The 138,423-nt window shown below is 37.6% G+C and overlaps 2 protein-coding genes across 2 annotated transcripts; one reads left to right on the top strand and one right to left on the bottom strand.

The window, feature by feature from the left end:
- Positions 1-38,434: 38,434 nt before the first annotated feature.
- LOC149788606 (uncharacterized) lies at positions 38,435-96,222 on the bottom strand. Its single transcript, XM_089974670.1, has 5 exons — positions 95,640-96,222; positions 79,299-81,102; positions 61,751-61,918; positions 52,329-52,437; positions 38,435-49,511 (listed from the first exon to the last, which is right to left on the bottom strand). The coding sequence occupies exons 1-5, from the start codon at positions 96,220-96,222 to the stop codon at positions 47,532-47,534; spliced, it is 4,644 nt and encodes a 1,547-aa protein (XP_089830796.1). The 3' UTR covers positions 38,435-47,531.
- A 148-nt stretch (positions 96,223-96,370) lies between these two features.
- Positions 96,371-124,237, top strand: LOC149788605 (uncharacterized). Its single transcript, XM_089974669.1, has 8 exons — positions 96,371-96,740; positions 98,850-98,921; positions 101,032-101,149; positions 105,094-105,260; positions 109,484-109,563; positions 113,474-113,550; positions 116,213-116,317; positions 121,756-124,237. Exons 1-8 carry the CDS (start codon positions 96,474-96,476, stop codon positions 122,193-122,195), a joined length of 1,326 nt encoding a protein of 441 aa, XP_089830795.1. The 5' UTR covers positions 96,371-96,473; the 3' UTR covers positions 122,196-124,237.
- The last annotated feature ends 14,186 nt before the right edge of the window (positions 124,238-138,423 follow it).

The raw sequence follows: 138,423 nt of genomic DNA, 5'->3' as shown, positions 1-138,423 counted from the left end.
GGATTATTGTTAAAAATGTTAGAGTTGTTGTTGGGTTGTGTTAAGTGATTTTTGAATAAAAATGTTGTATTTTGAAAAAAATGCCTTTGTCTTTTGTTTAGCTATAAGAATGTTGTATTGATGCTCTTTGACTTCTTACTATCCCTCTCATGACACTCACTGTACATTGCGACTCGAAAACCGTGTGGGGGATGTTTTCCTTCACGTCCGCGCTTTGACTTTAAGAACCGGTTTGTTTACAGTCTAACCATCCATTGTCGACTCATCCTCCTAAGAAGATGTGTTCCAAACTAGCTAAGCTCAACGAAGCCTACGTGAATTTGCATAGGGTCAGACACAGTCTGATACCGAAGCCAGAAGAAATAGAGAATGTGAGAATGTTAAAAATCACTGAAGACCTGATAGAAGAGCTTTTCAGAGAAGAAATGAACAGGGAAAAAGAAGAATGGACAGAGAAGTACAGACTTCAGAGACAGCAACAACAACAGCAACAACAACAACAGCAGCAACCTGAAGCTGACAGAGGCTTTGTCGATTGTCGTATCGACACCAAAGAGTTCTTCTTCTCTTTCCGAAGAAGCAGACCTATCGCCAGAAAGTCTATCCTCAGAGGACATCGCATTCTTAGAAACTAAAAGATTGCCATAGCAAACAAAAAAAACAGCCCTTTTCAGGGCTACCCAATACTCTAGAAAAGAAATAACTATCCATTTGCCAATGTGTTTAGGTAGAGTAGTGTGAAAATAAACACTAACTCTTTTTAAAAAAATGTGAGGGTATGTGTTTGTGAGTTTGTGTGTTTGTAAGTGATCAAGTACGTTGGTGTGGATAGTAGATTAAAATGATGTCTTTATTTGGTGTTTGAGGTGTAGATTTCGGGGTTAGATTGGATTGCTTTGAGTATGTGGATAGTCAATTGAAGTGATTTATAAAAAATTTTAAAATAGTGATGGGTAGAATAAAAAAGTGAGTGAGTGTTTCTTTAGGTCCGCGCGTTGTTGTTTTTTATTTTGGTCATGATCTAGGTAAGATCAATTTTATGTTTTTAGGGGGATGTTTTCCTTCACGTACGCGCTTTCACTATAAATTGAAACTCGTTCGGCAGTCTAGCTACCCTTGTTGATTGATCAACACAAGAATGAATAGTAGCAGAATAAGCAAACTTCTTGAACTCCAGATACATCTGGAATATGTCAGGCGCCTGGTAAATGAACTGGCTGCGGAGGCTATAATAGAAGAAGAAAGAATAAAGAAGGAAGAGGAGGAGAGAAGACAGAGGGAAGAGGAGGAAAAGAAAAGAGAAGAGAGGATGTCGTTCAATATTCCCGAGACAGAGGATTGGGGTGCTGAAGCGAATCATCCTCCCTCTTCGCTCCCCAGAAGAAAGGTGAAAGGAGACTGGGGAAGAAGATGCGTGTGTGGCGCCAGGCCAGGAAGGTGCAATCATTAGATAGTTGCATCTGGAGTTTAAAAAAAACAGCCCTTTTCAGGGCTACCCAATACTCTAGAAAAGAAATAACTATCGATTTGCCAATGTGTGTGTGTGTGTGTGTGTGTGTGTGTGTGTGTGTGTAGGTAGAGTAATGTGATTATAAACACTAACTCTTTTTTCATAGTGCGAGGGTATGTGTTTGTGTGTTTGTGTTTGTAACTGCTCACGTAAGTTTGTGTGAATGGTAGATTATGGGTTTCTTTATTGTTTCTTAGCGTATGTGAAGAGTATAGTTTGGGTTTTGTAACCGCTCACGTACGATTGTGTGGATAGTAGATTATGGATTTTGTTTATTGTTTCTTAGCGTATGTGGAGAGTATAGTTTGGATTTTGTAACCGCTCACGTACGATTGTGTGGATAGTAGATTATGGATTTTGTTCATTGTTTCTTAGCGTATGTGGAGAGTATAGTTTGGGTTTTGTAACCGCTCACGTACGATTGTGTGGATAGTAGATTATGGATTTTGTTTTAATGATTTGCGTGTGTAAATAGTAGATTTGGGGTTTGTTTATTGTTGCTTCACTTATGTGGATAGTATATTATATGAAATGAGAAAAGTAGGGGATGTTTTCTTTCACGTCCGCACGATGTTAGGTCATGATCTAGGTAATATCAATTTTATGTTTTAGGGGGATGTTTTCCATCACGTCCGCGCTTTCACTATAAGAATCCACAGTATTCGTCGTTCAAACCATTCTACAAAGAAGATGGTTTCTAACCAAATTGACAAAATGCAAACATTGCAAGACGTTTTGGACAATTTAGGAATGATGGAGCAGATGTTAATAAGACTCGTTGAAGACCACTATTCCTATAGTCCCCATCGTGTAAAGATGGAAATTAATAACTTAAGAAAGGTAAAGGATAAGATAAGTGGTGTAATGAAAGAGATAAAGGAGGAGAAGGAGGATGAAGAGGAAAGGATAAGAATACGCAAATGGAACGAAAAAATTGAAAAAGAAGAAGAAAATGAGAAGAGGAAGAAAGAAGAGGAGGAAGAGAAGAAGAAAGAAGAGGAGGAGAAAAAAAAGAAAGAAAAGAAGAGAAAGAGTGTAGGAGAGAAAATAAGAAGTTTGTTGAGAAAAAGAAGAAATTAGAAGCAGAAGAAAAACCAAAAGCCCTTTTCAGGGCCAGCCATATTTCTCGAAAAGAGAATGACTTTATTCAATTGCCTACCCCTTTTTTAAATTTAAATTTAAATTTAAATTTAAAAAAAATTTAAAAAAAAAATCCCATGTTCAATTCCCCTTGAGGCTAGAGTGGCCCAGGTTTTTTTTATCCATGTTCAATTCCCCTTGAGGCTAGAGTAGCCCAAGACTATTTCCCATGTTAAATTCCCCTTGAGGCTAGAGTGGCCCACGATTTTTCTCCATGTTAATTTTCCATTGAGGCTAGAGTGGCCCAGGGGTCTCTGTAATGATAATTCCCATTGAGGCTAGGGTGGCCCCATTCACTACTCATGGGAATAGGGACTGTATAGCGTCAAAGGAATTTAAACAGGGTGGGACTGTATAGCGTCAAGGGAAATTGAACATGGGATTTTTTTTTTTAAATTTTAAAAAAAAGGGGGGGGTAGGCAATGGAAAGTCATTCTCTTTTCGATAAATGTGGGTGGCCCTGAAAAGGGCCTTTGGGTTTATGTTAATATTAATATTAACATAGATGGCATCTGTCACATCTTCTTCTTCTTCTTAAACTCCTTCTAACTGCAGGTCCATACACAAGTACCCTCTTGAGACATCCTTGTCTTTCTATGTAAACTCTTCTCATCCATAGACTAGTATCTGTCCTATCAACAATAGTCCGCTTGGACCGGACATACATGAGCATGTCCGTCCTAAACATCATTGAAGACACAAGGGTGGATGATTCAACTGTAGTCCACATCGTGAGGCGACGAGAACAGGTGAATCAATGCAGTGAACTGCGCTTATTTATAGGTAGAGGAAGGATTGAAACGGATTGAGTTCATTCACCAATCCGAACACGCGTTACAAAATTCAGTCAGCCCGCATCCAATCCGAAGAGAGCAGTCTGTGACGTCAGTTGGTCTATATAGATTCGCTAGCGCCTGTGTGCAGTCAATCTATGCGACAGTGATTCAACATGATGGAAACTCAGAAAACGATCCATTGGGGTGCACCAGCAGTGGAGACCGCCCAAGGGAACCCGGACTTACTTTCAGAAGAGGTGAATTGGAATTTTGTGGATTTTCTTACCTCGCAAGAATTTGTTCCGGAACCTTCGTTACCCTCTTCATTACCGCCAGTGGAGAATTTTAGACAGAGACAGAAAGAAGAATTGGAGAAATTTATACAACGACAAAAGGAAGCGGAACAAGCTTTTCTCCTACAGCAACAGCAGCAAGAAAAAGAGGTAAGAAAAAAAACAACAGCAGCAACAGCAAGAAGAAGTAGCAGCAAAGAAACAAGAGGGTGAAAATCAAACGGTCACGGTACTCTTGGACATTTTAGCGGAGTTAAGGAGTCTGAAACAAATGTATCAGACTTCTTTATTACGACCGAAGAGAATACGACCTTCCCGAGCTAAATACGTCAACCCTGTGACTAAGCCTGTCGTACCACCCTTAGTGATTTCAACCCAATCATCATCATCATCAACAGTACGCAGTCCAGAAGTAGGCCTTGGCCGTGGCAAAGGCTTAAGGCAGTTAAAGTTGATTGCTTAAACTCACCCCTACACCAAAAAAAAGGCCCTTTTCAGGGCCACCCACATTTCTCGAAAAGAAATACAATTTCAATTGCCAATAACTAAAAAAAAAAAAACATAACAACCCATTTTACCCCTATAGCACGTGTCTTTGTATGAGTGCGTGAGTGTACGTTCTTATTTTAAAATCAAAACACAAAGACACTTACCTTATATACTTAATTTATTCTTTTATCCATAGTTACAATCCAATTCACAATTCACAATAGATCACATTAAAAAGTTTATACACTTCTTCTATCTCCTTGTTTAGTCTCTGTTTTTAAAATTTCTTCACCGTCACACTCTTTTCCTCTTATTCTTCCTCCTCGCTTTCTTCCCTTCTTCTTTTCTTCTCCTGTTTCTTTTTCTTCACCTGTCTGCTTTCTTCCTCTGAAAAATCCCTCTCTTCTTCCGAAGAATCCCTCTCTTCTTCTGAAGAATCCCTCTTTTCTTCTGACTCCTTCTTCTTGTTTCTTTTTTTGGGCAATCTGGAGACCAATGCCCTTTTTCTTGACAATAATAACAGGTATCTTGACTTATGTCTTTTCTAGCCCCTTTTTTTCTTTTTTGACGGTCTGGACACTCTGAAGACCAATGCCCTTTCTTCTGACAGATATAGCAAGTATCTTGACTTTTATCTCGAAAGGAAGGAGAGTAGTCCGTGGGCTGGTCTGAAGAGAATTTTCTAATGACCCCTCGCAAAGCTCTGATGAAACGTTCGATTTGGCTTGTTTCTTCCATCGTTGTGCTCGGCTTGAGAGTGAAATGAATAGTGAAAGGACAAGACACACACCCTTTTATATACGCTGGTCTGCCATGACTATAAATTAGTCCATGGTGTTTAAACTTGAGTCATTTGACGTTTTGCACTCAAGATGAAACGATCCTATTCATTCGAGAAGAAAGAAGAAGAAGAAGAAAGTAAGAGGCAGAAACGTGATCTATCGCCTCGTACCAGAGCTGAAGTCTTGGCACAAATTCATGCCAGTGATTTTGAAGAGGACATGAGTGAACCAGAATTTGAACCCTCTAAACAAAGTTCGCCACCCTTAGTCAACCCTGAAAAATACTATTCCATTCGAGAGACGGAAAAGCGCTCCTCTAGAAAATTTAGAACCACGGCTTACAAATACACGGTCAAGTTTAAAGATTTCAAGGCTGAAGTACCGTTAGAGAAAGCAGAAGTGTTCATCACTGGGGTGTGGGATTCTTTGCTCACCGCACTCAAGCGACAATGTCAACCCAAAGAAGAGACTTTCCGTACAACAGGACGGTTTGAAATCACCTATTTGGATCGAGTTTAGCACCCCTGCAGAATTGACCGCTTCCAAAGTCATGGACAAGATTCAGCACGTGCAACAATCTAATGATCAGTTTGACATCACCGATGGAAAAGCCACACTGGACATGACTCACGTCTCTCCTCCTCAAGGGACTGCACGCAGAAAGATGTTATTGGTGAACGAGCTTCGCAGCATTAAGCGTAGCCTCGTCCAAATTCACAACCCTCAAGACCAGATGTGTTTAGCCCGAGCCATCGTGGTGGGACGAACCTATGCCAACAAGAACGACACGACAGAATGGAAAAGAGCCTGGAAAACTATTCAACAATCGGACCGAGCCAAACAACGAAACGAAGCAGAACTCCTGTTGCAACAAGCTGGTCTGTCCAAAGACACACCCTGTGGCATTCCTGAGATGCAGAAATTGCAAGATGTCCTAGCTCCACTCTACACCTTGAAAGTGCACCCTCAAGAAATGCGCGGACCTCTGTTGTTTCGAGGCCAAGACTTTAAGGACGGAAAATACATTCACGTCTATTATCACGATGACCATTTCGATACCATTGCCAGTATCACTGGATTCCTGGGATACGGTTATTACTGTGAGAAACGTGACCATGGTTATAATAATCGAGAGCAACACAAACATTGCGGATTGAAATGCTCAGGATGTTTGGCCTCTCCACCCTGTCTGAGCGAAGGACCAGTGCCTTGTTCGACTTGTCTGCGCACGTTTGTCAGCCCTACCTGTTACCAACAACATCTGAAGACGCAAGGTTCACAGCAGAAGTGTGCTTGTCAACTCCTGAGATTGTGCCCTACGTGTGGACAAGGCATATGTACCAATACTGCCAAGGCACACGTATGTCGAGGAAAGAAAAAATGTCACATTTGTCACCACATCGTGGACTTAGAACACCAATGCTACGTGCAAAAATACCAACCCCCACCAGAGAAAGAGGACGGTCACAAGAAGAAAGGCAATTTCATCTTTTTCGATTTCGAATGCATGCAAGAGACCGGTATTCACATTCCTAATTTCTGCGTGGCTCATCGAGCGTGCGAGAAGTGCATTCAAGAACCTATCTTCAGTCATTGCCCTCACTGCAGCAAGATTCCTGGAGGACGTGAAAAAATCTTTCGAGGACCGAACACGTTAGCCGATTTCGCTCGATGGGTCTTAGACCCCATCGACAAGACGTGGAGCCAAGAGGACATCGAACGTTACGGAGATTGTCATCGTCATGCCACGGTGATGGCTCACAGTTTCTCCGGATACGATGGACAGTTTCTTCTCAGATACTATACGGAACATGGCACCGAACGTCCTAAAGTCACTTTGAACGGAGCCAAAATCATTTTCATGCAAGTGGGACAAGTACAGTTTAAAGATTCGATGAGCTATTTGGCCATGCCTTTGAGTCGAATGCCTAAAACGTTTGGAATGACAGAAATGGCTAAAGGGTACTTTCCTCACTTTTTCAATACGGAAGCCAATCAACACGCCGTTCTACCCCATTTACCTGAGGCTCACTATTACGACCCCGACAACATGCGTACCGAACAACGAGAAGCTTTCTACGCTTGGTACCAGGCTCACGCCTCGGACCCTTTCGACTTTCAGGAAGAAATGTTAAAGTATTGTCGTTCCGACGTGGACATTTTACGACGTTGCTGTGGAAAATTTCGAGAACTGTTCATGGAACACGGAGGGGTCGATCCTTTGAAAGAAGCTTGCACCATTGCCAAAGCGTGTTCCTTAGTGTATTGACAACGATTCATGCCTGAAAACACCGTGGCTGTCATCAGTCCTCAAACGACCAACTATGTCAAACGTCAATACTCGGTCAAAGCCCTACGCTGGTTACATTACTTGTGCGACAAGGAAGACAAGTGGATTCAGCATGCCCGCAACGGAGGGGGTGAAAAGACCATCGGAACGTATTCGGTCGATGGCTGGGACTTAGAAAACCCCAAGATCGTGTACGAGTTTAACGGTTGCTTATTTCACGGATGTCCCGTCTGTTACCCTGATCGTAGCACTAAAAATCAGTTTTTACAACGAACCATGGAAGACTTGTACCAGGACACTTGTCAGCGGCGCCTAAAGTTGGAACTGGAGGGATACCAAGTGGTGGAAATGTGGGAACACGAGTACGATCACCGTATGAAAACCGATCCCGAGTTTAAACGCCTCGTGGAAAGTTACCAGTTCATGGACCCGCTGAACCCGAGGGATAGTTTGTACGGAGGAATGACCAATGCTACCTGTTTGCTGTACCAAGCCGACGAAGAGAAAGGAGAAGAAATCAAATACTTGGACGTGTGTTCGCTGTATCCCTACGTGTGCAAATATTGTCGCTTTCCTGTAGTGCACCCGCAATTGTTCACGGAACACATCGACCTGAAAAACATTCGACAATACGAAGGCTTGATCAAGTGTAAAGTTTTGCCTCCCACGAACCTATACCATCCCGTCTTACCTCACCATTGTCAAGGCAAACTGATGTTTCCATTGTGCCGTACTTGTGCCGAAACGTGCAACCAAGACCAACCTTGTCAGCACACCCAAGAAGATCGGGCCTTGACGGGAACCTGGGTCAGCATAGAATTGTTCAAAGCTCTGGACATGGGATACCAACTGTTAGAAGTGTACGAAATTTGCCACTTTCCCAAGACACAACAGTACCACAAGGGTGACCCCACTCACAGAGGCATTTTCGCCGACTACGTGGATGCCTTTTTGAAACTGAAACAAGAAGCCAGCGGCTATCCTTCCTGGTGTCGCACTCCCGAAGACGAAAAGACATTCAAAGAGAAATACTATGAACAAGAAGGCATCACTTTAGATCACATCGAGAAAAACGAAGGCAGGCGATCGTTTGCCAAAGTGATGTTAAATTGCTTGTGGGGAAAAATGGCACAACGACCGTGTTTACCCAAGACGGAATATTTGACAGAACCTTCCCGCTACTTCCAGATGATTCACGACAAAACCAAATACATGAAACACGTGGACGTCGTTCGAGAGAATTTGATCTTGGTCAATTACGAAGAAGATCTGGACTTTGTACAAGACGATCCTTTTGGAAATGTCATCATTGCGGCTTACGTGACAGCTCATGCTCACTTAAAATTGTACGAAGTTTTAGAACGGTTAGGGGAACGCGTCCTGTACTTTGACACGGACAGTTGCATTTACATCCATCACCCGAGTCAACAGCACCCTGACATCGAAGGAGACCGTTTAGGAGCCTGGACAGACGAGCATCCCGACGACAAGATTCTAAGTTTCGTCAGTGGCGGTCCCAAAAATTACGGCTACGAATACCGGGACAAACAAGGAGAAGTGCACACGACGTGCAAAGTGAAAGGACTGACTCTGAATTATCGTACCAGTCGTGTGGTCAACTTTGGGGTATTGAAAGAAGCCTTGCAATCGGGAGAGGATGGAAACTTTAAAGTGACCACCTATCAACCGAACAAGATTGTACGTTTACCCACTCACCACATCGTCAGTGGGCCCTTGGAAAAAGTCTATCAAATCGTGTACCAGAAGCGAGTGCGACTTCCCAATCATTTCACCTTATCGTATGGACACGTCGGTATTGGTCTGTATATAAAAAGGAACCCTAGGCAAGATCGATAGTTCATTGTGACTACCAAGACCGAGCTAACAAGATGAATACTTTCAGAGAAACACAAAACAAGTTGTTTAGAAAGGCACAATTCAAGTGTGAGGCTTCTGAATTGGAATGCGATTGTGAGCCTTGCGATGGGTACGATGCAGTACGTTGTGACCTTAGCGATGCCGTTTACATCATGGGAACTTTAGTGTCACTACCCCTATTATGGAAAGTGATGCTGTGCGTGTCAAACCTCAGGGATGCGAAAGTGATGCCGCTCGTCCTCTTGGACATTTTACTGGGTTTCGTTTTAAAGCGGAATGTTCACCTTCACGTCTACCCCCCTACGGATGTCATCCAGCCCTGAGCAAACTCCTGTTCATGTCACCCAACCCTCATCAAAACGAACCTGTGAAAGACGAATATTCGTTTCCTGTGCGTTTGTCGGAATACTGCGACTTTGAAAATCGTCTTCAATCGTTCAAAGGAAAATGGCCTAAGTATCTGGGAGGACCGACCCCCGAAGAATTAGCCAGAGCCGGATTTTTCTACTTGGGCGAAGGTGATAAAGTCAAGTGGTTCAGTTGCGGTGTGACACTTCACCACTGGGAACCGCAAGATTCGGCCTACGTAGAACATGCTGGATGGTTACCGAATTGTCATTACTTACCCTTAGTGGGACCGAGACATTGAAGTAACTTACCATAATCTGTTCATGGATACTTTACACGAGAACATTCGTGCTTTGCCTGTGGAGTTGAGAGAACGCATTTACCGAGAGCTGGTCAAAATACAAGTGAAACGTAAAGAACAATTGCATCCGTTACGTCACCTGTGTTTGAACCACTGGTACTTGAATGCTATACAAGGACTGATTCAGTTGAAAGTGTTCCATTGGACAGACATTGATCAACGATCCCCTAGTTTTATAAAGGATTGGTTTGCTCTCGATGATTCTATCTACTACATTGTAAACTTACTGCATCGAATTCCAGAGGAAGAGTTAACGAATTATCAACATCTTGTTCAGAATGTCAACTTAGTGAAAGAGGAAACTTCTGAACGAATTGTAATGTGTAAATTAGTAACTAAACGATTTAAATTCGACACTGAAGTTAAACCATGTCTGTGCAAACGGTACATTTCTTGTGTCAGACAAAAGAGGATTTAGTATGACCTATTCATGGATACTTTGCTAGAGAACATTCGTGCTTTGCCTGTGGAGTTGAGAGAACGCATTTACCGAGAACTGATCAAAATACAAGTGAAACGCAAACTCAAAGTTATTGAACCGTTTTCTGTTCCAAAGTATAAGAAGACTGATTATGAGTGGATATTACATCAGGCACAAAGGTAAACGAGGCTATTGGCCACCACCCAAGGATTCCAAAAACAGTGTATATACTTATGGATACTTTACAAGAGAACATTTTGGGCTTGCCTGAGGAGTTGAGAGAAAGGATTTACCGAGAGCTGGTCAAAATACAAGTCAAACGTAAAGAACAATTGCATCCGTTACGTCACCAGATCTTTAACCACTGGTACCTGAATGGTATAAGAGGACTGATTCGTCAGAAATTCTTTCAGTGGTCAGACCTTGTTGAACACTTTCAGTTTGTGAATGATGAACTAGACGTTCGTAATTTTGGTTACTTCGAGATTCACCTACTGCAACGTATTGAGGAAGACGAGTTAAAGGATTACCAACATTTGTTACGTGGAATCTGCTTAGAGGAAGACGAAACATCTAGACAAACTCTGACGTTTCGGTTACAGTATGTAACATTTAAATTCCCTACTGGAGAACGAACATGTTTAGTTAGAAATTACCTTTATTGCTTCCGAAACAAAGAGACTGTAAAATCAGGCTGCCATGCCACGGATTATGACACATATTATTGAACAGATTCCGTGGAAGGAACTCAATGACCATATTCAAACCGTGGATCATTACCATCGATTATTACAAGAACTGTATCCATTCAATTTGGGTCGACAAGTGGTGTGTGTCTTAGTGACTTGTTTTCTGGGATTTCGTTTACCAGCCGATTCTTTGTGGACTCTTCACGATCAGTACTTACCACACCCCCATGGCCTTAAATGGTCACGAAAAACTCCTTTTGCTCAAAGCCTTGCGGTTTCATCTGGATACTTCTCGACCTCTACGGGAAAAAAAGATTCGTCAACTTTTAGCTACCCAAGACGTGTATGACGATGTGTGTGTAGCTTGTGACTTACATCCCCATTGGACAGATGTCCGTGCCTGGAAAGAATGGGATTTTGAGGCTTTGACCCAAGAAGTGGCCCAGTATGCACGAGAGTTGTTCAAGGAAAAAAGTTACTTTTCAACCCGTGTTAGTGACGGTGCCAGAAGAACCCGCCACCCAGGACAGGACTGTCGTGGACAGACCTGAAAGACCCTTTCGTCTTGTTTGTTTTCGTGTCACAAGTGACATTCCTCACACTATGGCTACCTCTGCTGTCTCTACTCCCTCTTCCTCTACTGTCAAAGTCATCGACGAACACTTAGATCGTGCCAGTTGGGAGGCTTTGTATCTTCGCCATCCCTTTAACATGCTCATTGCTGGACCTAGCGGTTCAGGCAAAACCGAATTCGTCAAACGTTTGATCGAACATAAACATCATTTGATCGATCTGCCACCTCAACGGATCGTGTGGTGTTACAAAGAGTGGCAATCGGCGTACAGCCTCTTGCGAGAAAGTCAAGGCGATTCCATCGTGTTTGTGGAAGGCATTCCTAAAAAAGACGACGGCATCGTCTCTGACTCCCGTCAAACCCATTTGGTCATTTTTGACGACATGTTAGGAGAAGACGAAGAAGAAATTAAACTGTGGTTCACGCGCAAAGGGCATCACCGTAATGCCAGTGTCGTTTACATCACCCAAAACTTGTTTCAACAAAGTAAAGCCCATCGCACCATCAGTCTCAATGCGCATTACGTGGTCTTGTTTAAAAGCCCTCGAGATAAATCGCAAGTGCAAGTCTTAGCCAAACAGTTAGGAACGCCTTGGCTGACTCAGGCGTACGACGATGCCACTCAAACGCCACACGCCTATTTACTCGTCGATTTGAAACCTACGACTCCCGAGGATTTGCGATTTCGTACCCACTTGTTTCACCACTGGTGCCAAGACGGAGGGCCTGTCCTGTACACGTCTCCGTCCTCGACTTAATTTCACTCCACAAAAAAATCTATAAAAACACCAGACCCTTTTCGTCTGTCTCACACAGTGTGAACATGACCTCCCTTCAGTCGCATCTTCCCGTCAAATTGATTCGTGCCTTGTATGGCATCAGTCGAGAAAAAAATCCACAAATACGAGCTCGTGTCTTAGAAGCTAGTCTCAAAGAAGTCTTACGATGGTTCACGGCGACGGCACGTCAAATACTCCAAGGAATCATTCAGATTCCTCATCAAACCAAACGCTTTTTCGATCGAAACAAAGTCGCTTTGACCCAACTGGCCGATCCCCGCATCGACACTCAAACCAAAAAACAAATCATTTTGAAGCCTGGAGGGAGCGGTACTCTAGGAGGGGTCATCATTCGCTCTCTCTTAAGATGGGATCCTAATGCCCCCAAACTTCTCCCCAAGAAAAAAGTCAAACGAAGCTCCAAGAAGAAAAAGAAAAAGACCAGGTCCCCAAGGAGAACTTCTCCAGTGGCGGGACCCTCATCTGACCAGACACCACCCCGGAAAAAGAAAAGAAGCCCCCAGAAAAAGAAACAGAGAAAAAGTCCCCAGAAAAAGAAAAGTCCACAGAAGAAAACTAGTCGCAAGAGAGGCACTTCTTCTTCGGCCAGGACGCAACCTTACACTCGCAAACCACGACCGGCGGTGACCGCGTCTCCGGCAGCCTCACGTTCATCCACTTCTCCGTTGATGACACCAAGAACTGAAGAGTACTTGGAGACGTTGATCACACCAAGAACTTCTCCGTTGATGACCCCAAAAAGAACTTCCCCAGTGGCAGGACCCTCCAATTCAGTGGCAGTGGCTGCTGCTCACAAAGTACCTTCTCCCAAAATCAAAGTCCAAGAAAGATCGGGCATGTTACAAAGTTTACTGGATTTGTCCAAGCAAGAACTGGCTCGATTTAGTCCGTTGCGTACCCCTGCACGACGTGTCATGCCTGTCCTCAAACTGATACGACGTAAAGACAATCAGTGGCGACGCGTTCCAGTATAAAAAAGGCCTGTGACCAAGTCGGGGGTATCAGTGTTTTGTTTGGTGCTCCTGAAGACTCAAAGATGTCACCCTCCAGAAAACCCCAAGGAAAGAAAAGGAAAGGACTACCACCACGTTTAGTCAAACATGGGGACATGTTATCTGTCCTGTCCAAAGCTTCTCCACCTCTACGAAAAAAACTCATTCAATCGGCCTCCAAAGAGGTCATCAATACCGTGTGCGAATGTTGTTTGAACGTTTTGAAAGGCACAATCCCTTTGTCCAAACACCAAAAACAATGCTTAAGCAAACATCGTCACGTTCTTCGCCAAATGGTTCAAAAGAAAATTCCCATTCGTCAAAAGAAGATGATGTTGGTCCAACGTGGAGGCATTTTGCCTCTCTTGTTAGGCCCCATACTGAAAGGAGTCTTGGGAACCATGTTGGGAGGACTGGTGGGAGCAAGATAAAAAGGCCTTCGGAAGTCCCAAGATCTCAGAATCGACCCCTGACAACCCCATGGAAGGACGAAAACTAGCTTTAGTGCCTTACAAACGATGGATGGAATACCATCGTTGGCAAGAACAACGCACCCCGCATTTACCTCCCAATCCCCATTTGAGCGAAATGTCCCAGTTACAACACAAATTGCAGTCCTTGATGGATCGCCAAGATTTGTCCGAAACAGAAAAATCACAAAAGTACGGTCAACTCTTGCAACGACTGCAACTTTTTCACCAGAAAGCTTTAGACGAAACAGCTCTACCCACTCTGAAAGATTTTAAGACCTTGATGAAAAGTCCAGCACCATCATCACTACCACCACCACCACCACCACTACTACCATCCCCAGGGGTCACCAGAGATGCTATCCCAAGAAGACCTGAGGAAGAAGAGATGCGAGAAGTGTTTCAAACACCGTCAGAAGCTTCCATTTCGAGTAAGATTGCAGCATCCTTGTTGACCCCGTCCCCCACACCCCAACGAGAAGAAATGAAAGCTTGGGTTAAAAAGATGATGTCCACTCCTCCTTCGACAGAAGTGAAAAAGAAAGAAGGGAAACCAGAAGTGAAAAAAGAAAAGAAGACCAAAGCCATTCCATTGCCACCTCCACCACCACTACCTTCGACTTCTACTCCCGTAGCCCATCGGACACGTAAATCCGTTTCCAAACCACCCTTTCGACCCACCCAAAGTAGCATCACCGAAGAGTGGGTGACCTCTTAACACACCAACAAACGCAAAAAAATGGAAAAAGTCTTAGCAAGCATTTACTATGACCCCTCGCATCCTGCAGGTTACGCAGGAGTTCAAAAATTGTAACGTGCTGCCAAAACTCGACTGAAAAGTCTCCGTTTACCTCAAGTGCAACGATGGTTACAAGAACAAGCTACCTACACTTTTACACAAACCCATTCGACGCAAGTTTGCCAGAAGTCGCACCCGAGTGGAAGGCATCGATCATCAATGGCAAGCCGATTTAGCCGATGTCTCTCATTTGGCCAGCTACAATCGTGGCTACAAATATTTGTTTTGTGTCATCGACGTCTTTTCCAAATTTGCCTGGGTCGTGCCCTTGACTTCCAAATCGAGCAGCGAGTTAGTGCGAGCCCTGCAACGGGTGTTGAAACAAAGCGGTCGTCACCCTCTTCGATGGCAAACGGACAAAGGTACCGAATTTCTGAACCAAGCTTTCCAAAAAGAATTAAAGAAACGTGACATTCATTTTTTTACCACCGAGAATCCCGAAACCAAAGCCAGCATCGTGGAACGTTTTCAACGCACTTTGAAAGAACGCATGTGGAAATATTTTACGCATCACCACACTCTGAAGTACATCGACATCTTACCGCACCTGGTGCAAGCGTACGACCAATCTTACCATCGAAGCATCGGACGTGCCCCGCAAGACGTGACTCCCGACAACGAAGTGTTGGTGTTTGAGCGCCTGTTTGGTACGTCCCCGACGAGGGCTGTCCCCAAGAAAAGTGGAGAGTTGACCGTAGGAGATTGGGTGCGCATTGGCAAAACCAAACGCACTTTCGACAAAGGTTACTTACCTAACTGGACGACCGAATTGTTTCGTGTCACTGGACGAGTGCATGGCCGTCATCCTGCCGTCTATAAATTGGAAGACATGAACGGATTAGTGCTCAAAGGAACGTTTTATTTACCCGAGTTACAACGTGTCACCAAAAAAGAAGACGACGTGTACGACATCGAAAGCATTCTCGAACGCAGAACCCGTAAAGTGGGCAAACGACGTGTCAAAGAAGTCAAAGTACGTTGGAAAGGATATCCACCCAGTTTTGATTCTTGGATCGACGCTTTGGAAGTCATCGACTATAAAAAGAAGTGACCATCATGCCCTTTCACACAGACGCAGCTACGTCGACCACTCCTTCACCTAGTTCTTCTCTGCAAGATTTACAAAACAACCCTTGTGGGTGTGGTGTGGAGAACGTGTGCCTAAAACGCAAATCGTCTTTTTCTGCCAAATCTTCGTGGTGTATTGTGTCATCGGGGCAGCCATTGCCAATTTGAGTTTGCAACAAGTTTGCAATCCCTCCCTGAAATTCTCCTCGAACGGTAACCTTGTGTCCAGTGCCAGTGCCAGTCACCACTCCAACAACAACCACAACCAGAACCCCATTTTGGGCGGAGACACGCCTCTGACGTCCAGTAACCCCTCGGACAGCCACAGAACTCTGGAATTATGAGTCACCAAAACCAATTTTACTTAACTTTACCCAGTGACAGTTCCATGGAGGTGTTTCCCAAGAACACGTTGTGCTGTTACACGGCCAAATTACCTCAAGCCATCCCCTTAGATCACGAAGCCCATTGGGAAGTGGCTTTAGTGGAAATCATTCACCCGACCCAAGTCCACAATGTCCTTGACAATCAAAATAAATTTGATGTGGAAGTTTATGACGAACAAGTGCAACAGTACTTGGATAAGAATGTCAAATATGATCACAGAACCTACGATGACAGAACTAAAACGTCGACCTACCAATTGTTCATTCCCTCAGGCTATTATTTTAGTGGTCAACATTTGGTCAGCACCATAGCCTCCAGGTTTAATGTCGTGTTTCTGAAAGCTTTGGAGCATGCCAGAAGAAGTGTCACCCTGGAATACCACAAAACAGCTCGTCGCTTCCTGATGAAATTTCCTGAGGAGGGTAAAATCCTGTCTTTCTTATTTTGTCCTGAATTGTTTGACATGTTGGGTGGGAACATGAAGCTGAGGAAGAAAGTAGAAAAAGAAAAAAACGAATTACCAGTCATTTACGACAACGAGTCTTTTGCCAGGTTTTTTTGTGCCCCGGTAGAACTGAACCAAGGACTGAATTTGATGTTTGTGTACTCTGATGTGGTGGAGTACAACGTGGTGGGAGCAGCAGAGGGGGCGAATCCGACATTTTGTCCAATCGTTATTTTGCTTAATTATTACTTTCTGCACTCAACGGATCCGGTGTAGTCAGCGCTGGTAAAAAAAAAAAACGACGACGTCGTTGGGGGATCGTCCAATCGTCATTTGGTTTAATTAACACCTTCTGCGCGTCGATCCCCAGCGTCGTCAGCGTCCGGTAAGCACATCGACGACCGCGTCGATGTCATCGCCCCCTCTGCTGCTATGATCTTACAATGAAAATTATTTACAACTAACCGAATATTTGGTCAAGTCCGATACGATATCGTGTCCGAGGGTCATGTAAATTTATCGTTACAAATCCATGTGGGGTCGACTGAGCATGACTAAAAAAGTTTCGAAAAACATTAAAGTCCATGTCACCGCCGCACCATGTCTGCCAAATATTTCGTAGCGTGTATGTATCAACGCCGTTGAATACGGCAAGAATATTACAGTTGTCTCTGATTACTTTTGGAATCTGAGTGTATCGTTGAGTGACATATATCACGTCAGTGTTTTTATGCCTGCCTCTGGAAAATATCCTAGCTGGGTTTTTTTTATTGTCTAACATAACATCATCGTACACGACTAGATTGTTGACGTCGCCATCAATATCATCGATACCTGGTGCATCATTGATATCTGTAATAAACTCAATAACATTTTTTTTAGCGATCGCTGATGCATTCTCGTTAAAATCTTTCAACACCTCGTAGCATCGTTGATCATCTACGCTAGGAGCAACCAAATACAACTTATCCCACTTCATCCATCTCATTATTAAATTAAGTAACAATTGCGTCTTGCCGGATCCAGATGGTCCGATGATAATCATCCGGATCGAGTTTGGTAACGCTGCAACATGCTTAACTGGTTCTCTTGTTTTAGTCGCTGAAAAGTCAATTATATTCATGTCTCTATACATAAATTATGGATTTATATTGTGTGAAGTGTAGAGTGCGTACTGGCACAAATGATATGACAACCGTTACAACAAGAAATAACAGATCGGCGCTTACTGGTAAGTGTGTACAATGCGGTACAAAGAAATTTAGATTTATTTCTGCTAGACCCGGAGATGTTTTAAAAAAAAGCGAGGAGGTGATATTGCAGCCAAGTTATCAAAACTCCCCGGAACCCCGTGGGCAAAGTATCCAGGAGAAAAGCACCTTCCAGGATATAACTACTGTGGCCCCGGAACGCGATTAGATATCAGACTCGATGATCAAAATCAACCCAAACCCGGTGAGTATCCAATAAACGCTATCGATAAGGCGTGTCATGCTCATGATGTTGCCTACTACAAAAGTAGCGATCTGCAACAGCGTCATATCGCGGACGTAAAATTAATTCACGCGTTAAATGCTATTCCTGATAAATCCGTCAAAGAAAAATTGGCCTCATGGTTGGTAAAATCGGCTATGAAAGGTAAATTAATGATTGGAAGCGGAGCTTCTCGCTCTGGTAATTGAAAACGCTAGCGTTTATAATAACAACATGGAATCCATCTATTATTCTCCGAGAGGATACTGGAAGGGGAAGGCCGCAATTGGTAAGCTTGCAAGCGCTGCAAAAGTAACGAGGGCCACTGCGGCTAATTGGTTATCCAAACAGGCTATATGGCAAATCTATCTACCACCGCCTAAACAAATCAACTTCTCGCGCTTTGATGTCAGCGTACCCAATGAAGTTCATCAAGCTGACATATTATTTCTGCCGCATGACAACGGTTACAAATACGCGCTAACCGTAGTTGATGTTGCGAGTCGATACAAACAAGCGGAGCCGTTAAAAACAAAGTCAGCAACTGAAGTAGCCGCTGCGTTTGAAGGAATTTATCGAAGGGGTCCTCTGCGCTGGCCAAATCTACTACAAGTTGATCCCGGTAGTGAATTTCGCGGCGCTGTTTTATCAACGCTGAAACATCATAGCGTCGCGGTACGACGAGGTCATACTGCGCTACATCGTGATCAGGCAATTGTTGAACGATTCAATCGGACTCTCGCTGAACGGTTATTTGGATATCAATACGCGAAGGAATTCATCCAAGAAAAACGATCTCGTGAATGGGTCAAAAGGTTATCAGGCGTAATTGCAGCGTTAAATAACGAGATTACCCGAGCAATCAACATGAAGCCCAGCGACGCGATTAAATACGAGTATATACCCGGAAGATCAAAAATAGATAGCGTTTCCAAGCCGATTCTCGGCGATGTCACTGTTAGATATCTATATGAACCAGGAGAGCTTGAAGGCGGTAAAAAAAGGGCTACTGATCCTATTTGGAGTGTTACCACACATAACATATCAACGATAACACGATCAACTGGTAGACCACCTATCTATAGACTGGATTCAACTGCTCCTCAGCGGGGGTTTACACGCGAGCAACTACAAGTGATACCTGACGATACTCAATTACCCCCGCGTGGTCTTGACTAGCGCCGTTGCGTCTATTACACTCAAGACATGTCAACCTCACATTGTTTTTGACATGACCGAGACTGTTATCGATCCTGTCCACGGTAAATTGGCGAGCGTCTTTATCCGAATAGCGCCAACTCATTACACAATTACAACTCGCGCAGTGATTATTCTGTTGTTGTCGTAACGCAATTATTAATTCGGCATCAATATCAAAACGCCGCTGTTTTTTTTTATCCTGTTGGCGGTAACCCGAGAGTTTTCTATCAATGACGCTTGCATCGATGATATCGTTGTCGTTGGTGACTCCGTCACTGACTCCGTCAATAACAATTCTTCGAAGCTGATTTATCCTCCGTACTCGGGACACTGCAAGATAGACTAGATTCGACCATTCGATGCGATTATCAACCATCCAAACAATTGTGTCCGTGATGGTTAGTCCCTGCGAGGAATGTATTGTTGTTGCGTATCCTAGCGTCCACGGGGATTTATCAGCACGTAGCGCGTCCTCGACGACGCTGATATCAACGAGCACAATATCATTCAGCACGAGAATTTGTTTTTCTGTCGGGGCCGGGATTTCAACTTCAATGTTCTGCCGCCGTGTATCCGCGGGTCTATAACATAACGGCACTGGACGCGTTGGAAACTTTTCCTTATGCAACGTAAACAACTTCCGCTGAAGTGTGTCCCTGACTATCTTTCTACTCGCTACAATCAAATCGTTTGGTCTCCATGTTTCCCAGAATTCATTTAACGGCGTTTCCGGAATCACCTCGCGGATTATTTCACATTGAACTCTATCCGGCTGTAATCTGATTAATTTTTTAACCCCGCGCAGTTGTTCATCAAGTGCTCGGTAATCAGTATCGGTTTCTTCATAATAGTCCACAAAACCCTTTAACCAATCATGTGGGCCCTCGCCGACAAATGGTGGTGGTTGACCATGGTCGCCACACATGATCACCGCTGTATTCGCGAGCAGCAACCAATCAAGAAACATTTGTAAAACATCTAACGAAACAGTACATATCTCATCCCAAATGATAACCCCAGGAATAAATTTTTCACCCATTCGATCAGGAGTCCACTCACCGCCGCTGTATCGAAAAAAGCTGTGATAAGTAACGGCGTCAACATTTCGTTGTTTTATCTCTCGCGCTAGTCTATGGGTCGGTGTAAGCACGATTATACTTGCCCGCGTTCGAAATAATTCAATTGCCCGAGTCGTCTTTCCTGACCCGCCACAGCCGCTTAAATAAACTGTTTTGTATCTACAAATTGGATCAGAACACGGTGGTGCATCAGACCATTCTGATAATTTATCACCGCGTAAGTAGTCGTTTTCAACGGTGACATCTGCTGACGGGGAATAATCGCGTCGTATTTCATTTTTAATTCTCCATGTACCCCAACTCTCGTCCGGACTAGTAAACTCGGCTACGTTTTCCTTATACGCTACGTCAACATAAAACGAATCAACGGCTACTCTAACCGCGGTGTCGGGAAATCGATTTATCATCGAGAATAAATTGATAGCGGCATAACCCAGCATAGACGCCCTCAAATGTGGATACGCCGGGCTGTCTCCATCGCTGTAGGTAACAACTGTACCCAACCTCGTTCCATTGGACAAGAAAGCTGTTTTGCAGTTCACGTATCTATTTTTTGCCACTGCGTCCTTGATTACGAAATCATATTCTGCGTCATCTATAATCAGCCGTGAGCAATATCGTTTGTAGTCGTGGTTTTTTCCACCTTGTGTGAATTTACCAATTATTCTTCTACCGAGATCTTTTGCCTCGCGGTTTCGTTGGTTAAATATCCTCCTGGACCATTCGATGATATATTCCTCGTCGGCATCAATGTTTTTTCTGGATTCGTCAATTATGCTATCTAGACGCTCTGGTTCTGGTAACCAGACTTCAGTCTGTGCCCGGTATGATATAATCGCGTCACTAACAATCAACGAAACTAGCATGCTACAATCAATCATATACCGTAGCAGCGCTATTGGCAGCCACTTCTTTTCAGCCATGTGTCTACCGATTCAAATATAGCAACAGCGATGAAGTCCTGCCGCGAACTCAAATGATACTATGCGAGCGAATCCGGTTAAATCAAAATCAGGCAGTGGTCCATTAATAGCAACACGAGTCATTTCATGTCTGGGGTGTCCAAATCGTTTGAAATACTCAGCGGCGGATCCATACCCGAGAAAACTCGCTGGATAACAGGCAACCATATCAACGGAAATCATAGCGTCGCGGTTGTATTCAGTGTTCCATAGTCCACCGTGATAGTATTCCAAACAACTGGATTGTACATCCGGTAGAAATTCCTTGCGCGTTGGTCTCCACGCATTTTTCCTCGCTGCAACATGAGCCGCAACCGATGGAATCGTAAAACAATTTGTTAGCAGTTGTTCATCATGCTCTTCAAATTCCATGGCGGTTTTTTTCATCCTGTTGTGAAATGCTTCAGTGCGATATAATTCACCGTTTGGTCTTACAAACTGATCAAAGGTATCAGCGCTGCGAAGTAACCACACTGATACAGGGTCGTTTTTACACAAGTAGGCAATAGCATCAAATAGTTTCCTCTCCGCGAGAAAACCATCCCGGGAGAATTCTTCGGGTATATACTTTACTGTTCTATCCCGTGGAAATATTGTGATCGCGGGCGTCCATGCGTGTTCGTTATGATCAATAATTTTGATTGGGGCCCCATTTGATTTGTACTTTGATTCGTATAATACTTCACCGGTTATCGTTGTAACGGTTATTGGAAATCTCAACGACGTTTCTAATCTCGCTATGTCGCTGATGGTTGCTCCACGCTCGCGCACTGTCTCCTCTCACTGGTTGATTTTGCTACGTCGTAAATCAGTCAACTTGTTTCCTCGACATGCATTTGTAAAATGCTCTATTATTCGTTCTGCTACACAATTTATCCCCGTTGACTGTTTCATCGGTTTCAGTTTTCCGATATCAGGTTTCTTATTTAACGGGTATATTCCATAAACAACTGCTGTTTCAGGATACGCTCGTTCATAGTATGGTCTGTCAATTCCGGTTAACAGCCCCGGCTTGGAGTCGCGGCTGACAGTGACTGTTTTCATGTCGCTGAGAACTGGTTCAAATTTATCACGTATGATCCAATTACCTGATTCCACCCGGACAATGAATTTTACTCTGAAGAAATATCTTTTACCGTCAAGTTGTGATATTATCGTTGCTGCGCGGTTGTCGTTCATGGTAGCATCAACAACGCCATCAATTCGAAATGTTGACCAACTATGAGATGCACCATCACGCTTGAATTCATTGATAGAGTCGCGTATTTTATTCAACAGGGTTCTATCGTTTATTAACGCTTTTGGTGCGTCCTTGAGGACTCTATCGAGATTGAACTTAATATTTTTCCAGGGCTTAATTGCTGCCAATCTCTCGAACTCATCCATATAATTAAAACAAGTATTTAAATGAAAGAATATAGTATAATGAATAAATGCAAATGGTTGATGATTGGGTCGACAACCCCGTGTAATAAATCATGTAGAGGTGAATTCTGCGGGTATCATTTACAAAGCGTTCGTAATGGTTCTCTTGGCCCCCTCCCGTGCTTGGTTTGCCACGTCGGTGTAAGAGGAAAATCGCAGTTGTGTATTAATTGTGGCGGAAAGCGATACAGGGAACTAAAACGCTATTATGACAAGCGAATTAAAAACGCCGTCATTGACCCCACCGCCGACTTCGTCATCAAAACCCCCCAAGACTACGTTGAAAGATTTATAATTAAACCAAATAATAAATTAGACAAATAGTATTATTATACAAATGGACCAAGAATTTCAGCCGCATCCTGTGCTCGTCAATTACGAGGCATCTCGCGACGGCATTGTTAGAAACCGCAAACTGAAGAAGCCGGTTGGTACCGTAAGTAATCAGGGGTATCTGGTGTTTGGTGCCGGAAAGAAGAAGTACCATGTTCATAGGACGGTATTTGAGGTATTCAACGGATTAATCGAAAATGGACTTGTGATTGATCATATTAATAATAATAAGACTGATAATTCTCTTATAAACTTGCAAGCTGTCTCGCAGAGTCAAAATACCAAAAAGGGCCAAACCGGTAAATACCCAAAGAAAGCAAAACCCGTAAAGTCATTTGATACAACAACTCACGAGGAAAAAATATTTCAGTCGATGAATGAAGCCAGTAGATACTTTGACATTTGTATCGCCTCAATACGAAAAGTAGCAGAACGAGTATATCAAACAGCAATCTCAAAAAAGACCGGGCATAGAATTCGATTTTCATATGTAGATACGAAGTCACCGGCGCCTATGGCGCTGACGAAGTCGCCATGACAATAAATTGTCCATTCCGGAAGAAAACGAATTATTAAACACCTTCGGAATTGATACGCGGGGTTTTCATTTTTTTTTATTTAAAAACAAGATGTTTTATAGGAATAATGAATATCGAAGACATCAATAATATATTAGCCGAGATTTCAAAATTAAAAAATCAAGGAATTGAATTATCTGATGGTCTCGACAGTGAAAAAATATTATCCGATTATGAAATTATTAACGAGCAATCAAAACGGGGGCGTTTTACCCTGGCCCGCGAGTACTTTTTTGTAAAACGATTACAACATACGATTAATGAAAACTTGTACCACAATGACGCAAATGCATTCATTGGACTATTTACTGCCGTTGAAATAATACGAAAAAAACTCGGACGTGTTTATGAACGACGCCGGGAGATTTCTAGCAAGATCAAAAACATTAGAAGGATTATAGACGAAAACTCCGGCGAGAAATTAGAAATTGCTTCGCAATTGCAATAATGGTAGGCGAATCACTTACTACTCGGCTAGCCAGAGAGCGGCTAGCGGCGCTTAAAAAGTTCATACCGTTACGAGACAGGGTCCGAGAGCAACTTCAAACGCGGCAGCAACTACAAACCGATTTTACTGTTGGAAGCGAACAACTCTTTGCCCCGGTAACTAAAGCGACCAAAGATGTTACCGCGGCAACTGTACCCGTCCTCGATGCGCTTGAAAAGATAGCGGCTCAGACCGAACAAACAAAAAGGTCTTTAGAAACACTAGCGGCTGCTACAACACGGAGGCCACCGCCACTCGCTATAACCGAACCACAAGAACCTTATGTTACAATGGCCGACGAAGAAGAACTAGGTGCTACCGCAAGAGAACCAGAAGAAGAAATACCGGAAGAAACACCGGAAGAAGAAATACCAGAAGAAGAAAAAGAGAGGAATATACCACGTAATGTACTTAAGAAGAGCACAATAGATCAAATTAGAGACCTCAGGGATAGGAGGGAAGAATTAATTGATTTTACTGCCTCCAATTTTGCTAAGAGCATACGAGATAAGGAGCATATCAATAGCGGTTACAAGAAAAGTATAAAGTCGTTAAAGGATTGGACAAGAATAGTGTATTTAGCGAGTAAACACGAGAATGCATTACTACGTGGTGATGGCCCCGATTACGACGCATTCCACAATAAAGTAAAAAGTAGAATACCAAAAAAAGGAAAAGGATACTCTGTTGGTAAAGAATCCTACGGCGTTACCTGTCCTAACAGTGTTCTCAGTGATATATCACGGCTAGAGGTACTAATCGGAGGAAAACGAGCCGGAAATAACTCTCCGGAAATAATCAATGAGGCCGCTGATATTTGCAAGCGGTTATTTACGGGTGGTATCATGGACGTTAGTGCGTATCGAACGCTCATAGACGAACTCGTGGATGATTAAAAAAATTATAAAATTATAAAATTATAAAATTATTATCGTTTTTGACTATTTTTTGCCATTTTTTGCCATTTTTTGACTGTTTTTAACCGTTTTTTGGCCATTTTTGGCCATTTTTCGAGGGCAAAAACCCCAGGAAATCATTTAGAGAAAATCGATGTTTTTGCTGAAAAATCGAAAAAAAACGACTATAGGCAACAAAAAACGACCAAAAATGACTAGAAATCAGGAAAAAACCGGATTTTTATCGAGGGCAAAAACCCCAGGAAATTTTGATAAAATTTATTCCGGTTTTCCACACGGCGGTGGGAAAGGGGAAAGGGGTGATCACAATCACTGGTGATCACAATCACTAATTGAAAAACCGGTGTTTTTATAATAAAGATGATCATACACTACAACCACGATAAACCAGTACTCGTCTACGTGGTAAACTCGCGATTGCCTGTTTACCGCGCGTACTATGGAGATGGTCTCGGTAGCACCATTGCGGGGTTATTTACAAGAATGGCTCCAAAAGTAGCGCCGTTAGCCAAACAATTAGGAATGAAGGCTATTGATGTTATTCGTGATAAGGGTATTAGTGCTATTGGAGATGTTGCCGGAAAGGCGCTTTCTGCAGCAAAGGACAAACTAATGTCGTTGGTGAAATCCAAGAGATTTTCAAGAAAAAAACAGAAACCACCGGTGATGCCATCAACGACGGTGATGCCTGCAAATGTCAGTAAAGTAATAAATAACGCCGTGGAAGAAAAACTAGAGTCGTTGGCGGCTCAGTCATCCACCAACGCGCCCATGAACACAATAGCGGGGGAGTGGTCTTAAACAGAATTCAAAGAAAATCGCAATTGAAAACATCAACATGATAAATAATAAAATGTTTGCGCGAACCGCTGATCCCGCGTTTGATATGGATGCCCCAGTGCGCAGGGATGATTCTGTCCGTGATTATCAATATTATTCTTATTATGCAGCGCAACCCGACCTACGATCGCGAATTGAACTTCAAGTCCAAGATACCAGTAGATACTTTCTGCCATGTGAAGCGTTTATCGAAATTGAGGGAGAACTCGTGACAAATGCCGCCGATAATGCACCATACGCAGATAACGATCGTGTTCGAGTTGTCTTCGTTAACAACGGTATCATGGCGTTATTTGAGAGCGCCAGATATCTTATTGACGGGCGAGAAATTGAATCAATAGAACGCGAGGTTGATGTTGCAACGACGATAATTGGGTTAGCGAGATACTCGGACGATTATACGAGATCGACGGGCCCATCTATGATGTTTGCGAAGGACACCACCGATAACGCTGATCATCTTCAATACGTTAACGTGCTGGTGGAAAGAGATAGCGCAGTTGACCCACAGGCTGAAGCAAATAACCCAGACCGCAGAGCAAGACCAGACGCTAATTTCACTGTTATAAAAAGTCTTAACGATAATTACAATATGGGATTCGCAGCACGAGTAACAATGTTGCAAAGACCACGCCGACAGTTTTCATGCGCGATTCCACTCCATCACATATTTGGATTCTGCAGAAATGTCAGGAGGGTTATCTATGGGGCTAAGCATACAATCGCGCTGACGCGAAGGGGCGATGATAACAATGCAATATGGCATGCTGCTGGCGTCGCTGCCGGTAAAGTCATTTTAACTAAAATGGCATTGTGGATGCCGGTGCTGACTCCATCAGTTACCACGGAAGCACGATTGTTAGCATTTATGGAACAGGGAGGAAAATCGTTGTTGAGTTGGCTAGCGGTAACAACTGATGCTAAAGAGGATAACGTCGCCGATACGTTTACATGGCACCTGGCATCAAAACAGGGTGTTTCAGCCCCGCGTCATATTTTTATAGCGCTACAGAATAGGAAACGATTGGACAGTCAAGAACGCAGCCATATGATATTTGATAAATTAGGAGTCAGGGATGTTTCGCTGAGAATAAACGGACAACAGGAACCATCTGAGGATATACAGCTTAATTACGGCGACAACCATGTCGCACGTGTGTATCATCGATTGCTGTCATACATGGGTCGTGATCAAAACGTCGACACCGGTTTGCAAATATCACAACTTGATTTTAAAAAGCTGTATCCGATTTATTATTTTTCGTTGGAACATCTTGATTTAACGAGACAATCCGTCGTTGATATACACTTCCGAGCTCGTATAGACCCGGCTGGTGTTAATTATAGAGCGGTTGCTGTCATTCTCAGCGATAAATCAATGCTGCTAGAAGGCGTTGGTGGACGAATGAGAATCGTTGATGCACCAGTGGAAAACATGTAATTGAAAGCACAAACACGTTTACAATAAAATGTCGTATAGTGTCGTCAGTGTAGAGTTGACTGATGGTCAAGTCAAGAAATTACGATCAAAGTCGGCTAAACAGTGCGGGACCACAATAACACTGAAGCCGTCACAGATGGCGGGTGGTAATCATAAGATATCGTTGACGGCGCGTCAAATAAAACATTTCAATGATGCGATGAAGAATAAAAAGGGTGTTCAGGTAGATTTCTCGGCCGCAGCGATTAAAAACATGGAAAAGACCGGCGGGATATTTCCGTTGTTAGCTGCGATTCCAGCGTTGATTGCCGCGGCCGCACCAGCAGTGGCGAAGGCGGCGGCGTTAGGAGCCGTTGGTACCGCGGCGGGGATGGCATTGAAGAAGGCAACCGGGAAAGGCTATAAAAAAAAACGATCCGTGGCCGGAAAGGGTCTAAGACTACCGGGAACCCCGTATTCATGGTACTCGGGAAAGGGTCTAAGACTACCGGGAACCGTTTATTGACTCGGGAGTCAATGACTCCTGAGTCAATGACTCCCATGTCTAATTTTGATTTAATAGACGCCGCAAACGCGCTAGCGATAAAAAACTTCAGAGGTGTTTTTATGAGAGATCAATTACCGGCGGCACCAAGGAATATTGAAACCGGCATAATTAACCTCGATGGGTCCTCCGGAGCGGGAACTCATTGGGTTGCGTACGCGATTGATCCGCGTGCGATCGTCTATTTTGATTCATACGGGTTAGCCCCGCCAAACGAGTTCATGCGGTATATCCGGGCGTGTTCAGCCCGGGCGTTTTATTCCACGTTGCCAACACAGCGATTAAGTGACCCACCGATATGTGGCCGTGAGGCATTGAACGTACTCGCGGCGATTTCATCATCGCGAAAACCACCTCATGTAGTTGTAAACGAATACACTAGTGGGGTCGTAGAGGCCCGGCGGGTTAATTAGAAACGCCGTTTTTTTTTACAATAACGATGATTGATATTTGGGGACGACCGGTTTCGGCGCTGAAGGAATCCACGGAAACGCTCGCCACCGATGACATAAAAAAACTAATCGAGGATGAAATCGCCGATACGTTGAATTTAACCAGTGTTGACCCAGGTGAAATAGTCGTATTTCAAGACCGCCAGGGTAAATTGAAATCCAGTAATGTGTCCCTGGATGATGTTTTAACACGACAGCGTGATGCCGCCGAGGACACTATCGCGTTGTATACCGGCGACGGACGACTCAAACCGGGTGAACATATATCGGCGGTAACATTAGTCAAAGACGGTTTTATAAGGTTGGATAGATCGGTGACCGAACTCGACGCGCAGGTGAAAAAATCTGCCACCGAGGTGAAAAAATCTATCACCGATATACAGCTCACTACCGCTAGTTTTTTCGGGACCCCGACGGTAACCGAACCGAATATTACAACAATAAGGAATACTATTTTGGATTTTGCAACGCTGTCGGGCCAATTTTACACGTTGCGAAAAAATGTTAACAGGATCGATGACAACTTTGATAAATTCTTTGGTAAAAAAATACCAAGCTGGATGAGATTACAACAACTATAAATGATATCACTGCGTATGGACAGGAAATAAAAACAATCAAAACTGATGTTGCAACAAACAAAAGGAGTGTAGACGCGCATGAACGGGAAATAGAAATAATCGGCGCTAATGTTGCAACGATCATAAATAATGTAGACTCGCATGGACGGAAAATAGAAACAATCAAAACTGATATTGTAGCGAACAAAAGGAATATAGACGCGCATACACAGGACATAATGACAATCAGAGCTGATATTGAAGCGAACAAAAAGGGTGTAGACGTGTATAGAGGGGAAATAGGAACGATCAAAACTGATGTTGCAACGAGCAAAAGAAATATAGACGTGTATGGACAGGAAATAAAAACAATCAAAACTGATGTTGCATCGAACAAAAGGAATATAGACGCGCATACAGGGAAAATAGAAACAATCGAACTTGATGTTGCAGCGAACAAAAGAAATATAGACGCGCATACAGGGGAAATAGAAACGATCAAAACTGATATTGTAGCGAATAAAAAAGGTATAGACGTGCATGAACAGAGAATAGGAACGATCAAAACTGATATTGTGGCGAACAAGAATAATATAGACGCGCATGAATGGAGAATAGAAACAGTCAAAACTGATGTTGCAGCGAACAAAAAAGATGTGGACGCGCATACACGGGAAATAGATACACTCATTACTAAGGTTGCAGCGAACAAAAAAGATGTGGACGCGCATACACGGGAAATAGATACACTCATTACTAAGGTTGCAGCGAACAAAAAAGATGTGGACGCGCATACACGGGAAATAGATACACTCATTACTAAGGTTGCAGCGAACAAAAAAAATGTGGACGCGCATATACAGGAAATAGATATACTCATTACTAGGGTTGCAGCGAACAAGAATAATATAGACGCGAATTTGCGGAGAATAGAAATAATCGGAACTGATGTTGAAGCGATTAAAGACGGACTACCGAGAGTAGCAGAGCAATTCGAAAAAATAAAAATTCCTCATGAGAACATCATCAACACAGTATACACAATTCGGCATGGATCATTCGATTGGACTCCTACACAGAATACAGTAAATACTACCGCAACTGTTAAGGGCATTTATCGATTGACACTGGTTTCAATGATGCAGTTTAATATATTATCGTCGAGTTCATCCGGGTTTAACAATACAATATCAACAATTATAGACAAGAACGCAACTGAACAGTTTACAATTTATGCCGTTGATGGAAATTTAGCCCGGGCAAACATCACATGGTATGTGGAATTTGTAGCGAATCTAAGTAATTAAAAACACTAGCTCTTTTAGAATAAAATGACCACCAGGGTAATTGAATCAGAGGTATCACCGACGTCACATCAATATCGATTCGATACCGCAAAAGAATTCTCCGCGAACTTAAAAACACTTTCCGAACAATACCGTGCAAAAATAAAAAAATACCGTCGTAAAATAACCGCCATCGACGCGGTCGTGTACTCGGTGTCGGGTATAGTAGCTGGCACCGGTGTTATTTTATCCACGGTGACCACGATAGCCCCGATCGCTGTTCCAATCGCTGTCTCCGCGATGACAACAGTTGCTGGAGTCGCCAACGCAATCACTAGAAAGATATCATCGTGTTTTCAGAAAAAACTCAACGAGTATACAGTAAAACATCAAATAGTATCCGACGCATACTCGAAATTATCCGGGTTGATCTCATTATCGATTGATAATTTGTTCGTATCCGATGTTGAATTCTCCACGATGGTCCAGTTGTATAGCTACGCGATGTCAAAAATCGAGGATTTTTAACTGGAAGCCGGAACCACCTGGTTGCTGAAATTAGACACTAAAGACAACGAATAATAATAATGTCGCTGAACCCCGAAGGGTTTCAGTTGCTTCAACGGATCGCGGAGAACACCACTCCGGTACAAACAAATATGATATCAATAACGTCAACGAAACCCGAATTCAGTGTGAACTTCCCATCGCCGGTTCCAGTGAAGGAAATAGCGCTGGCAAAATTGCGAGTATATCACAGTTGGCCTAATATCCGAGCGGACGCATTTAACGGACAACAACCTAATAACTCGCTGGTTTTTGCACGGACAAATAAATCCGATGGGACCCCAGACTGGGAGGAGGTTACAATACCAACTGGGTCATACCAAATAGAACAAATCAATAAAGAATTTCAACGCAGGATAAAATCGATCACAGGAAAGGAATCAAAAATCGCTATTACGGTTCATGAACCGACGTTATCGTCGACGATTGAAATAAGCACACCGGGGTATATGGTTGATATTTATAACAGTTCAATAAGAACCATACTAGGATGGCCTGAGAATCCACCTCATAAAACCCCCGCGGACAAGCAATCGTATCATGATATTAATCCCAATTATCAAAATAAATTGTATAATATGAAAAACGCGTTATTACCCAGTATATTTGCATTTCAAGACAGGAATAACATGCAATGGTATTTTCAGTATGGGGAAACTCCTAAATTGCACACCACATTCGTAATTAGTTTAAAGAATATCACTGATATGTTTGCCGAAATTAATCATTATTACCAATTACAACTAGAACAGCTACGAGAGACAAAAGCACAAAAACACGTTGAGGTGTTAAATCAACTTATATCAGACATGGAATATATCAATGAACGAATCGTTAAAGTAATATCCGATAGCAGCGATGATAATAAACAAAAATTCCTAACCGAGTATAATATCACAGAAGCCGATTTACCTGATTTCAAGTTTCCAGGATACAACGCGCCAGAACTAAGAAAGTCTCTTAATGATTTTATCAGTTCATCAACTCATATCCTCAGACACGATAACGGAGATGATGGTAGGCATATTGCTCCATACAACGTAAATATCGCATCGGTGATAGCAATTAATCTAGTGTGTGATGCTATCGAAGGGAGTTACCAGGTGGATACCAATCAATCAAATCAAGCTCAACAGGGATATATCCTTTATTCATTTTCACCAACAACCCCTCCGCGATATTTAATCGTTGAGAATCCGATTAATCCGGTCTATATGCGATGCCATGATCGGTTTTTAACGAGAATTAATTTTAAACTCACCGATCAGTCAAATAACCTAATTGATCTACAGGAGGAGGAGTTAGTGATCACTCTGTTTGTAAGATCATAGCAGCAGAGGGGGCGATGACATCGACGCGGTCGTCGATGTGCTTACCGGACGCTGACGACGCTGGGGATCGACGCGCAGAAGGTGTTAATTAAACCAAATGACGATTGGACGATCCCCCAACGACGTCGTCGTTTTTTTTTTTTTACCAGCGCTGACTACACCGGATCCGTTGAGTGCAGAAAGTAATAATTAAGCAAAATAACGATTGGACAAAATGTCGGATTCGCCCCCTCTGCTGCTGTGGGACACACCTCCGTACCGTTACTGCGTGTCATTCCTTTCAAAGTGGATTCTGCCACGGTCACTGACGAGGAAGGTGGAAACACTTACCACGTTCACCGCGAATTTGTACATCCTCACTATTTGCCGGTCAGCAAGTCTTATTTGGACACGGTCAACATTGCTATAAAAGGAGATTTGGGACAAAATATTCCATTCACCAAAGGAAAAGTCACGGTGAAACTCCATTTTCGAAAACGGTTCTCTCACAACTCGTAAGTCATGTATCCAGTGTACCGAGGGGTTGCTCGACAGCGAGGACACGGTTTAGGAGATATGTTAAAATCGGCCTTTCGTTCGTTGGCTCCGGTGTTGAAACCGATGGTGACACGCGGATTGCACGCCTTGAAAGATACGGCACTGACACAAGGCAAAAAATTTCTCCAAAATGTCATCATCGACAAACAAAACCCTAAAGAAGCCTTCATGAGGGCAGGCAAAAATGTCTTGCTGCAAACGGGCAAAGACATTTTAGGCCGACGAGACACACCTATAAATGCCCTGCACGCTACCGAGTCAGGCATTCAGCAAGGACAAGGCAGAAAGAGACGACGAAGAAAACACCCTTTCACCAGACTTCACACGTCTAAAGCGAGAAAGGCAAAGAAAAGAAGAACCATTCGAGACTTAGACGTTTTCGATTATTGAGACACAGCAACAAAAAAAAATGATGCACCGAGAGTCTTGCGCCTGTTCCAAGTCGGAACTGGATCTGTTTGCCATGCCCCCCACCATGATGACCATGCAAGAATCCCAATGGGTGGAATTTCACCCCGTCTCCTCTTTGACAGACTCCGCTCCCATAGAGTTTGACATCAAAGGACAACCCGAAGATTACATCGATCTGAATAGCAGTTACCTGTATTTGAAAGTGAAAGTGATTGAACCACCCAACGCTAACATAGACAATGATGATGTAGAGGCTCCCGTCAATAATTTCATGAATTCCTTGTTTAGCGAAGTGGACTTGTGCTTGAATAACAAACTGGTCAGCAGCAGCATGGATACTTACCCTTACCGAGCGTACCTGGAAAATCTCTTGACGTACGGAAAAGAAGCCAAAAACACTCATCTGGATGCTTGCGTGGTATGGAAACCTGACAAAGCGACTAAGTTCAACAGCATTACAGTTGCTGGGGATGCTCAAAATACAACGGGATTTGTAGAACGACGAGCGAAAACTCATCTAAGTCGTAGTTTAGAACTGATGGATCGTTTACATTTGGATATGTGGTTGCAAGAGAAGTATTTGCTGAACGGGGTGGATATCCGCTTGAGACTGAATCGCAGCAGTGCCGCTTTCCATTTGATGGCTGCAGAAAATTCCACTTACAAAACCGTCATCCAAGAAGCCAGACTCTAAGTGCGTCGTGTGGAAGTGTTACCTAAAGTGGGAAACGACGTCAGTCAGACGTTGAGCAGAACGACCGCCAAGTATCCGATACGACGCGTGGAAGTGAAAACCTTCACCATTCCTGCTGGACAGCGATCCATGATCGAAGATCATCTGTTCCAAGGACAGTTACCCAAGCGTTTGATTGTTGGTATCGTCAAGAATTCAGCCTTCAACGGAGCCTACCATGAAAATCCTTTTGAGTTTCGACACTTTGGCGTGTCCATGATCGAAGTCAGTCGCGATGGAAAGACCTTGTGTACCCGACCTTTCGAACCTGACTTTAGTGATGCAAAGAAGAATTACTTGAGATCGTACTTGTCCCTGTACGAAGCCACCGGACAGTTAGGAACCAACACCAGTCACGGCATTACGTACGACGATTACGCAGGAGGCTATGCTTTGTGGGCTTTCGATTTCACTCCAGACCAAGGCAGCGACGAGGGACATTTCCACCCTATTAAATCCGGCCAGATTCGTGTGGAAATTCAGTTTGCAAACCCACCCCCTGATGTTACGATGAACGTCATCCTGTATGCAGAATTTGATAATACCATAGAAATCAACAGGTTGAGAGAAGTCATTTTAGATTATTAGAAGCCATGGAAGACTGTTATCCCTCTTTACCTAGTGGAGAAACTTTGGAGATGGAATGTAAGGAGACCGTTGAAGGAGAATCCCAAGACAAAGACGAAGAAGTTGTCATGATGAAGACGAGATGGCCAGAACAAGAAGCCCATTTAGTCTCCTGTTTTGCCAAACACTTGGTCGAAAAAATGACGGAATTGATCAAGAAAAATTGCTATGGATGTCAAAACGATCATCCCAGTCAAATTCAACACGATAAATGGCTGATGTTGAGTCAAGAAGAAAAATTGGACGAGTATCTGGACGAAGTGTTGCATCAGTGGTATAAAGACTTGCGTGAACATTCTTGTCCACCATTAACCACTCAAGAGATCGATCGTATCGAAGCTCTCCTGAATCAAAGTGAGGAGACGAAACGAAGAAACGGTTACTTGTCAGACATTTTCAAGCAAAAAGTCAGGATCGAATTGACGACTTATTATTATCTGTGAAGAAGAAGAAAAAAAAACACACAAAACAATGGATACCGGGGAACTTTATTACCTTTTGAACCACAGTTCGTACACGGCTTCTTGGAATCCTGTCGTCTGTGCTAAAGATGAACTCCCTCATCGCAAACCTCAAGACCATCTAGCTTATGTCATCAACACGGACGACAGTCATCTCCCAGGAACCCACTGGGTAGCCGTTTACTTTTCTCAAGAAGGATGTGTGGAATATTTCGATTCGTACGGATTGCCCCATTTGGAAGACGATATCATCGACTTTATGAGAAGAAATGCTCAGACCACCCGATTCAATAATGTGAAATTACAAGGCACAGATTCCTTGGTATGTGGACAATATTGTGTGTATTTTCTGCCTCATCGCAGCCTGGGCTATTCCTTAGAACATTTAGTGACTCATTTTGATCCTCGTTCTTCTTCTAGAAATGATGTGAAAGTAGATCGATGGTTTTGTGACCATTATGCTTATCTTTTGTCTCAAGCTAGGAAACGTAGTGTCCATCAATGGCCTAATGACTTCCAACAGTGGAAATCACAATTTCATTCACAACGTTGTCAGCCCTGTTTAAAGTAGACTGTAAATTGAAAAAATGTTTGTCATTTGAAGAAAAAATGTTGGATTATTGTTAAAATATGTTAGAGTTGTTGGTTAGTGTTAAGTGATTTTTGAATAAAAAATGTTGTATTTTGAAAAAAAATGCCTTTGTCTTTTGTTTGGCTATAAGTATGTTTGATTCATGCTCTTTGACTTCTTACTATCCCTCTCATGACACTCATTGAACGTTGCGACTCGAAAACCGTGGAGGGATGTTTTCCTTCACGTCCGCGCTTTGACTTTAAGAACCGGGGCAGTTTTCCAGTCTAACCATCCATTGTCGACTCATCCTCCTACGAAGATGTGCTCCAAACTAGCTAAGCTAAACGAAGCCTACGTGAATTTGCATAGGGTCAGACACAGTCTGATACCGAAGCCAGAAGAGATAGAGAATGTGAGAATGCTAAAAGTCACTGAAGACCTGATAGAAGAGCTCTTCAGAGAAGAAGTGAACAGGGAGAAAGAAGAATGGACAGAGAAGTACAGACTTCAGAGACAGCAGCAACAGCAACAACAACAACAACAACAGCGGCAGCAGCAGCAATCTGAACCTGACAGAGGCTTTGTCGATTGTCGTATCGACACCAAAGACTTCTTCTTCTCTTTCCGAAGAAGCAGACCTATCGCCAGAAAGTCTATCCTCAGAGGACATCGCAATCTTAGAAACTAAAAGATTGCCATAGGAAAAAAAAAAAACAGCCCTTTTCAGGGCTACCCCAATACTCTAGAAAAGAAATAACAATCAATTTGCCAATGTGTGTAGGTAGAGTAGTGTGAATATAAACACTGACTCTTTTTTAATAGTGCGAGGGTATGTGTTTGTGTGTTTGTAACCGCTCACGTACGTTGGTGTGGATAGTAGATTAAAATGATGTTTGTTTGTTTTTTTGGTGTTTGAGGTGTGGGGAGAGTAGATTTGGGGGTTTGATTGGATTGCTTTGCGTATGTGAATAGTATATTGAAGTGATTAATGAAAAAAAATTTAGAATAGGAATGGGAAGTATAAAAAAGTGAGTGAGTGTTTCTTTTAGGTCCGCGCGTTGTTTTTGGTCATGATCTAGGTAAGATCAATTTTATGTTTTTAGGGGGATGTTTTCCTTCACGTCCGCACTTTTAGTATAAATTGAAACTCGTTCGGCAGTCCAGCTACCCTTGTTGATTGATCAACACCAGAATGAACACCAGACTAGCGAAACTGTTGGAACTTCATGTGCATCTGAAATATGCCAGGTGCCTGTTGAACGAACTGGCCGCGGAGGCCATTGTCGAAGAGGGAAGGATGCGAGAGGAGGAGGAAAGAAGAAACAAAGAAGAGGAGGAGAGAAGATACAAAGAAGAGGCGGAGAGAAGATACAAGGAAGAGGAGGAGGAGAGAAGAAACAAAGAAGAGGAGGAAAAGGAGAGAAGAAGAAGAAATTTCAGAATCCCAGAGACAGAAAATTGGGATTCTGAAGCTATTTATCCTGCCTCTGCTCTCTCCCCCAAAAAAGTATAAAGCAACTGGGGAACAAGATGTGTATGTGGCGCCAGGCCTGGAAGGTGCCACCATTAACCAGGTGTCCATGAAGTTCCAAAAAAACAGCCCTTTTCAGGGCTACCCAATACTCTAGAAAAGAAATAACCATCAATTTGCCAATGTGTGTAGGTAGAGTGGTGTGAATATAGACACTGACTCTTTTTTCATAGTGCGAGTGTATGTGTTTGTGTGTTTGTGTTTGTGTTTGTAACTGATCACGTAAGTTTGTGTGAATAGTAGATTATGGGTTTCTTTATTGTTTCTTAGCGTATGTGGAGAGTATAGTTTGGGTTTTATTATATGAAATGAGAAAGTAGGGGGATGTTTTCCTTCACGTCCGCGCGTTGTTTTTGGTCATGATCTAGGTAAGATCAATTTCATGTTTTTAGGGGGATGTTTTCCATCACGTCCGCGCTTTCACTATAAGAACCCACAAGGTTTGATGTTCGAACCATTCTACGGAATAATAAAAACGAAGATGGTGGTTGCAAGTGATTTGTTCAACAACTTGGTAGATATATACAATTGGATAATGGATGGTATCTATGTAGTGGAGAGACTAGAAAAAGAATGGAAGATAGCAGAGTATCTGGACTACGCTAAATGCCTAAAAGTAGCAAAAGAAGTGATAGCAGAAATGATAGAAGAGGAGGAAAAGAGATTGAGAGGTATGATAAATCCCACCTATGTCAGAGTGGGAAGCCTAAAGGAAGCACTTGACAATGCAAGCAAAGTCAGGTGCTTTCTTGAAAATATGTCACATGGGACAGAGTGCTCTTTTGTGGAGAGAGGTCAGGACAGACTGAGGAAAGGAGAGGAGTTGATGAGAAAAGTGATGGAGGTAGAGGTAAAGAAGATTAAAGAGAGATGGACTAAGGAAAGAAAAGAAGAAGAAAATAGAAAGAGAAAAGAAAGCTTTGAGAAACTGAACAATAACTGGATACGAATACAGGAGATATTCCGAGCCATGGGTCACCCGGACTGGATGCCTGAATCAGAAATAAAGAAGAAGAAGACAGGAATAATGACAAAAGTTAGAAGATGGCTACAGAAGTGGAGGAAATAAAAGAAGATAATGATGAAACCAAAGGCCCTTTTCAGGGCCACCCACATTTCTCGAAAAGAGAATGACTTTCCATTGCCTACCCTTTTTTTTTATAAATTTTTTTTTAAAAAAAAAATCCCATGTTCAATTTCCCTTGACGCTATACAGTCCCACCCTGTTTAAATTCCTTTGACGCTATACAGTCCCTATTCCCATGTTCAATTCCCCTTGACGCTCAACAGTCCCACGATTTTTCTCCATGTTAATTTCCCTTGACGCTATATGTTCCCACGATTTTTCTCCATGTTAAATTTCCCTTGACGCTATATGTTCCCAGGGGGGTGTTTTTAATGCTAAGTCCCATTGACGCTATAGTATCCCTATTCACTACAAACAGTGAAGAATCACGTAAATAAGCGATCATATAAACACGAAGGCTAGAAACAGGATATATCGTGATTCAACCGAACTAAAACCAGATTGGAGGAGGAGGGAGGATGGGGAGAGGAACAATGAACTCTTCAGTGTAACTGATAAACTTTATTCATATCCGACACAATGTAAAGTTGGCAGAGTACAGTGTTCATGGTGTTGAATGCATGGGGCAAAATTAAATACAAACTATTATAAGCTGACAAATCTGTATCTGTTTTTACACAGAAATATAAGTCTATCCAACCGTAGTTCTAACACAAGACCACGTGCATTTCATTATCTGCAGATGCAATGCAATCAACACTTTACAATAAGTGAACAACACGTCATTAAATTAAATATAACATATAACAGCAAGTTTTACATGGCAACTAATTTATTAAATAGCCAAACATGTAATTTTGTTCTTGAATAGTGAAAAGTTTTTATGCACATATATTTAAAAAGCATCAACAGTTAATGCGATTATAACATTTTAAATGATTCATGAATAAATGGTAGAGACATCTACCCTATTTTGTCTTTACTTATAACATGAAAATTATTTATAATGGATTAAAATTCGAACGAAAAATCCTTTTCTGGTTATGCTGAGAAGAAATTCACCATCAACCATTCAAAATCATAAAAGTACTGCAGCATCTTCTGGTCAAATGTTGACCAATAATGCAACACTTCATGACATGTTAAGGTTTGTGTCCCTTTTTGGTTACTACACGATGTTTTTTGGCCATATGACTTCAAATGAGAACAACATAAACTTGTTAACGTTTATGTCCCTTTTTGTTTCTTACACCATCTTGGCCATATGACCTCAAATGAGAATAACAAACTTACCATGGCTTTTGTCTCTTCTTGAATGTTACAGCATGTATTTTGGCCACAAGAATTCAAATAAGAACATCATGCAAAAACTTCAAAATGATCGAGTATCTTAAATTGCAAACAGGTAAAAATATTTAACTGACTGCCACTAGAACAATCAACTTCACCAAAAATTAACTACAATATAATTATAGATAAACTGCTAATTATTTGAATTCATAAGACGAAAATACATAGTGTAATGATGAAAATGCAAATAAACCTTAATAGGCCTTTAGATGTTTTCATCAAATATCTCCTTTTACAGTCAACTACTTCTGCAGTTTACCTTATGATACCTGTCTAAAAAAATAAATTGAAATGTTTTTGTTTATCAAAATATGAATTTTCTTGCTGGATGAAATTCAGTGCAAGTTCTACAGGATACCACTGTGAATAAGTTATATTTCCAAAGATATGTTAGATCAGATAAATCAAACTTTAAATGAGCCTGCTATCATTACAAACGTGTATTTACACTTACCTGTGACATGTTATGCATAAATGTATACAAAGGTCACATAATGGTGGCAGCAAAGCTTGCTTGAATAATTTACATCAATATGAGGTGCATAAAATCCAGATATCAACATAGTTTAGTACCAAAACAATCCTGTATTTAACAACGTGTGATATTACAAATTGAACATCTGAAGAAAAGATAAAAAAACAAAAGACAAAATGCAAGTTAAGTACAAAGCTAAAAAGAATGAGTATCGTACTTCTCAAACACACACCGAGGGTAGTATGTGTCTGAGTTGCTGCTATTTGTATGGATCATCAGAATATGTTAGATTCATGACATATGGTGACCTGCTGATATGAAGGCAAACCAATAGTTTATCCAATAATGTCCCACATCTATGACTAATATTTAACGATGCATTTTTAAACTGTCTGAAACATTGCTATAGATTTTCTCATTTGACCCCTAATGTGCTCTCTTTCTGACTGACCTCGATTTAATAAATTAAAAAAACCAAGAACTTAAACTCCTTTGTCGTCAGTTTGAGGCATGACAAGCATATTTTTTCCGCCACCCACCTTGGAGAGGTCACAAAACTTTACAAGAATGAAATCTATCATCATCAAGATGAAGCTTCAAAGTAACTTGGTAGGCATATAAAGCAGTTTCACTTTCCTATGACAATGGGCAGAGAAAGTGCAAGAAAGGGTAAAATTACTGATCAGAAATCTTGGCATTGAAAATGAAACCATACTGGTAATACATGAGATGCCTTTAAATGGTGAAGCATTATGTGCATCATGGTTACTCCTGTACTTCAAAAATCTGTCATGAGAGAAAGGAGAAAGAAAACAAACCTTAAGATACTGACCTGTGAGTTCAGTTTTAAGGATAAGACCACTGATGTGCACATCGTCCAGTTAAAAAAGTATACCATACATCATCCATTAATATTAAAATAGCTCCCGAGTTAAAAAGCAGAATGAAAAAAATTGGACTGAAATCAAAAATACTAACCTATGACCTTAAAGAAAGGACACACAAATGTGGGCATGTCACACGTTTTAGTGATGATAGAAAGCCATACCAAGTCTCATCCCTTCATCTCATATGGCTCTGAAATTAATGAGTGGGAGGACAGTTTGATGGAAAACATAAAATACTGAACCATGCACTGACCTTGAAGACTGAATGATGGTTCAGCATACAAGACAACATTGACCTTGATGATAACGCCCCTAATGAAGTACATGATGAGCTGGTTAATGATGACATATATGTAATACCATACCTAGTTGCATCTTAATCTCAGACAGTTCTAATGTTATAGTGTGGAGAAAAAAAAAAAGTAATGGAAAACTGAAAATATTGACCTGTGAGATCAGGATGGTGGTTCACAACACATCTTCATATATATATATATATATATATATATATATATATATATATATATATATATATATATATATATATATATATATATATATAAAATCAAATTTTATCCCTAAATCACAATAAGTTCTAAGATTATGGAGTGAAAGAAGAAGTAAAATGGAAAATTTAAAATATTCAGCTTTAATCTTGACACTTTACATTCAAGACATATCCACAATGTGGTACTTGACATACCATCAAATGCTGATGTACACATATACAAAGTTACATACCTTGTACAGATATTGATTTAATTAGCCCCTTTTTCTACTAAGTTCCCAAAAACCTGTTTGTGTTTGCATTTGACAAAGTTTCTGAAATAAATATACTATAAAGTTAAATTCTGAAATAAATATACTATAAAGTTTAATTACCTTAATCTCTAACAGCACTAAACGTCACTAAGCTGAAAGGAAAGCATGAAGGAAAATTAAAAATGCCTAGTTGTGACCTTGGTGATGAAGATCGGAACCCTAGTGTGGCATATTACATACCTTCTGTGGCACTGAATGAGTATGTAAATTACAAGCCTTAATCTTAAGTGGCTTCATGAGTTACACAGCAGAAGGAAAAGTAAAATGGAAAATTTAAAATAATGACCCACATGGAAGTGATGATGTACAGGCAAACAATGTAAAATAATGACCCACGTTCTAGTGATGATATACAATCATACAATATACCAACCCTTAATCTCAAATGGTTTTAAAGTGGAAGGGAAATTTTGATGAAATGTACAATATTCTTGCCTCTGAAGATAAGGACCCCTATGTTATGTATTACACAGATTCTACTGATGTATAAATATTACAAAGTTTTATTCCCTAATCCTAAATAGCTTTCAAGTTCTAGCGAGAAAAAAAAAAATGTGATAGCTGGCCAGATATGTAGATACAATGTTCCCTGCTTTTCTTCTAAAAGGCAGGGGGACAATAAGTGTCTGCCCCAACAGCTGCAAAACTGTCAGTAAGCTACTTTAAGAGAGATTCAGGACATGTCTTGTTCAGCTCATAACTGTTTGAACACTGGCAGTACAAATGTGAATATTTAATCAGGTTCTGTGACCATCAAGCATATGCAATTAAACCAGAAGATGGAGAGCAGTTTACTAACAAATTTAAAACCAACATGCTAGATTATAGCTGGAAAATAGGCCATAACTGTATTGAAATTATCAGTACAAATCTATTTGAACACTAGTGTGTACAATTTTACTAAATAAAGGTATGCAAAAAATTTCTTTTGTTTCAGAATTTTCACATGCAAGTCTGAGATGGTGGATGTACATTCATATCTTCAGATTTACTGACAGGAGTAAATCAAGGATGCCCAACTGCACAAGTAAAATGGATAATAAAGACTTTCTTTGAATCAACCAATATTAGTATGACTACAAATGCTCATGATAATGAAAAACTATAGATGATATCATGCCTATTTAATATTCACCAGTTCTCTTTAACTGGAAAAAAATTTCTAACATCTATGTCCTCTCTACAATAACAAGAGAACCACTGGGCCTGACATCACTCATCTGGTTGACACAGACCTACTGGACAAATGCTAGAGCAGTTGGTAAAAAAAATATGTTACGAGTACGATTTCTGACATTTAAAGGTTTTTCTAGTTTTAGTAATGGCAGCCATATTGAATGGTGGACTAGCATCATTTAAGCAAATTAAAAAGATGTATGCCATGACTTTTTCAGTATCCCATGACACTTTCTGTACAAATTTGACAAACTTCTCTTTACCAGTCTCTGGGATGAAGAAGTTTAGAGATTTTTCTATTTTTAGAAACAACAGCCATATTGGATAGTAGATTAGCATCATATATGTAAAATTAAAGACTTTTTTGTTAAAAAGTTTTCTGTCAAATATAGTCAAATTATTATGAGCATCAGTCATTTACCGGCAGCAACCATATCTGACAGCTAATACCCATACTTTCGTCAGTTTAAAAGACATTCATACAAGAACATTTTTTGTCCAAATCTGGTCAAATTCTGTTTAGCAGGTTTTTTTTTTTAAGATTTCATTTTACAGTTTTTAATCTTTTAGATTTCTCTGCTCTGCCAAATCTGGTGGAAATTGGTCCTGTGGCTTCTGAGAATCGCCAATGTTTACAAACATTTGGCTGACAATTCATATCAAATACAGGACCACACTATATGTACTGTTGGACCTGAGCACAGGTGAGCCCACAAACCCTGAAATTTTGTAACATATAGACATTACAGGATTTTAATACCAGTAATTGTCCAAAAGAAAAACAAAAACAAAGAGATCATTTTTAAGAACATTTTCATAGCTGAAATGTACAATTCATTTTCTAATGTTAATTTAGTTGATAATACATCTTGAATTTAATGGACAAAAAAATAGTTGTTTAAACATGTTGAAAGGATCAAAACAATCTGGGTTTTGTGTACATAAGAATGGAAACAGATAGAAAAAGACAAGTAACAACTGCGAGATAAAGACAAATATCACATGAATTTAAGTCTTCAAAATGACAACTGCCCTACTAACAGTTTAGACTTTAAATTTTATTCTAGGTGTATATACTACTACTACATTGGAGGTTCTTACCAAATACCATATAAACTGCTTTATCACAAAAAATCATAGAATGCAATTTAATTCTACCAAGCATCAAGAAAATATGTCAAGAGATTCAGGAAATATAAACAAACAAAAAAACGAAAACCAAAACCTTGATTAAATTTTCTATCATTGTAAGGGGCAAGCCATTATGTCACAGAATGTGGTCCTAGTTCAATAATAACAATTCATCACAAGGATGAAGAGAACCTATCATGGAGTTTATGAAATATATGCTAATGCAAACTTTAACCAAATCCTTAGTAAGCTGGTGATGCCACCATTGGAAAAGTGACTGCTAAATCATGTTCAACAAAAGGTAGTTGTCTATAAGTTACAGTGAAACGTATCTATCCGCTTTTAACCCCAAGATCAACAGGTCTCATCCTTATGTTAAGAGCAAGCCCTCAAAAGACATTGGTAAAGCACATAGTCTAGAGCTCTAGCTATTATTTTTCTTCCTTCAGTCAGTGACCTGAGCACTGGAGTTTTAACCCCAAAATCAATCATCTTCTTTCTTACCAAAAGTTTAACAATCCACAAACTTTGGTGAAGGTACTTAGTCAAGATATTAGTTTTTGTGCCAAAATCATTTTTCATTTTTCAGTCGTAGTAACTGTGACCACTGATCCCAACATGAATACATTTCTTTCCTATCCCAAGTGCTTGCCATCCACAAAGTTTAGACCATGTCTGTTGTTGTTGTTCTAGGGTTTAATGCCATTTTTCAGCACAAGATAGGCTATACAAGACCATGTCTGTGATGTAGAATTACAGTTTATGCATATAAACCATTTTTATTCTTTCATAGACATTGATCTTTGATATTTTCACCTTAAAATCGATAGACTTTTTTCTTGCCCAAAGAGCAAGGCATCCACAAAATTTGGTCTAGGTCTGTGATGCTGTACAAAAGGTATGAGCCAGAAATTATTTCATTCTTTTAGTCATGTGACCTTGGCTCTGGACTGTTTGACCTAAAAATCATTAGACTTCTCCTTACACCAGGTGCATGCCCTCAGCAAAGTCTGATAAAGGCAGATGGAGTAACACTATAGTAATTGTGTGTAACAGTCTTTTGATGACTGTGTGCATACAATTTTTATGGCCTTCCTCCATCTGGTTAGGAGGTAGCAATAACAACCTTGTGCTAAAAGATTGACAGATGTCAGGCAACATGCCATTCCACAAGCTCTTCTGGTTGATGCTGACAACCCCATACTGACCTGACTTTCTGGTCAGTAGCAGTGGCAAGGAAAAGTTAATGGCTGCCATAGGAGCAATATTCTATGTCAAATCAGAGCCCTTTTCATTTAGAACAAACTAGATATTATTTGCGTGAAAATCCCATGTTGATATGGCCGTCCATTCAGGAGTGGTGATTGCAAGATTTTCAAGCTATACCTCTGACTGAAAATAGTTCATAAAAAAAATACAATACACTACTGATATGTCATGAAAAATGTTCAAAATAACAAAATATGACAAAATAAAAAATAAAAATATATGTATATATGTACAGAACTTACATTGTTGAACTGAGATTGTTTAAAGCAGTAAGGGGAGGCAACCAGAATGATTAAGCTTACGAACCTTTATTTGCCTATACAAATATTAAAACAACTGGTGGGCCTGTCAGTAACTCTAAGATTGGGTTTCTAATCTCAAAAAAGTTATGTATTCTGTTAGATGTATCCAACATTGCACTTCACCTGGTATACTTTGTCTAAATACTCTTTCTTTTAACCTTCAGTTTATTTAAATAGAAACACAAAGAAAACATTCAGGAAGGAAAGAAGAAACAAAACCTTTTAACAACTCAAAAAAATGAAGATCTGTCTAATGCCTTCTTTTATTTAAAAATGATCCTAACAACTTATCTAAGGTACTGAAATCTTATTCTGTAACTGTTTCCAGGGACCAAGAAGATGTTTAAAAATAATTATTTTACTTTTCTATTTGTCCTCAAATTAAAAACCAGAATAGTGCAGATGTTATCAGAATAGAGCCAAAAAAATATTTTAAAAATTTTGATATCTGGAATAAATAAAAGTTGAAGTATTAGAGTCAATGGACAATTTTATTTATACACCCACCAGCTGGAGTGGGTGCATATAGTGTTACCACTGTTCATGACACTTTGGAGTTCTAAGATATGTTTCCATGTACGGTTGTGCAGTATCTGTTTCATGACCAGATTTTCTAGTTGTCTTAAAGTAAACCTTTACATAGTTGAGAGAATTTCCTATGTTTACCTGTCAATTTAAATATTACTTACCATGCATAGGTACTGTATATCACTGAAATTACCTGATCTTATCTTTCCTAATGGTTTACCTACATCTGAATACTTCCTTAATCTTCTGAAAATTAACTTGTCTTGAAGAATAGGACATGGGACTTATAAAGGCCATCTAAAACCAATAAAATTACAACTCAACCTTCAGTAATGGTCACTTCTCATTAGCCATTTCTAAAACACCAGGAGTTTTACCTTCTCATCCTGCACCCACATCCCTTTCTCAAACTTGCCAAAATGTATTCATCCCTCATACGCCTGGCTAAAAGTGGTTACACTGTACAACCACATTATAATTATGACCAGAAAAGGGTGGAGACAACTCTGGATGATCTCACCGAGTCAGCAATATACAAGTAAATGTACATGTACATACAAAAGACTGGTTGCAAAGAGTAGCTGCCATATTTATATTTCTTTCTAAATGGCAAACCAACAGTGGTAAAAGGGACCGCTTACTAATAAATTCAACAAGCAGCCTTCCCCTGAATATACTCTGACTTTATATCATGTAATGATACCAACAAACAAAATTATACAAAGATCAAAAACAGTATCACAAACAATTGTGACTATCCTATTAACTGTAACCATCCTACTAATTTATAACTGCACTGAAACCGTTTTTAGATGCTAAAAATAAAGATGCTCGACTGAAAGTTTCATAAATGAATGACCAAAATAGGGCATTTAAATTTAACAGCTGAAGAAAACAAAAGAACAAAAACAAGTGCAATACCAGATAAAATCATGCATACCTCCACAAAAGTAAAAGTACTTTCCATTTCTGGCTTAAAACCCAACAATTATCTGTCAGCTCTTTCCAACCTTAGGTGAAAGTTTCATAAATGATTTATCAAAATACAGTCTTCAAATTTAACATCTGAAAAAAAGTAAATTAACAAAAACAATTGTTTAACTAATTAAAATTATATTTCCATGTCAAAGTAAAAGTACTTTCCGTTTTTGGCCTAAAAATTGCATTAGCTCTTTCTGATCTTTGCCAGAACTTGTAATGCTCAAGTTTAAGAAAAAGCCATTTAAAATACTAGGAACTCATAAATAAATCAACATTTGTAACTATGGTTGTTTATTTTCCTGATATAAGAAGTTCTGAACAGTCAGGTAGCACACTAAGTTTCGGGCACTTCATCATTGTGGAAAAATTCATCCCAATACTCAGACTGTTGTTTAATAAATTAGAAAGTTAGGTTGAAAACTGTTCATCGGACTTTATTTGTTTAAAATCACACCTGATACAAAATAAATTCTTATGAAAATGATAGCGGACGTATTTTCATCCAGATAAAATATTAGTTTTCTACAATGAATAAAATATTTAACATGGATTTCTAGCACTGTGGCACTATGCTAAATATGTCGGCAGCAATGGGTCCATTGAATATAGCACTTGCACTCTTTCTTGTGCCGAGTAAAAAATGCCCAATTTTGATGTAACAGAACAGTGGAAGTTTTCTCTCCTTGTCTTTGTTAGGAATTGTCTGTGGCGCATGTATTGTGCTAACATGATGACGGTGAACCAGGCAGACCGCTCCTGCTGCTGCCATGTTCATCTCCTTGAAAGGAGCACAATGGGTTGTCTGTAATAGAATCTCCCATCATACCACATCCAGGTACCCTAGCAGTGTCATTTGTTGTATCTTTATCTTGATGCAAAACATCTACTTCAGAACACGGGCTGCTCATGTCAGAAAAACTCTGCTGGTAGTCACTGTTCATGCTGACTTTCGGCTGCAATGAATCAGCATTTTCATAAACATTGTTTGTTGGTCCTTCAATTAAGTCCTTAGAATATCCAACATCTTCTCTTGCAGGAAATGTGTTTTGTGCCATGCACAACTCATTAATTTGTTGCACACCTGTTTCACTGCTTACATCAATCAGCAAAGTGGTACTACCATAGCTTTCATGGGATCCCATCTCAGACGTTTGCTCTGAGGACCATACTGTATTACACTGAACTTGTTTTGTGGTAACTACTTCACTTCCTGCAGACATCAGCTCTGAAGACTCTAACTCAGTAATGTCCCTTTGCTGCAAGGATAAATGATCACTACCTTCAGTCTCCTGAGTTGCAAAATGTGAAATCAATCTGCCTTCTTCCTTTGTCTTCTCAGCACTAATATCAGCTATGGCTCTCTTCTCTTTGAATGTATCTGTTGCCAACCCTTGTGTTTGTAAAAAATCTTTCACTTGTCTGTGATCTATGTCATTTTCAACAGAAGATCTATGTACCTGCCGTAAGTCTTCTTCACACTGAAGATGCATTTGCTTTAATGAAACATCATCACTCGGGATTGATTCTCTGTCAGTCACAGAGTTCTGTGCCTGCCACAAGACGTCTTGATCTTGAGAATGTGTTTGCCTTAACAGAACACTATCACCCTGGACAGATTGCATGAAAGTCACTTTGTCTGTCTCTGTATCATTTTCACATATTCCTGCATCATTAAATATACTTGGGTCAAGTTCTTTTTGGTAGTGCTGTCTCTGAGATGCATTTTCTTCTGCACTGTTCATCACTGCTTGAAACTCAAGACATTGTTCACTCGCAATCATCTGATGTTCACTAAAGGTCATCTTGACAGTATCTTGTCCATCTGGCAACCTGGAACACTGACTAAAAGAATTTGTTAAATTAATTGCAGGTTGAGTGATGGTGGTTGGCTCCTTCGCACTTACTGGATTGACATATGAATCTGTCTTATCATGACACAGCTTCTTCTCAGGTCCTGATTCAAGTGTCACTTTAAGTTCCATTTCTGTAACCATCAAATGTGATTCTGAGGCTGGTTTTAAACACTGACTAAAATGTCTATCATCGCGTTCAGATTTCACAGAATTAGTTTGAATATTCGTTTGCTGTCCAACTTTCCCAACCCTCTCATCTATTCTTATTTTAGACTTTTTAAATGTACCTGATTTAGCCTTGTCTGAATGGGACTCTGATTTTTCTCTTTTTGAATGTTCACTTCTGTGTTCCTTTCTATGTTTTTTGTGTGAGTCGGATCTACCGTGTTTGTTTGAGTGCTGATGTTTTCCTGAGGAGTGATGCCCATGACCCAAATGCTCTTTTTTGACAGGAGTACATGTCTCATTTTTGACAGGTGTAGATGTGTCCATTTTTTCAGAAGTACTAGGAGTGTTTGTTTCAGATTTAATTATTTGGGCAGGAGGAGTCATATTACTTTTCATTTTTTCTGTACACTGTGTTGTATCACCTAAGGATGTCACTATGTCTTTCTCCGATTCGGTCTTAACCTCTAATTCATCTCTGCTGTTCTCAGAAAGTAATTCTGGATAGTACTGCTTCAGACGAATGTGCCAAGCAATGCTAGTGACAGCTGAGAGTGTCTTGAACTGATGGACTACATTCCGGGGGATGAAATAGATATCGTCATCACGCAACTGAATGCGAGCAAACCTGATTCCATCCCGATGAAGTTGGTTGAGTTTGGCATCTTCTACCCATGTGACACACTGAAAATTAAAACAAATATATACAATATTATTCAGCAAGTACATGTATGTAAAAGCACAAAAATTAAACACCAAATTTAACTAGGGATTGGTGAGCAATTTAAATGCAGTTATGTACCCTCATAAAAAGATGCCCCCACCTCCTTCACAAGCCCATGTTCAATAATGTGTGTAACTCTTATGAACATGGTGCCAGTACAGTGATTTGTAACCAAGTCTTAAAGCAACTTAAAAAAATTGGCAATAAAGGAAATGGAACTGTGTCAAACTCTTCATACAAACCAAAAGATCACTGACTGTAAGTAAAACTCTTTGGAGCAGAGTGATTTGTCAACAGAGTGATTTGTCAACATTTGCATCTTCAGCTGATGACCATTATATTTATAAGTTTCATAGTAATCAATCAGCAAGAGTCCCTCAAATGGACTGATGCTTGAATGTCTGAACTCAAACTGACTGATGCTCTACTATCCAAAAACGAAATTACAAGAATTCAAGACATGACCATTTCTTCTTTTGACATGTTGACTGCTGAAACAATCTCTCATATTCTAGAGTGATGAGGAGTAACAATAACATTTTTATAATGGTTGCCCTATTAGACATCAAATCAGCACCATTTGAATTTATGACCAACAAGAAACCATGAATGATTTTTTGGTGAAATTCCTATCTTGATATGTCAGATATGACCATCAATTAAGGAGGAGGAAATACAAGATTTTCATGATGGCTGCTGTTGTGGCCATATTGGATGTTTCATCAGGACCATGAGTGTTTATATAAAGTTTCACAGCAACCGTCCAAGTAGTTTAGGAGGAGTAGTAATAATGAATGAATGGCGCTAAAGGATGGATAGACATTGGACGATGCATGATGGACATGGACCATCCCACACACTAATAACTGAATCCATCTGAGATTTCGATGATACCAGCTTACAAGCTAGGGATATGTACTAAAAAATATGCAATATACAGAAAAAAAGAGGTGCTAAATTTATTTAATCCACAATCTATGACAGAGTATACATCAGAAAATCTGTCTGATTGATTACATGTAAATGCACCTGTTTTGTGTGCTTGTGTCAGTGTGTGTGTGTGTGTGTGTGTTGTGTTCTGTATCCATTAAGCAGTAATTTCAATTTTCTTTCTTAATAAATGATAGTTCATAAGAGTACTTAGTGTACTGTTTAGTACATCCTACTAGTAATTTCCTTTTATTTCTATACTACTTCCATGACCCACTATAAAGAATTATTGAAAGCAGTAAAAAGAGATTAACATAATATTTATACCATACATATACATTTAAAAACAACATTTTGACATGTCATAATTCTTTCCAACTTTCTTCTATGAGAATAATGAAGCATCATATATTAAAATAAATATAATACAGACATTTTGGAGAACCCGATTCAATCGAGAACTGGATTCTGCCCTTGTCAAAATGTGTCAGTGTGTGACAGGCATACTGATATGTAGGATAGAAATAGTGATATAGTGAGAAAAACAAATAATTTAATGAATGAATATATGTGGGGGAGGTAGATAAAAAAAAATGCTAGTCAAATGTAGAGTAATTATTTGAGTTTATGTTAATTAAATATTTGTTCAGTTCATATTTGTACATGGTTTGTTTAACTACATAGCAACATAAGTAGGTTACTTAGTGCCAAGGCATTTCAAGCAAAGTGCCTTGGCCAAGGACACTCCATGGTAGACAACAAGAAGCTAATCCAGTGGTATGACAAACTCACAACCTTTTCAGTTATGAGTTGTGCATCATAAACCAGTGAGTCAACATAGCCTTCATGATACTTGTGCACTGAATTCTGTCACGAAATAATGTTTAAAAGGAAAAGAATAAAAGATATTACACTATTGTAATAAATTTGGAGTATGTGCATTTGGTTATAGCACCCCATTTTAAGGAATTCTTAGATTTTTGTGATTACTTGTCTGATTATTAGAATGCGCTGTAATAGAAATATTCCATAGCCTGAAATAACTAGCCAATTACTAGGAGCCAATGTCACGGAGTGAGATGTTAGTGAGTTCCCATGATGCCATGGTTGAAAACCGAATGAGTGACCCTGGAATACCAGAGTCCCTATTAAAATCTAGTGTTGTATACTGGTGGTATCAGTATTTATGGTAGGAAACTGGTAAATTACACAAAGGAATTAATAATAAGGAACTCGACAGATACCGTTTTTGTCGCCATGGTGGCAAATGTGATGCAGTTGTGGTGGCGAAATGTGCCTGGAAACCATAGGTTTACTGGCCGAAGGAGGCATAGTTAAAATAGTTCTCTGTGTTAGGGGGGCATAGTTGTATTGTTTCTACGGTGTGAACTGTTAGCAGTACAGAAACCTAAGGAAGAGAAACTATGCAAATGTGAAGTTGATAGATATTTGGCAGGTTGTGAGATCTGTGGTCTTGCACTCATTAGAGTAAAATTTATGTAAAGAACGGTAATGTCGGCTTTCTAATTTACAACTGAAGTTGCATGGAAGTCTTTGGAAATTTGGGTTAAACTTGTGACTTCTAGTGGAAACTGCGCCAGGGTTTAACACAGCTTGGTGAAGTAAAGACCCCTTGCTTGTAACACTATGATTAATTTTTTTTCAATCATTACTGGTGTCCATTTTATAGGTAAATTTATGTACAATGATCACAGCATGCATTGTAGTACTGAGTCATATAATGAACGGGATTATAGTGAGGGAGAGTCCCAAAGAAAACTGAGGGCCCAGAAACTGTTGCATAATGTTGATCATCCTTTTTGAGATGTGAATTATGGCAGGCTTACTTGTGATACTGGAGGTTCATGAAGATCCAGTTGAAGTTTATCAACAAGTTGTAGAAAATTACCAGCATGGAAACATACCACATCCTTCACAATTCTTTTATTCTCTTGTCTGAAAAAAACCCAAATAAAATGAAGCAACATGTAAACCAGACCTATTTATTGTAAGGAAGAAAAATAGAACAGTGACACATTACCGTACAAGAGTCTAGAATTGTACCTATGGAAAATGGATACCCCACCACAGTACCTTAAAACTGAGCAAAAGACAAAATTTAACCCAGGTACAATGGATGGACTAGGGGATGAACATGGTTAAGATTATATGCCCAACCACTGTCATGGTAGAGGAATAAGTATCAAGTAAGTCTGAAATAATATCCCCAAAAATAATCACTTTCTTAAAGAAAAATATCATTTACCATGAAACAATTGTACAAAACTTGTCTTAATCCATTCTGGAAAGTTAGACGATTAGCTTTTAAAGACGGAATTCATAATGCAAGGTTGATTGATACAATTAATTAGCAAACAGAACTCTGAACAAGTGGTCATATGGAACAGCTGCTTGGTTAATACTGGGGATATTTAAGGCAGCTTTGATGGCAGCAACATTGCTTCAGGTAGAGGGAGGGAAAAATAAAGAACAAGAAACCCAAGAAGGTTTGATAAAGCTCATAAAGCTCACCATGCTTACTATAATTTAACAACCATTTGACCAAGCAGCCTTATGTGCTACTGTAAAAACATCATATTTAAACCATCTCCCAAACTATATACGATGTTAATTTAACTTAATGTAGTATATCATGATAAAAATTCTTTCTAAGGTGTAATTTATTAAGCACAGTTTCGTACTCATTATCAAAGTTTTTCATGACCTTGATGATAAACTCATGTTTTTATAGAAACTTGCTAAGACATGCAATCTTTAATGATTTTATGAGGTAACTAGCTTAGCCAATCAGATGCAAGGTATCTCACTAACATGTGATTTTATTTATTACTGAACCTGTTTACAGAAATTATAATACAAGAGGACAAATCGTCTTGATATTGCCCAGCAGGTTTACATAACAGTTGACCATTTCACTAAGCAGGCTTATACTGTAAATACACATCGTATGTAAGCTATCTCTCATTTGAATAGTCCCGTTTTTTACCATATCCTGATTAAACAAAAACATTCTAAAGATCAACACATGATATGCTAAGTTTCTTGCTCATATTCAAAGTTGTCCAGATCTTAACAATATCAAAAGCAAGAGATAACAAGGGTAGTAACAATTTTAGTCAATATGTGTGGATCCTGCTTACTTTTGAAACTGCTCAAAAGCACAGTGCTGTAAGCCCACATTTATATTTGGATTAAATAAGATCAGACTTATGGCTTATAGAGTGGAAATCAGATCAGCCAATCACATGCAAAACCACCCCATAAATATGTATGGATCTTGTGCATTACTGGTAGTCCAAAATTGTGACGATATATAGAGGACCTCAAATGGATAACGATTTAATACTGAATTTACGAAACAAGTTAAATAATATCCAGCTTTTGCGAGCCTATGTGAGCAAAAATTGGAAATTAATTAAAGAGCTTCATAAATTTAATATTAAATCATTACCCATTTGAGATTCTTTTTATCATGTCGTTTTATTTCAGTAGAAATTATTTAGATAGAAAGAAAAACGAATAATTTCGCTGATTCTGACATGATCTGCCTTTCTTTTGTTGTGCAAAACATTGTCCCAAACAAAGTTGAAATATTAAGAGTATCATATACATTTTTGCTAACTATAAATAATGATAAGAATAAGTATCCATCCAAATAAACAGAACATTTTACAAAAGACAAAACATTTGTCAACACAAAATGTCCAATGTGTGTGATGTTGCATCCACATGACAACTAAACATTACGTTGCTGTGATATTTTTGTGAAAAGAAGATTACTGGATGCAGAAAAACGCATATTTATTGTAATGCATTTGTGACCAGATATTTGCAGTATTTGATTTGGAACATTAGATTGTACAGAAGACGTAAACAGATCTCTTTTTTGAGTCGGACTTGCATCACATATTTACTGTGTAAATATGCTGTGGTTGGATAAAGTTCTGTTAGTTGGGAAGACTGGCTTATGTCTACATTCTTCTGTGAACAAAGGTGAGTTTGTTTCAGACTGCTCTGGTGGCCTAGTAGTTAGAGCGTCTGCCCTGGATGCGGGAGGTCATTGGTTCAATCCCAGGCAGTCATACCAAAGACTTACAAAAATGGTACTAACAACTGCCTCGCTAGGCGCTCAGCGTTAAGAGGTTAGTGTTAGGATTGGTCAGCCTGGTGTCAGGAAAATGTGACTGGGTGTAACATCATGCTATATGTCTAAGGCATGATGCCCCAGTGCTAGACATCACTTTAAACTGCCTTACTGCAGACATCATAGCAATACGACTGGAAAATTGTTAAAATTACATTAAAAATCTAAATCACACACACACACAAACATATTTACTTACTTCAGTAAGTTCACATTTAAAACAAACTTTAAATATAGAGTGGATTCCATGCTACAGATATACCACCCCTCACTCCCCACCCCCGCTATCATGTGAGCAATACCCATAGTTTTACTTGTTGTTATTGTTCTTGTCTTGGAGGTTTTGCCATGTTTCATGTTATGATATGTTATACATGGCATAACAAACCCCTGTGTGGGTAAATTGGCAATATTGAAACAGACAAGACCATTTCCCCCCAATTCCCTTTTGCAGGTTCAATCAATAAATGGTGGTCAAAAACTTTCAATGAAAACAAAAAATTTCAGAAGGCCAGTTAAAAGTTTGCAGCCAATCAGTAAAGAGAATACTGCACAATAATTTCATAAAATTTTTATAAAAAAATATGAAACTGCACACTCTATAGGCAAATTGTACCGACTATGTGATATAAGCATATATGTATATTCAAAGTTGGATGAAAACCAGACCAAATAAAATGCCCTCCATAGTGGTAATAAGTTCTGTCAATCAGCTCAAAGATACTGCATCAATATGCATGAACCACTGAACTCATCCAAGATCCTGACGATAGAAGCCCACATTCATTCTGATCAAAATGGGATCTTAAATGATTTCCAGAGCATTAAATAAGCTCAGCTAATCAGAAGCAATATCAGGTCATTAGTATGTGTGAATCTCACTCCCTTCTGAATTCTTCAAGATCTTGATGATATAAGCATATATTCAAAGTCTGAAAAAATTCACATCACAAATCCAGCTTCCAGGGTAGTAACAATATAAGCCAATCAAATACAAGATCACCTCATTAATATGAGCAGATCTCAATCCTTATCAAACTGAACAAAATCGGGTAAGAAGTGTAATAAGCTCAGCCAATCAGATGCAAGATCACCTAATTAGTACAAATTAATCTTTCTCATTACTCATTCCAGATCTTAAAGATATAAGCATATATTCATGTTTTGTCAGACTCAGATCAGAAATGTGGTCTCTAAGAGTCATAACATGCTCAGGCAAACAGATACATATCGCCTCATTACTATGCATTAATCTTGCTCATTATGAAGTATGTTCAAGGCCTTAATTATATAAGTACATATTCCAAGTCTGATTAAAACTGGATCAAAAATATAGCTGCCAAAGTTATAATAAAGTTAACCAATCAGATACAAAATCATCTCATTAATAAAGTTAACCAATCAGATACAAAATCATCTCAGTAATAAAATTAACCAATCAGATACAAAATCATCTCATTAATAAAATTAACCAATCAGATACAAAATCATCTCATTAATAAAGTTAACCAATCAGATACAAAATCATCTCATTAATAAAGTTAACCAATCAGATACAAAATCATCTCAGTAATAAAATTAACCAATCAGATACAAAATCATCTCATTAATAAAATTAACCAATCAGATACAAAATCATCTCATTAATAAAGTTAACCAATCAGATACAAAATCATCTCATTAATAAGAATGATCTGACTTATTACTGACCTTGCCATGATTTCATATGTCATATAAATACCAATGAAAAGTTTGACTTTAACTGGATCAGAAACATGATCTCTACAATGGCAACAAGCAATTATTGACAGATGGATGCATGATGGACACATGGACATACCATATATTCATTTGGTCTTATGACTAGGTGAACCAGGTGAGCTAATTAGCTTAAGGTAGAGCAAAATCAGATTGGAAATCACTCTTTTCCTGGCACAAGTTCCTAGTACAAAGACATTATTCCCTCCTCCACTTAGTACTGATGCTCTACTGTTCGAAAAGAATATCCTGTAATTAAAGATGAGATCATTTCTTATTTTTAACTGTCGAGTGTTGATGTTCTTGAGTAATAAGACTGTGAAATCAGCCACTGTGGCAGCCATATAGGACAAAAGATTGGTACCATTTTCATTCAGTACAAACTTGACACAATTAGAAGACTTTCAGTCACCACCCTATGCCATTATGACCATCCATTCAGAGAATTGGTGACATTTTCAATATGTTTAATGTGGCAGCCACATTAGAGGTTGGCATGGGTACCATTGTCATGTAAGGCCAACACAATATCATCACAAGTCTTATGATGAAAACCCTATGGATCACATAGATACCATGAACCCCCATGTCGTTATGACTTTCCATCTAGGAGTAGCAATATTTTCTAGATGGCTGTCATGGAGGCAAAATATTTACACCATTTTTATTTAGGACAAACTAGATACCATAATTAGTCTTTTGGTAAAAATTCAATGTCAATATTTCTTACTATCTAGGAGTAATTTCAGTTACAAAATTTTTAAGATGGCTGCCATGGAAACCATATGGATCTCAGACTAGCACCATTTTCACTAAGTAACAACCAGACATCATAAGGCATATTCTGGTAAAATACAATGTTAATATGTCTTTCCATCTGGAAGGAATAGTGATAAGACTTTCAAGTTTCAAGATGTCCATGAATAATAAGAAATCCATTTCTTCTATGTGGACGTGCAAATTTACTATGTCTGTTACCCTCTTGTCAAAGCAATGCATTTGGCAACCTTGCCTGAAAATTGGTCTTGGTTGATACATTGTTTTATAATGATCCAGGCATGAGGGTGGAGGCTCTGAGTGCTATACATGAGGGACCCTTTATGCTGTGAGAGCTGATCCCTCCTCAACAGAAATTCATGGGGCTATTGGTCGACAGGTTGAGGAGGTTACATAAGCATCATCTATGAGGCTAATGGGGAGTTATCGAGAAGAACCATGACATGAAAGTTCTGATTCTGTGAAGAACCCAAGTGATAATTCTGAATGGTGGGAGGAGATAAGTATACAATTAATCCCACCTTAGACTGAAGGCATCCACAGCCCATATTAGAAATCTCTTTTTCCACAAATGCAAATTGCAACGCTTGAATCTGGCAGGGATGAAGGTAGACAGTTGGTCCTTGTGAGGACCCCAGTTCCCTATATGGAAGAACTTAAGGGGCTGCATATGAAGTCTTGTTAGGGGAACTAAGCCTGTTGCCATTTCCAAAATCACCAAAAGAGAGAGGTAGCCACAAGCAGATGTATTCTCATCCAATCTTGCTAAGAGTGCATGTATTTGTAAAATTTGGTCAGAAGGAACACTGACTGATCCTTGAAAGATTTATCACCATGTAAACACATGGTACAAGATCTGACTTGTCCTGATTGAGGATTAGGCTGAATCAAGTCATGGTCTACCAACAGAGAGATGCATTCCTCAGAAGGGCATTTCTGTGGATGTTGTGCATCAATCAGATATCGAAGCAATGGAGAATTAGATCCGTCATCCTGGTAAATGGACTGGAATTGGAAGCTAGTCAAAATGAAGAGTATGAAATTTATGGATTTCATGGCCCAGACAAAACTTCAAGATAGGAATGTGAAAATAAGCATTCTGGAGATCTAAGGAAACTGTCCAGTAATTCCTAATTGAGGCAACTGTTTCCATCCTTTAGCCGTTGTTATAAAAAGGAATTTGTTCAAAGAAGAAAGATGATTAAGTTAAAATTTAAAAGCAAGACCAGGCCCAGTATTCAGGAAACAGTTGAGAATAAGACCAGGCCCAGTAGTTCTGAAACAGTTAAAATAAAAAAAATGAGACCAGGCCTTGCAGTCTGGAAACTGCCAGGAATTTGAGACCAGACCCTTACAGTCATCAAACTACATAGAAAGATATACAGCCTCTTTGATGAGATACTGCTAGGAATTTACCTGAAGGGTGGATGTCCCTCACTGTGACCTAATGCAAGGGAAAATAGAATAAATGGGGGGGGGGCCATAAATTGTCAAAATTCATTAATTAACCAACACTTTTAATATCCATTTCTCATTCTCTGCTCCAATATTCGGCTTCTATTGAAATCATAATCCTCATAAGGCTTCCCCTATAGCTGAATAAGCATTTATCTGTAGACTGTTTCTGAACTTAAACTGTTCCTTATCTTTGTACAAATAGTGTTCTCTGTAGAGAACTCCCTTTCAGTCTACCGCCTGAAGAGGCATGCGTTTAGCTAGTATAGCCAGCTTCATCATGTTGCAAAACTGTCTTTTATGGTTGTTTTATAGAATTTTCAACAGCTAATATGTCTCATAATATCTCTGCTCAAAATGGCATGTGATCTAGTGACTTGGTGTGTCCTAAGAGCTGAAGTACTGAAGTTAAAATGCCAATTTCTGATGTAAAAGGGTCAAACAATTACTCAATATACCTTCCATTGTGTTGGAACCATCTGTAATGTAAGTAAAGATCTCTCAAACTTTGAACAAATTTAATTTTTTTCCTTTGGGGTTCACCTAACCCAGCATCTGACACTGTCAAAGAATTATTGCCCTCCATTTGATGAGAAACTCCTCTTTATCCTTCACTTTCGACACTGTCCCATTAATTTAGCATATTCATGCAAGCATCAATTTGAAGTTGAAAAGAATCAGTAATGTTCTGTCCTGTCATTGATCACACACTCTATTATTATTTTTTAGCACGACAATTCAGTGAGACTACGGTGGCCCTGAAACAACCAATCAAATCATACTCAAAACCGCGTTTTTTCTTTGATAATGAAATGAGTTTCATTCATGGTTCAACTCCAGTGTGTGAAGATCTTGTCGTTTATCGCTCGGAGATGTCCCATCTTTCACTGATGATATGAATTTTGTGTGATTTTTTTTACTGAACTGTTTTCCTTTTAATAAAAGTAATCCTTTGCAATTTTACTCTCTGGAAAAAGTGTGTGAAATAAATCGCTAACAACACTAGTAACTGAGGATTGTTCAATTCTAAAAGAAATTTAGTAAACTGAACTTTGATCAAATTACACCCAGGTTCTCTCCAACATTTACAAACATTGCAAGTTCAGGTCGAGTTGTTGATGATGAAGCAGCAAGCTCATGTTTATTAGCTTTTTCATGCTGTTTTACGTCATCGGCACCTTCATGCCCAATAGCGACATCACAATTACAGTTTGCAAAATGCAAGGTTTCCTCCTTTACTAGATGGCTTCACAAATGAAAACAAGATGGCACTATTATCCTTACTGATCTGTTTTCATTTCTTTGCTAGAGAAAATTCTGAATCTTCTGCTTTCCTTTTTGACATGACTAGAAGTTGAATATTATGAAAATGAGATACAGCGATAGCAGCAAATGCTTTGTGCAATCCAATATGGTGGTTAAAGACTGGCTTGGTAGCCTCGATTTCGAATGAACCAATCATATTTTAGAACTCTATATCCCTATATACATGCAAAACACATACTCTCAGAATGGAACCAGGTGCCCTTTCTAAACAGAAAATTACAAGGAAGTTTTTAATTAATTTTTTTCAAAATAAAAAAATGGAGTTTTAACAAGAAAAATGTACGTCCATATTCAAGTCCAAAATACGGAACAAAAATGTAAAAAAACAGGCCACTTAGCAGCTATGCTGTAGTCACGAAACTTCAGAATTCTAGACCAGGACCTGTAGCCCTGAGAATGAGAGACTGTGCCCTGTAGGTATATCACTGTTCAGAATATGAGACCAAACCATGTAGTCATGAAACTGTTGAGAATACATGACCAGGCCTGGCAGTAATGTAACTAACTGTTACACCATTCCCTGTAGTCATGAAACTACTGAGAATATGGGGGCCCTGAGTGGCCGAGTGGTCTAAAGAGCTCACTGTTACGGATCACTGCCATCTCACCTCTGTCTGCATGAGTTCGAGTCTCAGCTTTGGCTAACGTTGGTATGTAAGAAAGCCTGCCTGTAGCTTCTCGTGGGTCGGTGGTTCTTCATGAGGTTTTCCAGGGTTCTTCGTCCACCAATTATACTGGCTGCCATGTATAGCCTATCTTGTGCTGAAAAATGGCGTTAAACCATACAACAACAACAACTGAGAATATGAGACCAGGCCCCGTAGATAAAAAACTTCAAAATATCAGATCAGTCCCTGTCGCCAGAAACTGCTGAACACAAAAATTGAACTTGGACTCAAAACTCCACAATTCAAGAAAATGTTGAGAGCTCTTAAGATCTTTGAAATTTGCTCTGTATATCTAAATACTCTAAACTAAGAAAACCTCATAATTTTGTCATTCACACCTCAATCGCGTGAAGATAAATTCAAGTTCTGTGTTCAGACTCTTCGAGGATCATGACTTGTATGATGAAAAATTACTTAGTCTCGGTCTCATTATGTGTAAGCCATACTAAAAAAACCTTTTTTAAAGCTATTGATTTCTATTATTTTTTAACAGAAAATAAAACTGGATTAATTTAGTTTATAATTACGTTATACCAAAAAGGGAACTGAAAAGGCACGAACATCACTAGCTATCAGCAGATAAAATATACTAACTTTTGCCAGTATAATTACAACCAAAACTTAATAACTATATATGGAAAGGCTTCATATTAATTAAAAACACCTTTCCACCTCAATTTCTTGACATGTCTAGGTGATAAATAGTAACAATTTTATCCAAATTCTTTGCAAGATGAAGACTCAAAGATGACCATATACAGTCTGTTAATATCTTACAAACATTTTAATTTTCTTGAGAATCCTGAACTAATCTGCAATATTCAACTCTTCTGTTTACTGTGCATGGAAGATTTATATAATCATAAATGTACATTCATCATCTTCTTGCTTATAAGACAAGTCCAACTGCAAACTGCACAGACCTGTATCTGCCATAGTATAATCTCCAGCAGATCTGGTCTGTGTAGTTTGTTAGGATTAATCATTAAAACATTTAGCTTGGGCAGATTGGGATCTTTGGTTTTTTTTGCAGTTTAATTGACTTTATAAGTGAGTATGTACGGTATCTTACTAGACACTGCAAATTATATGTGTGAAGATTAAGAACTACTGAACCTACTTCTGGCCAAAATCGACTGCCTTTAACACACCCACTGCTGCTGTGGTTCTTCTGTCTGGGCCATGACCAACATGATCAGCATGACAACGTGTACGATCTTCAACCAAAGTTTCTCTTGGTTCAGATGCCCTTGGTAGATACTGAAGATTCTTCAGTTCATTCATGCCTCTGAAACAAACAGAATCCACTGAAATTAGTCTTCTCAATCAAATGAAACTTAAAGATTAAAGATTTGCTCACAGGTTGATCACAACCAACTAGAAATTGATTTTAACTCATTCGGCCCCAGAGGTTTTTGTCGTTTTTGCCTGAAATGTGTAGGAAAGACATTTGGGGGGCTATTTCTGAATACATTGTAATACAGCGGTTTTCAACAGATTTTCCATGAGAATAATGCCTAGTTGTATTAGAAACATCATTTACGCATGAGCAGAAGGATAAAAGTTGGAGTTCTTTTCTTTTCTTTTTTTTTTTTTTTTGCTTAATGGACCCATCATTTTCGTATCGAACCGCAATTTATTCCAAATGCCCACCTTATCCTAGTTTTTGCAAAGGTTCACCTGTCTGTGTGAGGTTAAGACTGGTATGGCCAAAAGGTCTAAAATCCGGACTCAAAATCGCATTCCGATCTCGAGCGAATTTTGGGTGAAAAAAAAACGGGTCCAAAAAATGAGGTTTTTCTCTCTGTATTTTGTAGTGCAACTAGAACTTCCAGATTATTTGATATCATTTTAGAGCTATATCTGTCTGCTTTCTTTTAATACCACCCATGTTGGTGTATCTTAAATGGCCTTGATGCTGCAGAGCTTTGAAGTAGGGTACAGCCTCATCACGCCTACAGACGGGATCGGGGCCGAATTCGTTGATGGTTTGGAAATATTTTTTTACTTATTTCATGGAAACTTTAATCTGTCAATACTGGAGACTACCTTCTGTCTCTGAATTCACAGAATGTCAGCATTATTTTGAAAACACTAGGGTATGTATGTGAAATGGTCTGCCACACACCTATTATTCATGTACAGATATGCTGTGAAAACTTGAACATTCAAGGTGTAAAAGCAAAATTTTTGAAAATAAAATTTGGAACCCATGGTTCAATATAAGACTGGGCCATTGGTCTATCAAATGTTTCAAATGGTGCCACCCATAATTTGACATGGGCCATTATTTTCTCTTCTTGACTCAGCAAGTAGTGACATGAAGACCAGAAAATAAATGTTAATAGCAGAAGAGCTACTATTTTGTACAATGAGCAAAATGAATCAAATTATTGTATATTCCAAAATGAAGACCATATTCACAAGATCAATTAACATGATTAAATTTACAGTTTATGTTAATACTTCCAAGATAAATAGTTTATTTGTGATAATTTTCAAACAATGAATTTGTCACCCTTGTAACTTGTATACCATATGTACTCACATATAAGTCAAATCAAACTGCAAACAACAAAGATCCTGATCTGCCATTGCATAATGCATCCACAGATCAGATCTATGTTGCTTGTTCTACTGATTACTCCTAACAAACTGCACAGACCCAGATCTGCATTATGCAATAGCAGATCTGGGTCTGTGCAGTTTGCATTTGGACTCGTTTTATGAGTATATATGGTGAATATTTGTCACTAGTATAAGTATTACAAAGTCATCACAGTTGCTTTGAATACTGTTAATTATATTCCATGGTTGTTAGTATTAACTGCACTGCCTTGAGGATTTAGTTAAAAATTCATGTTGGAATATTTTGACTGATGCAACTCATACAAACATACTTAAAATTGCTGGTTTTGGTCATATGACAAATTTAATACCAAATGGCTGAAACAAAGTGATGAAAAAAGCAAAATCAGCTAAATATTTTCTGCATGTTATTATTTTCAGCTGATCCAGAAGTTGTTTCAGATACAACTTTGGTTGGTACAGTACATTCTCTCAGTCGACATGACAAATATAGCAAAACGGTCCCTTATGAAGCAAATATTTTTATTATCAGTTAAAGAGAAATTTGTTGCAAATGGCAGCTCTATTACCCTTGATAGCTGATACTGAACATCCTTTGTTCTCGAAAAGAAACAAAAGGAAATCAGCTGCAACAGAAGTTACAAAGGGACAGCTAGGATCAATGTGGTTTGTACTACTACTGTACCAGAGAGGATCCTCCATCTGACATGCTAGACTATGGATGTCTAATCTCTCCTGGCTTGAAAGATGCAGTGAGCAACCCAGCCTGAAAAGTTGTTCTGGTGAATAGATCACCTGAGATGAGCCGAGGTGAAGGTGGAGAATGAGTAGGCTATTGTGTAGGAGGAAGCCTCTGTGTTGTGACAGAAGGTCCCTTCTGGGAGGAAGAGATGTGGGTTTATCTATCAACAGATCTAGAAGATTGCTGAACCATTACCATCTGGGTCACAGTATGGCTATGACAATAATAAAATCAGTTAAGTTCTGAATTTTTGCAGAACTTGAGGTAGCAGTCAGAAAGATGGGAAGGTGTACATGAACAGATCATCCGAATGGAAGCTAAATGTGCCCACTGCCCATGCTCTCTGGTCCAGGATTAGAAAGATGCAAATGGGAAGTCAGTTATTGAGCCTGGTGAAAACGAGTCCACAAAAGGCTTGCCCATAGTGAGAAAAGGGACTCTGTTAAGAAGCAGTAAAGAGACCATTCTGTAAGGACTGTTTTGCCTGATGTGAGCAGAATGTCTGCTAAAACATTCTCCTTTCCCGAAAAGTGGCAAACCTGGAGGATGATATTCTTTGAGGTGGCCCAGCAGAGGAGGTAAAAGACTTCTGTGCAAACAGAAGGGGTATGTGTGCCTCCCTGATGTGAAAGATACAGTATGGGAGGCATAAATTATGAGACCACAACGCATCAAACCCTTATTTTGAAATGCACCATTGCAATGCTAGAAATAAAGATTTCATGTATAGTTTGTTGATATGGCAGGATGAAATCATCCTGAGTTCAAGAACCATGAAGAATTATGCCCTCTGGGTTTAAATGAACGTTTGAAGTGGAATATGAAACATCGGCAAATAGATAGGAATGGGGATCAGGTGCAGGCATGGGTTAAGGAATATATCATGATTCAACCAACAGTGCAAAAGGTGGTGTAAGTCTGGTCCTAGAGGAATCAGAGCTAACAGAGGCTCTGTGCTAAATGGAGAAAATGTAGAGGGTGCACAGATGTCCCAAGGGAACCAAATCTGCAATGGCATTCAAGGTTCCCAATAGGGAGCAGACAAGGATGTTGTAACTCACAGCACCTCTGTTAAGTGCTAGTTTTCAATTTATATGATCCAGTGGAACCTGGACTTATATTCTGATTCTTGAGGAAGTTCATCCCCACAAAAACGAAGTCCTCAGATGGAATGAGTTCTTACTTCTCAAGGTTGGGAAAAAGACCCAACCAAGTTAATGTAGACCAACAATGGAACAGATCCCAATTGAGAGGCTGATCTTGAATAGTATGAAAAAATCAGTTGTTAAAATAATGGAAAATCAGGGTTCCAGTAGTTGGAGATATATTGCTACTACTCCCAAAACTCAGACGTATACTCTGGGTGTGGAAGTGATTCAAATGACAGAAGCCAGAATTGAAGAAAAAAAATGTTACAGTCCAAGCGAAACCGGAGGCATTTCCAATGTGGTGGCAAATCAGGATGTGCAAATCGGCATCCTGAAGGTTCATGTAGACAACCCAATCTAAAGGAGCATCACATTCCAGATTGAAGAAGTGGTCCTCGAGAAGAATTGAGTTTAACAAGGAGAGATTGATTTTGTTAAAAACAATTCCTGTTTTTACTGGTGACCTGAGGGGCCCCCAAGTGGCCGAGTGGTCTAAAGCACTCACCGTTACGGATCACTGCCAGCTCACCTGCCTGTGTGAGTTCGAGTCTCAGGCTTGGCTAACGTGGATACGTGAGAAAACCTGCCAGTAGCTTCTCGTGGGTCGGTGGTTCTTCCTCCACCAGTTATACTGGCCGCCATGTATAGCCTATCTTGTGCTGAAAAATGGTGTTAAACCCTACAACAACAACAACAACAACAACTGGTGACCTGGAAGATTCATGTGTAGCACCTTTTTGCTCAACTGCTTAATCAATGGGAAGGCATGCCCTGGCTCCATTTGTAATACCCATTTGAGATGCATCTGCATCCAACTGGGGAGATTTAATTGGCCACTTTGGAAAATGTACCTGTTAACTAGAGGCAATAGACCATAGGTCTTAAGGTAGTGGGAGGAACAGACCATCCTTTATGTCTTCATGCAAAGTATTTGCCTGCTGAGAACCTCTGTGATATTTCCTCAATTGCTGAGTAATGCAGAAGCTGCAGATTTGGCTGTGGTTGAGTCCTGGAGATCTTTTCCAAAATGGAAAGGATCTTCCTTGGTTGTGCACCCATGGTTTCAAACATTAGTCTGTGGGTAGCAGACAATAAACTTCATTTACTGCTTTATGAAATGATCAGATATCTTCCACTTTATCCAAATGAGAGGAGCTGGTGGACCTAATAGAAGGCATCAACTGAGCTGTTTCTACCTCAAACTCTGAGCTGGTGAGGATAGATAACACATCATCATCTAGAAAACTCAGAGCAGGAGCATGTCTGGGCATCACTATATATTCCGACATTGTTCTCTGAAATAAATGTTATCTGAAAAATAAAAATAACAATCTTGTATAGTTTCATGCATGGGATTCACCTGTTTGTATGTACTGCATGCTTTATACACCTCAGTGTATTTGCACAAGGTAGAAAACTGTATACACCCCAGTGTATTTGCACAAGGTAGAAAATAAGATGGTTGGACACTAACCCCTAAAGGGTAGGATATAATGTGTTAAACCAAGACTTTCTAGAACTACATGTATGAACTTAAAAAGGTTTGAGGTTAACAGCTGACTGATGAATGCAACAGTGGTTCTCAAACTTTTTCGGGCCACCCCCCCCCCCAATCCGGTTATTCTCAGCACTCCCCTACATTGTCCTGTGAAAAGCATTATTCAGCATTAGCACCCCCTTGGTAATCTTACTGCCCCTAAGGGTGTGGTACTACACACTTTGGGAAGTACTGATGTAACAGGAAGCCTATAGTGTAGCAGAGCTTTTGTGAAACATGTCATAGTTACTGGTATGTGTTGCTCATGAGATTTTTAATTTCTGTCCTGTTTGATAAGATCAATCTTCAAAACATTTTGATATAGTTTGCTTTATATACAGCTAGAAACCAATTTTTACATGAAAATATCACAATTTCACCCAATTGCTTTACTCATTCCATATTAGAAGTCAAAAATTAATTTTCATACAGTAATATCTTTTAAATTTTATAGTGTTTAGTATATATAGCCTCACAATAGTTAATCAACAGGCCACAAACCGTGTCCATAAATGGAAAACATTTCAGCCCAGTTGATCTACTTTTGCTGTTCCTCAAGGCTCCATTCTCTGTCCCATTCTATTCATTCTATACATTCAGCCACTCTCTAGTGCCACAGATTGACATCCAGCGTCTCACCAGTTTCACGCTGATTACACACAAATACAAGAATCAAGCTGCCTAACTGACGTTTAGGTTACCAAACATAGCACAGAGAGGTGCATTTCCCATGTAAAGTCATGGATGACATGTAACAAGCTGCAGGTGAATGATTATAAAACAGAAGCCATCCTGTTCACCTCACAAAGAATTTCTCATTCATATCCTTTACTTAAAACAATACCAGAAATACCAACATTAAATTTTCAGTCGGTACTAAAACCTAGGTGTCTCAACAGTTTGCTCTCATTACACCAATATGTAATGAACATATACAAGGCTGCATATCTGGAGCTGAGATGCATCAGCTCCATTCACAGTTTTCTTTCTGCTGATGTCACTAAAACAAATGTGTGTTCCTTAGTGCTTTTCAAAGCCAAACTATTGTAATTCACTTCTATCTGGTCCATCTCAGTATCCACTATCGAAATTTCAAAAAGTTTAAAACACTGCTCTTCAGATATCATTAACTCACTAACTCCTGGCACCTCGTTTACACGTCAGGAGGTAGTACCCTACATCCAAGCTCTGTAGCGTCAAAGTCATTTAAGATACACTAAAGTGGGTTGTATTACAGAAGGGAAGACAGATGTAGTTCTACAATGATACCAAATAATCTGGTCCTACTAGTTGCACTACAAAATACAGAGAGAAAAACATATTTGTTGGACCCGATTTATTTCCACAAAAAATTTGCCTATTGTTGGAATCCGACTTCATGTCCAGATTTGTGACATTTTCGCCTCGGCTCTAAGGCAGACTAGTCTGAACAACACACAGATAGGCTAACCTTTGCAAAAAGTAGGATAAGATGGGGATTTGGAATAAAAAGTGGTCTGTATACAAAAATGATGGGACCGTTAGGCAAGAAACAAGAAAAGAAAAAAGGAAGAAAAAAACAAGAAAAAGAACAGCAACTTTTACCCTTCTGCTCAGACACAAGTGAAATAGCCAATGAAAAATGACATTTCTAACACAGCTAGGCATTAGGTTAACCAGAAATCTCTTAGAAGTTGATTTCTTAGGATGTATTCAGAAATAACCCCCAAAATGTGTTTCCAAACTCACATTTCATGCAAAAATGATAAGAACCTGCAGGGGTTAATGAGGCAATTTATGAAAAACTGAGCCCACCTCCCCTTGCTCTGCAATCTTGACTTAACTGTTTGATCCTGAATCAAGCATGTATTGTAAGAAACTGACGTGTCACAGCACCAGCTGTTGTCATAATGGGGCATTATTCTATGCTTACATGATGCTAACTTGCAACGTGCTTATGTTACATTATAATCATGAGTTTAGACGTTGCAATTTGTGTAATTTGTGATATAGCAAGTTTATAAATAGAACATTAAAAACTTAATAACTGACACAACAAACTACAGAATCAATTCAGTAGTTGGCAAATTGCAAGATACAATGATGCAGAAGGAAAGTAGATCTATGCACTTGCAAACAGCCATTTACAGCTTGCATCAATGAAGAATAGGAAATTCATAACTAGAATTAAGAATGAAACACTTGCTAGTAGCCAGTTACAATAATGCAGAAGGAAATTAGCACTTGCAAACTGCCACTTACAATTTGCATCAATGAAAAATACAATATACAGTGTGACCCTGCTATAGCACGCTCCATTATAACACGAATTCGGATATAACATGGTCGTGGTGTGGCTCCCAAAATTTCATATATAGTATTTTTCTTGCATACCAAAAAAATCCTTTCTTAACTCATTTGGCCCCAGCACTGTTATCACTCTCTGCTTCTATGCCTCAGAAGCACAAAGCTGTGTCTAGCTGCTTGTGCCCCATGATTTTCACCTGTTTGAAAAAATCGTGCACATGCATTCACTCTTACCTTCATTCCTCTTCTTATATCCAATTAAAATCCATAAAATTTTCACCATTTATTCAAAATGAACTTGTCAAAACAGTGATGCATTTTTTTCCCTATTTGTCCAAGTCTTTCACAACTTATTTATACAGTATTTACAAAACTATGTGCAATGTTTATCCGCAAGAACTCTATCATCATCGCTGTCAGTATCTTCATCTTCGGACGATTCAATCTCAAAAACTATTATGTCCAAATCTCTATCTCACAAAATATCCAACTGCCGAACATATCTTTCCTCAGCTTGCTCAATATTTTCAAGATCAAACCGGAGAAACTCCTCATTTTTGCTCTCATCAAAAATCACTCTTACGTCTGCCAACATTTACGATTTTTCATGAACAGAATACATGTAGTTAAACCGCTTTCAAATAGTAGCCCTTGGCTTCTGAACAATTCAAATTTCCACAAATGAAAGTAAAATCATTTCTGATTGGTTTAATAGTTGTTTAGTTCTTGGAATAAACCCATTTCTAACCAATCAGAGATGTTGTATCTAACACACATTCATCACGCCTGGAGACGGGATCGGCCATTGAATGCAGTAAACAATTCACGACTACAGGTGGAATCGGCCAGTGATTGCAGAAACGGATCACGCATACAGATGGGATTGGGGCCGAATGAGTTAAAAGTATGAAAAAAACTTTTAAAAGTCTATTATCATTTTGGGGAAGAAATCGTGTATGAATAATACAAGATGATCGTGGGATGGCTCCTGAAATTTTATATTTTCTCGTACACAAAAACATAACCACAAATGTATATTAAAAAAACACCTTACTTATTGGTTTATTCAATAGGCAGAGAGGAACAGTAACTAGAATAGACCAAACGACCAAGCAACAGCCAATTCCTTTATAAAAATGTACCCAGATAAAATAGTTTGCTGAAATTTCAAAGGAAACAGATTATCTTTGAAGCACCGATTGTTATAAAAACGTATTCGGCAAATGGAACAAAATCAGTCTCAATCATGCAATACAATTATTTGATGCTGCCGCCACAATAAGAAATGGGCATCTCAACAGCGTCATCCACATGGGTTGTTTCGTTGATGGCACAGACAGGTTCATCACAAGCCACAGAAAACAAATCCCAGAGACGCGACATTGATGGTCCAGTAGTGTTTGTTTCAGTTTTTTTGGGGGGGGGGGGGGGGGTTGGGGGTTTCTACTGCTTGTCAGCTGATGCAACTATGACGCATTCTGCTCTAAGCCATTCTTTGGATCTGGTCACAAGTAATTCTTCGCTGAATAGGTGATGTTTGAATCATGGATCTTTAATGAAGAACAATTTTTCAATGACCTATATAAAGTTCCATGGAATATGAACCAAAATTCGGATGACATAGATGAAGCTCTGAGAGTGTGGACCGACTTATTTATGGATGTAGTCTCTAAACATGCATCACTGAATGCACAAAGAGTAAAGTATGAAATCCACCCTAATTGACTTACTAATGAAATCCTAGATGCTATGAAAACATGAGACCAACTCAAAGCTATGAGAAACCATGCACAACATAAAGTATGGAGAAATAAAATAACAAGTATGATTAAAAAAAGCTACAAAAATGTATTATCAATCATTGCCTGAAAACAAAATCAGCAACACATACTCGATTTGGAAAGTCTTCAATGAATTCACTGGAGGAACACACAAAGATCAAACAAATAAAATGCACTCTTTTCTGGTAAATGACACCATTGTCACTGATGACAATGACACTGCGAATGTTTTTAATGATTTTTTTTCTTCATCAACATTACCACAAAATTAAAATAACCAGTGACAGAAAACAACTTTAATGCACTGTAAAAGTTATGCAGCAGCAAAATCTCTAAGGAGGTACATTTCTCTATCCCACCAGTATAAAAAAAAAATTGTTAGAAAATGTCTCGGTGAACTTGATACTAAGAAATCTACAGGACTTGATCAGATTGGTCCATGACTCATTTAGACTTTTGCCTTGGCTATTTCAGGTAGCATAACATTCATAATCAATTTAAGTAGTGCAACCACATCTTTCCCCATAATATGGAAAACTGCAAAAGTAATGTCTATTCTCAAATCTGGTTCTAAGAATGATGCTGATAACTATCCGCCAATTTCAATACTACCAAACTTGTCAAAACTGATTGAAAATCATGTCCATGACTCATTCATGTCATATTTAGTCAAACACTTGCTGTTACACCCTAATCAATCAGGCTTTAAACAGAAACATTCATGTGAGACTGCCTTGATCTCCCGAACTGATAAATGGCTTCAACCACTTGATCAAGGTAGAATAATAGAATCTGTATTTGTAGATTTCAGAAAAGCTTTTGACATTGTGGATCATGAAATCCTTTTGAAGAAACTGAAAATTTACCTATGTGACAAAAGCATGGTCAGATGGTTTACTTCATACTTAAGTGAGAGAACACATCATGTTTATATAAATAATGTTCTACCCGAACCTGGAACAATTAGATAGTGTATTACAAGGCTCAATTCTAGGTCCATTACTATTTTTTTTTTATTAATGACCTACCACTTTTACTAAGGGACTCAATATCATTTACAGATCTCTATGCATATGACAAAACATTGTCAGACATCATAACACAAAGCATGAACTAAAAATTTCTTTACAGGATTCTCTCAACAAATTGGACAACTGGTGCACATGCAATGGCATGGTGGTAAATACTGATAAAACTAAAATAGTACTCATTTTAACACGGCAAAAATGAACAAATCTTGATAGAGATGAACTATGTCTGACATGGAAGGATACAAATTTGCAAATGGTCTGTCATGATAGACTACTTGGTGTTTCGGTAGATAATAACCTATCATGGAATTAACATATCAAACACATCAGTAAAAAGCCATTTCAAGTTTATCGTTCTCAGCAGGATAAGAGATTTTCCCCCTGAAAGGCACAGAAAACTAGTTTATAACAGTTACATACAACCATATTTAGACTGCTGTAATACTGTATGGGGTAATTCAAATGATAAAAACATAGCAAAGGTGGCACATCTTCAAAAAAGACTATAATGGGCTAATATCAATCCAGAAAGAAAGCAAGGAAAATTTAGCTGATAAGAAAACAATATTACCTGTTCAAGAACGAATCCATTTGAGAAAAGCCACTATTCCAGTATAGGGTACCTGGCAATACCTGCAATCCATGTCTACCAAACAGTATAAAATTCCCAAACCAAATAAGGAATTATTCATAAAAAGTCTGATACTCTGGAACTTTGCTCTGGAATAGTATTCTAGTTGAGATTAGAAATGCCCACTCTATTTCCTTCTTACAAACCCAATATATCCAGTGGCTTCAGAGATAAAAAAAATTTTTGTGGCTTAACACATTAACCCCTAAGCCAAACAGCTAGGCAGTCCCCTGTAGCATACTTGCAGAGATCACCTAAAGCAGTGTTAGCCTTACCAGTGCCTGTATCCCTGAGACTAGCTGACAGCAAATGGCTTGCAGATTTTTATAGAGGGGGCTACTTGCAATAAAATTGTTATTATTTAATTGTATTCATTTAATTCAGCTGAAATCTGGCACGGCAGTTCTCAAAAAACTTACATACATAATGGTATAAATTTCATGCTACATGCAGAAATAAAACTAGTGCATGATGGTGAAAACAAATGATGTACTTGCCAATTTGCTTCTCTTGCCGTGAATAATCCATAAAATCCATTATGAATTCACACAGAATTATTAACACCATCAACATATGAAATAATTATATTTTATGTACACAGAAATTCCACTTGTCGTCTCTTGTAAACTGTGCATTCTGTGAATACTGTACACAAATGGGCATATTTTACTTGCTCTTTACTTACCTTTCTTCCTTAGAACTCTCACTGACATTTTTTAAACTAATAAAACACTTAACAAACCTTGAACTATGAACACTCATGTTAACATGTATTTCCCAAACATTTATTTAACGATTATTCAAAAGAAAAAAAAGCTCCATGAAATCAAATTCATTTGCATCAGGGTCTAAATCCATTGCTGGTCCTTTGTACAGCCTCTTGTCAATGTGTGTTTTATCATTTACAATCATTGATCAGCTCTACTTTCATTTTCTTCTTCAACATTCTCATTCTCGTCACTACTGCTGTTATTTCCAGTAGCTTTTTCGATGTCACTATCAATCTCATCTGATTAAAATCCAGAAAATTCTCCGTCAGAATCTGTCAAGTAAAAGTCTGCTCCCAGTGGCTGATTCTCGTCAATTTGCATTATTTTCAGAGGTATATATTTTCACTATTTCTGCTGCCATCGAAGTCAATTTTTTTCTCCCTCCGTTCAGCAAAGTTCACTCTATCTATGTAAGCTACAATTTTATCGGTTAAACTGCTTGTATAATTAGGAAATGGCTTCAAATCAACCAATGGTTTGCGCCAATTTAACTCATCGTGCGGGATACAGGCCTAGACAAATACCGCCTCGCAAACTCTGCGCTCGGGATACAAGCTATGTAAACTCAGCCATGTTAACAAGGCACGCGGCAGATCAGGGAGGAAAAGTACGACGAGTATTCTCGTCTCCAGGGGTTAATGTGTTAATGGACACATCATTTTTGTGTCCTGGCTGCATTTTAATCCAATCACCAACTTGTCCTACTTTTTGCAAAGGTCCACCTGTCTGTATGCAATTCAGACTGGTCTGCCTCAGATCTCATGCCAAAATGTATAAAAATCAAGACAACACAAAAATCCAATTCCGACAGGTGAATATTTGGTGTTTAAAAAAACAGATCTCCAAAAATATGTTTCCCCTGTGTATTTTGTAATGCAAGTAAGTCCAGATTATCCAGTATGTTGCAGAGCTACATCTGTTTACCTTGTACATACCACCCACTTTTTGGTGTATGTTAAATGACTTTGGTTCTACAAAGCTCAGAAGAGCACAACCTCATGACAGATAAATGTGGTGCCAGGGTTAATGAGTGAAATTTCTGTGATGTCATGAAAAAAAGAAGATACATTCAGGACTTAACAAAAGGTCTGTGGGCAGTGGAACAGCATAAATGATGTGAGCATTGAGATTTCGTATCTTTAAACTGTATTATTTTGTATTAATAATCATTATTTTCTTCCACAATCTCAAAAAGTCATCTTAGATGTATCTGGTGAGCAACGTTTGGCAATATATGGCATTAGAACGCACATCATTAATCATAAAGCACTAGTTATAAAATGGTGGTGTGTGTGTCATTTGGTATTTTATCGTAGCTTTAACAATGTATCAGTCATATTGCTACAATGTCTGCAGTATGGCAGTTTACAGTTATGTCTAGCACTGTGGCATCATGGTGTAGACCTGTAGCATGATGTCCCACCGAGTCATATTATCCTGACACCAAACTTACCAGTCTTAACCAAAATGTTGGTGGCCTGATAGAAACCTTTAGCAGGTGTGCTTCAAGCCCATAGGCCATATGTTGGCCAACCCTGGACTAAACCAATGGGGTAACAGTGTGCATGTAAAGTTCAATGATGCTCCTTGAAGTGCTTTAGAAAGCACCGAGATAATAAACTTGAGCTAACAGATACCGTATTTACCGTATATGCTGGGACAAAGTATTTATCGGGACACCATAACTTAATTTTAAAAGTAATTTTAAATTTAGAAAATCCATAGTCGGTTTCCGAGCTCAGCTTGCTTTGCAATAAAATAACCTTTGCATTGATATCCTTTTAAAAAGAAAACAAAAAAGGCTTCAGAGTATCCAAAGTCAGCTTCTAAGGTCGGCTTGCTTTGTAATAAAAATAACCTTTGTCTTTGATGTCCTGTCGATAAGTTCAAAGAAGGAGTTTACTGCTAGATGCCAGTTGTGTTTATTCACCACCCTGGCTTCTATGTGCTTGGCATCTGTAGTTATGACTAACACAAAGGATCACTGATGTCTGAGGGTAAATAGTAATACTGTGCAACTCCGCTATAACGCAAATTCAGATATAATGCGGTTTTGGCATGGTTCCCAAAATTTCATATATTCATTCGCACATGAAATTATTTTTTTTCCAAAGTATGTGAAATAGTATAAAAAAATTATTATCATTTTGGGGAAGAGATCATGTATGAATTTGAATATAATATGATCGTGGCATGGTTCCTGAAATTTTAAATACATGTACGTGTATTTTTCTCATACCAGGAATTTTTTTTTTAAGTATGAGAAACAGTGCTTCAAATGTTTATTATCATTTGGGGGAAGAGTTCCATATGAATTTGAATATAATACGATCATGGCATGGCTTCTGAAATTTAACAATTTCACCAGGTTCTTGAAGTGTTATGCCAAAATAAACATTATCGGAAATGTTACTTATTACTGATCCATAAGTAAAGCAAGTCGTCTTCGTGATTGTCTTCAATTAATTCTATATACAATCATTGCTCAAACAATAGCCGACATGTTTCTTCATCAACTGCCTACACAACAAACCAGCAGACAATGCGGAGGTTGATAAAAGATTCTCACAATTTAATAAACATCAAAAAACAAAATCTGCCAACATGTTTGCTTAGACGCAATCAGTTGACCAGTAAATAATGTCCACTTTATTAGCTGGAAATTGAAAGGGTATGAAATTGTACATGTGTTCAGCTTAAAAATCTTAATAAAAGTATTTTTCACACGTTTCTTTCGATATTTACAAAATCTGAAAGCAAAAGTTAAATGTAATCTGAAAGCATGTGTTGTTTGTTAATTATTCTTGCTGTAGTCGTTCAAATGAACAGGTGTACAAGTATTCATTATTGGGAATTTACAATGGATAAATGTACATGGAAACACATGAGAAAATATTAGCAGTACGAAATTTGTACAAACACTGTTCATAGACCCTGAAACGTAATGGAGCATACATGTGCTTCGTCTTTCTTAACCTAATTTTGTGTTAATTTTTCCCATTTAATTCAGACACATAATGATCTGTGACAAAATTATTGAATAGTTTAAATATGTATGCACTTTTTGCAATGGAATTACATGTATTATGGATTAACTGCATACCATGATGGTATGATATCAGATGGTAAGTAAACGGTGTTATACTCTGTTCATGCTATCTGTCAAATGTTGAATTTACACACAACGATCTGACAAAATTACTGAATATTTTAAATCTGTGTGCAATTGTTCAATGGAATTACATGCATTACAGATGAACTGCATGCCACGATGGCACAATAGTAAATGATACCCTATTCATGATATGCATCAGACATGAATAAACGTATATGTGCCAATGCACTGTTCTCTGAAAAAAAGTAAAATACTGCTATTAACAGAATCCAATATTTAGGACCCCAATTATCACGTTATAGCAGAGTTCCACTGTAATACTTTTGTAACCCATGCTGGCAAAAAGATTATCGCTTACACTCAAGTGAATGTGTTTTCAAATAATGATTTTTATTTACAAGATACTGTCTGTCATACAGTAGACCTGGATATAATTCAATCTTGGTTATTTTGCACCTAACACAGAGTCATGTGTGAATGTCAGTCATCTTCAATATATCGGATAATTATTTCCCTCTCTTCTGGCTTGTACGAATTCATCACATGATTTTATTTTCTCCAAATATTCTGGATAACGATGGGTCATGGATGTCCATGCATGAAGCACTATATTGTGTCACTTTAATATTTGTTCCACTATTTCAATTTTGTTTCTGTATCTCAGCCGTCTTTGTATATTCAAAAAAAAAAAAGAATCTTCACTCTTACAAAATCCATAGACGGCTTCCGATGTTGGCCTGCTTTTCAATAAAATTACCTTTGCATTGATATCCTTTAAAAAAGTAACTAAATTCGGCTTCTGAGGTCAGCATGCTTTGTAATAAAAATAACCTTTGTCTTTGAGGTCCTGTCAGTAAGTTTGGTAAGTTCAAAGAATGAGTTTACTACTTGGTGCCAGTTGTGTTTATTCACTACCCAGGCTTCTATGTGCTTGGCATCTGTATTAATAATTAATACAAAGGCGCACTGACGTCTGTGGGTAAACAGTAATGATACTTTTGTAACCCTTGCTGGTGAAAAGATTGTCACTTACACATAAGTGAATGTGTTTTCAAATAATGATTTTTATTTGCAAGATACTGTCATACAGTAGACCTGGATATAATTCAATCTTGATTATTTTGCACCTAACACCATGTCATGCATGAATGACAGTTGTCTTCAAGATATTGGTTGATTTATTTCCCTCTTGTTTGCGATTTTGTTGGATCCAGTTTTCAGTCCAATAACATATTCAAACCTTTGAGCACAACCAAACACAATTTGTTTCTCAATGTAAATGAACAATGTGGAGTGCATTATTGGTAATAAGCGATACATGATACAGTATGGAAGCCTACTCTACATATACAGATTTTTGTTTATCTGTTTTATTGCAACATGCATTGGGGGGAGTACAAATGCAATACAAATTTATTTCGTTTCTTAAATCTTGGGACATATGACCTAGGTGAAAAAACTTCACCCTAAGTTCTGGGACAGGAAGAAGAAAAACAATTATTTTATCGTGCTCCAATAAATATGGTAAATACAGTAGACCATTGACAACAGGTGATTCCTTGAGTTCTTTTGATCAATGACCAATACAGCCAAAAAATATGAACTAAACACACAAACTTAACAAAGAATGTACTACTAGTGTACATGTATGTCCAAAGTTAGTCCCCTCAGCCCCTTCCCCAAGGGCAGATGATACCAATCCACTCCAAACCAAGGACTTGGGAAGAATGAAAGGTTCACACATGTATACAGAGCATATCTATGTTGTTGGAAGCAGATATACAGTACAGTGAAATATTTCCACATAACCACTCAATAAAGTAGATTTTCTTTTTACATGTATTACAAATTATTTAAGACAAAAGCTGTCAATTTTCAAGGGTTTTCTCCATTCTGTGTTGAAGTAATTAACTAATGCAAAGCTACAGCAATAAAAAGAAGTTATTAAATTTTACATTCACTTTGGGATTGTGGTGTCTTACAAACTTGCCATGTAAACATTATGCTTCAACTTGTGTATTTTGTCAATATAATGGCTTCATGACAAAAATGATTCACACAATTCAAGCAAAGATCAATACTGTCGGTGATGGGGTACTAGAAACATAATGGTTGTATCTGACAGACTTCAGCATGTAACAATTTTAAAGAAAAGATTTCAATAACTGTCAGTTTACTTGTGGGGAATTTCATTCTTCATTTTGTTTATTTTTTTTAAAGTAAACATAAATTTGTGCGTGACTTTGGCAAGCTTGCAGTCTAGCTTAATATCTGATGCTGCATCCAATTTTTGACTGACACTTAATTTCTGCTTGCAATCAATGAATGGTTTATCCAACGTTTATTTAAATAAACTGCATTACTACATCAAATCACAAGCTATTTTTTCTTTTAAGGAAAAATTTACCATTTCTCGTAGAGTATTAAAGGCATATAATAGTGTTAGGTGACACAAGCAACAGGTCATTTAAGTTCAGTGATTTGTGTAAAAAACAAATTATGAAAAACTTTAAACCTGACGTCTAATTCTTGCCATCTGGAGTTCCCTTTTAGGCATTTTTTGATGGCACTTCAATGATCATATAAATGTACATGAGAGGGCCCACAACTGACATTTTAAGACCTGTACATCCTGATGTGGAGGGAGACAGTGAGGAAGGGAAGGCAAGGCAAGTAGGAGAGAAGAAATGAAGAAAAAAATGAAAGGGGCCAAATTATGGAAATAGAATTCTATAATAACAATCATAAGGGTGATATATTCCAAATGGAAAAAGATTATAGTTCCAAAAGTGATATTGCCACTGTGGCAACAAAAGTAGCATTGCCACTGTGGTGACATTTTTTTCCTACTGCTTTTCAATACATCATACTGAAATATGTAATTAATGCTTGTATTAGTACATATACTGATGCCTACCTACACCAATGGCAACACTGGGGTACTAGAAAGGCACTGACTAGAAAGGCTTTCCACAACTCTTTAAAGGTGAGATAAAAATGTTTTAGAAGAAAAAATTTTTTTATCAAGAATTACATACCTTTTTCTTTTAAAGGGTGACTTCGGCATATCTGCTGTAGGCACCAGTTGCTCCCCAGGTCTGGCCCAGAGAATGGGTCCGTCATTGCTGTTATTCCGAGAGGCCATCTTTACTGAAGACAAAGAACCCCATGGCATCACTTCCTTCAGGAATGGACTATCTTCTAATATATCAAGGAATTCTGGGAAATAGTCCCCAACCTCCTCATGTGCAGTTCCTACCAAACTTATTTGCAAGAGAGGTCCTGAGCGAAAAGTTCCATTTTGGTACGTTTTCTGTATCTGGTCCCGCCACTGTTCCATAGTTGTTGTTTCAATGTCCGATTTGCCCAGAATGCCAGCTTTCACTACCATATTACCATGTTTGTTTGCAAAGTAGTCTACAAGATCAGGCATGTATTCTGCTCCATCATGCACTATTCCCATCACACAGTGTGAAACCCCATCACTACTTTCACCATACACAAAGTCAAAATACTCCTTAACAAACTCCTGAAGCTCACTTTTACTCAGCTGAGACACTTCATCTTGGAAAGAATGGCAGACTAAAGCTCCTCCATTGGAATATCTTTCAACATGTAACAGGTTTCTATACTTGTACTTAGCCATGACAGAAGTATCTGATAATAACCTGGAGCTTCTGAAGTTCATATCAAGACTAGCTGCCAAAGTTATCCCATCTATCATACAATTATTCTTTCTTTCTGAGAATGACAGTTTATCAGCATAAACATCACCAAAACCATCATCAATTCTGATGGTAGCAGTGTGTTTAGAAGGACTGGACATATTCTGCTGAACATAGGCCATTCGCTGCTGCTTTTTGGCCTGTTTATTCTTTTGCTCTGAATCTGAGAGTGAAACCTGGACAGCCTTGCAATCAGTTCGACGTTTAAGGTTTACCTGCACACCGCAGTTACTCAAGACTTTTTTCCTGCTGTGAATCTTGAAAATGTCAGTGTTGGGAGATGATGCAGTTCCCTGCTGCTTGTCTATTGGAGGTCTGGTTGAGTCACTTCCACTTTGTTGACCGTTATAAAGACTGTTTGTGTTAACCATCTCAGTCTTTTTGCTCTCACTTAATGTTCTACTAGATCCATCAGCAGATCTATTATCACTAGTTGCTTTCTCAGTTGCTGTATGTACTTGACTTTCTTTGTGCAGTTTTTCTGAGGACAGACTTTTGTGGCTGCTGATGCCAACGCTTTGGTTTGTGCAACTAGCCATATGTTTCTTGTGAGATTTACCATGTCCATCTGAAGTGGTCTTCACTGGTGAATGAAGACTTGTGAGATTTCCAGATGTAGTCTTAAGTGAGGATGGATGAAAGAGATTACAAGATGTTTTCTTCTGAGGGGATGGAGTACACAGACTTTCTGGCATAGTTTTCTGGGGTAAGGCCAAGTTGACACTTTCATGAGATATTTTTTGAGGTGTGGAAATATTTGACTCTGTAGTGATGTACTTATGAGGCGATTGGGCAATACCATTTGATGAAAAAGAAGGCTTTTGAGGTGACAATCCATTCTCACCAACCATGTGCTCATCTTCCAGCTTGCCATCTTTTGTAGTGTGGGTAGTGGGCTGATCTGATGGAAAATTGTCTTTGTGTTTATGTTTATGTTTGTGGTGATGGTGTTTATGGTGGTGGTGGTGCTTTGCCACACCTGTAGAATCTGTTTCACTCTTGCTGCTGCTGTGTCCATTCTTTTCATCATTTGAGACCATCTCTTTAGAGTGATGTCGGTGTTCTCTGGATTCCTTTTTATGCTTTTTGTGTGTTTCTCTGTGCTTTTTCTCTGCCTCTGTAATACAATTGTATAAACTAAATGATACTATCAGAAAAGTTAAAAAGTCTAGACAAACAACACCAGTCCTTATTTTCTTTATCTTTCATCTAAATAGGTGTCAGCTAAATTTGTGAGCTTTTCCCCACTGGAATTGGAATTCTTAAAAATGGGTCTCTAATGGTGTAAAAAATCATTATCACTTAGCTATCAGTACACAAAACTTTAGACAGTAATTGTAAAGCTGAAATGACTGCACATAGTGACTTGGATCATCCTTCACTCCACTCCTGAAAACAAATAGTACTGGATTTAATACATTTAACAAACAGTTCATCAATGAGGCTGACATTTCACTGGTTGAAAAGAATTTCCCAGGAATACAGGATAGTAATGATTCTTGTTGATACACCCTCCCCGCTCCTCAGTCAGTCATTTACAGGCATCACATGTATGTGGCAATGGTTGCAGATGTGTTCATATCCCATGGAAGAGAAAATAAAAAGTCTCACTAACAAGTTGTGTGATGTCTGTTAAAATGACAAAAGAGCAGAAATTACAGAAACCTCACAAGCAAACACCCATTAGAACAACAACTCGAGACCCATCCCAATGCCCTGCACTAAACAGATCTTAGCTTGCTGCTCCATGACCGCAAAGTGGAGGTGACATGCTATTTTGGTACATTTTTTTATTCAATGCCTACCATTAAAGCTTTTGTTTTTAAACTATTACATGCATTCATCTGAATTCTTTTTTTTATAAAGCAATAAAGATAGATCTATAATTAATTAAAAATGAGTCACTTCTTTCATATACATAAAAAAAATTCTTCCAGTGTTCGAATTTGTCTCTTTTTCATTTGAGGTTCTTCCATTGTTATAAAGGTGCTAGATGTTAACAATATCAGTGATCAATTGTAATAATGACTGTAGCAGTTTCGTTAAGGCTTTGGATGGATAGATGGATATATATATATATATATATATATATATATATATATATATATATATATATATATATATATATATATATATATATATATATGTGTGTGTGTGTGTGTTTGTGTGTGTGTGAGTGTGTGTGATTTGGATTTTAAATGTAGCATTAAAATTCTTTCAATCATATTGCTATGATGTCTGCAATGTGGCAGTTTATAGTGATGTCTAGCACTGGGGCATCATGCCACAGACATGTAGCATGATGCCCCACCCAGTCACATTATCCTGACACCAGGCCCACCAGTCCTAACAATAACCTCTTAACGCTGAGCACCAAGCGAGGCAGCTATTAGTACCATTTTTGTAAGTCTTTGGTATGACTCGGCCAAGGGATCGAACCCACGACCTCCCACATCTGAGGCATATGCTCTAACCACCATGCCACTGGAGCGGTATATATATATATACATGTATATATAAGTTCCCGTCTTATATGGCCACCTCTTCTGCACCACATTTTTTTGTGAGATGTACACTGTATCTGGAATGTACGTAGTAAGAAAGCTACTTACTTCAAAGCATTTAATATCTTCATTTAATATCTGTGTTTAAAAGTAACATGAATTATTAAAAGGTTCTTCTTGTTATAATAATAGACTTATTTCAACTGAATATATATTATTAGTTCTTATTTTTGGCATAAGCATGATATGCGAGTGAGACTTACTGTCATACACATTGCATAACCATTCAAAAGCATCATTTAAATCCTGGTACATATATAATTCACTTTCCATGTGCTCCATTTTCCCACTGCTGCTGAATTACCTCCTTATCAGTTACGACATTGTTTATTCCAATCTTTTCAACATAAAATTGTTTTATTTATGTCTTTTCTACATAAAATTGTTCAGCAAGACTCCCCTCCCCTGACGTTGTTGAGTAGAATAACGGACTTTCTTTTAAAATAATATATCTCCGTTTACGTAATGACATGTTAATCTATGGTAATGATTCATCTGGATGTTGCTAACTGTACGCGATTTAATTATGCAGATGAAACCTTTGTCCAGTGGATGAAGTAATTCCAGACTAAACTTGAGTGTTTCTAGTTTGACATTATGCAAAGGCATGTTGGTTTCGTTACATGAACAAAACCCAGTTGTGGCAGCTTATGTTACTCTCTATGACCTGCCTAGCAGCCCAACAGTGTGTCTTGATTAACAATACTGTGGACACGTTAGGCCTATTTGCAGACATTACCAAGGAAGTAAGTATTAGACAACATCAGCATCCGTCATTCTTCATATGCTAAAAATACTCCAAATGTTGCTGGCTCGAGCGCATAAGGTATTCAGACAATGCGTCGTGATGTATACGTCACTGAACACATGCTTTGCTGATGTAACAAGCAACAAGAAGCTAGTCTTGGTCACCATCTAGGATCCACGATTTAAACATCGTCTATTCAGCGACGAATTACTTGTGACCAGATCCACAGAACGACTTAGAGCTGAATGCATAATAATTGCATCAGCTGACAAGCAGGAGGTACCCCTGAACAAAAAATGAAAATCTGAAACTGAAACAAACGCCACTGGACCATCAACATCGCATCTCTGGGATTTGTTTTCTGTGGCTGTGATGAACCTATCTGTACCCTCAACAAAACAACCCACATGGATGATGTCGTTGATGCGATACTTGAATTGTATTTGGCCAGCCCTCTGTTGCCACAAGAAGAAGACATATACAGCTGGTGAACGCTCACAGGTTTCAGATCCCCTACTTGGCCAAACTAGCTAGACAATATGTGTATGCATCAGCTTCAAGTATTCCGAGTGAGCAGCTGTTTAGTGGTGCAGGCCAGATTTTCTTCGGATCGTCATGGATCGTTATTTGGTGAGAAGGGAGAAATGTTATTGTTGTTTTAATACAACCTACCTCAGCCAGGCTTTCAGTATTAGCTGCAGCCAGTGTACAGTGACGGCAAACTTCAGTCTTAAAGTATGTGTATTATTAATATTAATTATTATTGAGCTATTGTTATTAACATTTTTTTTTAGTGCTTTATTGACATCTAGTAATGGCAACTAGCATCAATGAACCTAAGTGAAAAGACTAGCTAAATACATTTCATTCATTCATATCTTGAATTGGCAAACTATAAGTTTTAACAGTGTTAGTTTTAAAGTTTTTCACGTTTTATGTTTGTTTTTGTACAGAAGTTCAAATTCATGTGCTGCACAAACAACCTTCTTATAACTCACACAGCAAAACACCTGCTTGCATTATACTAATAGGTTTATGTTTCTGAACCAGTCGTTGTTATAAAACAAATAATAATGAAATAATCAGTCCCATTATCATTATCAGCAATTTTAATAATAGGCTATACACGGTATCTGCGCATATATATATATATATATATATATATATATATATATATATATATATATATATATATTTATTTACCAGAGATCTCGGAAACGCTTAATTACGCATATTTGGACACCAATTTTTGATCTGGTATGTAGAAAATCACTGAGGCAGAAGTCCTCCATACACATGTAATAGGTGTGCGGCAAAATTCAAAGACTTGCCAGTCCTGCTTCAGCCACCTGCTTTGTGGGAAAATGTGTTGATCAATTAGCTGTGCTGATATTTACAATGACAGAATTAAGTGACTGAAAGACCCCTTAATGTACATGACAAAGAACATGATGCAATAGCTGGGCAGCAAGTTCAAAGGTTTTGACTGGCAGCCAGGTGGGAAAATGTACTGATATTTACAGTGATTGAATTCAGAGGCATTTATAAAAGTACATCAAATAAACAACTTAAGCTCTCATTATTGTGTTCACTTCCAAATGTAGCGGAATAAGCAGTGCATGTGACCTCAGAATCAAGACATGTTGAGACTTAGGCTTAATGCCATTCGTAAGTGGGTGACAAGTCACCTAAAAATGTAAACTTCACCTTCTTCTGTTAGCATGGCGAAAATGACTTCGCCCTGTGATTATTTAAGAGGTACATTGACCATAACATATTTTTTTAAATGCCCATCGCCTTAGCCAGGTTAGTTCCAGTGTTGTAGTGATATGTATTCATCAACAGATCAGTAGCTAGGCCTAGTTTTTATATCAATTATGTTGACAAACTCTTGCCCATTCACAAGCATTATGTTATGATAGCTGACTGACCATTAACCCTTTTCTGAGTAAGGCAGCAACTATCAATTTCCTGCATGCTATCATTTGATGATAAAACATACAAACTTGTGTTTTAAGATCAGAATCAGTGATCTGGATATTTCTTAACTGCCTCTTATACACTATTTCATCATAACGGGAAATAATGGCGGACTTAGCTAAGTTTGGGATATACCAGTTTATTAGATTGTCTGTTTTCTTAAATCATCAGGCAAATATATTCAGAAAAAATATACAAATCATTGAAACCAAAGCATAGGTATTATTTTATTAAAGATTTAACTTTAACCCATTACCTTATAGAGCATAGTGACAAATTGCAGTGCGCTATAAACAGAACACTTGTTACCTAGTCGACAGCATACGCATAGGCCTGCCTGTGAACTGTTAAGCAATGTAGTGTATGTTACGTTTTACATTTTTGGTATACATCTATTATATGTGGAAAAATTTAAGAGTAAAGTCCGATTGTTATAGCTGTGTAATTATTTTTCACAGAAGAATTTTTACGTGCTTTAAAATCGAGAGAAAACTCGTTCACTGTCATGTCAGTGAGGCCGTGTGACCAACCGCAGCTGCCATTTCCCATACTCGAATTTTACATGTTTTTCATCTGTGTCCACATCACTAAGTCATCTGAATTTGATAATCAATAAAAACTAACTGCTGTCTACATAAATATCAGAGCCTTTACCTAAGTTATTGAATCTTTCATTGTTTTGATTCTAATCATGAAAACTTCATAAGTACTGAATGAAATCCGCGACCGTCATTTTGGAGTGTGGAGATTACGACCCAGTTCCTTTAAATAGCAGATATCAACCAGTGCATAAATAGCGACCACATGATCAGACGTAATTGTCATTCGCAGAAATGAAGGTAGTATCTAATACGGGTGGTTTTCCCCGAAGGTGGAGCTACGAAAACCAGCTAAAAATGGCTGATGTTTACAGCAGGCGTCAAAAGGCACTTCCACGCGAATGGAGTAGAGGCGTCCAAAGACGCTTGCATGAGGTAAAGGGTTAAAATGCAAATTATGTAGGTCAGAAACGTATGGGACAATGCTATGTTGTGGAATTCGCGAGATGCGCTTTAAGGTCTAAGCTGTTTTCTGACTTGACATGTATTTGCGAAAATACGGGGAAAAACAGCAAATCAGATACTACTTATTTGCCTACAATTACTACAAGTGCGTATACAAATAAATAAACCATAAATTTGCGATCCTGTCAATGGACTGTTGTAATGAAGCTATATTATAGTGAGTGATTACATTACAAAAACCTCTCCATCTTAAAACAGATGCACTCGCGTCTATGTTGATTCTATAGGAAAGAAGGGATTGCAACGTATCATGCTGAGACTTCTTTTTTTACCAAAATGGAGTTCTGGACTCCTAGTTTTAAAATCCTAGCGAGACCTCTGTTCACATACACACATATACCAAAGAATAAAATAAAAAGACAAACAGAATACATTTGTTAAGAGACACAAGTCATTCGCTTAATTCACTAATGACATAAAGAGTGGAACCGGCTGCACTAAGGTCAACTGATCTACCTTGGTATGTGGGCTGTAATCACCGTAACATCAACAATAACAAGAAGTCGAACGACACACTCCTTTACCAATGACAATTAAATCCAGAAAGCAATTTTCACTTACTGGTAATAATGACAAAGACTTCATTCACACCTGATATTACGACCTAACTCCAAAGACAAATGATGCACGTGACCATTGCACTGACTTCGACACTAAAATGGCAGTTAGTGACATGTACTTTAGTTTGGTTTATGGTCTATAACAGTGACTACATGCATGACATGATAAATATACCAAACCAGAAGTCAGTTTATTTTTTTTTCTTCTTCATTTTTGTTTAGAAAGAGCCTTTGCTATTTAAGCAGTTGATGTTACAAATGAACAAATAAAGGTTATTGGTGTTTGTCTCTGTTCTTATCATATGGTCATTCATAAATGTGTTATTTTGGAACAATCTGCATGTACTTTATTAAGTCTAGTTCACAATCTATAATTTATCACACCACATACATGACCTGCAAAATTTCAGCAAAGTAGCCAGCCTAATTTTTTGGGGTTTTTTTTGTTTAGAACTGTCTCTTACCTTTTAAGCAGCCACCGTTACAAAGGATTAAATACAAGTCAGTGGTGTTTTTATCTTTTAGCAATGCAGTGCTTCATAGCAGTGTCGATCTGCTTGTTCACAGCAGTGTCAAATTGCATATTTTACCAAGAACTCAGGTTGCTGGCCATGTTCTGGAGGAGATCAATCACAAAAGTGTATTTATATAATAAAATCAATCCATGCATTATGATTATGGACATAACTGACTAGCAATTGCTCATAGCAGAGGCCACACAAAACAGGTTTTACTCTATTTCCACAATTTTGCTTAATTGGAATGTTTGGTAATATTGTTTACTGAATTATTTTCTTAAAGTACACCACTTCCTCGATAACTCGCACCCTGATAATTCACAAACCTGCTTATAACACAGGGTCAGTCATGGATCCCATTTTTTAAAGCTTGAAAGTACCGCTATTTGTTGATCATGAAGAAAATCATGATCCATCCAAATTGGTAAATGAAACCTTGTTATATTGTTGAAAATGGTTGATATAACCTAGAAATTTGTTGTTGTAGTGTTTAATGCCATTTTTCAGCACACGATAGGCTATACATGGCGGCCAGTAATAATGGTGGAGGAAGAACCCTGAAAAACCCAGGGAAGAACCACCGACCCACGACCTACAAATTTGAATCAACAATATAAAATTATCAACTTATTATATGAAGTCATGTATTTTGTTAAAATTTCTTTCCAAACACCATAAATAACAGTATGTAATGAAATTCTGACATACCTTTTAGTGCAGTTTAAGTGTAAGGACAATAAATACAATGTGCCTGTTGTATTCAAATGTGAAATATGTCAATCTACCTAATATCATTTCCGGGAGAACCAAAGTGCTGATGATGTTTTGATACCTAATTTGCACAAGTATTTGTTTTACTGTTGCACTGAATTAAAAGCTGCCTTCCTTGTATTATGACATTAATTAGTTTTTCATATCAAATAATGGGAGTTAAATGAAAAGTTAAAAGGCAGGTAAACCCAACCTGCCCTAGTCATCAAAGACTTTTTAAAAAAATTGTGTGTGAATAATTAAACTACCTTAAATTAGCATACTCATTCATAACAGTGATCAAAGATAGCAAGACTACCAAGTGAAACGGATACTTGATGACATAAAATTCTGTTTCACAGATATGTTTTATTAACACATGATTAATTCCTGGAGGTTTTTGTCATTTTCATCTGACATTCAAGTAGGAAACACATTTGAAAGCTATTTCTGAATATACCCTAAAACACCAACTTCCAGGTGATCTTCCAATAACATACTACCTAGTTGTGTTAGAAACATCATTTTTCATTGGCTATTTGGCTTGCGCATGAGCAGAAGGAAAAAAGTTTTTTTGATTTTTGTTTTGCTTAACGTTCCCTAGAGACCACACTTTATTCCAAATGCCCTTCTTATCCTACTTTTGGCAAAGGTTCACCTGTCTGATTGCAGTTCATACCTGTCTGCCTTAGATCTGAGACCAAAAAGTCTAAAATCCAGACACAAAATTGGATCCTGAAAATGGGTGAGTTTTAGGTAGAAAAAAATTAGGCCCAAAATATGAGGTTTCCCCTCTGTATTTTGTAGTGCAACAAGAAATTCAAGATTTTTTGGTATCATTGTAGAGCTACATCTGCCTATCTTTCTTTAATACCACCCACTTAAGTGTATCATACATGACCCTGATGCTACAGAGCTCTGCAGTAGGCTACTACCCCCTGCCACGTAAACTTGTCACCAGGGGTGAATGTGTTAATGAGAAGCTTGTTTCAGAGTCTGTAGTTAATTTATAATTATTGAACTGGTACTGAGATTTCGTCATGGATGAGAAGAAATTTCATTATTACTTGCAGTGAAATCATTGTGTTAATATTTTACTAATAGAACAATAACGATAATTGACTTTCTACAATGACTGTTGTTTCATGAACAAAGTGTTCCGTTTTTATATATATATAAATGGAATCTTGGTCTAATTGTGAACTTGCATCAATAAGTAGTCTAGTTCCCTGATTAATATGCTCCTTGCATTGCATTCCACAATAGTAGAAAGCAAAGCAGGGAGCATACGGATCAGGGAACCAGACTACTCAACAACAACATAAAGCGGTGATGTAATACACAATATTTTCGCACATATACATGATGGTTGTTGAAACCAGATGAAATAAAGTTAACGATCTCTCAGCAGTTGGTTATCTTGAAATTAAAGGTCATTTTTTATATAAAAATGAATAACTGGGATAGAAAACTTGCTTTACTGACAATTGTTCCCATTGCGATTTAAAATGAGTATTCAGATATTAAACAGACCAGTTCACTACCCACTCCTTCATGGTTTTCTCTATGTCCAGCAAGGATGGCATCATTTCATATTGATATGGAGGTCACTTGATAACTAGTACCCTCACTTAAAGTGCAGTCCATGTTTTTGAACCCTACTGTGTGGGAGTTATAGAGACAGAGGTGAATGTATCATTTCCACACAGAACAGCCTGCAATTAACCTAAATTTATAATAATTGTTGGTCCTGAACATTATACTTCAGGTTGGTTTAATGATATTGCTGTCAAAACTTCTTTAAACTGTATTTACCTTTGAAAAGTGTTTCTTAACATGACCTTTGATGTTTAACATTTTTAAATCAGTTTGGTAGTTAGTGTGCATCTTACAAAAGCATTTCATGTCCACGTCCGACTGGTATGTCCAGCTGCATATATACAGGAGTTCACCAAAGACATGATTTAAAAACCAAATAAGTAGGCATACCAAATAAAACAATCTCAAGTTGTGCGAAGTATGGCATCCAGATTTACACATATTTATAACACCGCAACTTTACAGGTTGCACATTGCTAGTGGGACCATTATCATTTTCCTTTTTTAGTTGCTGCCTCTGAAAATCTTGTTATCACTTCCCAAGTTCCTGTTCCTATAATTAGTGTTCTGACCAATGACATTGGTATAAACTAGGGGTGAAACAATTAATCAATATATTGATACTTTTGCTGTAATGATACACATATCGATACAAGTGGTAGAAAATCAATACAAAATGATACATACTATATGCAAGTTATTTTAATCTTCAGCAGTTGTAAATAATTATTAGCAGTTTGCCTTTTTATTTTTTAAATTTAGAATTAACCTAAGACAGCTACTGCAGGCACAGGCACTCATTTTTGCTAGTTAAAATGAAAAAGACTCGACAACATTCACTCACCATCTACAAAATTAACACCAAGTGGCGAGATTTGTAATATTTTCCCTTCCCCCTAATTTCATAGTAAATATTTTATCCCAAGATCTGATCTGACAATCTGAGAATTCTTCTGACCCTTGCCACCCCATTTTTGATATTTGGACATTTCTATTTGGGGGTGAGGTAAGAGCCAATTACCTACTGAAAAGCTGGAATATGCTGACATCGTCAGCATAGAGTAGCCACTTACTACCCGTCCAAGCAAAATTGAATGCCATTTACATTGCTAGTCACATGGCATGAAATGTTTGTCAAACAAAACCTGATTTGCACATTGTGCATTATTTCGTAGTTTGAACCTTGCATTAATCAAGGTTTACAAATGTGTGTTTAAAATACAGGCAAGAGAGAAAACCCAAATTCACTGTGTGGTTCATATTCAGATGAGGATTTTGTTTGGTAAATACTGGTTAATGATAGTTATGATGACAAAAAAATTTAAAGTTATAAAGTATATCAAATTACTGGAGCTGGAAAAAGTGTTAAAGGAAATACCAGTGCGTGATTTTGAGCCAGATAATATTGTTAAATATGAGTCCCACGTACATGCAGTATGGACAAAAACATGTGGCATGTCGGTCAATCACTGAATCATCTGAATTTGATAAATTATTAAAAACAGTGCTGCCAGTATCAACATCATAGCCTATTGCTAACCTGTCGAAGCTTTCTGTCGTAATTCAATCATCCATACTCAAGAAAGTACTGAAACGAAATCTTTCATCTACAGTTTTGAGAGCAGGGAATCTAACCTAGTTACTTTAAATGGAAGATAAAAACAGGATCTTAAAAAGCAATCATGTGATCTAACATGGTCATTTACCTCAATGAATGCAGTATCTAACGTGTTTGTTTTTTCTTGAACGTGGCACCATGAAAGCCAGCTCAAAATGGCTGATGTTAACAGTAGGAATCCAAACATGCTTTCATGTGGATGATGCCAAGGCCTCTGAATGGGCTTACATGAGATAAAGGGTTAAATCAAAGTTTAGTTTCATTTTCATTTTTATTTAAAACAAAAACAATCATAGCACAGTGTACATTCGTCTTCATGAGTATTTTCATAAAATTGTGTGCATTTTGCTGTTTTTAGTAACGTACTAACTAGCTAGGATTTTGTAGCCTCAATATGGTTCAGGCTATGAAAAAATCCTATACCGTGCAATGGAGCAAAGACAAAAAGCTGACATGAGTAAAAGTCTACTAAGTAGATTTACGTTTTTCTTTAAGTCTGCCTATGGTAAAGTTATTAAGCCCATTTAAAGTAAAATATACTGATATGTTTACACTCACTGTATTTCTGACAACCATGACAGATAACATGAGATTCTTGTGGCATTTCTTTTCCAAATAAGGGACTGCTTCTATGGCCTAGTGGTTAGAGTGTTCAGAAGCAGTAGGTCGTAGGTTCAAACCCCGGCCGAGTCATACCAAAGACTTACAAAAATGGTACGAACAGATGCCTTGCTAGCCAATCAGCATTAAGAGGTTAGTGTTAGGACTGGTCAGCCTGGTGTCAAAATAATGTGACTGGGTGGGACATCATGCTACATGTCTGCAGCATGATGCCCCAGTGCTAGACACCACTATAAACTGTCACACTGCAGACATCGTAGCGATATGACTGAAAATTATTAAAAACTACATTAAAAATCCTAATCACACTTTCCAAATAAGGCCAACTATACCAATTACCATATTTGGATATTCCATGATACATTATTTACTACAAAGTTTCCAAAGGATGCAGTCTCATTATATAGCACACAGAGAAACAAGGATGAATGCAAATGTAGCTATTAGATAATAGAGGTCTCACTAGGATTTAAAACTAGGAGTCCAGGACTCCCATTTTGGTAATAATAGGATTCCCACCATCAAAAGTTGCAGTCCCTTCTTTCCTATAGAATCAACACAGACGTGAGTGCATCTGTTTTTATATGGAGAGGTTTTCAAAATGTAATCACCCACTATAATATAGCTTCATTACAACCGTCCATTGACAGGATTGCAAATTTATGGTTTATTTATTTGTATATGTACTTGTAGTAATTTTAGGCAAATAAGTAGTATCTGATTTGCTGTTTTTCCCCGTATTTTCGCAAATACGTGTCAAGTCAGAAAGCAGCTTAGACCACAAGTGCTTCTCGCGAATTCCACAACATAGCATTGTCCGACACGTTTCTGACCGACATAATTTGCATTTTAAAGTTAAATCTTTAATAAAATAACACCTAGGCTTTGGTTTCAATGATTTGTATATTGATTTGTATATTTTTTCTGAATATATCTGCCCGATGATTTAAGAAAACAGACAATCTAATAAACTGGTACATCCTGGACTTAGCGAAGTCTGCCATTATTTCCGGTTAGGCCTAATGGTTCACTTACAGTTTCAAACTAATTTTATGACAAAATAGTGTATAAGAGGCAGTTAATATATATCCAGATCACCGATTCTTATCTTAAAAAACAAATCTGTATGTTTTATCATCAAATGATAGCATGCAGGAAATTGATAGTTGCTACCTTACTCGGAAAAGGGTTAATGGTCAATCAGCTATCAAAACATAATGCTTGTGAATGGGCAAGAGTTTGTTTGTCAACATAATTGATATAAAAACTAGGCCTAGCTACTGATGCCTTGATGAATACATTTTGCTACAACACTGGAACTAACCGGAATAAGGCGAGGGGCATTAAAAAAAAAAATAGTATGGTCAGTCAATGTACTTCATAAACAATCACAGAGTGAAGTCGTTTTAACTTTCCTAACAGAAGAAGGCGAACTTTACATTTTTAGGTAACTAGCCACTCACTTATGAATAGCATTTTGTCTAAGTCTCAACATGTATTGATTCTGAGATCAAATGCACTGCTTATTCTGCTACATTCGGAAATTAACACAATAATGAAAGCTAAAGTTGTTTATTTGATGTACTTTTATAAATGACCACATGTACATCTATGGGTCTTTCTGCCTCTAAATTCAATCTCTGCAAATATCTACATTTTCCCACCTTGCTGCCAGTCAGACTTTGAACTTGCCACCCAGCTAAGGCATCATGTTCTTTTTTATGTACTTTTATAAAATGGCAACATGTATGTATATAGGGGTCTTTCAGTCATTGAATTCTGTCATTGGAAATATCTGCACAGCTAATTGATCAACACATTTTCCCACAAAGCAGGTGGCTGAAGCAGGACTGGCAAGTCTTTGAATTTTGCCACACACCTATCACATGCGTATGGAGGACTCCTGCCTCAGTGATTTTCTGCGTCCTAGATCAAAAATTGGCGTCCAAATATGAGTAATTAAACGTTTCTGAAATCTCTGGATAAACAAATAATAGTCAATGATCAAAGGACTGACAAGTCTTTGAATCTGCTACCAATCTATTTTCATGCATACAAATGAATTGTATCAAAATATGTGTAATTAATTCCGAGTAACAACTATCAATTTCCTGCATGATATCCTTTGATGATAAAACATACAAACATGTGTTTTAAGATCAGAATCGGTGATCTGTATATATATTAACTGCCTCTTATACACTATTTCGCTATAAAAAATAGTTTGAAACTGTAAGTGAACCAGTAGGCCTTATGGGAAATAATGACAGACTTCGCTAAGTCTGGGATGTACCAGTTTATTAGATTGTTTTCGTAAATCATGAGGCAAATATTTTCAGAAAAATATACAAATCATTGAAAGCAAAGACAAGGTATTATTTTATTAAAGACTTAATTTTAAACTGCAAATTATGTAGGTTAGAAACGTATAGAACAATGCTATGTTGTGGAATTCGCGAGATGAGCTTTAAGGTCTAAGCTATTTTTCAACTTGACACATATTTGTGAAAACAGCAAATCAGATACTATTTAACCATTGCCCAAAATTACAACAAGGCTGTAGACAAATAAATAAACCATAAATTTGCAATTCTTTCAATGGACTGTTGTAATGAAGCTATATTAAAATGAGTAATTACATTACGAAAACCTCTCCATGTAAATACAGATGCACTCACATCTGTGTTGATTCTGTAGAAAAGAAGGGACTGCAACTTTTGATGGTGGGACTCCTAATCTTACCAAAATGGGAGTCCTGGACTCCTAGTTTTAAAATCCCAGAGAGACATCTGTATGATCCAAAGCCAAGCATCAGAAATTTTTTTGAAATGTGACATACACAAAAGTGAAAGAATATGATATTTATACATGATATCAATTTTAATACACAAGTTTATTTTATAGAATAATAAATTATTACAAATAAATACAACTGACAGTTTTGTGTCTGTTTATTTCTGGCATTTTAATGGACATTTAGCCACTTGTACTTGTTTCTGGGAGAGGACTAAAACTTAAGTCTGGACTCCAAGTTTTAAAATCCTACCGAGACCTCTGACTTGACTATATGACCTCTAATGTCAGTGACATGTAGGTTGCGAGATTTGTATAGTCATATGACTCTGAATGCGAATGGCAAGATCCTAGTCAAGTTTCAGCAATGATTTCCTTTTGTCTTGTCTGTCTGCAGATTAAAGACGTTGTGAATGCTATGCTCATGATTTTGGGAAAATAAATCACATTTCTATCGAGTTCATGCAAGTATATCACAATGAAGGGTTGTTCAAGTTTGCTAGGCCGGCTAGTAAGTGGCTACCCTATGCAGACATCAAATGGTGTTGGCGAATTCCGACTTTTCGACAGACAGTGGACTCTGACCATACACCCCAAAATCAATGTCCAAATATCGAAAATGGGGTGGCAAGGGTCAGAGGAAACTTGGCACATGTTGTTAACTGGAAGGCTACCTCATTAAATAGAAATCAAGTACATGTATAGTCTATTGATGATCTTGGCCATGATCAGAGATTTTCCAATAAATAAGCATGAAATTAGAAACCCAAAGCGACTTTCTCTCGCCTTAGTCGATCCTAAATCTCTGGATAAGATAATTAATGCATTGTTTTTCTTACCTACTGGTACATCAACATCTAGCTTTGGTAGCTTCAAAGTCAATCGCACTCTTGGGGTTGAATCTATCTCACCAGCATTTCCCTTCTGGTTTGGTGACGTACTTAAACCTGATTTTAATTTTGAGGGACTGGGTGAATTCGTAGTTTCTGACTCTGTGGAAAATCGTCTTTCCTTACTGCTTTCATAATCGTCAAGGTAACCAGAACTGGACAAACGCCTGTAGTCGTGCTGTACTCGTCTCCGTTTGCCAATCTCCGGGCTACTGCATGGATCAGATAGTGTAGGTGATGGAGTTACAGATAGTTTGGGCCTCTTCGATTCTGGTCCGTCGAGTTTGGAATCTGTTGCTGTGCGTCTGACGTGCGAATTTTTTTTGGTAACTGGATGAAGACCTGGCAGATTCTGTAGATCCTGCTGCTTTGAATCTACTTCTTTTGTAGTGACATCGTTTGCAACTGATGTAATCTTGTTTTCTGCCTTACTCTCAACGTTATGTTTTTCCTGTTTACTCATAATATCAAATATATTGCCAACTATTTCTTCCACACTTGTACCACTCGCGTTAAGATCGGCCATTTTCATTACTTGTTGCCCGGATAATGTAACATAAGTAAACAAGTTGTAAAGTTAAATTTGATTGGATGAACGCCGTATATTTTATTTTTAAAATCCACATTGACCAATCAGAGATTAGTTGTTAGATGGTTTTGGTTAAAACTGGAGCGTGCGTATTAGCGCTAACTAGCAAGAAGCTGACTATTTGAACAGCGAAGTGTGATTACGAATATATATCTTGAAGGAGATCACTGTCTTTGATCATCATTATATCAACTATGTCTGGAGATTCGGCAAGTCCTAGCAAAGCCAGGAAGCTCTCTTCAGCGGAGTGCTCATCGGAAGCGGACATCAGTATGTTTGATGCTGACACACAAAAGGCTCTTGAAGAGATTGATTCTTGTCAAAATGAAATTGATGCTCTGAACGAAAAAGCGAGTGAAGAGATTCTTCGAGTAGAACAGAAGTACAACAAGCTGAGGAAACCACATTTCGAGAGTCGGAATGAGCTTATAACAAAGATACCCAACTTTTGGGTAACAGCAGTATCCTTCACCCAATGTTTCTTTTTCAGTGTGTACAGATCTCGTATATGTAAGACGTTGACTCGGATGGTTAAGATTTTGTGGGTTGAAGACATCTCACTGACTGCCCATTACCCCCTCCTCCCCCACCTTAACAGAGTCAAAAAGCTCTGGTCTGCCTGCTTTACAAGTGGTATTGAATCCAGAATATCATGGATATTGACAAATCCATTTTAATAAAGGGTGCCAATGATCTAGTCCCACAATGTAAGACGCCACCCCTGATACTGTTTTTTAGGTTGCCTTCTTACTGCCCATCTTACTGTTGTGTAGCATGCTCCAAGGTCAGATGATGTAGGAACGATGAGTCAAATTTTTGTGAATATCACTTCGCAAACACACATCAATGCTTTTGTGCAAATTCAAGTCATCTTGCTTAACACAGACTTTACTACTCTGATGTCATTTTTCTAATAAATGTCTCATAAAACAAATGCATGTGTTTTCAAGTTCCGTTAACCTAAATTTCAGTTTGCTGTCATGCAGTGGAAGACGGGAATGCCAAAATTGGAATAATTTGAAGTATGTTTCTTTAATGAAATGAATACAAATATACTACTACTGAAGAAAGCGTTTAAGACACTGATCATCTTTTTTAAAATATTAAAAGAAGAGGGAATTTTGCATACTCAAATTATGCAAAAAACAACATTTTAATAATAGTTTATATTTCTGGAAAAATCTTGTGTTGTTGCTACCCATGCTGAAAATTGACAGCTGAAAGTGTGGGTCAGTTTGGTCATGAAGGCTATTTTTTTTTAATCTTAAAAAAAAATTCTAAAGTTTAGTACCAGTGTAATAAGTGATAGCACCTTCATTGTCATTATAAAAGTTTTGAACGGAAATTCTAGTTTGCAATGGACTTGTACAGTTGCAGCCAGGCACTGAACTGGATCAAGAACTGCAAACCTTGGGTCTAATCATTTCCAGTGCAAAGGGTAATAAGCAATTTTTCCAATGTACTGTCATTGTTACCATATAATGCATGGCATTCAATACAGTTTGCCCTGCATCAAACACTATTATTTGGCCTCCTGACTGTTCTTGCACTTTCACACATTGATTTTGCAGATTTCTTTTTTTGGTGTGATTATACAGTGATATTGCATGGAATAAAGATCAATGGCAGCAGTTTAAATAGATAATAATTGTCATTTAAAGATGTATATAATATTCAAAAATGAGACCTAGACATTATAGAAAAGACATTGGTCATTTACTGAGACTGGGACCCAAGACTTAACATAAGTTCAATGTTTATTCTGCCAATTTGAAAATGGCCTTGGAGTTTTGTGGAATTGGGAATTTGTGTGTGCTGAATGGTCAGCTCTGGAAATTTTGCTTGATTCTTCTTGCTACCATATTTATGGAAACTGCAATTTTGTGATAATAATAATAATAATAATGAATTAATGTTGTAAAAACAGTTTAACATTTTTTTTTTACTTATAGGCTGCAGTGTGGTTGTTATAAGGATTTCTGTAGTTACCAAATTAGGGCTGTACTCCAAATACATGTTGATTTTTAAGATCGGCTTTGTTATCTACCAGTGGTATACTCCTCAATAATTTAAAAATTGCCTTTATTTTAGTTGGATCTCATTTCTTATTAATATATTATTAATTGAATGCTGTCTTGATTATTTTTGGAAGTTTTTTCATACAGAAATTGATGTTCTTTTGTTATGTATTCGGCTTTGATAGTACTAGTGATCCTTCACTTAAAGTCACACAAATCTGAGACAAACCAATATTTGTTTGATCGCCAAATCTCTTGCCTTGAAATTTAATAGCATTGTAAGCTGTTTGATCACTTAGAGACTGGGCAGAGAAATATTAATGCAGTGTTGGCCTGGTCATTATAATATGGGGATGGGGTAACCACTTCACACACAATATGGTTATCTTAAGTGCTATTCCCAAGGACACAGAGGCCGCTGACCTGAACTAGCATGGACATGTGTTAAAATCATAACCATTTAGTCTGGTGCTTTCATTTGATAGTTAACAATGCTTTTGCCAACTAACAGTTTGATCAAAAGTTGTATCAGTGATCCTTAACTGAGTCTAGTTTGTTAATCACCCTCAGATTTCAGCCATTCTGGATGAAGAAGAAGAGGAATGTCTGCATTATCTGACAAAGGTAAGATGAACCAAAATGTCTCATGCAAACTTGGACTGCATATTAATAGTTTTGCAAGATATATTTTAAAAAAATCTTGTCATCATTTCAGTTGGATTGTAATTGGTAACTAAAGCTCTTTATTGAGATGTAAGTGGTCTGTAATCACCTTTTCTGTCCATCAGCTTATCTGTTCATCCATTCACACTTTTTGTCACCAGCATAGCTCTGCAACCATTTCACATAATTGGATGGCATTTACAAGTGAATAGCTTGTTGCATATAAACATGTTTAAAGGTTTCATATTTTCGGGCCAGTTAAATCAGCAGATATTTGTAAAAATTATTTTCTAGAGATCCTTTTATAATGTTGCCAAGACATTCTCTCTCCCTGCTCCAGTCAACTTTTTTTCCCTCATGCAAGTCCATTTATTTACACTACTATAACAACTTGCTCGTAAGTTGCAAATGCTCCTTTCATTTCGTGCATATATAAACTTTTTCTAATGTGCAAAACATATTTCAAACATTCATTATGATCATAACCTACAGCATTATGTTGCCCAAAGCTTAGACCTTTCATTGTGGAGTAGGTCACTGCTGATTACACCTAGTCCATCATTCATAACAGAAGTCTTCTGTGTACTGCAATAGGATGATTAATGCGGTGGGTGCTATCACTCACTGGGCAACAGTTTAACACACATGAGTAGCTGTGGTAACCATCTTAACAGCTCTTTGCTAGATATGGTTAATTTTGTTTATTCCAACATGAACCATCTTTACATCTCTTTGCCACAACTCTTTGCAAGATATGGTTAATTTTGTTTATTCCAGCATGAACAGTCTTTACAGCTGTTTGCTAGATATGGTTAATTTGGTTTATTCCAGTATGAACCATCTTTACAGCTGTTTGCTAGATATGGCCAATTTCATTTATTCCAACATGAATCATCTTGATGGCCATTTGATAGATATGGGCAGTTTTGGATAAAGAAAACATGTTGGACACTTACTGAAATAAGAAATATGTTTTTTTCATAACTTTTAGTTTTAGACCGTGTAGCTTGACTGAAGCTTGTAAAGAACTTTCGCTGAAGGTTTGAAGGAGGCTTGTTTGGGGTCAGAATCCCAAAGGTCATGGTCACAGTGTTGCAATGATAAATGGGTTTTGCATAGTTCCTTGACCAAACTATCTGGATCAGTATGACAGCACATATATTTTTTAATGGAAGATGACACATTTTACTATGTTTAGATACAAAAGTGGAATTAAAATTAATATTCATTGTCTGTCAACAATTTTTTGTTGTGACACATAAAATCAGTCGAAGAAATAAAGTAACCAACAGTGTAATTGATAGTAAAATGAACAGTATTTCATTGGCAGTATCTTTGTCTTTTAAATTTGATATTACTCTGTTAATACATATTAAAAAAGACATGATACACAGAAATATGTGCAAATCAAAAAAATAATAAAAATTTGTTGTTTCCATTCTATTGTAATGTAATTTAATGATATAAAGTGCTTCAAAGTGAGTCATTGTAATTGTAATCAACATTTTACAAGTAACTGTAATTAAATCAGTTAAACATTTACATGGGCTAGAATCGACTTTAATTGATTGGAACTGAACAGGTCACACTGTTACAGGTGTCTTAATAGGTAATTAATATCTTTAAAAAAACTTAGGACCTTACACAAAGTAGAGACAGTCATACATACAGTTACATTTTTTGTAAAGGATATGCAACATATCAATTATTTTATTAAAATATAAAGCTTATATAGTGCCCTGGTATAAAGGTCATTGGGATAAAAAAAAAATATCTTAATTATGAATCCATTAACTTTCTTTAAATAGTCTGTTCATTTCTCTATGCACAATATCGGTTGGCATGAAAGAAAAATTATGTAAAAAGTGATTATTTTTATTTAAATGTATTGAAACAATGGAAGAGAACTTAGGATCCATACAATTTTTATATGAAAGCGATGATTACTCATTCTCTTAGAAACTTGTTTATATGAAAGCAGTTTGGTTCCTGGATTCATATTTTAGATGCTTTCTATCCCAATACATTGTTTAAAATCTTTTCAAAACCTATTTATTCCATCCAATTTCAGATGGAAGTAGAAGAGTTTGAAGACATCAAGTCGGGATACACTATCAAGTTTGAGTTCAAACAAAACCCATATTTCACCAATGAAATCCTTTGCAAAGAATTTCACCTTGCTGCATCAGGTATGGTTAGCAAACAAGCACAGCTTCTGTTGGTCATGTAAGATTTTGTTGAATATTTGCCTGAATATAACACATAATAATAGAAGCTATGATACAAGGCACCATGTTTTCCTTTACCAAGTTGTTAATTTTGGAGAGAAAAACATGGTTACATTTTACAACCGTTTTGTGATTTTTGCAATTTGCCATATATTACAGGTAAAAAAATATAACTAATGTTTATTTTGCTTAATGTTTATTTGTTATTGTGAAAATATAGTAAAGTGTCATATCTGTACTTGGTAAAGTGCTATGTCTGTATATGATAAAGTGCCATGTCTGTACAGTGCAACCCCGCTATATCACGAATTTGGATATAATGCGGTCGTGGCGTGGCTCCCGAAATTTCATATATTCATTCGCACATGGAGAAAAAAAATCTTCAGAGTACATGAAATAGTTTATAAAAATGTATTATCATTACGGGGATGAGATCGCGTATGAATTCGAATTTAATATGATCTTGGTTTGGTTCCTGAAATTTTAAATACCTGCATATTTTTCTAGTACAGGGAAATAACTTTTTTAAGTATGAGAAATAGTATGCAAAATGTTTAATATTATTTTGGGGAAGAGTTCGCATATGAATTTTAAATAATATGAGCTTCTGAAATTTAAAAATATCACCAAGTTCTTAAATTGTTACGCCAAAATAAACATTATCTGAAATGTTACTTATTACTGGTCCATGAGTAAAATCAGTAAGTCGTCTTTGTGATTGTCTTCAATTAATTCTGTATACAATCATTGCTCAAACAATAGCTAACGTGTTTCTTTAACTGCATACAGAACTAAGCAGCAGACAATGGCGGTGGTTGATAAAAGATTCTCACAGTTTAATAAACATCAAAAAACAAAAACATTTTGTTTGCTGGGCTTGGTGGTGTTATTAGACGCAATCAGTTGACCAGTCAATAATGTCGGCTTTAGTAGCTAGAAATTGAACATGCATTCAACTGTAATTTTTTTAAATATGAAAGTGATTCCTGACCATTGCAGGCCTGCTGCACTTAGTTCTCGGGTTTTACATGTGTATGGGGTTTTCTTATGAACTCGTTATTAATTTCCTATTTTTTATTACAATTTTTTACCGTTATGGAAAAGCCAGTTCACAAAGGCAATTTGTGCTCTGCACTTTATGCCAAAATAAAAGTTTATATCGTTTTTGGAAGAGATCGTGTATGAATTTGAATATAATATGACCGTGGCGTGGTTCCTGAAATTTTAAATACATGTACATGTATTTTTCTCGTACCCGGAACAGTACTTTTTTTAAGGTACGAAAAATTGTGTGTACAATTTATTATCATTTTGGGGAAGAGTTTGCGTACAAATTCGAATCTAATATAATCTTGGCTTGGCTTCTGAAATTTAACAATTTCACCAGGTTCTTGAAGTGTTATGACAGAACAAGCATTATCTGAAATGTTACTTATTACTGATCCATGAGTAAAGCCAGTAAGTCGTTTTTGTGATTGTCTTCAATTAATTCTGTATACGATTATTGCTCCAACAATAGCCGACATGTTTCTTCTTCAACTGCCTACGCAACCAACCAGCAGACAATGCGGAGGTTGATAAAAGATTCTCACAATTTAATAAACATCAAAAAACAAAAGTTGCCAACATGTTTGCTTAGGCGTAATCAGTTGACCAGTAAACAATAGCCGTAATGTGTTTCTTCTTTAACTGCATACACAACCATGCAGCAAACAATGCGGTGGTTGATAAAAGATTCTCACAATTTAATAAACATTTTTTTAAAAAACGAAAGTCACTAAGATGTTTGCTGGGCTTGGTGGTGTTATTAGACACAATCAGTTGACCAGTAAATAATGTTGTCTTTATTAGCTGGAAATTGAAAGGGTATGAAATTGTACATGCGTTCGGATTTTAAAAAATTATAAATGTGACTCGTGACCATCACAGGCCTACTGCACTTTGTTCTCGGGTTATACATGTGTACAGTGTTTGTTTATGAACTCTATTAATTTCCTATTTGTTATTTTTAAAATATTTTACCGTTATGGAAAAGAAAGTTTACAAACGCAAGTCATTCTCTGCACTTTGTGCAGTGATTATGATAGTTTTCACGTTTTTCTTCTTCTTTGATATTCACAAAATCTGAAGTAGAAGTTATATGCACGCTTAAAGCATGTGTTGATTGTTAATTATTCTTGCTGTAGTCATTCAAACGAATAGGCATACAAGTGTTAATTATTGGAAATTTGCAATGGATAAATGTACACGGAAACACATATGAGAACATTTTAGCAGTATGAAATTTGTACAGACACCGTTCAGAGACCATGGAACGTAATGAACCGTACACATGCTTTGTCTTTCTTAACCTAATTTTCTGTAAATTTTTCCCATTGAATTCAGACACATAATGATGTGTGACAAGATTATTGAATAGTTTAAATGTGTATGCAATTTTGGCAATGGAATTACATATATTATGGATTAATTGCAAGCCCTGACAGTACAATATCAGATAGCAAGTAAATGGTATTGATACTCTGTTCACGCTCTATATTAGATGTTGAATTCAGACACAATGATCTGGGATTTTTTTAATATTAAATATTGTGAATATGTGTGAAATTTTTCAGTGGAATTACATGCATTATAGATGAACTGCATGCCACGATGGTAAACGGTGTTGATACCCTATTCATCATACACATTATACATGTATGTGTGCCAATGAGTTGTTTTCCGAAAAAGTAAAATACTGTAAAACCCCGCATTAACGCAACCCCAATATTAACGCGATCCAATTTTTTTTACCCCAGTTATCGCGTTATAGTGGGGTTCCGCTGTATATGGTAATGTGCCATGTCTGTATATGCAGGGCTCGAATTTAACGCAAACTTCTTTGTAGTCAGAAGGACTAGTATATTGAGAAATAAGTCCTGTTCATAAAACAATGTCACACAGCTTTCATGCATGTTTACCAATTCAGTTTTAAAGTTCGAACAACCCGCAACAAAACTGGACTTTTTCTGTGTTTGTTTTTGCGAATTGCGTACACCAATCACACCACATAATATTCCTTTCCTCATCATAATTCAGCCATTCCCTGTCTTTCGTCCATTTCTTCTGAAACTTTCCATTATGCTTTTCCCATCATAAGAATTATTCCTCATCATTCTTGTTCAACTTTTGCGTTTGTCTGGTGGCTGAACACCTATCAAATGCCACATTTTGCCTGTCTTATAAGGAGGGAATTGTGCCTTGTTTTGAAATACGAGATGTTATAGTATAGCTGACGTGAATTATTTAAAGCAAGAAAAGGAATGGCACAGTGTCCTTTATATAAGAAAGTCAGAGCAAGAAACACGTTTCTTTGCCACCTCCCACAATTAAATGGCCTCTCCCTAACAAAGACTTAACTTCAGCAGATGTTCTGCATAATAAAGCAGTGGCTATTGTAAACACTGTTATAAAATATTAGCATCAGAAGATAGTGTTAGTTTCAGCTTGGAAAAGGTGTGTTCCCATCAAACGAAGCCATGACAGTGCGTTAACAGCTCCAATTATGGTATCATAAGTCGTAAGTTTGGTAATTGTTCCTAATTAATTGAACCTCAATGTATTGTTGAAATTAATAATAAGGCAGACATTTTCAAATCTTAGATGCCCATGCTCAGAGATTTTAATTCCCAACAAATGTACGGCATTCTGCTTATATATCTCCATGTGTGAGCAGATTTGTTTTCTTTCTAAAAGTAACAGAAAGCCATCTCTGAGTCTCAGAGGTATTCCTGAAGGCTTCAGGATTGAAGCTGGTTATTTGCTAAAATAAAATTTAGACTGAGAAAATATTAGATGAGTTAGTACTTGTTAGTTGCTCTTACTGGTTTTGAACTTTGTGAAATCTCATAAATGTGTAATTGTAGGTGAACCTGCTTCCAAGTCCACCCATATTAAATGGAAGACAGGCATGGACCTATCCAAAAGAGCTCTGCAGGGTGCTATGGGAAGGAAAAGACGACATGGCAAAGGACGAACGTTTTTCAGCTGGTTCCTGGATAATGGAGACCCTTCCGTGGATGATATTGCAGAGGTAATAATTGAATGCTGTACTAAACATGAATGAATGCAAACCAGAATTAGTAAACCCATTAAAACATAATGAATACAAACCAAAATTAGTAAACCCATTAAAACATGAACAAAAACAAACCAGAATTAGTAAACCCATTAAAACATGAATGAATACAAACCAAAATTAGTAAACCCATTAAAACATTAACGAATACAAAACAACATTAGTAAACCCACTAAAATATGAACGAAAAATAAAATGGCAAGCAGAGGGAGTTAAAAAAGACTAATTCAGCAGATCATCTCCCTTCTTGACTTAGACTTTATTTATAAAAAATATCAAAGCATTGACTGACATTTGAATAGGTTGAGGCTGCAGAATGTTTCTATAGGTGTTAATGGAAGAATAAAATTACATTCCAAGTTACCAAGCAGCTTGTGGCTTTTCTTACACAAGTATCTATATGACAGTGATTTCTGTTTGTCACACTCATCCAATCAGATATCTTATTTAATATGGCAGCATGTTCTCACAGATATTATGCTTCAGAAGTTTAAAGGAAAACTGTCAGTTTGGGTAAGTTCTTGCTTTTGTTTAAGTGGGAAATAAGCTAAAGAGACTTTTAGTTTGTAAGTAATATGTATGCAGTGTGATGAACATGATCAAAAGTGTTTTTAAAAAACCCACTTGAGTGTGAATCACGTATGGTTGCTCTTTTTATGGATATAGGATCAAATTAGTACTCTGCCAATGATGGATGGTAAAAATACTAATATTAGTACTAGGTCTTAATAATGGTGAAACATCATAGAAATTAAAACAGATCAGATCATTCCGAAATTTAACACACACATATACAAAGTCACACAGAGTTGTGCATTTTCTCAGTTTTGCTAATGCCTTTACAGTGGACAAGCAGAGAAATTAATTCTGGTATTAAAGTCATGGAGGTGAAAAATGTCTATAGTTATATTTAGTGTGTCTGATTGCTTCACATGTACATTGGTTACATTTTGGCTGCATTATTAGGAAATAGCATCTATTTTCTTTTCTTGTAATAATAATATTGGAAGGTGTCAGATAAATAGTCATATGACAAATTGATCGCCATTCCTTCTGATATTGTATACTCATGAACACAAGGGTATGAAATCTTCAAAGAGAGATATCTAAAATCCAATGCATACACATGCTCAGAGAGAGTAAATAATGGAATTTTTTAAATATAAGTGTTATCTGTTTAGAGGTTTTCCCCGGGTTCCCACACTATCGGGAAAAAGTCGGGAGAAATGATACTTTTTTTCTTCAAGACCTTGAAAAGTCCTTCAATTTCGCAAATATTGATGAAAGTCAGGGAAAACCCCAGGAATTTTCCACCACCACTTGATGCCTGAAACAATGATGTAATTGAGTCGGAACTAAACTTGTCATGAGTTAAATGTATGAAGTTCTAGTCAGAATATTCAGAGGGTGCAGTAATCATCATTTGGGTGCTTGCAATAAACATATGCTGAGTTGATTCAGATGCCCAGTGGATTAAATTCGTCTAGTAGACTTTTATTTTCAGTCAGCTTGATATCTGGAAGTTATGAAAACCAGTCTAGCATCACAAGAGGCCAGCATGGTGTTGGCAAAGTGTAACCACTTACCAAATGGCCTAGCAAACTTTAAACGGATGCATGAGTTCGATATGAAAATTACTCAGAAATTGCGAGTAATAAAATCGTTATGTCTTTAATCTGATGAAAGACAAGATAAAACTACATCATTGATGAAATGTGACCTGGTACTCGCGATTTGCATTGCGAGTTGCTGGAGTACACAAATCTATTAACCCACATTTTCACATGTTGTAGAGAAAGAAAGAAAAAATATGAAAGTGATATACTGGTTGTAATAAAAATACAAAAACGAAAGAACACAATATTCTCCATGTTCTCCAGTTTTGTTGTATCATGTGACTACCACGTTGACATATGCTTGCTGCTTGATAAATTAGACTGGCCAGATTGCTGGTTTTTACAAAAAGTATCTGACTTTTATTTAATATAATTTAATTTCTGTACAACAACATTATAAAGGAGTTTGTTGTTGATATCATGTGACTATTGATCTTCCGATGTGTCATTTGAGATATGTGAAGTCATGTGACTAATACTGCAAATGGTGAGTGCTGGGTCAGGTTTCATCTACGCTGTAGTTTCGTTTTGTTTCTTAACAGATTAACGACATAACGATTTTAATACTTGCCATTTCTGAGAAAATAAATTATTTTCCTATCGATTTCATGCAGGTATGAGTCAACATAAGTTTAAATATAAATTTAAATTTTCTAAGCCTACTGGTAAACAACTACCACATGTTGCTTCCGCACAGTGGTGGCAAATTCCAAATTTTCAATATTCAGTTGCAGTGACCCCACTAAAATAGGTCTGTTTGTGGTCTTTGAAAGTTTGGGGAAAGTTTATCTTTCAGAATTCTGTATGAACCCGTTAGATATCATGGTATAAGTCTAATAAATAAACAAGTTTCTGCACATAAGTTTAGATCAAGACCAAAGTGCGAGGATTTTGAGACCCATTACTCTCCTGGATAAAATAACTTAGTGCGTACATAGATGACTTAAACATAAGTTGGGTGTATAGTGTGACATTTGCAGCACTCGTGCTAATATTTGTAGAGCCTGTCTTGGCTTGAGCTCGACATATAAATCACTTTGATATTCTTGTGCATGTCCACACATCTGTTCACACCCTATATTAATTTCTATGTTATGGTATTCTCACACCCTCCCATTTGTTTGTAACTCCTTACCAAATTTTAAAAATAGAAAGCATCAGGTATATAAAAAAATAATATAAAAGCTATTAATTTTTTCGTCAACTTCTAATTTTTAACCTGATTGTCACCAGGGGTCCTACCACTATCAACTTATTGAAACCAAATGGAACCTTTCAGTGCAAACAAGCAGGCAGACTGTTCTTTGTACTTTATGATCTCTAGATAATAGTCCATTTCTGTAAAAGTTGTGTCATCTCTCCAATATTTGTAATGTCTAGTGTTAAAATTTGTAAAACAAACTGAACAAATAAAAAGGAGGAAACCATGTATCCGTGTGTTCAAAGAGATGTAACTCCAGAATTTATGGAATTATTGAGATTATCAAAGTCAGTAAACTACATCCTATTTGTAGCTTGAAAACATCAACTCACCCATGCATCTATGGCAATCTTGTTGCTGAAGAAACCTCTGTTTGATTCAGAATGCCAACAGGTTGGAGGCTTTTGGGACCCCCTTGTGTTATTCAGGTTGAAAATTATAAACTGATGAATGAGATGTTTTTAAAATCGTTTAGGTGGTTCAAGCAGGAGAGTGTGCAAATACTATGAACTTTTAAATTTATCTCAATGATTCTATTTAGCTGACAAAAAGGCAGGCTGGACAGAAAGGGGATCTCTGGACATTTTCCGGTAGCAGCCATCTTTGCAAACCAAGGTTTTGATGTGTTAACCCTATCTTCATCTTGGCATATCATTCAGATATTGCAGAGCTTTGTCCTAGCAGCATGTTGGATTGCATGAGTTGTCTCCCTTAGTATATAATGCCAGCTTATCAATGGTATGTTTTTAGCAGTGCATTGTATATTGGCCAAAAATGATGGAGCCAGTTGATTTCAAGAGGATACTTTGTACATTTAACATTTTATACCAGAGAAAAGCCATCACATGCGTATTTGAAGGAATGGATGGATTTGTACAAACAATGACCAGCAGTGGAAGATGGCTTATTTATGTTTTGTGCTTCCTTGTCTTGATCTCGTAGGAACAGTGTTCAGATCTGAACAACTTTACTTTGATTGGATGTGATGGCTTGCTGCCGCTTTGAATGAAATTCAGTGACTCGAAGCACTAGAATGTCTGAAAGATCAGCCAAGGTGTAGATGGGGATAACACATCAGAACCTTGGCTAGCAAACATGAGTAGCAGCAAGCATTGCTAGTTCTTTTGTGTGCTAGACTTTTCATTTTATGCCAGTAGCAGCAAGCATTCTTGGTTCTGTTATGCGATGGACTTGTCAAAGTGTGCCAGTAGCAGCAATCATTGCTGGTTTTGTTATGTGAAGGACTGGTGAAAGTGTGCCATTAGCGTCAAGCATTGCTGGTTATATTTTGCGCCACTTAACTGCACTTTTCTTGTTATTCAATAAATCTGTCATTGTGTCATATTTTTGTTTTTAATTAGGTGATAAAGGATGACATGTGGCCCAACCCATTGCAGTATTTTCTGGCTCCAGATCTTGAGGCTGAAGAAAATGGTGTCAGGTACAGTAACGCCATTTCTTAATCACACCTGCATTTGTAGTAGTTTTTAATGCATGTGCTCAGCAGTGGTTATACTGAGCTGAGTCAGAACTTTGTATCCTGGACATAAAATACATCAAGTTGATAGAAAAAGATACTAATTTGCCTTTATTTTATGCAACAATTATCAGGAATCAGACACAAGATTACAAATTGTGCCTAAATTTGCCATAGCTTTGTTGCTTGTAATTTTCATAAATCTTAATTTAGTGGAAATATGTTTGCAAACAACCAGCGCAGATTAATACAAGTTCTTATTTTGTTTTTCTATACAAATATTCATTTGGTACAGATTATTTTGACTTCTTGTGGTAAGTGTATATGTACATAGTGTGTCAGAATAATTCTGATACTATTGGCCTTTAGCTTTATTTAGTTGAGTAGTTAATGTTCCAAGTTGGAGAAAGTTAAAGACCATTAGAGCTAATGGTATTGTCTGTTGTTTGGCATCTGCCCTCCTAGATTTAGCATTTTCTCATTGCTGCTTCTCATAAAGCACTTGGAGGATTGCCATGAAGCTTTGCATACATTTATTGAAAATGTACACACATTCATCCCATGACTTAGTTTATCCTCATTGAAAATAATGCTGCTCAGAGATCCAAATATGGCCACCATGGTGGCCATCTTGAAAATCTTGCTATCACTACTAATTAACGGATGGTCCAAAATGAGAATGGTGCCAGTCTGAAATCCAGTATATGGCCACCGCAGCAGCCATTTGTAAAATGTTGCTCCTCATATTGACATTGGGTTTCCACCAAGACTTTATATATGCCCAGTTAGTGCTGAGTGAAAATGGTGCCAATATGATGTCCAAATATGCACAGTTGGTACTGAATGAAAATGGTGCCAATATGAAGTCCAGTATGACCACTACAGCATCCATCTTGAAAATCATACAGCTACGCATTCTGAATGGATGGTCATATCTACATGTTGCTTTCACTGAAAGACTTCTTTTCATATCTAGTTGATCTAGTCAAATACAGTCATTTTGATCTGTCCTATTTGGCTGCCACAGTGTCCAACCTAAAAAGCTTTTGTTCTTGCTATTCCTTCTGAAAAAATGTAGCATTTCCAATGAGTTTTCACCAGAGACTTATTACACAGTCTAGTTGGTCCAAATACAGCCCACATTGGTCCTGTTAAAAATCTTGTTATCACTACACCTGAATGGATGGTCTCACTGACTTGATCATGAACGAGTTCTCTCAAGATTTTAAAGCACATAAGAAATTCTTCCATGAAAAATAATTACACAGCTATAACAATCGGACTTTACATAACAGATGTGTACCAAAAATGTAAAATGGTTAAAATTGCTGTTAAACGTAACATACACTACATTGCTTAACAGTCGACAGGCAGGCCTATGTGTATGGAGTCGAACAGGTAACAGGTGTTCTATTTATAGCGCACTGCACTGGGTAACTTTGCTTTATAAGGTAATGAATTAACAGCTTATAATTTCTGATTAGACCTAAATGAAAATGGTGCTACTCAAATATATAACATGGCTGGTACGTAAGCCATCTCTTGTTATTGCTACTTCTCTTTCATGTTATCACTGAAGATGGTTTTAACACTCATCAGCAAAAAGGAATAATTAATCTGGAATTCCTGAAAAATATATTTTGGGAACTCTTGTTTAAAAGTATATTCCATGATACTCTGCGTTTTCAATTAGTTTATATGAAAATGATTTTAAAAAAATTATAAATATGGCGACAACTCCATGTTGAAAATGCTTTCCTTGGGTTGCAGTGATGAAATGACAACTCCATGTTGAAAATGCTTTCCTTGGGTTGCAATCATGAAATGACAACTCCATGGTGAAAATGTTTTCCTTGGGTTGCAATCATGAACTGGCTGATATTGCTTAACAAAAAATTATTCAGAATTCATATTTGCAGAACAGGTCACACATGCACAATCAATAATACATCCCCCCACCCCATAGGCTTACGTTTTCGATTAGGCCTGATACATCCTCTTGTATATTGTAAGAGGAGACCAAGTGGAGGCAACCCATTTGCCATTGCTTGGATCCCTTTTCAGTGGAAGAGAAAGGGATAGTCCAGTGCTTGTCACTCTGATGCAAAAGACAACTTTGGCCTGAACTTCAACTTGTCAGGTGCTACGACGGGTCTGGTCTTACAGATTGCCTAGTTGAGCCAAGCAGTGTTAATGACATTCAGTGTCCATGATCAAAATATTTTTACAAAGGTCATGGCTATTGCAAGGCTAAATTTAGTTATTTGATATTTTATTTTATTTTTTTCTTTGCTTAAATATATCACCTTGTGCAATCTTTACATGAAAAACAGCTAAATTTCTGTCTATTTTTGGGGATCAGTATTAGCTGGGGACCACAGGTGATTAAAATTCCTATTATGTTAAAAGTCCATTCCTGTTGATTGAATCATACTTCCAGGGTGTGTGTGAAATTCTTGGAAACCTGACCTCAAGTTCCCCTTTCAGTCAACCCAGAAACACCATTTGAGTTTGAAGTAAGATATCGGATCCAAATAATAGAAATATCAGGGAATCATGTCTTACATTATAGGTGATGAAATAATAGTCTTCATTTATGTGAAAACAACAAAACCTCAACTACTAGTTTGAGTCCAGTAATAATTGAATTAATAACTAGAAGGATGTCTGTTTCAAGTCAGGAAAATTGGCCTCAATTTCTCATCATTGAATCCATTGATAAGTATCAAAAAATTAATCAGAGTGTTAGCTTTTGTGATAGCAAGAGCACTTTGTGGCTTGGTTGAAGAGAAAATAAAGTGTAAACAGTCTTTGCTTGGTCTAATTACTTGTACAGGGTAACTTCAAAGCTCACTTTAATAATCTGCTTTGGTCAAATTGGTTTGTGTATATATCCATTAAGGTATACAGGATTGGCATGTATGTGATACAGTGAATTTTAAAAAATGTTCACTTAACTTCAGGTGTGTATACATTTAATACAATTTTCCTTTGATTGGGTACCTGGATAACCAATCCTTAGGATCAATGGGTACCCATTTGAAGTTTCTAAAACTTTTGACAGCTTTAGTTTATGATTTTCTAGTGGATACCAGTATTTGAGTGAATTGGTGTTTTGATGGTCTAGTTGATACCAACATTTGCTGACATAAAGATTGCTTGCACTGGTGTGTTCTGAAAAGTCATATAAAATATCATATGTTTAAGACAAAATACCATATTTTGTGTCTGTTTGGCTACTTTAAAATGATGTATTTATCACATATACTGACTTATAAGACAAGTCCAACTACAAACTGCACAAAAGCCTCGAGTGGTCTAAAGCACTCACCATTATGGATCACTGCCATCTATCTTCTGTTCATGTGGGTTCGAGTCTCGGGTTCAGCCAATGTGGATGTGTGAGAAAGCTTGCCAGTAGCTTCTGGTGGGTTGGTGGTTCTTTCTGGGGTTTTCCCGGGTTCTTCTTCCACCAGTTATACTGGCCGCCATGTGTAGCCTATCTTGTGCTGAAAAATGGCGTTAAACCCTACAACAACAAAAACAAACTGTACAAACCCAGATCTTCTGTAGAATAATGCACTGCCAGATCTGGATCTGTATGGTTAGAAGTAATTAGTAGAACAAACATCATAGACCCTGATTTGCAGGCTTATTATGCTATAGCAGATCAGGATCTTTGCAGTTTATAAAGAAGTATATATGGTAAGTGGTTTAGACATGATTTTCAATGCTGGCCTAAATTTTAGATCCTTTGGGTGACAAGTTGTATTATTTATAGCATTTATGTAGCCTAGTTGATTGAATTTCTGTTTATAAATGTACATGTGCACACATTTTGCCCTGGCCTCTCATGCTATTTTCTGCAACTCAGTGAGGAAGATGATGAAGCTGATGACTCCATTGTGGTTGTTGGTGATGATGACGAGGATGATGAGGATGAAGATGAGGGTTTGTATCATAGCACAGATAATTCTATTATGTACGTTGGCAAACAGGAAAATATTCAGTATATTTTCCATTTTTATCTAAAATGATTATACTTCATATATTGTGCCTCTGCTTTGAGAATGATGGTCAATAGGATTAATATGTTACCATCTGTCCTTCTTTTGGCCTACCCACTTTCACACTGTGTAATACGCCTATAGAAATCAAAATTGCAGTGTTATTATATTTTAGGATGAAGGTGTGTCATATAGCCAAAAGGAGTTCCATGTTTAAGTCTGTCATATAGCCAAAAGGAGTGTCGTTGACTTACCTTCCATGTTTAGGTCTGTCATAAAGCTAAAAGGAGTATCATTGACTTACCTTCCAGGTTTAGGTGTCATATAGCCAAAAGGAGTGTCGTTGACTTACCTTCCAGGTTTAGGTCTGTCATATAGCTAAATGGAGTATCATTGACGTACCTTCCAGTTTTTGGCCTGTCATGTAGCAAAATGGAGTATCATTGACTTACCTTCCAGGTTTTGGTCTGTCATATAACTACAAGGAGTATCATTGACTTACCTTCCAGGTTTAGGTGTCATATATCTAAAAGGAGTGTCATTGACTTACCTTCCAGGTTTAGGTGTCATATAGCCAAAAGGAGTGTCGTTGACTTACCTTCCATGTTTAGGTCTGTCATATAGCTACAAGGAGTATCATTGACTTACCTTCCAGGTTTATGTGTCGTATATCTAAAAGGAGGCATACTGTACTGTTCATCCATCAGCTCATATGTGTACATCTCAGATCAATATAGTATGACCTCTAAAAAACACTACTAATTTTAGATTTGTGAATATTTGTTTTTTTTGGTCAACAGACTGGTTTCTTCAAACATGATATTTGCTTAACATATTCATTTTATTGATCACGTAGTTAGTGAACCAGTTTACATTTTTAAAGAAATTGGTGCCAGATGTTACGTGAAATGCTTTACGATGGATTTTTTCAAACTTATAAACATGTCAGATGAGAAAAAGTGACAAATCAACACTGCTTTACAAACTTTATACGAAAAATATGAGAGTAATGTAATAACCACTCTGAGCACCTGACCGTGACCATTTCTGAATTGACTTTAGCGATCATTCAGCAAAAGTTATACATGTAGACTGGTGGAAGTGAGTGCTGAATATAAATAATTTTTCAGTATATTTTGTGTTTAGATTTGTATTTTGATTCTAATCAGGATTTTGCCATTTGACAAGAATTTTGACCAGCTGGAAAACCAGGTTAGTTGTTTAAAAAAATGTGTCTTTTTCATACATGCTGTAATTCTGGCATGTAGTATGTATAGATTACACTTTTTATGCCTAAACTATGCTTTTTTGCCACTTATAATGGCAATAATTATACTTGTATCTCGGGTGGGGGGGCATGTATGGTTGTCAAGAAGCCATCAAGAGCATTAGGGTTTGGAACTGCAGTTTGTGAAACTGTACATGAGGTAATTAAGGTTCACTTTACAGACTTTTGAGTTGAACATTTACAGCATGCTGGCATAAAGTTTATTTCAGATGATCAGGACATCCTTCGGTTTCATGACATTCAAATGGCTACTTTTTTCTTGTAAAAAATATATTAAAAACCTTTAAAATGACTTCTTATGTCTGCCAAACAGAATATTACAAAGTTTGGTTTTAAAAAAGTATCCTGGCATGAAAGGGCTTTTAATTATATACTGTACAGTAAGCTTGCATTGTAACATACATGTAAGATGTTATAAAAGTTACATGAAGGTATCACTTTTGCTAGCTGATCTAGCCACAAGGTCAATTAAGCTTCTTGTATGGTCCATGCCACTATGTATTGCCTCCCATTACTCAGAAAACAGCTGTAAATGACTGTTTTATTATGTTGTTTTTTTTTAAAAAAAAACAGTTTGGCAAAATTTTACAGAAAGCACCATTGCGTAGTGTTAGCAATATTATACAATTGATGAATATCAGTTGTCCAATATGGCCACTGTTATTTAAAAAATTAATTAAATTGACTTCATAAAAACTGTGCAACAGAATTAAACCAAACTAGACAGAGAAAACATGGGGCATGATGGCCATACAAATTTATTGACATGATTCCAGTTTACCAATTAATATGGCCACCATTACTAATAGTAGAAATGTGATCTCAAAAGGCTTCACAGAACTTAACAATTAGGCAGAAAGCAGCCTGGAATAAATGCCTTTCAGATTTATACAGATGGTGTTGCTCAATCATCAAATGTGGCTGCCATTGCAAAAGTTAATGAAAAGCTCCTTATGACTGATACGGCTATGTTCGTACATTCAGTTAATGAACACTTCCTAAGTATACCTTTTAGTGGTCTTCTACCTTGTCAAGCAATTGTTAATAGTCATGGAAAAATCTATGTTGGTAGATTGCTTGGTTTTTGCCAGATCTTGTCAGTATCATGCCAATGAAATGGGAGGTAAAGGCCTTCCTTAGTTACACAGGCAGCCGTCTCAGGTGATTTGGGTGAGTATTGAACCTGCATGGCATGGATTATGACAAATTGGAATGATTTTAATTTTTCTCTCCGTAATATCTTGTCAACGTTGATTATAACATTATAATGTTGAGATGATAAAAGAAAGTCAGTTGATAATTTTGAGGATTTTTTCAGAGGGTGATGTGTATGAGGTGGATGGAGATGAGGATGAGGAGAACTTAGATGATGAATTGGAGGACACAGTGGAATCAATAGATGATGACGAACAAGATGAAGATGGTTTGTAAATTTGTCAGTTAACATCAGAAAAAGTTTTCATATCAGTGTCTATTTCAGTATGGTCTGATAGGTGTACGTTACAGTTTTCTAAATATACTTAACCAAACTGAAAATGTTAGCTACAGACCTTGACAGAATGAGAGCTCGGGTATTTTGTAAAGGTAAAAGAAAGTCCGTTTCAGTTATGGGGTTAAATAGCAGACAATGGTTGTTGCAGTTTTTATTTTTATCATGATGTATTAATTTTCTACAAGTTATTGTGGTAAAGCTGGTACAGTTTTCTACTAGTTAACCCACCTACATTAATAAGCCTAATACTAGTGACACTCATTATACCATGCAGAAAATTACCCATAATGATTTGTACTGAAATTTCAATATCTACTGTAAATTGATGTAATTCATACTTCTGTGAGAAATTTATATTTTTTAATCAGCTCAAAATAATTGAGCTCTTGTATTTTCAAGGTTTGTAATTTATCTTTTTTAACTTGGGGAAGTAATGTTTTTTAAAGTGGTATACCTTTAGGTCACATTGAAATAGACTGCATTGTAAAAGAAGTATTTTCATGGATATGACATTGCCAGACATTTGTGCCAATATGACATTTAGCTCACCTGCCCATTAGGCCCTACACTGGCTTATTACCCTCACTGGATGACGTATTTTGACATAATTGTGATGTAACTTGGGATATTTATTTATATAATTAGTATTTGGTCATGTTCAGAAATGAGTGAAATCTATTAAGGAGATGATGTTGGATCTGATTGGCCAAGTTTGTTAGGCCATATTTCTGGTCTTGGAATATAGGCTTACATCATCCTAAACAAGTTCAATAATGAGCAAATTCCTTGCATATTAATCAAAGCAGAATCCTTGCATATTTATGAGAGTAGCCTAGCTGATCAGGCTGCCATACCAAGTAGAGAAACCTTTCTGGTCAAGTACTCTTCCGGATCACATTAACTTTAGGATTGCTCTATCCTACTTCCAAATGTAGCCCTCTCAGAAAGATGAAATGTCAGTCAAGACAGCATATAGACAATGGAAAATAACACTTACTAACTTCCCTCTTTATACCCACTAGGTGGCCACCAGTACCCTGGATGTAACCAGTTTAAATATTCACTTACTATTGTCAGAAGTGACATCCTGGAATCCATCTAAATTTATAATTAATTTTAAACTTTTTTATTTTCAGTGGTATAATAGGACAAAATGTAGTTATATCTTGCACATCATTTATATTCCTGTGAATGTGTTCATATTTTTGCATGTGATCTCAATTGGTGACATACAGTTTTCACCAGTGGAATCATTATTCACCATTATGTTTCAATTATTGCTCCAGTAGTGTGGATTTGATTAGAAGACATGCACTCTTGTGTTCTTTTAAAACTTCCTTTTGGCTTACCTCTTCTGTTTGAAGGTCGAACTGAGAGGGTTAGAAATTAAGTAATACAGAAGTTGCCTCTTAAGCTTTTAGTGCAAGCTCTCATCTCATCATGACCTTGTCAGGGAACATACAGTAAAGAGATCATCAACAATGATGGAACTTCATTGGTCAAGCAAATTATAGATGGTCATATGCCCTTAAGTAGGGGAGAAAGAATGCAGGGTTTCTCCTCCCCCAGGCTTGCTGCAAAATGAAATTGAGCTGCCATCTCTTTGCCTGCTGATGACCCACACATGACCACAAGACTTGGATTAACCATTTCCCTGAAAACAATTTTGTTGATATGATTGATTTCATAGGAACGCTGGATGTCATTCATCCGACCCCCTCTACTGACGAGCTCCCTCATCTTGACTGAATTCCCATGCAGTCTCACGAAGGCAGACATTTTACAAAATGTGATAGAACTTCTACTCTAGAATCTTTCTGGTTTTAAAATCCAATGGAAAATTTAGACCTGTGATAGCTTTAAGCAGGCTCAGTCAGTTTAGAATCAAGACACTTATTTCGAAAAGGTAGTTTCTCCAACTACTTGACTTATTCGTTGTGTAGGTAGACCTATTACGCCTCATTCACCTTTATGTGGTGATTGCCCATTTGATGCATGATTTCAGGTTGTTTTGATCACTGCATTAGGGTTTCAGCCAAGACCAAACACAACCTTCATGAGTGGCATGATGGAATGGCTAGTGGTGTGAATTTCCTTTGAAACCTTACAGTTGGAAATAATAATCCATTAGGATACCCAGTGTCACCTTGAGGAACAACACACTTGTGATTTTAGCAGCAAGTGGACATTGCAAGAGAAGTCTCTTCATGTCAACAATGAAGGCCATTCTCAGTGCCACGCACAGATGGCTGGAAAACATCAAAGGAAAGATGATACTGATAATGACAATACAATTTGATCATAGTTACATATATCTCCCACAAAGGGGGAAGGAAATCACCGGACCTTTATCTCCTGGTTTGGCAATACCTTTGTTGGTGTACCGAATATCCGATGGCTGTGTCACATTCCAGAATGTCTGTGCCCTGGCCAACTCATTACCAAGGAGAGAATCTATTTGTGACAAAATGGAACAGCAAACCGCTCACCTTCACATCCCTGTTTCCAGACCCAGAAGTATGGGCTATAGATGCCCTTTCATTTGGGTGGGAGGGACCTCCATCTTTCTGATTCAGAAATTTAGAAAATGAGGAGCACATACTACAAAATAATTCTTATTGCACCTCCACGATGGGACAAATCCTGAATTGGTGATCTGCATGAATTAGCGACAGATGTGACCAGACAGAATTTTAGCAAGTCTCAAGCTGCTCAAACAGCCATGGCTGCTGCTTTTCTTTCCATTCCCAGAGAACTCATTGTAGTTCATTTTCATTGTATCCATATCATGCTCACTCACCTTATTCCCAGAATTCATCTTATCATGGGTCTTGACATGGCTCAACTTGTTCACTGAAGAAGTTATCATACAAGACTTGATTCCTGATATCACTTGTGTCAGCATGCAGGATGAGTGAGCAGCACATACTTTCTGTGGATCCAAACTGCATGCAGTTCCGTTAAGACAGCTGAGTCATTCTAACACGATATGGTTTAGTTTCTTCTAAGAACAGGGTACCATCACTAGGTAACCAACAAATAGCTAGTCACTCTCTCCTCAGCCCCATGCAAGCCCTCAGATACTATCTGAGACACATGGAGGAAGTGTACAGCATCTATAAAAAAATTGTTCCTACCGCTTATGTCAATAAACCAAACATAACTACTCAAGTGTTGAATTGTCACAAGATCAGGTACTACTTCTAATGATCTCAGCAAATAAAATAAAAGTGTTTTTCAGCAAGCCTGGTCTTTGAAAATAATGTCTTGATTTGGGACATAATGGAGTTAGTTGACTGTCATGCCCAGTCTGCTTTCTCCAGCGTCTGTTTGCATGACATTGGAAGGCAAAGGAGAGAACTGAACTTTGCCAGGCAAAGGAGAGAACTGAACCGTGTCTGGACACTAGTGGCAGCCCAGGCAGTTACCACACTCCATTCAAGAAATCCCACCTCTAGACCCAGACTTGAATTTGCTACTTTCACTGGATTTGCCTGGTAAACTTTTGAATGTAAGACAGTAATGAGGTGCAAGATCAGATAAGATCTTCCTTGCATCACAGTCCTACTTGGTGACAAAAGATGGGGTAAGATTCTCATCATTTCCTCCTCCTTCCTATTCTTCAGATGTTTATGTGATGTATTTGATGAAGACGATAAGGTAATGTATTTGATTAATATGATCAGGTAATGTATTTGATGAAGAAAGCAAATTTTGTTGTAATATATCTCTTTCACTACTGATCTGATCATATTTTTATAGTATTTGCATACCATCCTGTTTGTTTGTACCCCATCTACCAATTTTAAAAACAAAAGGTTCAGGAGTATAAAAAATTAACAAAACTTAGTCATTTCATTCACTGATTTTTAATTTCTAACCTGATTTGCTTTCTTCATCAAATACATTAGTGTTAGAGACCCCTTGGCGACAGGTTAGAAATGATAAATCCATTAATGAAATGACTAATGCTTGTGCATTTTTTTTATATCCCTGATGCTTTTCATTGATAAAATCTGTATTGGGCTACAAAAAATAAAGAGAGTGGTGTGCAGTTACTTTAAAATCTTTCCCACCAACCCTTCCTTGAAATGAAGGCATCCTGTTAAGAGTTGTGCTAAACTTAAAACTGCTTACATCTGGTATACTGGTGGCCACCAAAAGGGTATAAAGGTGAGTTTTCCCCATGTCTACATGTTATGTAGACGGAAGGATGTTTTTTTGTTTTGTTTTTCAGGGAGTACTGGCCTCAGAGGTAGCATAGAGTAATCTCAGTGCTAATATGATGAGGTATGTATTATTGGGGAAAACAATCATTTGTATAAAAACTGTTTTCCACCACTTTATTTGTGGACTAACTTGTAAAGTGTCATCATCTACCTAGTATTATGCAGTCTTCACTCATACATACATACATACATACATACATACACGCACGTGCGCACACACACTGCTCCAGTGGCCTAGTGGTTAGAACATCAACCTTGGATGCTGGAGGTCGTGGGTTCAATCCCCAGCTGAGTCATACCAAAGACTTACAAAAATGCTACTCACAGCTGCCTCTCTTGGCACTCAGCATTAAAATGTTAGTGTTAGGACTGATCGGCCTGGTGTCAGGATAATGTGACTGGGTGTGACATTATGCTACATTTCTGCAGCATGATCCCCCAGTGCTAGATGTCACTATAAACTGTCACACTGCAGACATCATAGCGATATGAAAAATTGTTAAAACAATGTTAAAATCCAAATGACACACATACATACATACATGTGTGTGTGTGTGTGTGTGTGTGATTTGTATGTTTAACATTGCTTTTTTTTATTTAAAAAATCAGTCATATTGTGATGATGTCTGCAGTGTGGCATTTTATAGTAATGTCTAGCACTGGGGCATCATGCTGTAGACCTGTAGCATCATATCCCACCCAGTCACATTATCTTGACACCAGGCCAACCAATCCTAACACTAACCTCTTAATGCTGAGCATCTTTTATATGACTTGGTTGGGGCGATACATACATACATACATACAATACATACATACATAACATAACATAACATAACATAACATACACACACACACACACACACACACACACACACACACACACACACACACACCCCCCAGAGGTCAAGATTACCATAATTGATAGAAGAAACAAAAATGTGTCCAGATAATAACTTTACATGGTTGATGTATGATGTACAGAACTGGCTATATTATGCTGTGGTAGAGCAGATGTTCTCGAATTCAGCATAGCTCTTGTTGAATGTCATATTTGCAAAGGGGATGACACAGTAGCCTAGTTAGCAAGTGAGACATATTTGGGTAAACCTGTTTTATATATTTGTTGTTGATTGGCAGGTGATGAAGTGGAGGTTCTGGATGGGGAGGAGGAGGAGGAAGGTGAAGAATTTGATGAGTCTGCTATTCTTATTACTGAAGAATCAAAGGATGAGTCAGACATATCACAAGAGGATGAAACCGGTGATGGAAGTTTATTGCAACAGGAAGATGATGTATCACAAGAAGAAAAAAAAGAAAATGGCTTGGAATCCAAAGATGAGCTAGAAGTGTCGCAAAACGAGGAGGAAAATAAAGATAGTATGGCAAAAGATGATGCTGATGAGGATAGTTTACTAAGGGAGGAGATAGAGGAACCTAAACAGAAGGCAGGGGATAAGATAGGCATAGGTGCCGGTGATGAAGTGATGGACAGCAGGAAAGCTGTAGAATCAAATGCAGAAAATAGTGAGAAAATTGAAGAGGAGAAAGACAACAACAAGGATCAAGGGAAGGGGTGAAATAAAGACTTTTAATCAAAGAATGGAGTAGTTAACAAGTTTTTGAGTATCTCAATGAATAGATGTGAATTTAATGTACTGGATGTACAGTACCTTTCTGTAATATGGCATAAGACCTTGCTAGAATAGTATGATCCAGTTGTATTAGGCAGCAGCAAGGTTCATACCTTGCCATGTTAGTACATTGTTTCTTTCTAATACTTGTATAGTCTAAACTGACAAAGCATTCACAATTATTTTTTTTAACTTACAGCCAGAGGATCATTTTCAGGACCTTGATTTTCCAAACTCTTGGGTCATTCTAAACAACACCACAAGCATTTCTTGAACATAGATCAAATAATCTTGTGACACCTATTGAACTGTCCTCCTGTTCTCATGATAATTTGATTAGTTTTGGTTTTACTGACAGAGTTTTTCCCCCATGTTTTGGTTATTGGTGGAATTGAAATCCTCTCCTTTGACTGGAAAGTAATGATGATACGAGTGTAAGCATATTTTCTTTTCAGGAGCTAAATGAAAAGGATGACATGATAATGATGACCATTTTCGTGTCCTCAGATGTTAAGCTGTACATATAATTGAATTAAATTCTAGTCACCTTACAAAGACTTTCAGCCTGATACAGTCACATCACTGATGTCATTGTATTTATTTAACAAATTTTAAACCTTTTAGATACTCATAAATAAAGAACATTGTACATTGCTTTGTTTGAAGGAAGATGACCCCCAAGTGACTGTAAGGCAAACTTACAATATCAGTGACAGAATGTGTCTTTACCCTGTGAAAAGATATCATGTATGTTTAACATATCTCATTGAAACGAAGTAATCTTCGAAATTTTAAAATGTTGGTATTTGTCAATTCACCCTTGTATGTGTCAATTAGCAGTAAAATCACTCTAAAGGCCATGGACTTAAAGAGTTGGTAAAGAGAAAGACACGTTAGTACAGACCATTGCATGTGAAGGGGATTGTTTTCAATGAAGCATATCAGCATTCATTGATCTGTTACATATTGACCAAAAGATATGAACAACCAATTAAATTTTGTTTATATCCCTTAAGCTGATAATTTCTGCAAACAGCCAAGCAGTGTTTATTTTATATTTTACCCATTAATAATGCAATGTTTATTCATTCTTGTCATTTTCAAAATGATAAAAAAAAATTCTGATGTGATGACAAGTTATTGAAGAAAGATGATAAATTGTATCTCGTGCTTCACTTCATTTAATTTCTTCTGTGTCAAGTTTTTGGGGGCCTCAGTAGGGGAATTTGCTTATTGTTAGACCTTGTCAGGAATGTTAGCAGTCATATTAGGTAGAATGTACCCTAGAGCCAGTGTTCTAGAAAACAGTTTAACCCTTTTGTAAATTTAACACAAAAAAGTCTTATGGACCAATTATCATAATTAAATATTATAATTTGTACTTACTGGAGCTTCCTTTCATAATGTACATAACGAGCTGCTCATTTATGGCATGTCTGACATTCTTGATTTCCTCAAAGTATTCCAAGTACCTTGGCATAATTTCCCTTACCTTGTTGAACTAAACAAGTGATTACAGGACATTTAAACATAGTATCCAACTGTGGCACTAAATATAATGACTTCCCTCAGAAACATTATGGTTAGGTTTATGAGTGGATACATTTGGTAAAGATCTGCTGATACTTCTTCTTTTTAATATCTAATTTCCTTAATAGTAATATTATTTATAACAACAGAAAAAGATCTGCTTTTTTGTTTGACCAGAATCAAATGCACTTGAAGATGTTGGTTGGTAATTGTTGATTGTATGTGCTTGAGTCATTCCTGTGTTGACCACCACATTCTTTTCTTCCTATCCCTTTGAAAATTGATGTTTTATTTCTGTTTTATCTCGCATTAACAAGTTCATATTTATGTAAATACACAGAATATAGTACATCGTAATTACATTTTAAATATGATTAGGGTCAAGGTCAGCTACTCTCACATTGAATTGTCAATTGCTTTTCCATATTTCAGCTATGTAATAAACTGAGTAAAATATTTTTGATTCTGTTTTGCCTGTCTATTTATATTTCCATTACTAATTTAGTTTTTACACCATAACTAAAGATGCATTTAATCAGCAGTTACTGGACTTTGTGGATGGCTTGCGCTTGATGTAAGCAAGAAACCTGTGGTCTCTAACTGAAAGAAGACAGATGATCTCTGCAAAACAACTTGAAATTTCCACCATCTACTGATAACTTTATAGATGGCCAGTGCTTGAAATAAAAAAGAATCCTACCGATTTCAGGGTAAAAAGGTTCATGATTAAGGTAACTGACTAAAAGAAATGTTTATTCACCTTAACTCGATCTCCACTATATACAGTTACCAAACTTTGTGGATGGTTTGCATATGGGCATGGAAAACCCTCTTGATCATGGTGTCACTGTGACAAAAGAAAAATGGTTTATGCACAGTAATATTAGTTTACATCACAGGATTACTTGTAGCTTGGGTAAGAAAGAAGCCTATTGTTTTTGAGGTCAGACATCAAGTTCACCATGACTGAAAGAAAAATAGTCTCTGAACACAAATTTCAGTTATCAAACATGTACCTTGCTCAAAGTTTGTGGAGGACTTGAATATTGGGTTAGAAATAAGCGTCTTGATTTTGGAGTAATGAGGTCAAGGTGATTGTGACAGAAGAAAAAAACTTGAGTACCTTGAATTAACTCTCGTTTTTTGTGTGGCTTATTAGTGCATCACATGTATCCATCTTCAACCTGCATTTGAACCTCCAAACTGCATATACCCATGCCTAGCTCAGCTTTCATAAAATTTCTCATGATGAACATGCACTCAACTCAAAATTGTATCCCTCTGTAATATTTTTATCAGACCCAGAATTACCAGCCTGTTTTAAAACAATTTGAATGCAGGCATCCTATCATAGTTAATAAACAATTGTTCTTCTGAATTTTACCCAAGATATTTTGACTTGGTATTTATCTTGTAAATAACCTTCACTTTTAGAAACAAGTTTGTTTTTTTTTAGATGAATAAAAAGTGTGAAGATAGAGAAAAGAGAAATTCATTCCATAGAGATAAAGTTCTTAAGCATTCAGACAAAAAGTCAAATTCTGAGTGGCAGGGTTATCCTGTCAAAATCAAATGTAAGTAATTTATTGCATTTAAGTTTGACTAGTGAAAAAACTAATTAATTACATATTGTAATGTCACACTCGAGGCATTGATATTGATTCATGTTAATCAAACCTGTCATTAAGATAATTTCCTTAACATGGAGCAAAAGTTATAATTTTTTATCAGATCATTTTGTTTCAAGGAGTTACGGATGAGGAAGTAAAACATGGTCAAATTGATTTGCTTTAGGGTCTCTGTGTCTATGTTTTTCAATAATACTGGTACAGCAACTGTTGTTGATGACACAAAAAAAAATTCTTCTTTCCACCACTATTTTCTCCATCCTATTGACAAGTTAGATACAAAGTTTCAAATATTGGATGCAATTAACAGTTTGCTAGAGGGTGACACTAATGTTTGTTGCAATAAATGAAAAAATTCTGTCTCCATGGATTGGAAATGTTTACTGCAGGTGATTCACTTTGCATGCCATTGCTTGTCAGATATGTCAAAAATGTATGTTAAATTTGAATGACATTTTTTATGTAGTTTCATGGTGTCCATATTCATTAACATGTACCTAATAAACAAACCATTTTCCCATCATGTCAATCAAATGCAAAATATTTCTTTTAAACGTTTGAACAGAACTGTCAAATAAAGGAATTAACTGCTAGATTTTCGTGTAATAAATTGCTGTTATTTATTCAGATGATAAATATGTATAGAAATAAAGAGACTCAACTGTAATTCACTTCGGAATGGCCTTCTCATTCAAAATGGCTTTTCCATCATGAATGTGAAACTTCTATAAATCGTATTCATGTGTATTATTTTTGTCCATTTTTGCCTATAAATATAATCAGAGTATACTTACGAAGCATGAAATGATGTATAGATGTAGTCTGAGTATATGTACAGGGCATGAAAAGACAGGTATATAAATATAATAGAGTATACTTATAGGGCATGAAAAGATGGGTTTAAATAAATTCAGAGTACATGTCCAAGGCATAAAAAGACAGGAATAAATGTATGTGTGTGTGATTTGAATTTTTAACGTAGCTTTTTAAAAAAATCAGTCATATCGCTACAGTGTCTGCAGTGTGGTATTTTAGAGTGAAGTCTAGCACTGGGGCATCATGCTTCAGACATGTAGCATGATGTCCCACCCAGTCACATTATTCTGACACCAGGCAGACCAGTCCCAACACTAACCTCTTAATGCTGAGCGCCAGCGAGGCAGCTGTTAGTACCATTTTTGTAAGTCTTTGGTAGGGCTCGGCGGGGGTTTGAGCCTGCAACCTCACACATCTGAGGTGGATGCTCTAACCACTAGGCCACCAGAGCAATCAGTATAAATGTAATCATAGTATATTTACAGGGCTTGATAAGACGTATAAATATAATCAGAGTATACTTATAGTCATGCAAAGACAGGTATAAATGTAATCAGAGTATACTTATAGGCATGAAAAGACAGGTATAAATGTAATCAGAGTATACTTATAGTCATGAAAAGACAGGTATAAATGTAATCAGAGTATATTTATAGTCATGAAAAGACAGGTATAAATGTAATCATAGTATATTTACAGGGCTTGATAAGACGTATAAATATAATCAGAGTATACTTATAGTCATGAAAAGACAGGTATAAATGTAATCAGAGTATATTTATAGTCATGAAAAGACAGGTATAAATATAATCAGAGTATACCTATAGGCATGAAAAGACAGGTATAAATATAATCTGAATATATTTACAGGGCTTGATAAGACGTATAAATATAATCGGAGTATATTTATAGTCATGAAAAGAAACATATAAATATAATCAGAGTATACTTATAGGCATGAAAAGACTGCATTTATCATTAAAGTATGCCATATTTGTCTGTATATAATTCATTTTTTTCAGGAATAGGAGTTGTCACTTGAAATAACCAATTTCAAATTTTCAAAAATTTCTTTCCCCATACATTTTATCAAACATTTTCATATATCATATTCTTCTATGGTGTGAACAAGAAATAAAAATGAATACTATTGATGAAAACCTTTTGCAGTGTTTTATAGCATGCAGCAGATTTTATGGCAATATATGACATCTTTCGGTTTGATTTTTGTGTGTGTGGACCTTACATTTATTATCAACAATTTGCAGCTGTAACATACCCCATAAAATAGAAAAGTCATTTTATCATTTGTTTGTTGTCCGTTGTCTTTTTATTTCAGATGCTACTGTTCATTTTGTACATATGCATAGTCATCATAAAAATGTAAACAGGTTGTATATTAAATAAACTGAACACCAGCCAAGAGTCTTCAGATTTTTCTTTTAAATAGTTTTCAAAGCAGCTATTATTGATTGCATATAAATTGGAAGCTATTTAAATTGGTAATTATTAATTTATCTAGAGATTTATGGATCCACTTGCATGACTCTAATTTGGTTCGGGCAAGCTCTAGTTTGTATGGTGCTTTCCCATGGGCATGTCCAAAATATTGAGAGAGGGATGCAGGCTATTTTACCAACAATAGGTCATTTTTAATTCCTAATGCTTTCTGTTCTACCAGTTTCATACTGTGTGATCTCACCACATACCTTATAACATAACCTGTATTTAATATTTATATGTAACACATTCTAAGTAACTAGCAACAGTTTTTTTTGAACTACTGCATGTGTCATTTCCATCTTGTAGTCACCGCTCCGGTGGCCTAGTGGTTAGAGACTCCATTGTGGCCATTTTGAAAATCATATTGTATCTAGTCCATTAATGTATGACCAAAGTAAGATGGGGTTTTATTCCTACATAAAAAGGCACTGATCTGACATAGGTTATCATCATGAAAATCAAAAATGATTGCAACTAATCCATTAATGGATGGCCATAACAACAAGGGATTTTTCCTAAAAGATTTGTGATATCTAGTTAGTTCTAAATAAATATGATGCCAGTCAGACCTCCAACATGATTCCATACTATCTTGAAATTCTTGTCTTGGTTTGTCATATAGGCAGGAGTGCTCAAATAGGCAGGGGGTTTCCACTTCAAGATTTGTGATGTCAGCTTGGTCCTTAATAGAATGCTGCTATCAAGCTGTCAGATCTCAAACAGAATAACCATCTTGAAGGATGGTAATATGACATGTCATTTTCACTAATATACTCCTCAGTCTGTTTAGTTGGTTGTAAATGAAAATGGTGCACAAATGACCTATCTACCAAAAATAACTGTTTTCTTACAATATGAAGTCTTTCCAGTATTAAAATTGTGCCAATACAAACACAAAATGGCTGCCTTGATAACCATCCTGAAAATTTTTATATGGCTACTTCTCCAGAATGTACAGTTGTATTAAGTTTCATTAACATGTTATACAGTACCATGTAGCAAGTTCAAATGAAAATAACCTTCAGCTGACCTTCAACTTGACACCATAGCAGTCTCAAATTTTTTACCATTACAACACTTAAACAAATGGTGGCATTGACAAGTTTTTTTTATATTCATACACTTTTTCCAATTTTGTTGACTTTGAATGAATGATGCTATTCGGACCACAAACATCTTCACTTTTGCCGAGTGGTCTAAAGCGCTCTCCGTTACGGATCACTGCCATCTCACCTCTGTCTGCGTGGGTTCAAGTCTCGGATTCGGCTAATGTGGGTATATGAGAAAGCTTGCCAGTAGCTTCTCGTGGGTCAGTGGTTCTTTCCGGAGTTTTCCCAGTTCTTCCTCCACCATTAATACTGGCCGCTACGTATAGCCTATCGTGTGCTGAAAAATGGCGTTAAACTCCACAACAACAACAACATCTTCAATTTTGTGGAGGATTTTGGAAAATTAGGTCTAACTGACTTCGGAGTTAAGCTGAGGGTATTTTGTACTTCCTAAAACTTGTGAACCACAAGGACAGCAGCACTCTGACATTGAAGGTCAATGGTCATGACTTGGTTTGTAAGATTAATAACACAAACAAGCACAATAAATATCTAAAAGGTACCTTTAACTACTTTTTTTCTTCCAAACTTAGCATATGGTTATATTTTGAAATAGCCTAAGGCAATTTCAGTGATAATAATAATACATGTAATAATAATAATAATGAAGACTTTGTATAGCGCCTAATCTTTAGAAGCTCTAAGCGCTTTACAACATTAGACAACACCTATAACATAAAAAAACATATATTAATATGATTACAAAAACAAACACCATGAAATTAGAAGAAGAAAAAAAGCACGCTGAGAATATTTAAGGTAGGAAACATTATTAGGTCTTTAAGTTTGTTCTTGCAGTTGAAATGAGTGAGTTTTGAGAGCACTCTTGAATGGGATCACTTTGTCATTGTGTCTAAGTTCAGTGGGCAATTCATTCCACGTTGCTGGGCTCTGGTATGCAAAGAATATTGTCCATATGACTTTACTTTCATAGTGGGAATAATGAGTATACGATTGATCTTTGTAAATATGTTAAAAGTGTTGTCTTGACAAATATCCTTGTGTGGGGAAAATATAAAACAAATTTTGTTATCAATAACCTAATCATAATATTAATCTATTTCTTATATGTATTTTAATGCATATAGTAAAGTATGCCATTTCTTGCTTGTGACTGTAGGGGCATTTGGTTATCGAGACAAAAAGAAATCTAAACTAATTTTTTTAATAGTTATTTGCACTTAAATTGTTGACCCTTTGAATGAATGAGCATTCAGACAGTGAACCTTTCCTTCATACCATTGAACCTTCAAAATCATGAAATGTAACAAATTTTGTTACTTACTGGCAGGAAAATTTAATTTTCTTTTTCCTTCATGATGCTATAACGTCTAGTATGGTATTGCTTTTTGGTTGATTTTTAATGTTTTAATTCTGAAGACAGCCTAAATATGTGGATATGTCAAAATATGTGGTTGCCAAAAAAGTAAAATTGGGTAAATAGGTATTTTAGTGTTATTTTTTAAACTCACATTGGTAAAAGAAATTCTTCCAAACTGAGTCACCAAAAACTTTCATGGCATAAACATCTTTTTGACTTGATGCGAACAATGAAGCAACAAACTGAAGAAGGCTTGGCAATCGGGGAAGTAGTACCATAATAGCAGAGTTGTATCTTTGTTACTACTCTCAGTCACAACCTTTTTCCCACCATGGCTTTGTCCTCACATCATACATGCATGCATGTGAATCCATTCATGAACCTGTGATTGTTATCCATGTGTGTATCCAATCAAAGTTAAAAATAATGAGGATAGTCATATGGAACGGAAGATTTCAACCTAGATTGTTTAGGTTTTGTGACCAGTATGGATATATCGTCTTTAGCTAGGAAACGTAATGTATATCAATGACCCTATGATCTCCATCAATGGAAGTCCAACTTGACTTTACAACGTTGTCAAAAATGTGTTATTTGAAGGGAAAAAATTGTTGATGTATGGATTGTTTTTTATTTGTTGATTGCTTGTTGGTTGAATAAAAATGTAGTTTAAAAAAATGATTGACTGGTTTATTTTTTAAAAAAATGAATAGTGTATAAGATATGTGCTCTTTCACTTCTCTCTATCCCTCTACATTATATTAGCTATAGCGTTCCTACCAAAGAATGCAGGGATGTTTTCTATCAGGTCCACACTTGAGACATAAAGTGAAGCAGTCATCAAACTGACCATCCATTGTTGACTCCTCAACAGATAAACATGTCTTCAAAATTAGCCCAAGTGCATTTGCATTGTGCCAGGCAAAACCTGATGCAAAAGCCAGAAGAAATAGAAAATGTCAGGATGCTTAAAGTGGCACAAGACCTAATAGAAAATGTCAGGATGCTTAAAGCGGCACAACACCTAATAGAAAATGTCAGGATGCTTAAAGCGGCACAAGGCTTCATAGAAAATGTCAGGATGCTTCAATTGGCACAAGACCTAATAGAAAATGTCAGGATGCTTAAAGCGGCACAAGACTTCATAGAAAATGTCAGGATGCTTCAAGTGGCACGAGACCTAATATAAAATGTCAGGATGCTTAAAGCGGCACAAGACCTAATAGAAATTGTCAGGATGCTTAAAGTGGCACAAGACTTCATAGAAAATGTCAAGATGCTTTTAGTGGCACAATACCTAATAAAAAATGTCAGGATGCTTAAAGCGGCACAAGACTTCATAGAAAATGTCAGGATGCTTAAAGTGGCACAAGACCTAATAGAAAATGTCAGGATGCTTAAAGTGGCACAAGACCTAATAGAAATTGTCAGGATGCTTAAAGTGGCACAAGACTTCATAGAAAATGTCAAGATGCTTTTAGTGGCACAATACCTAATAGAAAATGTCAGGATGCTTCAAGTGGCACAATACCTAATAGAAAATGTCAGGATGCTTAAAGCGGCACAAGACTTCATAGAAAATGTCAGGATGCTTAAAGCGGCACAAGACCTAATAGAAATTGTCAGGATGCTTAAAGTGGCACAAGACTTCATAGAAAATGTCAAGATGCTTTTAGTGGCACAATACCTAATAGAAATTCTCAGGATGCTTAAAGCGGCACAAGACCTCATAGAAAATGTCAGGATGTTTCAAGTGGCACAAGATCTCATAGAAAATGTCAGGATTCTTACCCATCAATGACTCGTCAACTACAAGAACATGAGTAGAATAGCAAAACTAATTGAACTCCAGAGGCACCTGGAATATGCCAATCGCCTGCTGGATGAGCTGGCCATGAAAGTGATCCAGGAGGAAGCCAAGATAGAAGAAGAGGAGAAAAAGAAGAAAAAGAGGAGGAAAAGGAAAAGAAAGGACATATTCTTCCTCACCTGATGATGAGACTGAGCTGCGAAGTGAAGCCAGTGGTGAGGACACCTCCACAGCACCAAGCACCACAACCACTACCACCGAGACCCACTGTCCCTCAGATAGAGAACTGGCACAAGGAATTGGAGAGGCAGCGGCAAGAGTGGGAGCCTCAGCTACATCCACAGGCACAACCAAGAAGGAGGAGGGAAAGAGCCTTCAGAATCCCTCAAACAGAAAATTGGGGTTCTGAAGCCACTCAAGCTGCCTTCACACTCCCAACAACAATAAATTGGGAGAATGATTGGAGCCAGCGTTGCACACATGGTGCTCGACCTGAGAGGTGCAATCATTAAGTAGGTGCATCTGGAATTTAAAAAACAGCCCTTATCAGGATTAACCAGACCTGTAGAAAAGAGAGACTGATCACATTGCCAAATAATATGTTAGTGTTTGTTTGTAGTGTGTGTGTGTGTCTTTACCTTAACAGCAAACCATGTCCCTAAACTAATGTTTGTTTTGTGTGAAAGTGGAGTAGTGTGACTATAAACACTAACTCCTTTGCTTGATGTAATAGTGTATGTCTTTTTTCCCATAAGAAAAAATCCCTTATCCCTATTCTAATGAGTGTTTGTTTTGTGTGAAAGTGGAGCAGTGTAAGACATAAGCACCAACTCCCTTGACTGGTGTAATTGTAGGTGAAAGTTTGGGTTTTCAATAAAAATTGTCCTTCTCAACTATGTCTTGGTAGGAAGTATAGAGGGTTTTGTTGATAATAGTGTGTTGGTTTGTAAAAAAAGGTAAAGAACAGTTTCTTTTCAGTAGGCATTATTATCTCTTGTAGTTTATGGGTATGTGATATGTGTAGTTGGTGAGAGGGGATGTTTTCGTTCACGTCCATATTTAAGGTATATAAAGTTAGCGTTTGTCAATCGCGCCATTCATCACTGAATTCTCAATGATGGCTAGCAACAACCTAAACAAGATGCAGAAGTTGCAAGAGGTTATGGATGATTTAGGGATGGTGGAAGAAATGTTAGTAAGGTTGGAGTATGGATGTTATAGCCCCTACAATGTCAAGATGGAGATACATAATTTGAGGAAAGCCAAAGAAAGATTAAGGGAAATGATAAAAGAGGAAATGGAGGAAAAAGAATAGAATAGAAGATAATGACAAATTAATAAAAGAGGAGGAGAGTGAGAATAGGAAACAAAAGGATGAGCAGGAGGAGGAAAAAGATGGAAAAAAAAGAAGAAATATGTCCTTGAAAAGATGAGGTGTTGGTGGCGATGAAGAAGGAGAGAGAGAAATTTGAAGAAAGCTAAACGGCCCTTTTCATAGCCACTCATATGTCTTGACAACATGTCTATTTTCTCTTGCCTATTTTTGTTTTGTTGCTTGTATAGTTATTAGTTTGATAGATTTATGTCTGATCGATGAATCTATGTTTGTATGATAGATCTATGTCTCTATACATGTCTCTATGTCTATGTCTCTATTGTATTTGTCCCTACCTAGAATAGTGTGTATTCAGGTTAGCCACTTACAATTCTGTTCCTAACTACTCCTCTCGATTGTGGTCAGCCACTTGCAACACTGTTGCCACTGTTTCCCCAGTGTCTAGTACCATGATGTCACCATATTAAATTCCCCTTCTCTCTCTAAAGTCCCATCAATTTTCAAATCCTATCTAGTGCCTCAGATAGTCCCATGTTCAGATCCTATCTAGTACACCCAGACAGTCCCACCATGTTAAATTACCATATAGTGCCCTATAGTACAACCCCCTGTCTGCCCTAATATGCCCCCATTTGCCTATAGTATCCCCATTAACTACTTACATTTATTAAATTTAAATTTAGGTGCTTGTGATTGATGTGCCTTTTCACAAACATACTCAGCAACCTCCATAGAAATAGTAGATGCAATACTTTTTTGTTTGTCCTGATGATAGTTTTGTTCATCCTGAATGTGACATCCTTTTTTTTTTCTTCAACCATCTAATATGGCAAGTATATCAGCTTTTCTTGCACCTCCTGTTATTCGTATATTACGCTCACATACAAACTGTTTCAGCCGTATTGTTGCTGCTGCTGCTGCTGTTGTTGCTACTGTTTATTGACCGGTGGTGGGGCAGGTTGATCCAGTGCAACCATAGGTCTTAATAATTCATCATGTTAGTTTTTTTAATGCCGCTTTGTATTCGCATTCCATGCTGTTGGGCTGTTTGTTTTAGCTAATGCACAGTTGGCATGCTTATATAAGAGGTAACCTTCCCTAATTAAGAAATCCATCAGTAACTTTTAATATTGTACTTTACAAATATCAGACTATGCAATTACTTCAATCCTAGCTATTATTTCATTTATTTCTGTGCCGGTTTTGTTTATTTCTGTATCTGTTTCTTTTACTTCTGTATCAGTCACAAGCGACTGTGCCAATCTCTGACATCATGCATGATAATATTCATGAACAGGTGCATGATAATATTCACGAACAGATCCACCTTGTCAGAAAATTGATTATGTTGATTTTAGTATGATGCCCCATTTAAGACATGGTTGAGCACAGCCCAGTATGTGACAGCAGAAAATGTGTTTTACAATATTCATAAGGACATTCTCCCCCAGAGTTATATATTTTCCAAGGCATACACCTTTACATTTATGTGTGTGTGTGTGTGTGTCTGTGCATGGTTTGGACTTTTAGCAAAGCTTTATTAATTTTGTAGTCATATTGTTACCATGTCTGCAGTGTGTCAGTTTATAGTGATGTCTAGCATTGGGGCATAATGCCGCAGATGTTTAGCACGATGTCCCACCCAGTCACATTATCCTGTCATTAGGCCGACCAGTCCTAACAGTAACCTCTTAATGCTGAGCATAAAACAAAGCAGGTGCTAGTACATTTTATAAGTATGACTTGGTCGGGGTTCGAACCCACTTAGGCCACCGGAGCAGTCCTTTTACATTTGTTGCATCCCAATGCCATTGAGCTTTATATATATATATATATATATATATATATATATATATATATATATCATTTACAACTTAGTGTTCTAGAAATAAACATTTGACCCTTATCCTGTTTCTTTTATTGTGCCTTATTTTTTATATTTATATTTATTTATATATTTTTTTATATATATTGTTGTTTACTTTAAAAATTACTAAATCTTGCCTTACATCTTGAGGCAGAACCAGTCTTATTATTGTGTTCATTTTTTTTATTTGGGTGGAATTAATTATTCAAATTATTATTCACTGGAATTACAAAGTGCTCATCAATAATGTTTTTGAACAGAAACTTTAATTTTGAATAATAGTGTATTCAGACAAGGACATTTTTGGACTACATTTTTGTGAAACAACAAAAGACTTTGTACATCATCACACTCCAGGCCATTGGCACATTACTACGTCCGAGACTACAGACAAAAAAGACGAACTCAGTATTGGAACTTATTTGGATTACCACTGGAATTCACTTGCAATTTTATACATTTGTACTTGTGGCAAATCAACAGTGAAACCAACAAGCTTTCACAATGTCATCTTAAGTGGAGAACTTTATTTTAAGTCCTACCCAGGAAAGGCAAGAGTCATTGAAAAAGGATGAATTACTCCAGCTTACCAGACAATATGATCTCTCTGAAGCAAAGACTTCTTTAATGAAGCATGAAATAAAAAAATAATTTGGGTCCAATATTTAGTGGGAAAAAATGGGGGGGGGGAGTAATGGCTTTTCGGTTTGATCAGTAAGTCTCTACCTGGTTCTGACATGAAATTTACAAAATTCAAATTAAAACAAAAAATGGAAAAATAGAGTTAAGAAAGCTTCAGCTTCTGAAAGAGAAAAGGAGCAAATGCAGTTGGAGAAAGAATAAAAAAAGAGAGAACGAGAGAGAATAATGCAACTGGAGAAAGAGGAAAGAAAGAGACAATGCAGCTACAAAAAAAGAGAATTGTAATTGCAGAAAGAGGAGAGAGAAAGAGACAGAGATGATATGCTAATACAAATGCAGAGAGAAAAAGAGAGGGTAATATATATGTAGAGAGAAAGAGAAAAGGAAGAAAGGAAAATGATATGTTGTGCCAACATTAACTCAGCCAGGAAATGAAAGGCCTACTCGACTGATATTGAACAAGGACACACTTGTCCGTGTAACAGATATATGGTGAAGATGAGTATGATTGTTTCAAACACAAATAAATGGCACAATCAGTTATGATTCTAAGTGAATGTGGTGTCCCAAAATGCACAATTGTCAGAGATTTAAATGTTCTCCAAATACATATTTTCTCTGACTGTATTTCAGTTGTTCAAGAAAAAACAGGTAATCGGTTAGAAGTTTATGTGTATGTTGCACCTGACCAAGGCCAGCCTGTCAAGCAATTATACTTCATGATCAATTATACTTTGTGATCCCATTATTAATAGAACAACTATGATTGACCCTCAATGTTAATGACGTGGAGAAAAAAAAGACGCAGAACAACTGAGATGAAACCACAAAGTGGACTGTCCCACTCGTAAAATATAAACATATGTGTGTGGTTGTTGTTGATGCTCTTTGCAGAATTGCTACAGCAACCTCCCTTGGTCTGGGTGTGTCAGAATTCGTGACTTTGTTAGCTATTATAGGCACTCCAGTCAGAATTGTTGTTGGAGCTATAACAAATATTGACCAGTAAGACTGGCTGTGCTGGTTAAATAAGCTGCATTCACAAATACATGTCTCTTTAGAACTTCTTGCAGCAGCACAAAATGGTCTCAACACAATTAACAAGCTGAACATGATCACTTTTAAGGATATAATGATTAGCATGACACCTAGTTTTAAAACCACCGGCAACTATGACATGGACATGGAGCATTTATGACTCTAAAGTAATGTTTGCCAGTACAACTATGGTTCCAAATCCTGAAACCATATTGTTCACTCGTATGATTTTGCAACTGAGTAGGATGATAATAGCAGTTTTGTTGGTTTCTGATCTAGGTTTAAGTCTTCTACTCACATAATTATCCTCTATGGAAACTCTGAAGTTTTGAAATTTTGTATAGACAAGTTACTTCTAATTTCTGTTGGTAAATATGTAAAAGGCAAAATGCAATTTTGAAACAAGTAATTCTACAGAATAGGAACCAAATGGTCAAGTGCTGATGGTGTCATTGTTAATAACAAAAGGTGTAATTAATCCATTTTAAATAACTATAAATCTGATTATGCAAGGAATGGAAGACAATAAAAATATAAATGGAAAAATTTATACTAACTGTATAGATTAGTTCACAAGTTTTTCTGTCACTGATTTTTCTGATATGTGAATCAAATAATGGAATACCTGTGGTTGTACAGTATGATTTACTTATCTCCAGGTACAGTGTTGTACTATGTTATTAGTTTGCACCTGAGCTTTTAACTTCAAAAGTGTACATGTCAACATACACATATCTAGGATAACTTTTTATGACCATTTGTGACATAAAAAAACACAAAAATGGTATTTAATAATTATTACAAAATAGTACAGTTTAAATTAAAGATAAAAAATCTTAATGTATAATTCAGTAATAATTTTTTATTTTGCCTGTTCTTGAAACAACAGCCAGAATGATGCTTTCTCAAGTTTCCATTACCCCTCTATGATGCTGTGATTAGACTGACAAAAGTAATCATAAATTATGGGTAACCATCAGAACTTGTGCAATTGTGTTTCACCTCAGTCAGGTTGGAATGCCATTCTGCCCCTAATTTGCTGAAGTTTATCATTCTTTTCACTGCAGGGATTACAATGTCACTCACTTCAGTCCAGTTGGAATGCCATTCTGCTAATAATTTACTGAAGTCTTTCACTGCAGGGATTACGAAGCCACTGACTGCATATGATTATTAAAAATGTATTTTTACATAAACTACATCAGAAATAAGGACGTGAATACACCTGAAAATTCCAAGAACATAGTACTGAAAAACTTAATTAGACTCACTGCACAATTATAGTACTGTCATTCTGTTAATATAAAATTTAATTTGGCATCATATATCATATATTATCATCGTTAGAACAAGGAACTATTTATAATTAATAGAATGATGACTTTTGTTTTCATTATAAAAAAGCAAGCAAATTGCTACTGAAAAGATGATTATTTATCTCTCTCTGTGAACCTCTTTAGAGCATGCTCACAGGAGTCATAAATAGTAAACCACACCCCATTTAATGAGACCATGGAAGTCATTGGATGCGTCTCTTGGAAAAGCATGGTGTGCTGAGCTATTTTCTGCAAGAT

This window comes from Sinohyriopsis cumingii, chromosome 11, assembly GCF_028554795.1.
Source record: "Sinohyriopsis cumingii isolate HCF-2022 chromosome 11, ASM2855479v2, whole genome shotgun sequence".
Taxonomy (NCBI): domain Eukaryota; kingdom Metazoa; phylum Mollusca; class Bivalvia; order Unionida; family Unionidae; genus Sinohyriopsis; species Sinohyriopsis cumingii.
The sequence above is the reverse complement of the archived record's forward strand: the minus strand, read 5'-3'. Positions and strand labels throughout refer to the sequence as shown.

Coding starts and splice junctions, on each gene's coding strand:
- LOC149788605 (XM_089974669.1), top strand. CDS start 96,474: ATGTCTGGAGATTCGGCAAGTCCTAGCAAAGCCAGGAAGCTCTCTTCA. Junction 98,922..101,031: donor GTCTGCATTATCTGACAAAG/GTAAGATGAACC, acceptor ATCCAATTTCAG/ATGGAAGTAGAAGAGTTTGA. Junction 113,551..116,212: donor TGATGAGGATGAAGATGAGG/GTTTGTATCATA, acceptor GGATTTTTTCAG/AGGGTGATGTGTATGAGGTG.
- LOC149788606 (XM_089974670.1), bottom strand. CDS start 96,222: ATGAAAATGGCCGATCTTAACGCGAGTGGTACAAGTGTGGAAGAAATA. Junction 81,103..95,639: donor AGATGTTGATGTACCAGTAG/GTAAGAAAAACA, acceptor ATTGTATTACAG/AGGCAGAGAAAAAGCACAGA. Junction 52,438..61,750: donor GCAGTCGATTTTGGCCAGAA/GTAGGTTCAGTA, acceptor GGTTTTTTTCAG/ACAAGAGAATAAAAGAATTG.